Genomic DNA, 115,476 nt, shown 5'->3' with positions numbered 1-115,476 from the left:
TTGACTTTTAAATGTAATTTTTTTTTTATTTTTAAAAAATTTATTTAAAATTATAAAAATAAAAAATTGTTTAAAATAAAAAAAAAAATTGAATATTTGAAGAATAAAAGAGAAAAATAGAGTTATGGTTAGAGTAAAATTTGAGATAAAATTGGATAAATTGAGTTGATGAATTGAAAATTGTTAAGGTGCCAGTTCAACCATATGATACTGTGCTCGTGGCTTGAATAATAGGACTTCTATTTTTTCTTCTTAGTTGTTAAAGTTATGTATAATTTATTTATAATAATAAATAATTTTATCAATACATTATTTTATTATTTTTATTTTAACAAATAATAAGTTATCATTTTTTTTTTTTACTCTACTAGTTTATCATCAACTTTTATATAATACCTTTATTTTATTTTTTTTATAATACCTTTATTTTATTCTTTATTTATTCCATTCTTACATTAAAATATTATTCCTCTATCTTGGTTAGGGTTGGGCAAGGTTCGGATATCTGCAAATATACAAGTATTTGATATCCTAATCGAACCGAATAAATATTCAAAATCGCAAATCAAATCCGAATTGAAAATTTCAATTAATCGAAAATATTTGTATTATATGTAAATATACGAACCGAAACAAGTCGAATTCAAACAAATATTACAAATAAATCTACTTTTGGAATTGAAATACTTATAAACAGCAACACTGTATTAGTACAACTAAAAACAAATTAGGGTAAACTGTTTTTTTAGTCCAGTAATTGGACCCCCTTGTCATTTTAGTCCTTGTAAGTAGAGCCTGTCGCAAACTAGTCCCATAAGTGAAATATTTTCGTTGTTTTAGTCCTCCGGCGCCGGAGATGCCCGCGTGGCTCGCCGAAGGTGACGCAGCGACACCTGGCGGACACGTGGATTTTTTTTATTTTTTTAAATTTTTTTTAAAATTTATTTTTAATTTATTTTAAATTTTATTTGTATTTTTTAATTTTTTTTATTTGGTCCAATTAAAAAAAATTAAAAAAATAAAAAAAATAAATAAATCCACGTGTCAGCCCGGTGTCACTGACCCAGCGGGACACGTCACTTCCGGCGAGCCACGCAGGGTCTCCGGCGCCGGAGGACTAAAGCAGCGAAAATTTTTTACTTATGGGACTAGTTTGCGACAAGCTCCACTTATAGGACTAGTTTGCGACAAGCTCTACTTATAGGACTAAAATGATAAAGGGGTTAGTTAGGGACTAAAAAAACAGTTTACCCAACAAATTAATATGAAACATAAAACATATTTCAAGTCAAAATAAACTATCCATGAAAATAAATTTGCATATGCATTTTTTCACAGCTGAATTTCTGAAAAATAAGATAATAAAATAAATTCTTTAGAAAAAATCAATAAAATTAAAATAATTTTCTTTCGGTGCCTTAAAAATTATCCATATTTTTTTTTATTTTGGTATATTCCATAACAAAGTATCAAATTTTTTAGTAACCGTATTATCTGCCTAATATTACAAATACCTTCCAATTTACAAATTAGCCTTTTACTTTTATTTCTAATATATTTAATATAATACTAATATTTTTTAAATTCTATGCAAAAAGCTTCCAAAATACATTTTAGTCTTTTTATTTTTATTTTACTATATTTTAATATAATACTAATATTTTTAAAATTTTGTGAAAAAAAAAAAAAAAACAAAGGGATAGATAGATATGAGACGGAAGGAAAGGAGTAATAATAATAAATTGCAAATTTGAGTTATAGTACAATGAAATTTGTTTACCAAAAAAAAATGCAGCTCAATTGAACGAAGATTTAAACTTTTCTGACACCTAAATTCCTGAAAAATAAGATAATATAACATCTTTTTTAAAAAATCAATAAAATTAAGAAAATAAGTTACAAATATAAATAATAAATTTATTTACCGCAAAAGGTTGAAAACTCAATAATCTAAATTTTCTATAATCGGTAACAGAAGCCATTTATAAACGAAGCATCCTGTAAATTAAAATTAAAAGTGAATTTCCAAAAGTATAAATTGTGGGAGATATTAGCAATTGTCGATGATAGTCTGCTATTGCTGCTAACCGTTTGATATTGTTATTGCATGAATTTTCAAGAGTAATAATTTTTATTTATTTTACTGTAAGAAAAATAACACAAGACGAAAGAAGCAATTTATAATTTACAAAAAAAAAAATATTTACTGATGCTACAATGAAAGTTTACTTCGATGTTATTTATCTAAATTCAAAATATATGCTTCTTATGTTGTAAACAAAAAATTAACAAACAACCAAAAATATATATTTCACATTTAAGTTGAAATTAACTAAGTATTTAAATTTAAATAAGATACTTACTTCGATTTTTTCAAAACTTTCACGTTCGTTTTCATCCACAATTTGTGGTTTACCCTTTTAAATCCAATCATGTGTACATATAAGTGCTTTAATCAACTTCGGGGTAAGAGAATTATGAAAATAATTAATAACATAATCTTCCGTACTGAAAGCTGACTCTGAAACAACCACAGACATTGAAATGCCAATACATCTGTTGTTATGTGAGAAATGTACAGATATTTGGATCCCGTTGTTTTCCATCAATACAAGATATCATAGTTCGATTAGATCATTTTTTCACATTCGTCATCCAAGTACTTAACCAACTTAGATTTCAACGTACCATGCACTTCAATTTATTCAAATTGCTCTAACTTTTTTCTGTAATCTTTTCTCAAAGTTATCAATTTAGAAAAAATTTGGTGTAGCACTACAGCAAACCATGCTAGAAGGTTCCACTTTCATGGTAAATATTGAAGTGGAATTATATTCATCAAACATCATTCTCAAAACATCTTGAATTCGACCGAAGCAATTCTTTTGTTTCACTCTCTGCATACACACGACTCGTTATAAATTTCACCTAACGCATTTTATGGCGAGGATAAAAAATGGTTGCAAAATAAATCATTTTATTAACATGTTTCCAATCTTCCCAATATTTAAAACACTTCTCAGATATCTTGGAAATCATTGGCCTAACTAATGGATTCAGATCTTCCACCATTGATTAAATATTATAGCAACATAAAAAAACAATAAAAATAAAATAATCATGTTAAAATCTCTGGCTCTAAGTATGCAATTGAAAATTTTTACATGAGCCAGAGATTTTAACAGTTGTATCATTAAAATACTTCAAAATGGTAGAAATCCACGTGCATACGACCAATCATCCTCTGTAGGTGGCACTTTGTCGTTCCTTTTCAACTCCTTCTTATATTTGTCATCTTTGCATTCCAACAAATCAAACGCATCTTTCATTATTAAGGCGAAATTCAACATTTTATATGTTGAATTTCATCTTGTATCAACATCTAATGAAATAATAGCATTCGTATTCAATCTTTACTTTTCCGTCAACTTTTTTAATTTTTGTTACGTCACATAAAGAATAGCAGACCGGATTTGCTCAATTGAACTATTTATTTCATTCAATTCATCTTTAACAATGAGATTCAAAGTATGTGTACTGCATTTCATTTGTAAAAACTTTTCATTCAAAGTCACTTATTTCCATTTCTTCAACTTATCTTTTAGATATCTCAAATCAATATCATTTGCATTCACATTATTAACCGTTATAGTAAAAAACATTTTAAATCTTCCAGGCCACCAAAAAATCATCAACTTTCTTTCTAATTGCATAACCCGAATGACCAAGAATTTGTGAGAAGTTTTAAAAAAAAATTTGTGCAAATTCTAATCATCATTAATAAAATGGGCAATTAATGACATATAACTCAGATTTTGCCAAGATGTCCAAATATTTGTGGTGAGGCAAACAGTATTCTTCTAATTCTTGACAAAGGTCTCCAACTTTGACTTCTCATATTCAAAAATCTTAATTCAATCTCTAACAAGTGTTCTTCGTGATGAAATTCCTAAGCGAGGTTGAATGACACTCATGCAATTACGAAATTCGTCTGATTCTACAGTTCTAAATGACATCTCATCAATAATAACTCATTTAGCAAGAGTTTTACAACATTGTTGTTGATTAGATGTCAAAAATGAATTAATACCAACACATTCATTCTCTTTTTCTGGTTGATAATGCATTGTTGTTTGTTTCAACTTTTTACCCATATGTCCACCATCCTCAACCTCATTCAGAATTGTCTTGCACCTTTTCAAATTATTCAAACATAACACTACTACTTGTGCCTAACTTAAATTTGCATGTAATTAATGCAGAACAATAATTGCATTTTGTCTTATCTTCATATTCGGTCTTTCTAAAATTATCCCAAGCAACAGATCGAGATTTAGGTACCTTAGCAGCAAGACAATTATCTGCCGCCTGAATTTGAAAATCCTCTAATTCTGGTTGAGATTGTGTTTCTAGAATAGAAGATCCACCATCTGTTTTTGAACCCATTGATTCCATTAAACTTGTATAAATAAAATATCATATTTTTTTAGTGAGAGATAAGAAAAAAATATATATAAAGAGAAATAAGAAAAAAATATATATAAACAAGAGATACACTTTCATAAACATTCATTACCAATTCTGAATTCAAAATAAATAAGTTAGCATTTTAATTATTATAAAAAAATAACATAAAACCTGCACACTTACATTTATATTATGAAATTTCTTTTTGAACAAAAAAGAATTATTCTTACACTAAAAAAAAAAAAAATTAAAAATCTATGCCCCTTTATTTATTTTTTGATCTTGTTTGGTGAATGAATTAGTAAATCAACAAATTGTAATGCATCTAAATGTCTGAAAAAATGTAAAAACAATAAATATGATGTTGATGCAAAACCGTGGTTAACTATTTATTTGTAATATTGACAAACAAAACATCACACAAGACATTTAATCCAGCCTTATATACACACAACCTCTATTACACTAAACTTGTGAGATATTAATCCATAAACATTCAATAAGATTTAGCCTTACAATCTATATATAAGTATATCAAATCCCATAAAAGAATATTGCCTCTTTGCTTCTTATTTTTAAACTATGTTATGAAATTCAAGGAAGCTGGCAGCAAAGCTAAGTCCTATCTGTCCATAAGATATTGAATATATTTAGGCATGAAAGAGATGTTCATACAATTAAATAAAATGAAAAAATAAAATAAAATGGAAAAGATTTTACAACCTTGAATCGACGATTGTGCAGTTGTCATTCGAATGATTGTGTAGTTGTATTGTGCGCAAAGAGTCGAAACGATGGTGTGTATGGTTGTGCGCAAATTGCAGGAGAGAGGGGTGAAGCTGCAGCACTGGGAGGTTGGATGAAAAATAACGAGAAGGAGATGTAACTGCGCCGCTGCCGATGTGCTGAAAAATCGTACGAGAGGTGAACTGGTGAAATACCGCTGACATCGCTGAGGTAGATGAAGAAATTAGGATAATGAAATTGCCTTCGAGATTTGGGAGATTTGGTCTAGCAGTCTACACTAGTCTGAACGGGGTCCGCATTGGCAGCAATGTGTATATTATTAACGATATATAATATAAATAATAATATATAATATAAAATTATTAATTTATTTATAAAATTATTATGTTCGGTTAACCAAACTAAAGAAATTTAAAATCAAACAAATTATCAAATATGCAGTATTTGTATTCGAATCGAATTTGTTCGGTTAACTGAAAATTCGGTTCAATTCGGTTTGATTCGGCGGTTTGGTTCGGATATTTTGCCCACCCCTAGTCTCGGCTATCGTGTGACACGAGAATTTAGAAGAAGTATAATTAGTAAATAATTAAAAATATATCAGTAGAAATAATTATTTTATAATATAATATAAATAATTATAAGCTAAGATTAAAATAACTAAATAGTCTAAATAAAATTTTAAAAAATTATAAATTTTAAAAGGCAAAATTGCTGGTAACTTTCATGTAGTTTCAAAATTTAGTGTAAATAATTTCTCATAAAAAAAAAGTTTCATGCAATGTTTTTTTAAAAATATAAGGGGCACCATACAATTTTTAAAGTACATAGTTTACATTGAGTTTCAAAATTATAGAGAAGTTATGAACAATTTTTTCATTTTAAAATAAGATTACGGTGTAATTCTTGTCCAAAAAATAAAAATTGCATATGAGATGTGAGATAAGCAGAAACGATAATGTGGACTATAAAATTTGGAAAAATGCAAATTTTACCTTATATATGTGTGTTCAATTATTTTTAGACATTTTTTTTTTTCTATTTTCTTAGGTTAGGACAATATGTATACTTTGGATCTTATTTTCGTCTTTTGGTGTAGGAAAAACGTACGTGACCTTCACGTGTGCCTACGTAACCTCCCATCTGCAAACGTGGACATCGTCGGCGCGGCGCTATCGCAAGACGTGACGTCATTGACGTGACTTGGAAAATCTAATTTTTTTAAAAAATTAAAAATAAAATAAACTAAAAATAAAATTATATATATATTATCTCAATTTGGCATAATTAAACCAAATTATAAAAAACATATTTGCAATTTGGTCCAACCAAATTGAAATAAACACAAAATTCAGATAGATTAAAATCTTATTCGATCTCAAATCTTCCTTCACTTTGAACTCAACCGAAGAACCCTAAAATTCCCAAATACTAACTCAAAAAACAAAATGAGAAATTGATGAGGCTTTGAGACTAGGGTTTTGTTTGAAAGCAATCGCCTTTTTTCTCTTCACTGGTGATTCGGAAAAGAAGCCAACAACATTTCAATCAACAACAAAAGCAGCAGAAGCATGAATCTACGGTAGTAATTCTACGTACATCTACTCAGGCAATTTACGCCAAGGTAGCGTTGGTGCGAATTATTATTGGTTTGTTTTCTCAAAGTTTAAAGAAGATAATTGTAAAATTGTAGTGCGGGAAGGAGATTGTGATGAAATTTTCTCCATTGTTGGTCATATGAGCTAGTCGGCAGGGAGATTCGCAGCCTGGCGTAGCGGCCATAGCGAAGTTGCATTTTTTTTTTTTTAATATTATTTTTTATTGTGAAGTTGTCTTCTACTACAAGAAGATGGTCAGATCTATTTCCTCCTTCATCTACTTCGATTTGTAAGAAGAAAATGAAGACTACCGAAAGAAGACGAAGATGAAGGCGAAGAAAAAGGCAAACACGAAGTCGTCTGGCTTGTTTTTTTGTTTTTTTAATTATATAATTTTAATAAATTTTTGTATTATTATTTTTTTTTTACTTTTTTAAATAATTTTATAAATTATATTTATGATTATAAGAAAAATAGAATGTAGATAAAAATTTTACAAAAATTCTAATATATTTTATAAATTTTATATATTATTTTTTAAAAATAAAATTATTTTTTCACATCATCGCATCAAGCAAATTTATTTATTTTTAAATTTGAATTTCCACATCATTACCATCGATGGACCAGGTCACATGCCAGCTCATCTCCGTTGAAGTCCACGTCTGCACAAGCATTTCCACGTAGGCGCACGTGACCCTCACGTGCATTTTTTCTGACGTTGGAGAACAAAAATAAAGTTCGAAATACACATATTATCCTAAACTACTAAAATAAAAAATAAAAATGTCCGAAAATGATAATTGAACCAGATATAGGATAAAATTTGTAATTTTTCTAGTATTACTGTATAAATAGTGACTTATGTGTTATTGTATTATTTTTTATGTTAGTAAAAATTATATGCATAAAACAAATTTAAAATATTTTTTCCGTCTTAACTCAAAATATATTTTTACCATTTTCGTCTATTTTACTTAAAAATTTTTTTTTCTATTTTAATAAAATAATCATACACTAATCAAAATATCTTTACTTTTTTTTATCGAAATTATAAAAATATCATTATATATACAATTAATTTGTAAATAAAGTCAAAATGTAAAAATGTAGAGATTTCTTAGACACATCCATTAATTAATAAAGTGTTAGTATTATTTTTTTAACAAAATAGATGTTGTGCTGAATATACAAATTCAGCATGGCTGAATTTAATCTCCACCCTTAATAATTAATTGTTTATTTAATTAAAATAATTAGATTTTAGATTAATTTTTAAAGATTAAATTTAGCATATTCAAAAACTACTTAATATTCTCTTTTTACATATTAGTATATTTGTTTTTTTTTTTAACTGTTTTTATTGGTCAAATAAAAAAATTATTATAATTTTTTAGTAAAATTATTTTTCAACTAAATACTAAAATATTCATTTTTTTTTTATTTTTTCAATTATTTTTACTTTAATGTCAGTTATAAAATAAATATTATATTACTTTATTACATTATATATCTATTAAATACTCTATTCGTTTCATTTTTTTCGTTCACTATTATTTGTCTTTTTTTCCTAAAGAAATATAATTATATACTTTAATCATATTTTCAATTTTATAATTTATAATTTATAATTTTTTAATCTTGATTACTATTTAATTATTTTAATTTTAATTTATAATTAATTTTATTATATAATAATTATTTTTACTACTACGATTATTAATTATATTTTACCTAAAATTTTATATCTATAGTGAATCGGACACAAAAGATGAGACGAAGGAAATAGTAATTTACCTTAGGCAAAAGTCAAATAGAAAACTTAGAAGGGTGTATTCAACGAAGATTTTAATAGATTTGTTTGGATTTTAAAAAATCCGTAGGCTTGAGTGGATTTATAAATTCTATAGAATCTACGAAGAGTTTAATGGATTTTGTTTATTAATTTATATGAATTTTAATAGATTTGATTGATTATTTATTGATTTTTCTAAACTTTATTAGAGTTTATAAATTTGTGAATTAAATATTTTTTATTAATTTATATAATTTCAAATATATGAACAAATATACAATTTTTTTTCAAATATTTAACAAAAATATTAAAAGTGCATTAGTTCTCAAAAAATATATTTATTATTATTCTCATTTTTAAATTTATATTTTTTGTTATATTATTATTTTGATCGAATTTATTATATTATATATATTCAACGTAATTAATTTTTTATTTTGTAACAATCTATTTAAAATATTATTATAATAAAATATTATTTTGTAATTTCTATATTAAACATTAAAATTTTTTTATCTTATTGATATTATTATAATAAAATAATAAATACATGTAAAATAATAATTAGTTATTAATGCTATAAATAAAATAATATGTACTTTTTTACTAATTTTGGAAAGCAATTGAAATCTCATCTCATAACCAGAGATTTCATACAATGTAATTAGTTAACAATTTTATTAAAGAATTTTTAAAATCCATGAATTTATAATTAATTACATCGATAATTAAGGTCGTAATTATGATCGTAATTAATCCCCTGTCATTTGCGTATCTAATTTTCGGAAAGAGGATCCATTATCGACTCGGTTTCACGTTTATTCTCGCAATACCCATAAATTCCAACAATCGAAAATTAGATAATACTTTGCGAGAATGTCAACCCCTGCCGGAGCCACCGCCGGAGCCGTCGCCGGAACCACCGCCGGAAAATTCGCCGGAGGAGTAGCAGGAATTTCCGCCGAAGATGTCGCCGGAGCCGCCGCAGGAGGAATCGTCGGAGGAGTCGTCAGAACCGCAAACAAGGTAGTCACTCTTTCACTTGGGCCAGTTCTCTTTATGGGCAACCCTTTGTTTTCTGGATTTGCCCCTGGGGATATGGGGGATTTCATGAGTTTGTGGCAGCACCCTCTGCTTCATTCGCGGCCCAAACTGTTAGTCCTGGGCTTGGCCCACGAATGATGCCCCATGTACAAGTTCCACAACCATTCACGGGAGTGGACTTTAAGAGATGGCATGAGAAGATGTTCTTCTATCTGACTGCGATTGGGTTTGCCATGTTCGTGTTGCACGATGACCCAATCACCCCAGAGCCCAGCACGGATCAGCAGACGCATGCGAATTATGCATCGTGGGCACACGGAAACTACATGACAAGAAATACTATATTAGGTAGTCTCTCTAACTCTCTTCATAATGTATATTACAAAATAAAGAGTGCGAAAGGGCTGTGGGATGCCCTTGAGAAAAAATATAAGTCCAAGAATGTCGGGTCTAAAATGTTTGTTGTGGCCCGATTTGTGGACTATAAGATGGTAGATGGCAAGTCTGTTGTCGAGAAAGTGGAAGAATTTCAACATATTGTTCACTCTGTTATCGATGAGGAGATGTCACTGCCAAAAAAGTTCATCACGAGTGTGATGATCGAGAAATTGCCCCCGAGTTGGAGCAACTTCAAGCACTGGCTGAAGCATGAGCTAAAGCAAGTGGGGCTTGAAAATCTTATTGTCCGAATCCGGATAGAGGAAGACAACAGAAAGCAGCACAAGGCTAAAAGTGAAGATATTGCTAAAGCCAATTTGGTCGGAGATCCCGCCAAAAAACGTGCACGCCCAACTCAAACGGACAAGGCAAAGCCAAACAGTCCAAGTTCACAGGTAACTGTTTTAACTGTGGAAAAACAGGACACCAAGTTAAGGACTGCAAGACACCGAAAAGGAAGAAACCGAGTTCCCAATTGGTCGAGACGAGCCACCGGACTGATCGTTATCTCAATAGTGACGACCTTGTCGTTGTTGTGTACGAAACTTATAATGTGGAAAGTCCGAGAGCTTGGTATATTGACACCGAAGCAACCTGTCATGTTTGCTCTAACAAAACAAACTTCTCGACCTACAAGGAGACCGAAGGGAGGAAGCTGTACATGGGAAATCATGCAACTTCTGAGGTCCAAGGCGTAGGGAACGTGGTGCTGAAGATGACCTATGGCAAAGAACTAACCCTGAAAGATGTCCTGCAAGTGCCAGACATTCGGAAAAATCTCGTCTTAGGATCGCTACTAGTTAGGCATGGTTTTAAACTTGTCTTTGTAGCAGATAAATTTATATTATCGAAAAACGAGATGTTCCTAACTAGGGGTTATCTTACAAATGGATTGTTCAAATTGAATGTAATGGCCGTGCGCCGAGCACCACTTGCTGATAATAAAAATGTTGCTTCTTCTTCGTACTTGACTGAGTGTTCTGATTTATGGCATTGCAGACTAGGTCATGTAAACCTAAATGTTATAAAAAGATTAGTAAATATAAAATTACTAAATATAAAAGAGGTGAACACTCAAAACAAATGTGAAGTTTACGTGGAGGCCAAAATGGCAAAATTACCTTTCCCGTCTGTCGAAATGAAGACTAAGTCATTAGAGTTAATTCACACTGATGTATGTGATTTAAAATTTGTGCAAACTAGAGGTGGAAAGAAATATTTCATCACCTTTATCGATGATTGCACAAAGTATTGCTATCTTTACCTATTAAGGGAAAAGAGCGAAGCAATCGAGGCCTTCAAGAACTTCAAAATCGAGGCAGAAAATCAACTTGACAGTAAAATCAAGACAGTTCGAAGTGATAGAGGTGGCGAATATGTGGCCCCATTCGAAGAATTATGTAATGAAAGTGGCATAATTCATCAGACAACGGCTCTGTATTCACCTCATTCGAACGGCGTTGCAGAGCGCAAAAATCGAACACTTAAAGAAATGATGAATGCCTTGCTGATAAGTTCAGGACTTCCCCAAAAACCTGTGGGGAAAGGCGGTACTGACTACAAATTATATCCTGAACAAGATTCCATTTAAGGGTAAGGATGCCACCCCTTACGAATTATGGAAAGGCAAGAAACCCATATACAAATATTTCAAAGTGTGGGGCCTAGCAAAGGTGGAAGTTCTGTTTCCAAAGCAAGTCGCTATCGGCCCAAAAACGGTAGACTGCATATTTATCGGATACGCACTAAACAGTAGTGTCTATCGTTCATAGTTCACAAATCGGAAATCCCTGGGATGACCGAGGGAACTACGATAGAATCAAGGAATGTCACATTCTTTGAAAATATCTACCCTTGTAAGGAACGAATGCAGTCAAATCCAAAATCCGTAGTTGAAGAACTACGGGGTGTAAAAAGACAAATGACTAATAGCTTTGATTAAGGGGCTTCAGAACCTAGGCGTAGCAAAAGGACAAAGGTCAAGAAAACCTTTGGTCCGGATTTTGTTACGTATATGTTAGACAATGATCCAACAACGAACAAGGAAGCACTATCCAGTACTGATTCTCCTTTTTGGAAGGAAGCAATAGATAGTAAAATAGACTCAATAATGCATAATAACACTTGGGTGTTATCTGACCTACCCGAAGGTTGCAAACCACTAGGGTGTAAATGGGTTTTAAAAAGGAAACTCAAGGCTGATGGGTCTATTGAAAAATATAAAGCCCGTCTCGTAGTAAAAGGCTATAGACAAACCGAAGGGTTTGACTTCTTTGACACATATTCACCGGTAACCAGGATAACATCCATTCTAATACTTTTTTCGATTGCGTCTTTGAACAATCTTGAGATTCACCAAATGGATGTGAAGATTGCTTTTTTAAATGGTGAATTAGAAGAAAAAATATATATGGAACAACCAGAAGGATATGTCGTTCCTGGCCAAAAGAAAAAGGTGTGCAGACTGATAAAGTCTTTGTACGGGCTGAAACAAGCACATTTACAATAGCACTTGAGATTTGATAATGTTATGCTATCAAATGGCTTCAAAATAAACGAGTGTGACAAGTGTGTCTACATCAAAGAAACACCTTCCGGTTTTATCATAATATGTCTATATGTAGACGACTTACTAATCATGGCCAAAGAGGTCAGTCTGATCAATGAGGTCAAATGTATGTTGAGTCGTAACTTCGACATGAAAGATTTAGGGGTTGCCGACGTCATCCTTGGAATGAAAATTCTAAGACAAGACGAAGGTATTGTCCTAACTCAGTCTCACTATGTGGAAAAGATACTGAGAAAATTCAATACCTATGAAAACACTCCAGTGAAAACCTCAATGGACCTCAGCGTATACTTGAGCAAGAATATGGGAGACCTCGTAGCTCAAGAAGACTATGCCAAAATTATTGGAAGCCTAATGTACTTAACAAATTGTACAAGGCCTGATCTGGCTTGCTTTGTAAACAAGCTGAGTCGATACACTAGCAACCCCAGTTATGAACACTGGAAAACGCTAGTAAGAGTATTAAGTTATCTTAAATTTACTCTGAATTTTGGCATATACTACGCGAAATATCCACCGGTACTCGAAGGGTATTGCGATGCTAATTGGATATCCGATGCAAAAGACTCACTGTCTACAAGTGGATATGTATTTACAATTGGAGGAGGAGCAGTCTCGTGGAAATCCACAAAACAGACGTGCATTGCATGGTCCAAAATGGAATCGGAGTTCATCGCCTTGGACAAAGCTGGCGAAGAAGCCGAATGGCTGAGGAACTTCATGGATGATATTCCATACTGGACTAAACCAGTACCTCCCGTAATGATTCACTGCGATAGCCAAGCTGCAATAACAAGGGCTAAAAATGGAATTTACAACGGTAAATCCCGATATATCCGACGTAGACATAACACTGTAAGACATTTGATCACCAGTGGAGTTTTGACTATTGAATATGTAAAAATCAATAGAAAACCTAGCGGATCCGCTAACCAAAGGGTTGCAGAAAGATCAAATGTACATACTGCTAAAGGGAATGAGTTTGAAATCCACAAGATAGAGACAATTACAGTGGTAACCCAACCAAATCACTTGGAAATTTCAAACCTTGGTTTAATGAGAAAACTAAACTGTAAGAGTCTGGCACGAACACTCAATACAATTCCCTGAAAAGCAAGGAGTATTATAATGTGCAAAAATAGTGAGGTTGAGTCAATGACTCTTAATGATCCTAAAGGTGTGAGTTAGATACCTTGATATAGGATTACCTATATAAGTGTGAAGTGTGGGCCTCTTCAAATGAAACACTTATGAATCCAAAGACGAGATCCATGGCCGAAATGGATCAAAACGTGAGAACAAAGTTGAGACTGAGATAGCGACACATTAATATTATTGACTAAGTGCACGCAGAGGTGGAACAGTTCAATGCATCACGTCAACTGGGCCACCAGTACACTCTGTAATGTTGACTATGGAAAGTTCAAAGCCAAAAACTACCTATTCTGATGTATCAATGTCTCACAGGAATTGAGCTGGATTTCTGTCCTTCATGGGCATTTTCACTCATGTCAATGTCTCATAGGGATTGAGCTGGATTTCTGTCCTTCATGGGCATTTCCACTAATGTGCGGAATTGTTGGATAATCGGTTATTTTCAATCGATTATTTTTGTGAGTGAAAATGCGATGGACCGGTGTACCAAATTAATATAATTAATTTGGAAGAAATAAATATAATAAGGTGTATGGGGTTTGGTTAATATTTTGACTATTTTGTCTGTCTCGAGACAAACCAAATTGTGCAACCCCAATTTAATCTCGGATATATGGCCTAAATCGCAATCTTATTTGGATAAAATATTATCCGTTGGATAAATTTATTATAATCCCAAACGAAATGTTTGAAATTAGAATAAATTACAATTGTTTCAAACGGAAGGTTTGAAATTAGAATAAATTACGATCGTCATAAACGGAAAGTTTGTAATTAGAATCAATTACGACTGCTTCAAACGGAAGGTTTGAATTTATAATTAATTACATCGATAATTAAGGTCGTAATTACGATCGTAATTAATCCCCTGTCATTTTGACCGAGTTGAAACGCTCCCTTCATTCTAAACAACCAACAACAAAACAATCCTCTCGTCCTTCTCTCCTCTCTTCTAGTTTCCGGCAACCTCCCAACTCAGTTCCTCTCTCGTTTTTATTCGCCGGAGCTCCAACGATCAAAGGTGCCAATCTCGTTAGAGATGAAAACCTTTTTATTTTTGGGTTAGAACGCCATCCACCAGAGGCACTACCGAGGCGTATCTAATTTTCAAAAAGAGGATCCATCCTCAACTCAATTTCACGCTTATTCTCGCAATACCCATAAATTCCAACATAATTTTTGTAGACTAATTTGTTAGAAACAGTATTAATATGTCATACGATTCCAACTTTGGCCACTGTTTAAATAACCCCACCAAACGAACAATTAACAACGCCGTAAAGTTGGGAATCAGAGCACTAAAGATGAAAAACTGGGAGATTAATCAATGAGTTCTTCCCTTCGTTTACTCTGAAAGTGGAAGTAGATATAAATTCTGGAACCGTACTTCTCGCGCCCAATTTCCGACCCTCATCTCATCGACGGGCTCAATCAGGATCGACGGAATTTCCATTTTCATCCTCCCAGGGCCAGCAGCAATTGCTAAGGATTGGATTCTATAAATAAGGTAATACTTTGTAGCTTTTCAATTCATATGTTTTCTACGCTTTCGCCTGAATTAGATGCTGATGACTGTCTCGCAGGCATGAGTTTCTTCAAGGATATAACTGAAAGATTTGGCTCCATCTTCTCTGATGTAGACTCGCACCAGAACCCTAGTTCCGCCGCCGATCGAGCTGCCGACGGAGACGGCGTTGTTACAACGGGAAACGAGCGGGCTGCCTATAAGCTGAAAGGATACTTCGATTTGGCCAAAGAGGAGATTGCTAAGGCCGTTCGGGCTGAAGAGTGGGGACTACCGGACGACGCTATTTCTCATTATCAAAAGGCACAGAGGATATTAGGTGAAGCAATTTCTACACCGGTTCCTTCTTACATCTCCTCTAGGTAATCATAACCTTTTGATATTTCAGTTATATTTATTTGCATTTTGATTCCATATGTGAATTATAACTTCTTATGGTTAATGTGTGATGTGGATCTTCTCCGTGTTAGGATTTAAGGGATATTACCGAACTAACATTCCCCAATCGACAAGAATAACCTCTTAAACAATTGAAGATGTAAACAAGGATAAATCAAGAATTACAAACTATGAGAATGATGAAAATTGCTAGAAAAAAGGATTCACTAATACCAAAGAATTACAAAATCTAATTTAGCACTCTTTATGAGATGTACTAATTTTCTTATGCAACGTGGTAGAATTTTGACATGGATTCTACTCCTTGCGTTGGGTAGTTAACCCAACCCAACGAATATCTTAAAAAGAAGAATGGTTCATTGGACAAAGCCACGGAGAGAGAAGGCAATAGCTAAAGATTGCTTTAGCATAGTAGCCATTGAAATTATTGTTGTAATAACCCCAGAGTTAGGGACGGTGATAGGCCAACTCTCATGGAGCATCCAAGATTGAATATAGGTTAAATTGATTGAATAGACTACTCATATTAACAATATGCATATTTCTTTTCGGAAGCCCTATTGAAAGAATTCAAGAGTTAAGCGTGTTTAGCCTATAGTAATTTGGGGATGGGTGACCTACGAGGTTAGTCTACAATCCCGACACACTCGAATTTGCGTGGCTTACAAGCCGGGGTGTCACCAGTGCCGAGCCATCTGCTCCACAATGTAGTCTTTCAAAGAGAACAGTGTAGAAACACAGCTGTACAACTGAACCCAACAAATGTTTAGAGCGCAGAGAGAGAAGGCTAGATGGGCATGCCCATGCCTCATTTATCGTGGATGCAGTTTCTAACTATCCTGTGTGAGAAGTTAGCCTTGCAATCCTACTTTTGCAAGAATCATAAAGTCCCTCAGTGGTTAGCCTAACCACGAAACTAGTGAGTTGAATCAAAAGTGCAAACTGCAAACACGCTAGAGATAGTAAATATGAGTCACCTTACTTAACACTCTATATTTGCAAGTTGATTAAATAATGATGGACAATTTGATGCTTTGATTAAGTGAAGCTCAGGTTTGTTAATATGAAAAATGATATTACTTGATCAGCTCTGGTTGATGTTTGTATATGCGATTATGCGTTGGACTCTTCCTTGTTTGATTGATTGGTTATTTTTTAATTTATAGTTTTCAGCTCTGATGTTATGGTATATGCATATTTCTTAATTATTAGAGATCTTTGCTTTCAATTTCATAAACTTTTCGACAGTGAACTGGAGAAGGTGAAATCTTATCGTCAAAAGATATTGAAATGGCAGAGTCAAGTAGCAGAGAGACTGCAGACTATAGCTCAAAGAACAAATTTATATTCTGTTGCATCTACTGCAGCAGGTGGATCGTCAGAAACCAAGGTATAGACCACTCTTACTGAATTAAATTAAGTATTGTACTTTGTTTGATTTAAATTAAGCACGTGGCAAGGAGACAAATATGATGAGCAGTTGATGACTTGCCTGTCTTTGAGTACTATAATTTCTGCTCATTGGGCAATGTAATAAGAACACACAATTATATCGTTCATTGAGCATAGGAATATGTACATGAAATTTGAGTAGGAGCATAGTTGTAAATGGTGCATGATGTAGCATGATACAAAGGTGCATGGTACGACACCTAAGTATCAATATATAATTAGATATAAATATATTATAAGTAATTAATACAGCACAACTTCAACAAATAATTTTTAACTATCATACAAGCATTATTTATAGTTTGATTAGTTGAATAAATAGATAAAAAAACAGCTCTTGTGCTGAAGATTTTTCCGCACCAGCTTCTTCTACCTAAGGTGCTGAGGTGCACGCCATTTACAACTATGAGTAGGAAAAAATCTATTGTTCTTGAAACCTTTTTCTTAATATGTCAACATGGATTACCTATTTGATTTATTCCCTTTTATGTATGCTTTCCTAGAAGACCTTACCTAAGTCACAAGCTGCAGCCATATCACATACAGCTTCACATCCAAGAAAAGTGGCAGCACAAAAGTCTTCTGTGAATAATAGCCGAGGAAACCCTCCTGTGAAGGGTCAGGGTAATAATGCAATGAAACACAGACCCGTTCCAGAATCTGGAGGTGGCTATGATGCCAAACTGGTAGAGATGATAAACTCTATGATTATTGATCATAGTCCTTCTGTGAAATGGGATGACATTGGTCAGTCTCTGTGATTTCATCATAGATGTATATATTTCTATTCTGTTTCTGTGTTATTTCTGTGTACTCTTCATTTACTAATCTAGATGCACATAACTTTTGCAGCTGGTCTTGAGATGGCAAAACAGGCACTTCTTGAGATGGTTATTCTGCCAACGAAAAGAAGAGACCTCTTTACTGGGCTTCGGAAACCAGCGAAGGGTAATATCAAGAAATGAACTTCATGATTACAAGTCAACAAGTTCTAACTTTTAAGTAATTTTATGTTCCAAAAGAAAATATAACTCCCAAATCCTAACCTCAATATACCTTCTAACATTGGTAGGCTTACTTCTATTTGGACCACCGGGCACTGGGAAAACCCTGCTTGCTAAAGCAGTAGCTTCAGAATCTGATGCGACCTTTTTTAATATCTCTGCTTCTTCCCTGACATCCAAGTGGGTGAGTCTCTCTCTCTCTCTCTCCCTCTCCCTCCCTCCCCCTCTCTCATTTTAAGTGGATAATTGTAAGTATCTACAGCCTAACTCCTAACATATTATAATCAAATTCAGGTGGGTGAGGGTGAAAAACTTGTTCGGACTCTTTTCCAGGTTGCCATTACCAGGCAGCCATCTGTGATCTTCATTGATGAGGTGAACAATTGTGGAATTTTATATTGGATGCCTTTTATATGTGACTTTATTTTACTCTGTTGTGGTTCCTGTTTTTTTTTTTTTTTTTTCTCCAGCTGTCTGTACACTATAGTATAAGTATACTCTTTTAATGATCAAAGTGAGAAATTAATTTGTTAGCAGCATCTACCCCATCAATGTTGATTGATAGAAATGGTGCATCTCAGTTGCTTATGGTCAATTGTCTAGTTTAAGTTCATATTTTTTCCTTTAGCACACCAGTCACCAAGTTGGATTTCTTATATGATCTGAAAATCCTGCTTTACAGATCGACAGCATCATGTCAACAAGGACAGAGAATGAAAATGAAGCAAGTAGAAGATTGAAATCAGAGTTTTTAGTTCAGTTTGATGGGGTATCATCGAGTTCGGGTGATTTAGTCACTGTCATTGGTATGTGCTTGCAGCCCATGCTTTGCCCTAGCTAATGTCTAGTGCAATAGTGTCTTGGGGTAATTTTGAGTCTCATTTATTTGTTTTTTTTAATGATATTTGTCTTCCTGACCAAATAACAACTTGTGCATTTCATGAATGAACCTGTGCTGCTAAATCCCTAGTATGTAGAAGGCTTTGGCATGCTTTTGAAGTCATCGTATGTCATGGGTTGGGGTAGAAGAGCCAGGATGGGTAGTAGTGGTTGCTTCCTTTTCTCTTTTATACCTTAAGATTTGGAATATCATGCATCCCAAATGCAGAAGCTTAGTAATCATTGATGGAATTGAGCGATAAATTAAATGGAGGTATATGTAATTTTTAAATGCTTGTAAAGTTCTCTGTTCCAAACATTTACTGAAAGTAGACAAGAAGTTTTAAATCTTATCGCATGCCAAGGCATATGTTTTTGAGTCAGCCCTTTTCTTTTCCTTCAATTCCTTAGCTTTCCACCCAACATTGAGCAGAAAGTTTTTAAGCCATGTCACTATATTTTCTCTTTTCCTTCTATCCAATTTTTTGTTTTTCTCCCTTTATTCTTCCTGCACCTTCCATCTAAAATTAGGGGACTAAGTCTACTTTTTGGTGTTAGTGCATGTACTGTAGTAACCAAAAGACTAGTCGAGATAACACATTGCTTGGTGGTCATTAAGAGATAATCTTAATGTCGAGAGTGTATGCAACAGTTTAAAAAATAGAACATTTTTACCCTTGGGCTGGCCACGAGCAGCTCATATAGTAGATTGGGTTTGAATCCACTCAAGCTCAAGGTTTGAATAAAATAGTGTAGTTCACTAATACATTATATCTTATAGTATCTTTCATTCACCCCTTTTTTTTTTTTTTTTTTTTTTTTTGTGAACAAATAAAATATCTTTTAAAACTCCCACGTTTATGATTTTATTTACAACCATCCCAGCTCTGTATACATGATGATTTTTTAAGCTTCTTTTACTATGCAATTCTCACGATTTCCTATAAAAATATACCACTTTATTTCGTAGAACATTATCTAACCACTAGCTAAACCAAAACAGAAACCCTAAAAATTCACCAACTAAACAAATCTTACAACTTTTGATTCTGATTATAATTATAGATTATTTACCTAGATCTTTTAACTGGAATATAACAATGCATTTAATTTCTATGTCACTCTCTCATGATTCAATTGCTATTGTAGGTGCCACCAATAAACCTCAGGAGCTGGATGATGCTGTACTCAGAAGGCTGGTAAGCAAAGTATTAAATTGCTTCTTCTAGCATTTGCTATTAGCTCATTAGTGTGATTTCGTTTTTCATTCATGTAAACTGATATTGTTTCTTATATTTTGTTTATTCATGTGGACAGATTACATATATATAGGCAGTAGATTAGGAATGTCTAGGGTCTCTATTTAACACTTCTACAAGTTTCTATGACTACCTAACCACCTATTTCCTAGAACTGTAATTATGTTGTGCATTCCCATAAACCTACTATGCTACACATTCCAATACTCTTAACACTCCCCCTCAAGTTGGTGCATAAATGTTAAGCATGCCCAACTTGCTACACAAGTGATTAACTCGAGACCAGTGTAGTGGTTTAGTGAAAAGATCAACAACTTGGTCTTCTGTCCGAACAAACTCTGTAGTAATTGTATTTTGTTGTATTTTTTCTCGCACAAAGTGACAGTCGACTTCAATGTGTTTAGTACGCTCATGGAAAACCGGATTAGAGGCAATGTGCATGGCGGCCTGATTATCACAATAGAGCTTAGCAGGACTTGTAGCTTCGACTCCAACTTCTTTTAGAAGTTAGATAATCCACATTATTTCGCATGTACCTTGGGCCATAGCTCGATATTAATATTCTACGCTGGAACAGGAAACCACATTTTGCTTTTTGCTTTTCCAGGAGATTAGATTTCCTCCAACAAATTCACAGTAAGCGCATGTGGACCTTCGATCTTCTTTAGAGCCTGCCCAGTCAGCATCTGTTGAACACTCTATTTTTCGTATGTCCATGATTTTGGCATAAAATCCCGCGACCTGGAGCCCCTTTTAGGTAGCATAGAATGTGCTCCACAGCCACCCAATGATCGTTAGTAGGAGAGGATATAAACTGACTGACGACACTTACAAGGTATGCAATGTCTGGCCGAGTGACTGTAAAATAGTTTAGCTTCCCAACTATCCTCCTGTACCGTTCAGGATCTTTGAATGGTTTTCCCTCCTTTGTCAAGCAAGTGTTTAGAACCATGGGAGTGTTGCAGGGTTTTGCACCCAACTTTTTTGTCTCAGCCAGCAGGTCTAATACATATTTTCGTTGAGAGAGATAGATTCCTTTCTTACTCCTAACGACTTCCACTCCCAAGAAATACTTCAACTTTCCCAAATCTTTTGTTTGAAACTGACTCTATAGTGATGCAATACCCATTGAGTCATTTCCAGTTATAATTATATCATCCACATATATTACCAAAAGAATAACACGTGAGTTGGACCGTTTGTAAAAGATGGAGTGATCTGATTTTCCCTTCACCATACCATATTGTTCGAGAGCTTGGCTAAATTTGCCAAACCATGCACGAGGGCTTTGTTTCAGGCCATAAAGAGATTTTCGCAAATGACAAACCTATGACCGCTTATTCCTCCCTGAGCAACAAACCCTGAAGGTTGCTCTATCTAAACCTCTTCAGTAAGATCGCCATGCAAAAAGGCATTCTTGACATCTGGTTGATGAAGCTGCCAACCTAAGAAGACGCATTTTAATGATTTTGGGTCAAGTTTAGTAACATATGGACGGGTATCTCGGACAAAACATGTACAACCAAATATATTTAGGGGCAATGGATAAATAGGTTTGTTGGGGAAGAGAATGTGACAAGGTGACTGACCGTTAAGAACAGAGGACGGCATCCGATTAATGAGGAAACAAGCGGTGGAGATAGCATCGGCCCATAAATGTTTGGGGACACTCATTTGAAATATAAGAGCTTTGGCTATTTCAAGTAGGTGTCTATTTTTCCTTTCGGCTACACCATTCTGGGCTAGAGTGTCAACGCACGAAGTTTGGTGTATAATTCCATTTTGTCTCATAAAAGACTTGAATGACTCAAATAGATATTCTTTAGCATTGTCACTATGTAAGATATTGACTTGGAGATCAAACTGGGTATGAATCTCAACACAAATTTTGAAAATGTGAAACCAATTCTGACCGATGTTGCATAAAGAAAATCCAAGTCATTCGAGAATAATCATCAACAAATGTAACAAAATATTTAAACCCTTGTTTAGACGACACGGGACATGGACCCCAAACATCCAAATGAACACGGTCAAAAGGAGCCTGGACACGACTAATCTCCCTAGGACTCAAACTGACACGATGATGTTTAGCAAACTGACATGATTCACAATTGAACGAAGGAAAATTTTGGAAACTAGGACACATTATTTTCATTTTCTGAAGAGAGGGGTGACCTAACCGACAATAAGGTTCAAATGAGATCCAGTACATATGCAGGTGATGGGCTTGCGGATTGAAGTGTCGAGGGTATACAATCTGCCTTACTCATATCCCTTGCCAATCATCTTCTTCGTCTCCAAATCCTGGAAAACACAAAAACCAGGAAAGAATGTCACACTATAGTTTAGGGCACGGGTGATTTTACTAACAGAAATTAAATTAAATTAAAGGAAAAGTTAGGTAGGTTCAAGACAATGGATAATGAAATGGTTGGTGTAATATCTATTGTTCCTGACCCAACATCTTGGGTAGTGGATCCATCTCCAAAGGTAACTGGGGATTGAGAATAATGTGATTGATAAGTCGAGAAAAGGTTAGGATTACCTGTCATATGGTTTGTGGCTCCTGAATCAATGACCCAAGAGCCGGAGGATGTGACAAGACAAGTACTGGAGTTACCTGCGGTGGTCATAGCTGGGATTGCAGTAGATGAATGCGATTGGTTCTCTTGAGACATGGATAACTTGAGTTCTGACCTTCCGAAGAGGCTATATGGGCGAATTGATCCTGCAACTTTCTACAATATTTCTTAACATGCCCTGACTTCTTGCAGTAGTGACATATGATGTCCGGGTTACTCTTATATGTTCCTCGTCGATTTTCACCTTTGAATGGTTTGTACTCTTTCTTGCTCATCAAGGCTCCACTGGAAGAGACTGGATAAGAGTCGGTTCGGAGGACTCTAGAGAATATATCTTGTAGAGAAGTCATTTAAGAGCTCCCCAATATTTGAGATTTCACTGGTTCATACTCACTTCGCAAACCCGCCAAGAAACTCATAATGGCCATTTGTTCTCGTTGCTTTTGTTGTTCTCTAATATCGGCACAAAAAGGCACGAGTTCATTTAGCTCTTCATATGTCTTTTTTAAGTCCATAAAATAGTTCACAAGAGATTTGTCTGTCATCTCAGCCCGATAAAATGCCTTGCACACATTGTATATTCGGGTAACATTCCCTTTACCCGAGTATAAGAACTCCAAATATTGAATCAAGTCCTTGACAGTATTGCAGTGGCTCACCAAACCATAGACTTCCAAATCGATCGAATTTCTGATCTGCAGGAATAACCTTGCATCATCCCGAAGCCATGCCCTCCTCTCTTTTTCACCGGTAGGTGGGTTTCCTCCAAATGATCATCCTTCTCAATACTTAGTAGGTATAACTTTCCAGTTTTGCTCCACTCCAAATAATTCGACCCATTAAGTTTATAATTGGTAATTTTGTATGTAACTGGAGCAACTTCAGAGACAAAAATAGATTTGTCCTCACTCATTATCGATTAATAGCAGAACTACTTGGAAGCTACAATACCAATCTGAAAATTGACATTCTGGAATTATTACTAGTACGCTGAACCAGTGAACAAATCTGGGTTCTCCACCAAAAAGAAATCGTACCCACCGGAGCAAAATCTGCTCTCAGCCGCACCTGCCAGAGCACCAGGCACCACCCCGCAAGAGCACCAAGCGTCGCCGCATACACTGGTGCGTGAAACAGTTGCTGAACACGTAGTCACACGCTTGCCAGAATCTCGCCAGAATGCCGCCATAGAGGTCGCCCGTCACCGCCAAACCTCCACTTGCCGGAGGTGAGATGAATATAGACTTTAGACTTTCACGCCCAAGGATCAGGCAGTTGTTTGCCCTAAAATCTGCTATGATACCATGTAAACTGATATTGTTTCTTATATTCTGTTTATTCATGTGGACAGATTACATATATATATATATATAGGCAGTAGATTAGGAATGTCTAGGGTCTCTATTTAACACTTCTACAAATTTCTATGACCACCTAACCACCTATTTCCTAGAAATGTAATTATGTTGTGCGTTCCCATAAACCTACTAAGCTATACCTTCCATTACTCTTAACAATTCATAACCATTACATTTTAGATTTTCTCCTGCAAAACTTTTAGGGCATTTGTTTTATGTAAGCATATCGGAAAGCTATTTGCATATGCATATCATTATTCTTGAACACATTGATGCTGAGTGTGATGTTGATTGTCTATACATGAATTGTATATAGGTTGGCGAAAATTTCAATACTTTAAACAGCAATACTTTTATTTATTTAAGGTGTATTTACTTTATAGGATGAGATTATAATCATGGAGTTATTCTAGCAGGATATTATAATTATATGTTGTTTAGTGCAATGGATTAATGCATGTGATTGTTATTGACATAAAATGTCTTTAATTTATATAATATAGTTAACATTCCCTCCGTCCTAAACCTTTAGCTATTATCTCTAATTTGAGATGTCCCAAACTTTTTACAATTTTTTTAATTTGTATCCTGTGTTTCCTTTTTTACCCTCGTAAATACAAATTATAAAATCATTCCAAACAAAAAAATAAGAGCAAAATGGTAAAAAATACTGTAAAAATTATAGCCTTTAAAAAACCATACCAAAAGTAAATATATCAAACATTTAGGGAAAGAGGGAGCATTAAATTAGTTAGTAATGAAGGTTAAAATAGACATGGCACAATTATTAGCTTGGGACAATCCAATCACACCCATTGAAGAAGGATTAATTATCCTTAGTTATAGTATTATTGTACGAGGCTTTAACTTATTTCGAGTTCTAATCATCTAAAGTAAAACATATGCTTAGGTTGATAAAATAATATGATCTAGTCTAATCGTAAGTAAACAGTAAACACCCCCTTAATAAATTTTCTTTTAAGTATTGGGTTGTGGTAAAGTGATCTATCTGAATCTTGGCACAGGTAAAAAGAATATACATACCTCTGCCAGATAAAAATGCAAGAAGGCTTCTTTTGAAACACAAGCTCAAGGGCGGTGCTTTTTCTTTGCCAGGTAAGAACACTGCTTTAGCTCAACTAATATGATGCAGGTATCCATTCTTTTTTCTGTTTAATAATGATATTTTTTATTATTTTTGGCTTCGTAAACAGATAGAGATTTAGAGAGACTAGTAGCAGAAACAGAAGGTAAGACAAAATTTCCTAGTAGTTTGCATTTGTCAGCTTAAATTATTAAAAGTTATAAGGGATTTATTGTAATCTATTTGCTACAACTAAATGAAGCAATGCCATGCTGCACTGTAAACTCCTGAATTATAAAAGTGGTAAATATTAATGATATGTACGAAAAAGAGGCTGCACAGTGAAGCCTACCGGTAAATCATTGTCATGCTAATTTACGTGAGTCACAAGGATATGTCTAGGTTTATTTGATAATATAGGTAACTATAGAAAATACATATTGGCAGATTGGTTGTTTTATTATTGAGAATTTTTTACTGTGCGCAATTTTGAAGAAAGACCTGTTCAACAATTTTCTTACTCTTGTTAATCTGTTGGAATTCTATAATGTTAGGATATTCTGGAAGTGATCTTCAGGCACTATGTGAAGAAGCTGCAATGATGCCCATAAGAGAACTTGGCTCAAACATCCTTACAGTCCCCGCAAATCAGGTTTTAGTCATGCAGACAATTTTTTGTTTGTTTCAAAAATTTCCACCAATTTTCACTATTGATATGACTTCTTTTCCTTCAAAAAACATATCAAATCAAACACTTATTTTCTATTTTTTATATTATACTTAAAAATTAATTTTACATTCAAAACATTGCATCAATACCTATTTATATCACATCATACAACTATTCAAATTCAAAATTTCAACTATTTAAATCTCAATCCAAAATCCAAACCACTAAAGAAGCACCCTTATTCTTCCCTGCCCTTAAATTCACCTATTTTAACATAATCTATTTGCTTCATAGAAGTTTCTGGTGAATTAAATGCTTATCCCAGATTAAGTTCAATGTGTGTTCGATTTGACGTGCATATAAATGTGATTTTTTTTTTATCTTTCTTTCATTTTAAAAATAAATTGTACCATGTAGGGCTTCTTAATCCCTTTATAATTCCAAGTAGCTTATTGGTTGTGTTCACTTAGATTTAGTTGTTTTTTTATGTAAAATGTGATGAATCATGTCGGTAATATAAAATTATAATAGTAATAACAGTTTGAGTTAAATTTTTTACTTTTGGGAAGTGTATCGGTATTATATATAAGTGGTGTTTGTTTATGTATTGCATTATTTGATAATATTAACTGAGAATGATGTAGAAAATTTCGGGTTAGGTGAACACACATTTTGAAAATATATATGTTCTTATGTTTAGGTAAGGGGGTTGAGATATGAAGATTTCCAGAAGGCGATGACTGTTATCCGGCCTAGCTTACAGAAAAGCAAGTGGGCAGAACTCGAAAAATGGAACCGTGAGTTTGGCTCCAACTAATATTACTTGTGTTAATTTTACTGCATTTGCAATTTGACGTGTATATATATATAGCTTTGACAAAAAATGAAAAAAAAATCTTTAATTTGTACAAAATAATTTTAAAAAAATACTCTCTCTGTTTCATGTAATATGAGTGTATTACTGTAGACACAAAAATTTAGGTAAAGTATACTTAGTAAGTAATTAAGAAATGTATTAGTAAATATAATTATTATTTAGTAAAAATAATTATAGATTAAGATTAAGATAACTAAATAGTTTAATTAAGATTAAAAAAATTTAAATTTTAAATTTTAAAATATGATTAAAGTGTATAATTAATTTTTCAAAAAAGAAAATGACAAATTATGTGGGACGGACGAAAATACAAAATAAGGACAGATTATGTCGGACAGGAAGTATCACCCAAGCATGCCTTCCCTGTACCTGGAAATTATTCAGAAAAGTGATTTAGGATCCTTCTAGATGAAAACTCTACTGTTTATACATTGCTTTTGGTTTGTATTAGTATTTTTATTAGTACGGATTAGGTGTGTCAATAGGAGTATAATTCTTTAGATTAATTAAGGGTGTGTTTGTTCGGAGGTTTGGACTTTGAGTTGAAATTTGAATAATAAAAATTTTGAATTTAAATAATTGTACGATGTGATATAAATAGTTGTTGATGTGATCTTTTGAATGTAAAATTAATTTTTAGTATAATATAAAAAATAAAAAATAGATGTTTGATTTGATATTTTTGGAGAGAAAAAATAGAGTGAATAGTGTATTTAAAATTCAATCACCCAAACAAACATACCCATGCTATGGCTAATTGCTAAAGCTGATGGGGTATTATTATTTATTGTTAGTGTCAAGTCAGAGTAAATTGAAACGGTGTATTTATTTATTTTAATTGAAGTTTTGATTTAGTAGCTTGATTTGTTATTTTGTGAAAATAAATATTTTAATAAAAACTGTGTTAGTTGTATTGTAGAAAAGAAAACATAAAATAAAATAAAATGCAGAGAGAATACAAATTTGGACTTATAATAAGTATGTGATTTTTGTACTGAAAAATCACCTAAGCATGGCCCCAAAAAAACAATTTTATTCACTTTATTTATAATTTTATTATATTAAACTATTTAATAATTAATTTGTCACTATTTTTTTATATTTTTTATTAGCTTTTTATTTTTTATCAATTTCTTATAATATTTTATTTTACTTTTTTTATTTATTTTATTTTTAGATTAAATAGGAGTATTATTTTTAGTTTCTGTATCTAAGCAAAGTGACATAATTAATCCGGAGAGAAGGAGTATTACTTTGTGTTAATGTTAACTTTTTATGAAAGATTATAGTAATATATTATTTTTTGCGTACTATATGTTATGTCACAGTTTTTATTTATGTCATTTCTATTAGAGTATAAGAAGAAAATAGATATATTAGTTTAGAATTAAATTGAGAATTGTCTTTCCGTATCTCTTTTCTTTAATATTTGATTATTAAGTATAAAATATTACTATTTCCGTTCCAAAAGAGAAGAATTATTAGTTTCTTGCGTGTAGATATTTAAATATTAATTATTAGAGTAAATTAATATATAATATAAAAAATAAAAAAATATAATATATTTGTTAGTCTCTTATAATATAAATATAATGATATTTGTAAAGTCAATTATACAAATATAATGAAGTAAAAAACAATATAATGACAATATAAAGTCAATTTTACAAATATAATGATAAATTTTAATGTTAATACAATGACAGTAGAAAACAAATGGTATTATATATATGTATTGTCTTAAATACTATGTAATATTTTTAAAATTAAAAAAAAAAGTAATTAATCATATTTAATTTATGAATCACATTTAATCTTATCACATCAAATAAATAAAATATATATTTTTTCCTATTAATTATCATACTCTCTCCGTCCCATAACTAGGTATTTATTTGTATTCTATACGTAGTTTTAGAAATATTAGTATTATATTATAATTTATTAGAAATAAAATAGAAATTATTAAAATAACCTTATTAGTATGACATGATATAAAGGTAATGATATTTGTGTAATATATTGTAAGTTGTAACAGTTACTAAAAAAGAAAATAGATGGGAGGTAGTATTATTTTATTTAATACTATCTATTTAAATTTTTATTTTGTTTGAGATGGAGGGATAAATTTATTACTTTCACATTAGACATCAAAACTAAAAATACAAAATAGAAATTAAGCAGTGGGGTAATGGACCATGACATTATGAAAATGGATGCTTATGATGGGCTTGGCCCAATGTGTTGTCACATCATTTCTCTTGGCCCATTAAAGGAGCTTTTATTATGACGTTGTAGCGCCCATTTTCACCTTCTTTTTTCCCCTATATGTAAAAACCATTTCGATATGTTCTTTCCGTATATAATACTTCCCTTTGTCCCAGATACCATGTCTGTTACACTGTAGATACGGTATTTTAGGAGGGGTGTAATTAGTAAATAATTAAGAATGTATTAGTAAAAATAATTATCCTATAATATAAATAATTATAGATTAAGATTAAGATAACTAATTAGTTTAATTAAAATAAAATAAAAAAAAATTTAAAATTTAAAATGAGATAAAAGTGTGTAATCATTTTCCAAAAAAGGAAAGTGACATGGTATGTGGAACAAACAGAAACGGCAACGTGGACATGGTATTTGGGACGGATGGAGTAATATTTTGACGGTTTGGCAAACAGTTTTTTAAAAAAATTTTATTAAAATTTTTTTAGCTTATTTAACAGGAGGTTTGATCATAAAAAAAAAAAAATAAAAAATAAAAAAAAATAAAAAAATTAGGTGTTTGATAAATTAGTTTTTTGAAATAGCTTATTACCTCAAAAAGCTAATTTTTGAAAAATTATATAACCATATTTGAATTTCTTTATTCCTTAGCGCTTAAAATGTTATTATTTATTTCACATGCATATAAATATATTTTCTACTGCAGTAATCATAAATTATTTTAATATACTACCTCCGTTCGGCTCTAAGGGTCTCATTTACTTTTTGTGTATTGATCTTTAAATATTAATTATTGTATAAAAATATAATGCAAATTAAGAAAAAATTGCAAAAATACTCCTATTAGTGTCTTATATACTAATAGAAGGACATTTGTATAAAAAAATTATACAAATATAAGGATATTTTTAATATTAAGTACAATGACGCAAAAGGTAAATGCGACCTTTAGAGGCGGACGAAGAGAGTATTATTTATTAAATTATAATTTTATTTTTATAAATTTAAATCAATTAATTTATATATATAATTTATTTTATTTGTAAACTATATATATTTATTAAAATAAAATAAAAATCAAAACATAAATATTATTAATTTATTTTTATATTAAAATTAAGTAAAATAGAATAGATTTCTTAAAAATTATAAATATAAATTAATCAATAATTAATACAATAAATATATTTTAAAAAATTATTATTTTATATTTTACATCATTATTAATAAAAAAAGTATTCATATTTCTTAATAATAACATATATTATTTTTCTCACATCTAAAATTAATTAAAAAAAATATTTTATAATACATTCGAAATTTCAAATAACTAATAAAAAAAATTAAAAAATTTTCAAACTAAAAAACACAATTAAAAATTTTTAAAAGTAAATGTTTTCAATTGTCATTTTACATATAAACAGCTAATATCAAATAGTTATTTTACCAAAGACTTAACAGCTAATTGAATAAACTAGTCATACCAGCTAATTGAATCAACTAAACGCTAACAATTAATTGAATCAATTAACAACTAAAAGCTATCAGCTGATTGCCAAACACACTCTATAAAATATGTAAATAGAGACAATAAAATTATATGAAGGTATGATAAATTTATTAAATAATTAATACTCTGTCCATTTCAATACAATAGAGACATTTTAGATGAATATGAGAATTAAAAATAATAGTATTATATTGATAATAGGTGTAAAAGTGTTTTTAAAAGACTAAAATGTCCTTACTTAATGTAATTATTGTGAAAAAAGTAAGAATAGTTTTGTAAAAGATAGAGAATTATTTACCAAAAATAGAGTGAGACTATTGTTTTGGGACGAACGAAAATAACAAAATGAGACTATTGTTTTGAAACGGATGGAGTAAAAAAATTAGTTTGATAATTAAAAAATATCGACAAATTGATTATTATTTATTAAAATAGAGACAATAAAATTATGGGCAGATAAAGTTTTGTATTATAATGAATTATATATAAAATTTAATAGAAAAAATGATAAACTAATTTTTATAATATTTATATTTATATTTTTATATTATACTTCCTCCGTCCAATTTCTATTGTCCTAAAGTATATTTACACGGTTTTTAGGTGATTGTCTTTTTGTTATGAATTGACAAAATTGCCCTTAATTGTATGGTAGAGATTAAAAGTAATAAATGAATGAAGGGTGAAAATGTAAAATTTGTGTTTAAAAAAGGAAATATGACAATAGTTGTTGGACGTTCCAAATAGGAAAGTAAGACATTAGTTTGTGGACGGAGAGAGTATAAAATTTTATTTTCTATACAATAATATGTATATTGATATATTTTTGAAAAAAATATATTTTAATATAAATATAAATGTATGCATATTTTTTATTGAGTTTGAAGAAAGAAAATATGATGTGAAAAAAAAATAATATAATATGAAAATGCCAAGATATTTTAGATTGATATATTTATTGATTGTATTCTAAATATCCTCATATCAAGCAACTTTATGCAAAATTATCATTTTGATCCATAAATTGAGGCCTAAAGGGATGAAGAGAGATCTTAACCTTGAAAGTTGAAGCCCTATAAATAGCCGAAGCTTTAGAGGCTTCCAAGTAATTAGGCCTCAAAGAGAAGTGGAAAAAAAATTATAAAGATATAAAATAATCTTACATAAAAGTAATTCTTTTAGCAATGAAAGATTGGCATATCCACTAAGACTTTAGAGATCTCGCTCTTCTACAAGTTCCGTACGCTTATCCCCATCCTCAAATCAGATCCGAATTCAACTTGTTTATCTAAGATCGAGTCTAATCATTTGAGTATTTGGTTGGAAATTGTGGTTTTGTTTATATAAGAGTTTTTGGAGGTTTTTGAAAATTTGAAAAAAGTAATAAGTTAGCATTTGATTTGATGTTTTGTAAGAAAAAAGTGTATTTGATGTAACCTTTTTTGAAAAATGAATAGTGTCAAATGAGTGAAAATGTGTTGTATAAACAGACACTAAATGCCCCTATTTGGGTCCAAGTTAGGTCGAGGGTGGACCCAATCCGAACTCAATTTAAAACTCGACCCGATTAATATATTAATAATATATAATAATAGTTAAGAAAAAAAATCATTTCTACCAATATAATTATATTTAAATTATTTTTATCGAGTTTGATTCATTTATTTATTATGATTTAATTATAATATTTTTGAATTAAATACATAAATTTTTATGTCTGTCGGGTCCAAATTAGTTTTCATATTTGAGTTGAATTTTTCTAAAATTGTCAAGGTATTTAAGGTCTTATCAAGTATATTTCGGGTTGGATTTGACTATAGCTTGATACGAATATAAACGAATCTAATTCAAATCTAAGTTTATTAATATGTATTTGGGTTGGATCTTATGTCCAACTAGATGTAACACATTGTCATCCATAAAATCCTGTGGATTCCAACAACACGATGGATATCATTGGCATTAGCATGGTGGGTATGGTGTCCTTGGCCATTGCCATGTCATCCAGACATATATTTTCCAATAGTCCATTTATTAGGAGTTCGAGGAATTCATCACGGAATCTCCATTTATAAGATTTCTAATTTTCAACCGAAAACTCCTTCAACCTGTAGCCTTTGGATTTTCTTCAAATGCCTCATAGCTCATGACCTCTTAATATAGCTTGAGACCTCAAAGTTAACAACTTTTGAATTTTAGCCAATGGTCAAATAGTCCATGGCCTCCGAAAATTTCATAGTCAATCGCCTCTCAAAATGTTAAGAATGGATTTCCAATTAGATGTCTTACAATCCATAGTTTTTGGATTACAGTTTAAGTCCCTGTAGCATACAATATTTGGAGTTTGGCTTATGTTCTTTGAATTCAACCAAAAGCCTCTAAACTTTTGGCCTTGTGATTGTGAGTATAAGCCTTTAAGGTTGCAGTTCTTGAGTTTTAGCCGTAAATTGAGAATTCAAATAGACTTTTTAGGTGAATTTGAACCGAAAGCCTTATAACCCATAGCTTTTAGGTTTTGATCGAAAGATTGATAGTTCGCAAATCACAACCTTGGATATCAGCCCAAGGCCTTCAGGCCTACAACTATTGGATTTCAACTCAAAATCTTACAGCAAACAACCTTTGTAAAGGAATTTCACCTAAAGGCCCTCAAATCCTCGACCAACCTTTGCTCTTTGGTCAAAGATCTCACAACCCACGGCTTTTGAATTTTGTTCGGATGCCTTGTAGCTTACATTATCTAGATTTTAGTTAGGAATTTTAAAACCAACAGCTCCATAAGATACCATAGAAAGATATATGCGTGGTCATTAAATTCGGATAAAATAATATATTTTTATAAAAATCATACAAAATTAATAATATTGATTTGAATTTGAAATTAAAAAAAAAAAACTAACTATACCAATATTATTATTATTATTATTATTATTATTACTAATAAACAAATCCTATTTATTTATTTACTAAGGAATGAGGAAACATTATAGGCTATATTATTATTATTATTATTATTATTATTATTATTTCTGAAAATAAAAAGTAAATTTTATTAATTATCAACAAGATATTCCAGCCATGGCTACCTTTGTGCCTGATCACTTGTTTCTCATTACATGATAGAACAAGCATTATTTATATCAACTCACATCTTAACTAAAGTATGTCTCTCTCCATTACTATTCTACCAACAATTAACATAACATTGTGATTACAACATTAAGATTACATTTACCCCTCAACACAGGAATTCTCCAATTTTATTTCTTATTTGCTTACACACAACCCTATTTAATTGCGTGTATAACCTCTGAGCTCATTTGTATCCCAGATTCGAAGGCTTTTTGATACATCAATTTTATCTTCAACTTGATCCATGCTTGACCGCCACTCCCTTTAATATCCACAAAAAACACTCGGCAGCTCCCTAGTTACTTCACTCACTAGTACTTTCACTATCCCCTAAACATCAACACACATAATATTTCATTATGAACTACACTCATTACTTCATAACCACATTATCTGTGATGATCTCTTCCACACCAATATAGTGAAAATACCTCTCTCCCAACCATCGGCTCATAAAACTTCGGAACATAGGTTTGCATTGGCTAGCCAACAATTAGTAAATACCCAGTCATAGCTAAAGTACCATATCCGAACACCCCTTTGCTCCTCTTTTTCCAACCCATCTGTCAAATTGTTATTTTATCTAAACGTATGAAGAATTTCAATTGAAATATTGTGTACAAGAAAGCTGAAGATTACTTGAATTTCCGCATCAAGCTTCGACGGGTATTATGATTTTCTCTGCAGCCACGACACGACTGTAGATGAGTCACTCACCAGTCTGATCTTCAGTACAAAAATCCCATCGGCTCACGATTCTTTTTTTAGAACCTGGTGAACCGTCTCAAACTCTGCAAATAACGATTTGACACACCAATAACATTTCGACACCATTAGGATAATCAATCCTGCTTCATCCCAAACCACATCTTTGATCTCTCATGCCCTGGGGCATCCCATTGCCGAGCCATCCACATAAATCTCTCATTCATCCCTTTCCACAACGATCCAAGTAAGTTTGTCCTACTCGTCAGCCGTTGATCCTTTGTATATACTTGTAGAAGTTTTGGATTTCCATTGAGCATCATTGGTCTACTATCATCCAGATGTTTGGCATTAAATTATTTTCAAGCAATCTATTTAACCCATTCGACCATTCCTGTTGTTGAAGGAAGTTTTTCTTGAAAGACTAGTTCATTCCTAGTAACCTAGATAATCAAATTATCACATAGCATAATAACTCCCAACTAACATCATTGGATTTGTGACTCTAAAGGTATTTCCAACTCAAGAAAAGCCCCTGAACATCCTTCAGAAATGGACAATAAATTTCAAATCACCCAAAATCTGTACAACACAGGCTTGACGCAACAGTGTAAAAAAACATAGTCAACCTTCTCCTTTTCTAAAGAGTTCCGTACAAACATGAATCTCATTGTTTACCACTATTCACAACAACATCTGTGCTATTGAACGGGTAGCTTTTTCAGATTAACATATACATTAAATCTCTTTCAACAACACCTTGACTTGCTTTGCTTCCTTCCCTAGTTAAAAAATTACCATTCGACGACCTTGTCCACACCATAATATCTTCGATTTATTTTCTCAGACATTTACCATTAATTGAAATCAAGAATATCTCTAACCATTCCACATCTCAATCTAAGACTTTCCTTTTTAGTTGGATCGACCATATCCATTTCCCATCCGTCTACGTCCCAAATAAGGATACTAATCTCTTTTTACTATTGATAATCATGAACAGACCCCCCCACCCCCCGAAATTTGGAGGCTAGTTCCACTACTTCCGATAATGCATAAATGCACGGGAATTTATCTCTCGTATTAGTGTTTTCCACCCGAATATCTTGCTAGAATCTCATTTTGATCCATTATCAAGAATAATTTTCAAATGGATACCTGCCGGAGTCCGCCTTTCAAATCCCGTCCATGATTTTCCTATGTGATTTTAAATAAACTTTTTCTCTCTCCCAGGAAGAGAAACAATCTACATTTGGCCGCCGCCTACTCGGATCCGTGTTTTTCTACCACTTCTTTTATAATTGATTCTCCTCTTGAAATCTCAATTTTCATTTATATAGGAACACATGGTCTTAATCCACCAAATTCATTTGGGCATAGGATATTTCTCCATTTCACCATTATCAATTTTATTTTATATTTCTCATCCATAAAAGAATTTTCTTTTTACCTCTTTAATTTCTCCACCACTCTTACAAGAATTCAAAATACTAAGAAAAAATAGCTCGGCAAGGAATTACAAACTGTTTGGATAAGTATTGTTCTTCTTTCTTACGAAAATAGTTTTCCATTCCATATTCTAGGAATCCCTTTGATTTTGTCCAATATTGGCTTCCATAAAGCCATCGCAAAATACTCTCTCCAGTAGACATCCTAAATAGGGATGAAAATAGATCAAGTGGCCTATTAGGAGCCTATAACCTGGTGGTATCAAATACTCTACTGTCTTCGGACTATCTAGCTCTTCCTATAACCCGCATCGACCACCATAAAGTCCTAACACTTCTGCTTCTCCAATCCACCTCTATGAACTTCCGATGTTATTTCTATTATGTTTGCATAGATATTTTTAGAATTCTTTATATTATTTATTAACAATAATTTTTTGTCAAATACATTAAAGCAAATATCTATTCTTTTTTCATAAAATATCATATTAAGTACTAACTTTTTATTACTTTTAAATTTTTTCAAAACTTTAAAATTGTCTATCTAAATGGAACATTCGAGTTTCGTTTAGTATTTTTATTATTTATTTATTGCGATTCTATATAAAAACATATTATTTTATCTCAAAAAAATATTATATTCAAATTACTAATAAAAAAAAGTAACGTATTTTTCTAAAGTTATGAATTTGAATAGTTGTTGAAATAAGTATTAATATGATATTTTAAATATAAAAAATAATATTTTTTTTATATTCGAAATAAAATTCTTTTGTAAATTAAATAGTAAAAGTTATGTAAAATACTGTAGTATTTTTACTCTGTCAAACAAGAAAATACATCAACAAGAAATTGCTAAAACATAACAAATAAAGCTATATAATTTCTAGAGGTTAAATTGATTAAACCAGACAAATAGAGCATTTTTCCTGTTTCACTTCAATAGAAGACGGTGGCAGGCGGTTTGCATCTCCAGCGGCTAATAGGCAGCGGACAACGGTGGGGAATAACAGCAACTCCGACGATTTGCTCTGGTGACTCCCAAGCGATTTGACAAGAACGATTTGAGAAATTTTTGTTGGCTCAGTCTACAATCTAATGACTCACTAAGGGACTAACCAACCACCTCTAAACAAAACTCCAAACATGCGGACTCGATCTATGAACCCTAAATCTAATCAACCGATTTCCCCAAGAAACTCATAATGAACACGCAAAGGAACAACTTACCGAAATGAATCGAACGAGAACGATTGTAATTTTGGAAAAGTAAGAAAACTCCCCCCAAAACCCACAAGAAGAATCATGAAGAAGAAGATGAAAATCAGAATGACCGTGAACCAAATTTCTATTTTTCTTACCTAAACCGAAAAGATAGAATGAGAGATATAAGGGTGCGGGTCGGGTTGAGGTTATAGAATCGGACCAGGTTATAGGGTTTGGGTTGCGAGTCGGGTTTGGATAATAGGCCAAATTTCAACGTTCTCCACCAATTTGGCCACGTCATTCACTGAGGGTTGCTCTCGTACGAATGCATCACAACCAAGTGAGCATTCTCGTCTAGTCGAGTCGCATAAGCATTGTCTGGGAAGATACCAATACACAATGAATCTAAACTCACAACAACCGTTAAGTAAACCTTGTACTGATGAGTAAATATTAGTCCTGCAAAAACTAATAGCTCATTCAAAAAAATGACAATTTGACGCAAAAAAAAAAAAAAAAGGCAACATGCGAAATCCACCTTAGAAAGTAATCAAAAAGTTTATACATGTCATGACATCACTAAAAAAAAATATAGCGAATGCTTTTACTAAAGAATCTTATTGCATGCATAAACACTTAGAAACACAAAGACAAACATATATCACGCTCAAAAAATTCGACGTTGACCCCAAAGAATCTAAGAATATAGATATGTATACATTATCACAAAAAGAAACAATTATATCACAAAGCCTAAGCAAACACTATCACAAAGTTTAGCAGACTAACATGCAATTAGACAAACACTCAGATAAAATTAACAATCTATAAAACACAAAACACAAAGTACAAAGACAACAAAGAATCAAATTCAAATCACAACAGAATAATTAATTTACTTCATTTAGTAACAAAAAATACATGTCATTAATCACAAGAAAACATGTATTATCATTTTCACAAAGAATCAACAAACAAAAACAAGAACCAAAAATCAACATGCACAACAAACAATCGGTTTTCAAAATAGAATTTTCGCACCAATGTTTTGCACAAAAACATTTCCGTAGCACTGATTTTATTTTTAAAAAATCTGCACAAATTTATTTTACAAAACATGAGTGGTTTCTTACTAAAAAGGAATTCCAACACATTTTACATTGTTGAAATTTTTTTTACATTGTTTTAACAACAAACAAGTTTCAAATTTTGTATCATAAGAAAAACAACCAAAAAATAAAATAAATTTCAGCACAGTTTTATTAAGAAAAGAAATTAATGTGCCAACTTTTAAAAAGTTATCCTTTTAACAAGCATTCACATATATATCACTTAAAATTTAACTACACAAAGTCATATTTGAGTGATTATTAGATTCAATTATTTGATCTGTATTATTTACTTTACCTTTATTAGTTATACTACAATATTTAATATAATAGTCTATTCCACCGCAACCATAATCTTTTTTAGGCAATGACTTATAATTCTTTTCTTTAATTTTCTTTTTATTATTATTTGATTAGATTATCTCTACTGTTGTTGTTTTGATTATTCCTTTTGTAAGTTGTACATTTAACACTTGAGTTTCCAATTGATTTATTAGCTACTAAATCTAATTTTCTTATTTTTTAAGTCATTTATTTACTATATCTAAAGTAATGTTATTCCTATCATATTTAATTACAAATTTAACATCACTACAAAAATCGGTTATGACATTCAAAAGCACAACCGGAGAATATTCATCAATATATTGATCTCTACTCAACTTTATATCTTGAATTAATTTGGTAAAGACATTTATATTTTCATCAACACTTATCTTAGTGTCTAGTTTGAATTAGAAAAACTTTTCAAGTAAAAACAACTTATTTGACAAGGTTAATTCTGTGTACAAGCCATCTAACATATCTCACAATTGTTTTGCATTAGAACACTTACCTAATTTTCTAAGTACATTGTAAGTTAAATGCAACATAATACACACACATGCACATTCATCTATTTTAACACATTTTTTAGGATGTGTAGCATTATCGTATGTACCATCTATTGCTCGAGAAAGTTTTGGAGTAATTAAAATACGTTTCATTCTTTGTATCTAAATAATAAAATCTATTTTTCCATCAAACGGCTGTATATTAAAAAATGTACCCACAAGAGCAGTCATTTAAAAGAAAATTTTTACTCACAAAAGAAATCATTAAAAAAATATAATTCAAGCATTTAAGTATCAATCAAGAACGAGATTTGCAACAACAACAAACTAGAGCCACAAAACAATTATCAATCAATTTCCAAATAAAAACACAAAGAATATCAAGATTTTAAAGATAAGACAATATCTACAATCAACTGATTCGCCAAGTGACTAATATGCAATCAACAGATTCACCAAAAAATTAAAAAGAGCGGGTTTAGCTTTTTATCAAAATCGATATATTATTCACCAATAAATTAAATAGAGCGGGTTTAGCTTTTCATCAAAATCGATTTATTACCAACGATCGATTTACCCAAGGATTATGCCGAACTCGTTGATTTAATAGATTTGGCTCTAATACCACTGTAGTGTTTTTACTCAGTCAAACAACAAAATACGTCAACAAGAAAGTGCCCATACATAACAAATAAAGCTATATAATTTTTGGAGGTTAAAATTGATTAAACCATACAAACATAGCCTTTCCCGGTTTCACTTCAACATACGATGGTGGCAGGTAGTTCGCGTTTCCAGCTGCTAGCAGGGAGCGAACAATGGTGGGGAACAACAACAACTCCAGATACTCCCAAACGATTCGACAAGAACGATTTGGGGAAATTTTTGTTGGCTCAGTCTACAATCTAATAACTCACTTAGAGATTAATCTCAACTGCCTTCAAACAAAACCTCAAACCTATAGACTCAATCTATGAACCCTAACTCTAATGGACCGATTTCCTAAAAAAAACTCACAAAAAATACGCAAATGATCGAGAACGATTGTAATTTTGGCGAAATAAGAAAAACCCTCAAAACCTACCAAAAAGAATAGCAAAGAAGAAAGATGAAAACCAGAAAGAACCGAAAACCGAATTTTTTATTCTCTTACCTAAATCGAAAAGAAAAAAGAGGAAATATAAGGGCGTCGATCGAATCGAGATTATAAAACCGGATCGAATTATAGAGTTTGGGTTACGGTTTGGATTTTGGAAAATGAGCTTAATTTCAACAAAACCTCCCAAGACACATAGCCTTATGATTTTCTTCTGATTGTTGAATTATCCTAAGTCCCATGTTATAATAATTTTAAATTTTACTTAGGAGTGTACTTTATCTATATTTTATTAATATAAGAAAAAATAGAGTATTAATATTAGTATTAGTTTATTTTTTTAAGAATGAAGCACAATGTGTGGGGCATTCAATTAAATTAATCATTATATTACACTTCATTTGGATAGATACTCTGGAGTGATGATCTTTTAAAAAAAAAATTAAAATTTTTTTAAAAAAAGTATTTAATATAATATTTTATGAAACAATATATTTTATAAAAAAATATATACTCCCTTTGTTATAAAAAAATATATACTCCCTTTGTTCTTATCGGAAGGATAGTGTTTACCTTTTACAAGTAGATTTTTTAATATTAGTATTATATTGGATTGCAGTAAAAAAGAAAAAAAATACTCACATTAGTATAGTATAATATAAAAGTAATGACATTTGTATAATATATTGTAAGTTGAAAGAATATTTATTATATTAAGTATACAGTACAATTACTAAATTAGGAAATGATAACTTTGTTTTGGAACGAACGAAAATAAAAATTGATAACCTTTCAATAGGACGGAAGGAATATTAAAAAGGCAAAATTGTCCATAACTCCCTTGTGGTTTCGAAACTCAGCGTGAATTCCCCCTGGACTTTAAAAATTGCATGATGCCCCCCTATACTTTAAAAAATGTTGCATGAAACCACTTTGTGGTTTCGAAACTCAGCATAAATTCTCATTTTACTTTAAAAAATTGCATGACGCTCACTTATATTTTCAAAAATATTCCATAAAACCCCAATGCCATGCAAAATATATAGATATGAAATCATTTTCTTATCACACGAGGAAAGTTTCATGGTGGTGGAGTTTCATGTAACGTTTTTTTAAAGTATAAGGAAAGTACCATGCAATTTTTAATGTATAGAGAGATTTTACGCTGAATTTTGAAACTATATAAGAGGTATAAACAATTTTACCTATTAAAAATATTAGTATAAAAAATTTGTTGGAAATGTATCTTAAGAGAGCCATGTTATGCCTTTAAAAACAAAAAAAAAGCGACAAAGCATCACTACACGCACATTCTTTTAGTCTTGTGATGCAAAGGAGTCATCAAATATTTCCCATTGTTGTAAATGTTAAAAGTACGGGCATATGGAATTCAGTGTCTCTTTATCTATAGTATATTGTAAAATAATTACCGTCACTATCATTCAATATATTTTATTACACATTTGTTAACACTCCACATAATTTTTAGTATAATAAATTTATTTATTTTAAATATATTTAATAAATATAAATTAATTAATATTACTAAATTCTTATTATATGTAATATCTACTTTTTTTTTTTATCCTCTTCTCCATTAAATACATGTTTTTATTTATCTATATTTAAAATTTTATATTTTTTTATAAATTTAATTTATATTAATCATAAATTAATAAATATATATTTATTTATTTGTATTATATAAAATTTTATTCTTTGTGAAATAATATTCATATTACATATATTTTTTTAGATATATATTAATATATTTTAGTTTTTTTAATTACATATATTGATTTATTTTTAAATTTCAAAAACACCATTAATATAAAAAATTAATAAAATAATATTATAATTTACTAAAGCTTTTAAATACTGTGTCACTAACCAAATATGTTAATTGTTTTGAACAAATATAGTATATTTTATACATAACGACGATATTGGTATAATTTTAATTAAAAATTAAATATATGAACAATCTGAATAATTATAGATTGTTTAATTGAGTTCTTTACTATATATTTAAAATGCGATATTTTAAATAAAAATATATATTAAATATTATATTTTAAAAAATTAAAATATTAAACAAGCAACTTCATATTTGTATTTAATAATTGTGTTTTGTTTTTTAAGAAATCAACATATTTTATAATACGAATTAATATATTATACATATTTATTATTTTTATATTATTTATATAATTTTTTATATTTCACCTAAAATTTTTTTTCAAATTAAAATACAAAACAAATAAACTCAATTGTATTTTTTCATAATTCTCAAAAAAATACATTTTCAAAAAATATATATATTATATATACTTATTATTTTTATATTATTTATAAAATTCTCTATATTTTATATAAAAATACTATTTTTTGGGAATAATTTCATTAAACAAAATCTTAAAATTACATTAAAAATATATACACACCCTTGGAAGGGCTATAAAGTCATTTCACAAATCAGACTTCGCAAGTTGCAGCTGTGCCCCAAAAAATTAACTATCACATGCTCCCGTCCCAACCGTAACTGCCCTTTTTTAACATAACCACACTCTTAACCCTGGTTACTTTTAAACTAGAGTTAGCATGGCCATTGCCATTCATTACATTATTGTGCAGTTATGGGGACCAAACACTTTACTAAAAATCTACATAAAATAAAATTATTTTATAAATACCCCAAAAATAAATATAACTAATTTCTAAATAACGCCAATTCTTATTATTCTTATTATTATTACTTTTACATATATATATATATATATATATATTTTTTTCTATTCGGCGAACGTTAGGCGTGACCAGGGGAAACGTCTAGAATGCTGACGTGGCGCACACGAGAGTAGAGTGCCAGTGGTATAATTACAATACCGCCTTTGTCTATTGGAAATATCACTCTCTTCCTTTCACCTTTTGCACGGCAACGCCACGTTTTCCGCCATGGCCGCCTCCTCCATAACGCTCTGCCTCGCCGCCGTTGCGATTCTCGCCGTCGCCGTCGAAGGATTCAATATTACCGATCTTCTCTCCGCTCATCCTGAGTATAGCGAGTTCAATGACTTGCTCACGAAAACTAAGCTCGCCGACGATATCAACAGCCGCGAGCCGGTGACGGTTTGCGTCATTCCTAACGGAGGTCTGTCAGCGTACACCGGAAAATATCCTCTCAGTGTGGTGAAAAACATCCTCGCATTGCATGTGCTCCTCGACTACTTCGACGCGCCGAAGCTCCACAAAATCGCCGAAGGTTCGGTTCTCACAACCACGCTGTACCAGACGACGGGGAACGCCGGCGGTAACCTTGGATTCGTGAATATTACGGATTTGAAAGGCGGCAAGGTTGGATTCGGATCCGGCGTTCCTGGTTCGTCTCTCGACTCGACGTTCGCTAAGTCGGTGGTGCAAGTTCCGTACAATTTGTCCGTTATTGAGATCAGTAAGGCGATTGCTCCGAGCGCGGTTCTGACGGCACCGGCGCCGTCGGCGTCTAGCGTCAATATAACAGCCTTGCTGGAGAAGGCAGGGTGTAAAACCTTTGCTTCGCTGATTGTATCGACTGGTGTTTTGAAGATCTACCAGTCCGCATTGGACAAAGGCCTCACCATTTTCGCGCCGAACGACGAGGCGTTTAAGGCCACCGGCGCGCCGGATCTGAGCAAGCTCACCAGTGCCGAGGTGGATTCCGTCCTGCGGTACCACGCGCTCGCCAGTTACTCTCCGATCGGAACTTTGAAACAGAGTACTGGTAGAATCGAGACTCTCGCAACCAACGGCGCCGGGAAGTACGACCTCAGCGTGAAGACCGCCGGTGACTCCGTTTCTCTGGTCACCGGAGTCGGAACCTCGAGAGTTGCGTCGACCGTGCTCGACTCCACTCCGCTCTGCATTTTCACCGTCGACAATATGCTCCTCCCTGTCGAGCTCTTTGGCAAGGCTCCGGCGCCGGCGCCAGGTCCTGCACCGGAAACCTCGCCATCTCCGGCTCCTGTAGCGGAGGCTCCATCTCCTAAATCCGCCGCAGCTCCATCTCCTTTCCATTCTCCCCCGGCGCCGCCGTCGAAATCGCCGGCCGCTTCCCCGTCAGATGGTCCAACCGCAGATTCACAGAACAGCACCTCCAACAACGCCGGCGGCGCTCTGAAATCTCCAACCGTGATGAAAACGGTGGTCGCAGCAGCGTCGGTTACCGTGCTGGCCTCCGTGCTGTTGTCGTAACCGTCGTTTCGCCTCAGGTTTGCTGCACTTTTTTGTTTCCTTTTTATTTATATATTTTAAATTAATTTTGTCCTTTTCCGAGTCAGGTTTTCTCACCACAGAATCGCCGCCGTTCATCTCTTTTCTCTCTGATTTTATTTTAATTTATCTGCTGCGTTTCCGACATATTTCATTGATGAGAGACTGCGACAGATTGAATTCGAGTGATTATTGCTCTACCAGTCAGTATTTTATCATTTTGTCTTGAATTCTTCCTTGGTCATCTCTTCTATACATAAATTACATTACATGTTCATAATAATTATGTTGTCTCCATTAATTTAATCTCCAAGTCGCTAAACATACATTTGATTTTGGAAACCCTATTTTTGATTATTGATAATATGTGTGTATCTTTGGGTGTGTCGGTGGTTGTAATGATAACCGGCGGCACGTGGAGTCGGACAGACTCTTGTCGGGTGGGTCCAGTCCACAGTAGGTCAAATTCGAAAACAAAAGCTGGACATTGCCATTGGGAACAAATACATATCTCTCATCTTTATGCATAATATTTAATAATCGTGTCTGAAGAATTGGTGAGATTTATCGCATGTAGAGTTTGAACAACACGTATAGGGACTCTTCGTTTTTTTGTCTAAAATCCAATGCCACCTCACCGACACATCTTGATTCTTTACATTAGATGCATAATCAAATCACATTCATTAGTATGGAAATGTGAAGATTAATTTGATTATAAGAGCATCTGGCGCTGGGTTGGTGAAAATTAATTTGATTATGAGAGCATCCGAAGCCGCCTTCAAATTTATTTTAGCAACGCCAATGCTTTTTTTTTTTTTTTTTTTGAAATTATTTTATTTTATTTTTATTTTTAAATTTATTTTTTATTTTTCTAATTTTTTTAAAAAAATATTTTCAATTATAAATATAAAAAGTTATTTAAAATAATAAAAAAATTAAATACTTAGAATTATGATTGAAATAAAAATACTGAGAGTCAGGATTAGAGATGGCCTAAGCATCCACATTGGTGGATTTCTCTTTAAAAAAAAAATTAAAAATCAATTATTTTTAGTGCCAGGTGTAGCGGAGGTTGATTCTGCAGTAACTTCACTAGGCCATCTGCATCAATGAAACTCGGGTTTCTTTCATCTCTCTTCTTCTCCACGTCGCTGTAAAAATTTATATCATTTTATATCTGCATCAAAGAAATCTATTTACACAAATTTTAATTTTTTTTCTATATTATTTTTAAAATAATTTAAAAAATAATAATTTTATTTAATATACATATTTCTTAATATTTATTTAATAATTTAATTTATATGTTATAACAAATATTTATTAATATGATTATTATTATTATGTTCATATTTTAATTTTTTAAAATAATATTATTAATTGATTATATTTAATTAAAAATATTATTAAATAAAAATATGTCAATATTTATTATAATAAATTAATTATATTTAAATAAATAAAAATATATATTCAATATTAATTTTATTTTATAAAAAAATAAAAATTTATGTAATATAAAAAATATTAATATATATAATTTAAATAAACTATATAAAAAATTAATTAAAAAAATATTAAAATTTTTTTGCCACGTATCCCAATTTAATTGGGACACGTGGCAATATTAAATACAGCAACGCTGCTGAATTGCTGGGCAGAGCATTGGTGCTCTCTTCCCGGTGCTCTCTTCCCTCAATGACGTGGGGGTTTCTCGATGTGGATGCCCTTAAACACTTAAACAGTGACATAAGTGTATTTTTGCCATGTAGCAAAAAAAAAATATTTTTTTTAGTTATCTTTTATATATTATATAAATATTTATTAATAATTTTTATATTTTTATATTTTATAAAATTTTATTCTTTACAAAATGATACCAATATTAATATATTTTTTTAAATAAAATTTTAATTAATTTATTGTATTAATTTATTACACAATTTTTATATTTATCATTGCAATATCAAATCAATATAATTTATTTTATTTTTTAAAAAGACATAAATACAAAAAATTGTATCATAAAATTAAATTTTCACATCACATTAATAATAAATATTTGTTATTGTTTATAAATTAAATTATTAAATAAATAAATACTAACAAATATGTATATTAGATAAAAATTATTATTATTTAAATTATTTGAAAAATATATAATTTAATAATATGGAGAAAAGAGAAATTAAAATTTGTGTAAATGAGTTTATTTGATGAAGGTATAAAATGAAATGAATTTCTCCGATGACGTGGCAGAGAGAATATGACCGTGGAAGAGAAGAGAAAGATGGAAGAAGTCCATGTTATGTTTCATCGATGCGGATGACCTAATGTTTCAATTTCAATTTTGTTTGTCTATAATAAATACTATTTCCGTCGAGCTCTAAAAGGTTTTATTTGCGTATTTTTTTAATATTAATTATTATATTAAAATATAGTATAATTAAAAAAAATTACAAAAATATTTTATTATGTTTTATAATACTAACATAATGATATTTTTAAAAAAAAAAAATTATATTAGAGGCAAAGGGCGTATATAATTGTTGGATAATTTTATTATTATTTATTTATTTTAGTTTTGGGATTGAAAATGATGGGTATTTTATAATAGCATTAGTTGCGAATTTATGATTTCAAGGTCAGGATTAAAAATTCACTTGACAATACATATATTAAGGCATGGTTTATATACTGATTATTCCCACTTTATTTAAAGAAAGGCATTTTTAGGTTTTGGGCTTTTCATCAAATTAATTGGGCCATGCTGGAATGGACTGTCTAGCCCATTTTTACATGGCATTGAAATATTTTGAATATTTTTAAAGTAATTTAAATAAAATATAAAAAAAAAAAAAAAGTTTATTTTTTTGTTATGTAATTTTTAAGTTTATATTTAAATATTTTTATATATTTTCTTAAATTACTATATTTAATAATTATTTTTCTTATAAAAATATTAAAATTAAAATATACTCCCTCCATCCTATATCTATATATTCATTTACTTTTTGCATGGAGTTTTAGAAATATTAGTATTATATTGGGATAAAGTAGAAATAAAGGTAAAAAAACTAAATTAACCGTATTAATATTGTATGATATAAAGGTAATGAAATTTGTATAATATATTGTAAATTGGAAAGGTTATTTGTAATCTTAGGCGGATAATATAATTACTAAAAAAAATGAAATGAATACTTTGTTATAATACGGATCAAAATGAAAAAATGGATAAATTGTTAAGGAACGAGGGAGTATAATATATATATATTATAATCATACTCATAGTGTTCACTACTTTGAGCCATATTATTAACATTTTTTATATTTAACTTATCTTGAGGTTGTCTTAGTATTTTTTTTTTTTTAATTTAAAGTTTGTACAAAATATTCTCTCCTTCAAAATTGATGTTTGATTCTACAGACGTAAAATATTTTAAAATTTTTTTTTGAATAATATAAATAAATAAATAATTGATGAATCGTTTATTTTTATAATTTTTTGTAAAAATCACATAACAATTTGTCTTTAAAAAAATTAAAATAAAAATATAATCAATTATTCATTCATTTATTTATTTTATTAAATAAATTATTTAAAATTATTTATTTCTTTTATTTGTATAAAATTTACATTATTTGGTTCATATATACAATTAATATCACTTTTGAATGAAAAACTTTACAATTAATATCACTTTTGAATGAAAAATTTTACGTTAAAGAAATTTCACGCAATAAATTTTATGCATTTTTACTAAAATATATAAGTAAAACAATCTAGTGCTACAATCTAGTGCTAAATTTACGGATTTATAAAATATTTTATTATAAAATTATTGGTTTTATACTAAAATTAGTTATATTATTAATATAATATATTATTTTTTTCTTACACTGTTGGATGTTGCTGGAGTCCTAAATGCCTGTGTTTTGCATTAAAGGAATTGTTGGTTTACAGTTAATTATATTATCTTTATAAATACGAATATTCGTATAAATTATATTCAATTCAAATTGAATTTAAGCGGATTATATTCTCAATTTGAACCCTCTGATTTTTCTTGTGGATCGAGTTGTCTTTCAACTCGAATTTGAATGAGTCTAGAGGCTTTGAATAAATGCTTGATATTTGAGTTGGCTTCAGATGGTTTAAAATGAATTGATCTTTGTTCGAACTATTTCGAAGGATTTAGGCAAATTTGATCTTTGGTTTGAAGATTTTCTTTGGCATATTTGATTATTTGATCTTTGCAGAGTAGAATTTGGTGGTATGTAATGCTTTTAGCGACGTATCTTTTTTATTTTCGGATCGAAGAGGGATGGGTTTGAAGATTTGATGAAGAACGGGGCGGACACTTTGAAGCTTTGTGATGAACTTGAGTCTTTTCCTTGATTTTGACATCTTTTGCAGCAGATTTTGTGGCTTTGATTTTCCCAAAGGCTTAGACATATGACGAAAAATGTTAACTTCATCAAATTATCGACTAATATTGGATTATTTGTTAAAATCAATGACATTTCGACAAAAAAACACTTCGAATGACACAAAAACATTGCATTAAAAATCCAGAGACTTGTAATTGTTCAAGTCTTCGAATGAATTTCGGTGTGTTGAATGACTTCGCCATAACCTCTATGGGAGATGTAGCATTGGTTTTCTTTCCGGACGAGGCCACATGGCGCATTCCGATTGACTGACATGAAGAGTTTATGACATTTCTTTTCATTGTATGCTATTTTTCAGTTTTGAAGAGATTAGATTAAATTTTTTTATTCCCTCAAAAAAATTATATTATTTTTTTTTCCGAAAGATATTAATTACAATACTTTATTTATTGACGAGATTAATTTTGTTGCCAAATTTATTATGACTCTACATATGTACATAATATTTGTATGATATGTTCTATTATAAAGAGCAAAAATCAATTATAATCCCTTTAAAATCATTTTTTTTTCATTTTTGGTCTCATTCAAAAATATTTATCAAAACTAGTTTCACACTAAACAAAACATATCATTTTTAGTCCCAGCGTTCAAATTTTAACGGATTGTGCTGACATGGCAGTTACGGAAGCTGATTTGGCAGCTGAGTCGGACCGAACACGACCGTGTTCAATCTTACAGCTCAGCCACAACGCTGATCGATTCGAACACGGCCGTGTTGAACAAAAACACGTCCGTATTTGCCTCAACCGCAGAACACACCCGTTTGAGTGGGCGTGTTCCAACACGGTCGTGTTTGACCTCATTCACATAAAAAACCCTAGTCCCACATGTCCCGTAAGGGATGGCCTGGTGGTGTGGGGGTTGGACTTGTGACCGTGAAGTTATGGGTTCAAATCCCCGACGCCTTAGGTCACCTGCCACACATGGTTCACCTAGTGTGACTTGCTTGTCGGGCCTTGTTTACAGGGTATTAGGTTCGGCCGGAGATTTTACCCAGTGCGCACTTTCGGGTAGCGGCTGCAGGTTCCCACGTCATCAAAAAAACAAAAACCCAACAAACACAACCACACAGCCGACAACAACATTTTTGCTTCTAAATCCCCCAACATTACAACCCCACATTTTCAACATTCCAACCTCACAGTCCACCTATTATATTTTATTTCTTTGGAGTAAAGAGGTCAATTTTATTTCTTTATTTTTTTTTTATGATTTTAAAAAGGATAATATGTATAGCATGCATTTTTTTGTAATTAATGAATTATATTGTATGAAAAAAATGAATATTATAGAGATAAGTTTTATATAATGTACTTTTTTATTAATTAATGCATAAATTTTTGTATTTTATAACTAGTGTATTGAATATGTGTTATATTATAACTTGTATTGTAGGAGAAAATTCATTATCATAGAAATGAATTACGATAAGAAAAAGGTGTTGAAGAAATGAACGATGAAGATATAGATATAGATTGTAATGAAATTAGAGGAGAAGATAAGTGAAATGAAATGCTTAGTGAATCGGATTTTGAGGATTTTGATTATATAATGAAAGAACAAGATTTGGAAGATGATAGAATTGATCGGTCATTGTTTGAGAGCAATGTGGATATAGATAAGTTTAATGAAAATCAAAGGCTCATAATACACCAAAATTCTGAAGATGAGATGTCACTTGGTGATTCTCAAGAGAAAGATTTAACCAACTTTGTTGAGTCCGATGTTGATGAGATAGAGTCATATGCCATTTATGATCCAACATCAAAGTATGATCCCGCTTTTAGTTTTGGGATGATTTTTAGCTCGAATTTTTTTTAAAAAAAATGCAGTTCATAATCACGTTGTCAAGACAATGAGAAGTTTGAAATTTGTCAAAAATGATAAAAGAAGAGTTTATGTCCGATGTGCCGTTGAGAATTCCAATTGGAAAATAAACGCATTAAAGTTGAATGATCAAGCATCTTTTCAACTCAGAACATATAATTGCAACCATGATTGTATGTGTGACTTGAATGTAAAGAATGTTAAGTCGACGTGGATTGCAAAGAAATATGAGTCGTTGTTTCGATCAGATCCAAAATGACGTATAAAGGGATTTATGACAGACGTTACAGAAGACATTAGATGTAATATATCCCAACAATAAGCATACAGAGTTCGAAAATGGGCACTGAAAGCAATTGAAGGTGATGCCGAAGCGCAATATGGAAAATTGTGGGACTATGCCGAAGCTTTACGATAGTGTGATCCTGGGTCAACTGTTTTGATGCAGTTGAAAGGCAAATTTTTGAATGAACGACGCAGATTTAGTAAGTATTACATATGTTTGAAATCGTTTATGCATGGTTTTCAGTCCAGATGTCGACCAATCATCGGAGTTGATGGTTGTCACCTAAAAGGTCCTTGTCAAGATATTCTACTAACTGCTATTGGAATTGATCCCAACAATGAATTGTATCCCTTGGCATATGATGTTGTTGGGAGCGAGACCCACGAAGCTTGGAATGGTTTTTTACTATGTTAAGAGGTTATTTGAATATAGAGCACAATGGTTATACTTTTATATCCGGCAAACAAAAAGGTCTCATGCCGGCCATGGAAAAGATTTTCCCCAAATGTGAAATTTTTGTGTTCGGCATTTGTATGGAAACATGAAAGCAGCAGGATTTGAAGGTCTTGCATATAAAAGATTGATTTGGATGGCTGCTGATGCAAGTATTGTCTACGAGTGTGATGAGGTGATGAAAGAAATTCAAGAGTTTGATCCGAAATGCATTGATTGGCTTGCCGACAAGCCACCGTCCCAGTGGTCAAGATCACATTTTGCTACATTTTCTAAATGTGATATGATCCTGAATAATTTATGTGAGTTATTCAATAGCATAATATTATATGCAAGAGAAATGACGATATTGCCGATGTTGGAGTGAATTAGAAGATATTTATTAACACAACTTCAGAATCGAAGAGAGATGGCACATAGAAAATGGGGGGATATGCACTTTTGCTCGAAGATAGTAAGAATTATGAAGAAAAACATTCAGACGGCTTCTTCTTACGCACCCGCTAAAGTCGATGATTGGCGTTACGAGATTTATTGTTCGGATGAGAATCGATTCGTTATTGACATTCTACAAAAATCTTGCAGTTGTAGAAAATGGGAGTTATGTGGGATCCCGTGTCGCCATGCGATGAATGCTATATGTGGGCAACAATTAAATCTGGAGGACTTTGTTGACGAAATACTCAATGTTGAGACATTCAATAAAATATATTCGTATTCTATTGGTGCAATGGATGGTCAAAAAATGTGGCCAAAAACTGAATTACCTCCACCACTTCCTCCTAGTGTCAGACGAGCTGCTGAAAGGCTTAAGAAGGATAAGAGACGCGACCCCAACGAAGTAATGTAGAAAGGTCGATCACAAGAAAAAAAAGTCAGAGATAGTACTCTGCCAAGACAAAAAGTAAGAAGAACTTGCAAATATTGTGGGCTTTCTGGGCATACTTTCAAGGGTTATCAAAAGAGAAAAGCATGTTTGATGGAGTCAAATTTCATGGCGGACGGGATGCAACTTGCTGACGAGTTGTCACAGAGATATTTCCACTACACAAACTCAACAAGTTGAGACTCCTACACCACAAGCTTCCATCGTAAAGTTAACAGTACGTGTAACTTATGTTGTTTCTTAATATATTGGTACATATATTGACTTTTTATACAACATATTCTTACACTTTGTATGACATAGGTAAGAAAAAGAACACTTGGAGTGAGTGCAACAAATGAAGGTGGAAGATCAAGTGGGCTATGTTAAGATACTTTGTGATTTTGGGGCATGCTTACGTGGATTTGATTTGATTTGATTTTATGTTGTCTTATATTTATTGTGATGTTGGATTTGACTTATCTTACTGTAGACGGTTTGAATTACCTTGATGTAGATGAATTTAGATTATCTTGTTGAAGTAATTAATATCGTTATTTTAGTAGGTATTTTTTTTTGGATACCTTAATTTGATGAACATTTATACCAAAACTTTAAGAACGAACACAAGCGTGTTTACTAACACATAGGTGTGTATGTAAACATTTCGAATGTTCCAAAACATGGGTGTGTTGTATTATCACACGGCCGTGTGGGAATTACAATATGGGCAGGGTTTGTTTGAATTAACACGGCCGTGTTTGAGGTAGGTTAGGTTTTTTCAAAACCTGAATCGGTCGAACACGGGAGGCAAAAATCAAATTTGCCGTGTTCGAAATATCTTTAGACGACGGCGACGACGTAGGCGGCGGCGACGGACAACGGCGGCGGTAGGGTTTTGTTTTGCTATTTGGGAGATTTTTGAAAAAAAAAAAGAAGTTTTTTTCTAGTTGGTTTTTAAGGTTTTGTTAATTTTTTTGAACAATGTGAAATAATACTTTGTTCTTGAGGGATTTTGTTGAATTTTTTGAACAATGTGGTATAATACTTTGTTCTTGATGTTGCATTGTAATTTTTTACAACATTAAACTTCATTTTGTTGGATTTTTTATACAATGTGGTATAAAACTTTGTTCTTTAGGGATTTTTTGAAGAATGTGTTAAAGTAATTTGTTCTTCAGGGATTTTGTTGGATTTTTTGAACAATGTAGTATAATACTTTGTTCTTGAGGTTGTATTGAAATTTTTTGCTACATTCAACTTGATTTCGTGGGATTTAGTTTTTGTAAACTCTTATTTTTTAATTTTAAGGGATGTCACTTAAGGGGAAAAAACAACGAAGCGGCAAGAACGTTGCATGTTCATCAAGGGACAATACAAATTTGGATGATGTAGATGCTTAATAATTTGATTTTTCAAGAACAAAAGTATGTTGAACGGTATGAGCGTTTGAAGATTAAAACTTTTTTTACAAGTAAGCATATCGATAGCAAATTACTAGAGACTCTGGGCATAGAAGGGGAAGTAGAGGAGCTGATTTCGGTGGGCATTGTAACTTACAAGAGTTCGATGTTGGAATTCTTGACTACGTTGATGCACGACTCAATTAACTATCACTACGAAAAGCCAAAGAAGCTAACTTTTCGACTAAGAGGCAAGATACTTTCAATTTCACTGTCTGATTTTGCTGCAATCATGGGTTTGTATGATATGGAGTTCGTGGATTCACCGGATTTTAAGGACTTGCCCATTTCGATACTGAAAAATGCTCATCAATTCTGGTCGCAGATTAACACAGAGCAATTTCACAATCCTACCTTGTCGAAGGCATCGAGGCTCCGGTATGCACCTTTGCGAGTATATTCATTATATTTTGGCTCATACATTATCTGGTCGTAGAGAGAGTACGGGAGTAGTATATGGATGATCCTTTTACATCAAGTTGAGGATAAACGTTTTGGAGGAATTGCTATTGGGCGTTATGTCACTCGATTGGCAAAAGGTCTTGGACTATTTGATGATGTGACGGAGGAGCCTTGTTGTCTTATGATGCTGTGTGGTTTCACACCTTATAGTCTATGGGTATGGTTACGAAAATTAGACACAAGGAGGACGAGAGCGTTATATTTTGGTTGGTAGGGTTGCTGAGGAGATGAACCCGTATGATCCTGCACAGGGCGACGAGGTTGAGTGAGAGGCTGCATGCCCTCAGCCTTGTCGTAGGGTTCAACATAAGATCTCCAACTAGGAGTCATCCATCGCTAAGTTGCGTATTGAGATGAATCTCCGATTCGATCATATGGAGGAAAGGATACAGACATCGTTTGAAGGCCTTTACAAGCATTTTTTGTTTCCTTATCCGTCGGCCCAGCCTTCTTATGCACCAGCCCCAGCAGAGGACACTACGGCAGGACGGGAAAGTGAAGATTTGCACAACACGGATGTTGATGGATGGAGGAGATGACGACTCTGATTAAATACATATGTAGTTTGCGAATGTTTTGTTTGAATGTCTATTGTACTTTGATGGAGGGAGTATAATATATTATTAGGTTTTATTTCTATTTAATATATTGGTAATACTAAAAACATATTGGTCTGTTTACTTGTAGAGTTTCCACCCCGATTTTACTATTCCAACATTTTTTCTCTCCAAGAAATATCAAATCAAACACCTATTGATTATTTATTATATTACACAAAAATTTGATTTTATATTCAAAATATCACATCAATACATATTTCTATCACATTAAATAACTATTTTAATTTAAAATTTTACTATTCAAAACCAAAGCTTAAAATCAAAATCTTTCAAGTAAACCATCCTAATGATCAAGAGAAGCAAATGCGACAGGTATGCTAACGTTAGGGAATTCTATACCCTTTAACACGGCCATGTTTGACTAAACACGCCCGTGTTTAAAGCCATTTCGTTGGTGTTCTGACTTCAAACACGGGCGTGTTTGTATAGACACGGCCATGTTTGAACATGCCCACTGAAACAGGTGTATTCTACGGTTGAGGCAAACACGAGGTCAAAACACGGCCGTGTACATTTATATACACGGCCGTGTATACAAAAGTGAAGAACAACTGGTGTTTTGACTTCGAACACGGACGTGTTTGTATAAACACGGCCGTGTTGGAACACGACCACTGAAACGGGTGTGTTCTGCGGTTGAGGCAAACACGGGCTTGTTTTTGTTCAATACGGTCATGTTTGAATCGGTCAAGGCGGTGGCTTAGCTGTAAGATTGAACACGGCCATGTTTTATGTGACACAGCCGTGTTCGGTCCGACTCAGCTGCCAAATCAGCTTCCGTAATTGTCACGTCAACACAATCCGTTAAAATTTAAACGGTGGGACTAAAAATGATAAGTTTTGTTTAGCGTGGGATTAGTTTTGATAAATATTTTTTAATGAAACCAAAAATGAAAAAAATTGTTTTGAATTGGACTATAATTGATTTTTGCTTTATTATAAACATAATTTCAATTAATGATTGATATTTATTGTACAATAATTAATACTTATCCGTCTCAATTTAAAATGTTATTTTTTTTATTTGTCACAAAAGTATTTTTTTTTCCTATATCACTAAAAAGCATTTTATACACAAATACTAAAATACATCTATCTCTACCTAAATTACAAAAATACTGTTATTTTATTTGTTCTTTACAAGGGAAAAAATATCAAACTATTTTATATGTATTTATTAAATAATAAAATATAATTATTTTTAATATATAAAAAAATAAATGATCTCTTTAAAATGAGACGAAAAAATATAATTAAATATTACATATATGTTTTATTAAAATCGAATTTCCTCTGAAAATATTATGTTATCTCTGTACGTCTTATTTATTTATTTTTTTATATTTGAATATTAATTATTATAGAAACACGGCATTGCAAATCAACCAAATATATTTTTTTAGTATCTTATAATACTATTATAATGATATTTGTATAATTGTTATACAAATATAAAAATATTTTTAATCGAGATAGATAATACAATGAAGCAAAAAAAACAAATGAGACATTTTATAACCATCTTAATTTATTAATTTATAATCGAGACAAGTTGATTAGCAAATAAATTTAATTAAAAATAGATTTTAAGCCTAGTATTTTAAATATATACATATATTTGAATAAAATATTTTTAAATAAAGTATAAATATTTAATTTAATTTTTTTAAGTTAATATATATGAATAATGTCAAATATTTCAAATAGGAAAAAAAAAAAAGTGACGATAAGCATTAAGCAAAGCCGAATCATTCGAGCCTATTCTCTATGGCGAGCGAAGTTCCTCCCCCGGCCGCCGCTGCCACCGCCGTCGATAAGCCTTCAAAGCAGCATGACCGGAGGCTGAACAAGCAAGACGAGGCGAGGCGACCTCGTTCCATTTTCGAGGTTCCACGCGATTTTTTTGATTCGTGCCGCCTCTTCCACTCAGGCCTGTCTTCGCTTGTGGATTCCGACCTCTCGCCCAAGGACGATGTGGAGCAATCGAAATTGGAGGAGGAGATAGTCGAAGATAGCAGCAGCACCAGCGGCGATGCCAAGCTTATGCAGAGATGGTCTTGCAGCACTTGTAAGGCGGACTTCGATTCTCTCCAAGACCAGCGGCTGCACTTCAAGTCTGATCTCCACCGGTTCAATGTATGCATCATTTATCTTGTTTTGTCAGTTGAAAGCTTTCGATTTTATTGACTTGAACTGAGTTCCAGAGGGATTAAAACATATCGATATATGTTTGGTTTTTTATGGTATTTCAAGATGGTGATTTCCGCCCTATTTTGGAGCCGAATTAAGTTGTCTAATCGAAAACATGAATTTCTATTACGAGATAACTTGCTTTGTTGGATTAGGTTGATTGTCGCTTCTAAATCTGCGGTCGTTATTCTTTATTGGAGATTGATTGGATGATTTCTTGTTTATATGTTTTTGCAATCTTCAAGCGCTTTGGCAGTAAAACTTCTATTCCATTTTCAATCAAAGTTTTAGCTTTCAGAACTTTTTGACAATGTTTGACGCATGAATTTGGTGGAACTTTTTTTGTTTGTTATGTATTTAGCTTCTTTGGGATATAAGTCTAAATTAGAAATTAAGATTGTTCAAATTCAATAATTATTTGCGCCACCCCCAATCAAAGTTCAGTTGTTTTCATTTAAAGTTTTGATTTACTTGATTGCTTTCGGTTGCAGATAAAGCTAAGTGTTGCTGGAAAAAATATTATTAAAGAGGAAGACTTTGATGAAGAGAAGTCGGATATGTTATGTAGAGACAATGATGTATCTAGCATTTCTGGATCAGAAAATGAGGATGACAGGGAGGGTAGTCTCCACCCGCGACAAGAATCTGGTGGAATTTCGAAGAAAAAATTATTTATACAATTACAGAGTGGGGAGAGAGTTTCTGTTTGGAGAACTTTGATACTTGATGAATCCGAACACGTTTCCTTCGAAAATGATAAGTCAATTGTTATGGATAGGGCTGGAGATGTGTATTTAACGCCAAAAGAAGTGATTGAAAAACTGAAATATGTGCTTCATGAACCTAGAGATAATACCTACTTGAGAATTGTTTTACTTGCAAGAGGCGGACACTTTGCTGGGTGTGTCTTTGATGGTAATTCGCTTGTGGCTCACAAGACTTTTCACAGGTATGGCTATTTCAGAGGAGTTTTGTTGAAAGTGTGTGTTTACTTGTGTTTGCTTTTGTTTTAGTGTTTTGGGTTTTTGATGTCTTTTAGGTGAAATAATTTTTTACTATGATGTTTTGAATGAAAAATGGGTGTTAGATATGATTTTTTTTGAGAGAAAACGATAGATTTAATAGCACGGAAATAAGTTTGAAATACAGGTAAACAATCACATTTTGTCATCTTGTGATCATTGTTTTCTCTTATGTTGTTATGACTGATGCTCTTATAGTTTAATAGTTTTACTTTAAAGTCATTTTTCTTCATGATTGTCATTCTGATGAGCTTGTGATTCTGTTGTGCCTATTACAATAATTCAATTGAGGCCATCCGGACTTGCAAAAGTTGATGTTTTAGTGATCTGGAATAAATTTTCTAAGTGGGCATCAATTACAGTCAATTCTTGTAATTACTTGAAGCATATGGGTGTCTGGACATACACTGCTCATTGACTATATCTTACTTTTCTTCCAAAACATAAACACATACCCACACACAGTTAATTGATGAAAAGAAGTAAAAAGTTGTTTTTCTTTTTGGAAGTATGTGCTAAAACTGCCCCCAATTTCTTTGATTTGAGGTTACTACACATACACACAATGTAACTTGTTCAGCTTTTGTAAGTTTCACAATTTGTACATGGTCATTGACTTTTACGACAGCAAAACGTGTTAATTTTCTTTTCCCGTTTCTATATTAATGTGTTCTTAAATCATCACTCAGGTAAGCTTTGATAACTCACTGTCTTCTTCTCTTGATTCTTTATGTGTAGATACGTTGTTAGGGCAAAGGCAGGGAAAAAACAGTCATCTAAAGATGCAGGAGGCCGGGCTATTCATTCAGCTGGAGCTTCACTTCGTCGATATAATGAATTAGCTCTTAAAAAGGTTTGAGTTTCTTGATTATTCTCATGGTAATATTTGACATTATTTTCATGGAGTTTATTTCTTTGTTTTCAGATCTTTGCTTGCAAGTATTACAGAAGTTTTTACATGTATCTTGGATTGTTTTGGCTGTTTTGATCTTATTTGAATTATTTTGAAAGGAATCTAGGTGTTAGATGTGATATTTTAAATGGAAAATAGGTTTTGGATGTAATGTTTTTTAGTGGAAAAAAATATTTTATTATAGATTGTATAGTGTTAAAGTAGTGATGAAAACACAAGTGAGCACACCTTAATTTTTTCTTGAAATGTACTTAAGGTACTTGTACTCAAGATCACTAATTTTTGCATTTTCATAGACCTGATTTGATGATCTTCCATCTCTTAGGATTGTATAGCATATCCGTCTCTAATCAGGGATAGAATCTAAAATTCATTCTTTCTTGTACAGCTTTGTATCTGCATGATTTCATACTATCATTAATTTGTTCTGTTTTACTCAATGTGCAGGATGTTCAAGAGCTACTTATTTCTTGGAAGCCATATTTCACTGTTGCCTCCTGCGTGTTTTTATATGCTCCTTCAAATAACCGGCAACTTCTTTTTGATGGAGATAAACCTATTTTTATCTGCCAACATCGTGCAGTTAGAAATATCTCATTAACTGTTCGAAGACCTACCTTTAAGGAAGCTAGACGACTATATAACTTACTGACACAAATTTCCCCCGAGACAAGTGAAGAAATATCTCTGACTACTGATGAGAAGTTATTACCTTATGCAAATGTCAGAAATGACAGTAACCCTATGTCCAGTAAAGCAGAGTTGGGAGATACTCCGAAGGATCCAGAAATGGGGAAATTATGTTCTGTTGCGACCAAAATTGACAGTTTGTCCTTGTCCGATGATTCAAAGAAAGAAACTGATACTGTCGGCACATCAACACCTTTACATGATGCTGCAAAGTCTGGGAATGCTCAGAAAGTTTTGGAATTGCTCGAACAGGGTCTAGATCCTTGCATTAAGGATGAGAGGGGTCGAACACCGTATATGGTCACTAGTGAGAAGGAAGTGAGGAATACTTTCAGACGTTTCATGGCATCAAACCTTGAGAAATGGGATTGGCATGCTGCTAATGTACCTAGTGCACTGACGAAGGAGATGGAAGAGTCTCAGGCTGCTAAGCAGGTTGACGACATGTTTTAATAATTTGCTTACACCAATAATCCTCTTTGAACAAGCTACCTTTTTGTATGGTTGTGCAAAATGAACTAATTTCTACCTTCTCCGTGTTTGTTAAATACCGATTGTACCAGGCCGAGAAAGATGCGAAGAGGAAAGCAAGAGCAAAAGAGTTGAAGAAACTACGAAAAGCAAAAGAAAAGAAGGCTCAGGTTAATTTCAATTATGTTCTGCTGACTTAGGATGTGTTTGGTTGTTGGTTGGGATGTGGTTGCCATTATGTTCTTAATATTTTTCATCTCAAATGTTTTTCAAAATGAGACCATACTTATGATTTCTTATGTTTATTTTTATTTTTCTCTTAATCAAAATATACATTTACAAAAAAACTCCCTATATTTTGTAAAATTGATTTATGTTAATCATGTATAAATATATAACTTTTATTTATTTGTATTATATACAATTTTATTTTCTACGAAATAATAGTCATTAAATATATTTATTGAAGTACAATATAGTTTTTAAAATACTTCAATATATATTAATCATTAACCAAGCAATATCTCATTCCTAGAAGTAAAATCGAATTTCCAACCACAATCTTAAGTCACAAATGGACTCTTAAGATTGTTTTGCAAGGTTTTTGACACAGCCTGCTGCAAAATCATGGTCGAAATGGTTGGTTCATTTGATACATACCCATCTCTAAACTTGATCTTACTTACTGCTCACAAGTCACAACTGAGTCCAGGTTAATGTGTTTCTTCCTAGTGTAATTGGCTTTACATGTTGCATTATTCCCCACAGATTTCTTTAGGTAATTGAAGATTGCTGAATGGGATTTTTTTTAAGTTCTGTTGTTTCAGAAAATTTTCTTTCCGAAACTCATGTGGTGATGCCTTTTCATTTCTTTTTGGCTTTACCATAAACTTTACAAAACAGGCAGAAGCTGCTCAAGCCCAGAATCACTCATCCGCGTCAGGTGCATCTAATCATAAAGGGAGTTCTCTATCAAGCAGTTCCATGACAATGTCCAGAGAGGTACTACTGTTTAGTATTTTACATTTTACTATTCGATTATGGTCGCATTGTTCATAAACAATACAAGAACATTGGTTGGATTTACGAGCCGTATGATTGTCATTTTATGCATTTTCTTGTCTAGAAGCTACTAGCTTTTTGGATACCTCATGTACCTTTACTCCCTTAAGTTGTGGTGCAATCATCCCTACATGTCGCATATATTACAAGTTGGTTTTTGTTTCTTTTGTTACGTCACAATGAAATTTCTTATGATCGAAATTTCACGTGGGGCCACTTGAATTTTACTAACTACATTTCAAATCATTGTGTATACCTATAGGGCAAGGTTTTTTTTTTTTAAGTAAAATAGTTGTTGAAAGTAATACTCTCTCCGTCCCACTCCAAAGGGGTTTTTGGAGTCCACAAAGGATTTTATAGTAGATTAAGAAATAATAATAGTTTATTGGTTAGTGGAAATTTGTAAGAGTTTTTGACATTTTTATCTTTTGACTTTATGTATAAAGTAATTGTATATGTAGTAATGGTATATTTGTAATTTATATAAAAGTTAAGGGTATTTTAGTATTAGTATATGATTACTTTTACTAAAATAGAAAATGATACTTTGAAGTGGGACATGCAAAAATGTGGTAAAAAAGGTACTTTGAGTTGGAACGGATGGAGTATTTTATATGAAAAATGACCCATGGGATCCGCCGTCCCAAAAATGAACTCTATTCCCCTATCCTCACACACATAATGTGTATATATACACACACGTTATGTGTGTGGGGATAGGGGACAGGGGATAGGATGTGTTAATGGGACGGAGGATCCGATCAGAAAAAATGAATATATGTTTTTAGAAGAAAACTGAAAGATTGATTTGGTATATTTCTGCATTGAAAATTTTTAAAAATTTTATAACTAAGGGAACAAAAAAGGCAGAGGTGACTTCATCCCACTCTTTATTTGCATCTCTGCATGCTTTAGCCTACTCTTGTTATTTCCAGGAGGAGCGGAAAAGAATGATCGATGCTGAACGGGAAAAAAGAGCTGCTGCTGCTGAGCGACGAATAGCAGCAGCACAAAAAGCTCGAGAATCTGAATCAGGGACTTCTAATAATGCAGAGGCTAAGAACACAACTGGTACCGATATTCTATGCTCGTGCTGCAGTGCATCCCTCGCCGGTAAGGTACCGTTTCATCGATACCATTATAAATACTGCAGCTCTACTTGCATGCATGTGCACAAAGATATCCTTGAGTTGAGTGATTAATTTCCATTTTGTGACCATCCATATGATTTTATTTTATTTTATTTAAATTTTTTTTAACCCTATTCTGCTCTTTACATTGTGGTTTTATCCAAAGTATTTTTTGATTCTGGTATTTAATTAAATTAGTAGGACATAGATGTCACATAGACATACATAGTGTGTTTGATTTGTTTTTGTGTTTGTTTGGTGAGATAAAATGAATTTTATTTTTAATAGGGAGCTGTAGAAATTTCATAATAGAGAAATTGATAGAAATCTTAAAACAAACGGAGCTTATAGTTCTTGCTGTTCTCTGTTTGTGTGTAATTCTTTTTCTTTATTTAAGTTACCTATGAAGGCATCAGGAAAATTTGTGCAGTTATACTAGTGCTGCTAAATTAGTTCAAACGAAAAGGTAAAAGAAAAAAATGAATAAAAATTATTTAAATTGTATTGTTTAAAAAAATCATTTATAAGTACTATATTTATATACAAGCCTTCAGAAAATTTTGGTAATTATTTGTTATTGGCTTTTTTTTTTTTTTTTTAATATCATATCAAATATATTTAGTGCCTCGTAAAGTGCTGAATGTTAAATTACTTTTAAAAAAATTAGGATTTGCTCTTTCTATTATTTTTCTCACATATTTTTCCAAAATAATTAATATACTACGTACATTTATTATTTTTATATTTCATACACAAATTCTTATATTTCATATATATATATATATGTATATTTATTTTTTTTCAACAATTTTGCAAAACAAACACATCTTTTGTTGTGTTCTTTTATGGGTTTTACTCAATTTTTATTATTCAGATTGTATTTTTTTTTTTCAAAAATATCAAATCCAACAATGATTTGTCTTTTTTTATTATATTATAAATTTATTTTACATTCAAAATATCATATATATATATATCACATATTAAACAATTATTCAAATTCAATTTTTTACTAGAGCAAAAATCAATTATAATCCCATTCAAAACTATTTTTTTTTTTCATTTTTGGTCTCATTCAAAAATAATTATCAAAACTAGTCCCACACTAAACAAAATTTATCATTTTTAGTCTCACTATTCAAACTTCAACGAACTATGCTGACGTGGCCGTTACGGAAGATGATTTGGCAGCTGACTTGGACTGAACATGGCCGTGTTCAATCTTACATCTCAGTTACCGCCCTGACCGATTCGAACACGGCCGTATTGAACAAAGACACGCCCGTGTTTGCCTCGACCGCATAACACACCCGTTTCAAAGGGCGTGTTACAACACGGCCGTGGTCGTGCAAACACGCCCGTGCTTGAAGTCAGAACACCTGTTCTGCACTTTTTCACACACGGCTGTGTATATATATATGTACACGGCTGTGTTTGACCTTGTATTTGCCTAACACACCCGTTTCAGGAGGCGTGTTTAAACACGGCCGTGGTTGTACAAACACGCCCGTGTTCAAAGTCACAACACCAACGAAATCGTTTTAAACACGGGCGTGTTTAGTCGAACACGGCTATGTTCGAGGGTACAAATCAACCGTGTTGAAGGGTACAGATTTCTCTCGTGCATATGCTTATCTTGATCATTATATGTTTTTAGTATTACCAATATATTAAATAAAATTAAAACCTAATAATATATTATATTTAATTAAAAAGTCAGTTTACAGACATCGAAACAAAACATTCGAAAACTACATAATATCTATCTAATCAGAGTCGTCATGTTCTTCATCCATGTTGTGCATATCTTTATCGTCCCGTCCTGCCGTAGTGTCCTCTGCTGGGGTTGGTGCATAAGAAGGCTGAGCTGACGGATAAGGAAGCGAGAAATGCTCGTAAAAGCCTGCAAACAATGTCCGTATCGTCTCCTCCACATGATCGAATCGGCAATTCATCTCAATACCCAACTCAGCGACGGATGACTCATCGTTGGAGACCCTATGTTGAGCCCTACGACGAGGCTGAGGGTGCGCAACCTCTCGCTCAACCTCGTCGCCCTGTGCAGGATCATTCGGATCCATCTTCTCACCAGCCCTACCAACCAAAACATAACGATCTCGTCCTCCTTGTGTCTTAATTTTTGTAACCCATAGACTGTAGGGTGCAAAAATCACACGGCATCGTAAGACAACAAGGCTCCTCCGTCCCATCATCAAACAGTCCAAGACCTTTTGCCAATCGAGTGACATAAGGCCCAATAGTAATGCCTCTGAGACGTTTATCTTGAACTTGATAGATGAGGAACCGCGCAAGCATATATCCTAAATTTACAGGTATGCGTGTATGCATACTCCAAATATAACATAAGTCATGCGAAGATACTACTCCCGTACTCTCTCTACGAACATATAATATATGAGCCAAAATATAATAAATATATCGCTGAGGTGCATACCGGAGCCTCGATGCCTTCGACCGGGTAGGAATTGTGAAATTACTCTGTGCTAATCCGCGACCATAAATGATGAGTATTTTCCGGTATTGAAATGGGAAAGTCCTTAAACTCTGGTGAACCCATGAACCCCGTATCATGCAAACCCATGATTGCAGTAAACTCAGACAGTGAAATCGAAAACATCTTGCCTCTGAGTCGAAAAGTTAATTTCTTTGGCTTTTTGTAGTGATAATTTATCGAGTCGTGCATTAATGTAGTCATAAATTCCAACGTCAAACTCTTATAAGTTGGCTCTATAATTTGAAAAAATTGACGACATGCCCCCACCGAAATAAGCCCCTCTACCTCCCCTTCTATGCCCAGAGTCTCAAGTACTTTGTTATCGATATGCTTACTCGTCAAAAAAGTTTTATTCTTCAAACGTTCATACCGTTCAACATACTCTTGTTTTCGAAAGTTCAAATATTGAGCATTTGCATCCAAATGTGTATTGTCCCTTGATGAACTTGCAACGTTCTTGCCGCTTCGTTGTTGTTTCTTTCCTTTAGGTGTCATCCCTTAAAATTGAAATTAACAAATAAGAATATATTACTATACCACATTCTTCAACAAATCTCTCAAGAACAAAGTTTTATACCACATTGTATAAAAAATCCAACAAAATCAAGTTTAATGTTGTAAAAAGTTACAATACAACCTCAAGAACAAAGTATTATGCCACATTATTCAAAAAAAAATTAACAAAATCATAAAAACCAAGTGGAAAAAAACCTTTTTTTCAAATATTCTCCCAAATCGCAAAACAAAAACCCTACCGCCGCCGCCGCCGCCTACGTCTTCGTTTTCGTCCGTCGCCGCTGACCACCGCCATCGTCCGTCGCCGCCGCCTGCATCGTCGTCTTCGTCCAGAGAATTTTCGAACACGGGGGATTTGATTTTTGTCTCTCGTGTTCGACCGATTCGGGTTTTTAAAAAATCTAACCCATATCAAACACGGCCGTGTTAAAAGTCACAAATTCTGCCCAATTATAATTACAACACGGCCGTCTTTGTTCTAAACACAGCCATGTTACGAGACACGGCCAACCACATGGCCATGCCTAACCCCCCCAGGCAGTATTTTGTTTTCTCAACACGGTCGTGTTTAGCGACATGGCCAACCACATGGCCGTGTCTAACCCCCTCGCAGTTTTCTGTTTTCTCAACACAGTCATGTTTAGCGACACGGCCAACCACATGGCCGTGTCAAACCCCCCCGCAGTTTTTTGTTTTCTCAACACGGCCAACCACATGGCCGTGTCTAACCCCTCCGCAGTTTTCTGTTTTCTCAACACGGCCGTGTTTGCCGTGTTTAGCGACACGGCCAACCACATGGCCGTGTCTAACCCCCCGCAATATTCTGTTTTTTGAACACGACCGTGTTTGTACTGAACACGGCCGTGTTTCCCGACACGGCCAATGACATGGCCGTTTTTCACCACCTGCACTATTATGTTTCTGAAACACGCCCGTGTATTCTCCCAACACGGACGTATTTGGGTATATGTTCACCCATTTTGTTTTCTGAACACGGCCGTGTTACGTAGAACACGGCCGTGTATGATTAAATAATATTTTGAAATGTGTACATACACACCCGTGTTTAATCTTAAATTTTTGGTATAAATGTACATCAAATTAAGGTATCTAAAAAACATCTACTAAAATAACGATATTAATTATTTCAACAACAAAAACAAAATTCATCCACATCAGGGTAATTCAAACTCGTCTACAGTAATATAAGTCAATTCCAATAACAGTTAGTAGAATGCCTTGACAAGGACCTTTTAGGTAACAACCATCAACCCCGATGATAGGTCGACATTCGGACTGAAACCCCCGCACAAGCAATTTCGAATATACGTAATACTTACTAAATCTGCGTCGTTCATTCAAAAATTCACCTTCCAACTTCATCAAAACAGTTGACTCAGGATTACACTGTCGTAAAGCTTCGGCATAGTCCCACAATTTTCCATATTGGTCTTCGGCATCACCTTCAATTGCTTTTAGTGTCTATTTCCGCGCTTTGTATGCTTGTTGTTGGGATATATTACATCTAATGTCTTCCGTAACGTCTGTCCTAAATCCCTTTATACGTCGTTTAGGATCAAATCGAAACAACGACTCATATTTCTTTGCAAGCCACGTCGACTTAACATTCTTTACATTCAAGTCGCACATGCAATCTTGGTTGCAATTATATGTTTTGAGTTGAAAAGATGCTTCATTATTCCCCTTTAATGCGTTCATTTTCCAATTGCAATTCTCAACGGCACATTGGACATAAGCTATTCTTTTTATCATTTTTGACAAATTTCATACTTCTCATTGTTTTGATAGCGTGATTCTGAACTACATTTTTAAATTTTCATCTTCAGAATTTTGGTGTACTATGAGCCTTTGATTTTCATTAAACTCATTCATATCTACGTTGCTCTCAAACAATGACCGATCAATTCTATCATCTTCCGAATCTTGTTCTTCCATTATATAATTAGAATCCTAAAAATCCGATTCACTAAGCATTTCATTCCACTCATCTTCTCCTCTAATGTCCTTACAATCTATATCTATATCTTCATCATACATCTCTTCAACACATTTTCTCTTATCGTAATTCATTTCTATGATAATGAATTTTCTCCTACAATACAAGATATAATAGAACACATTCAATACACTAGTTATAAAATACAAAAATTTAATCATTAATCAATAAAAAAGTACATTACATAAAACTTATCTCTATAATATTCATTTTTTTCATACAATATAATTCATTAATCACAAAAAAAATACATTCTACACATATTAACTTTTTTTAAAATCATAAATACAAAAAAAAAGTAAAGAAATAAAATTTACCTCTTTACTCCAAAAAAATAAAATATAATAGGTGGAATGTGGGGTTGGAATGTTAAAATGTAGGAATGAAATGAGGGATTGGAATGTTGGAAATGTGGGTTGAAATGTTGGGGATTTGGAAGCAAAAATGTTGTTGTCGGGTGTGTGGTTGTGTTTGTTGGATTTTGAAGTGGGGACATGTGGGACTAGGGATTTATATGTGAACAAGGTCAAACACGGCCGTGTACATATATATACACGGCCGTGTGTGAAAAAGTACATAACAGGTGTCTTAACTTCGAACACGGGCGTGTTGGCACGAACACGGCCGTGTTGTAACATGCCCTCTGAAACGGGTGTGTTCTGCGGTCGAGGCAAACACGGGCATGTCTTTGTTCAACACGGCCGTGTTCAAATCGGTTAGGGCAGTGGCTGAGATGTAAGATTGAACACAGCCGTGTTCTCTTTGACACGTCCGTATTCAATCTGACTCAGCTGCCAAATCAACTTCCGTAACGGCCACGTCAGCATAATTCGTTGAAGTTTGAACGGTGGAACTAAAAATGATAAGTTTTGTTTAGTGTAGAACTAATTTTGATAATTATTTTTGAATGGGATCAAAAATGAAAAAAATGGTTTTGAATGAGATTATAGTTGATTTTTGCTCTTTTTACTATTTAGAAATCCAAACTAAAAAACTAAAATCCGCAAACAAACACAATTTCAATGTATATGGAACCAAATGTTTAATTCATCAGAATTGCATTGTTATAAGAAATATGATTATTTTTATCGAAATAATATACTATCTTCATCCAACTAGGAAGCAAATATATGCTTTTGTGCAATTGTATTTAACATTAAAAATATCTTTATATTCGTATAGTTTACTCCAAAAATATTATTATATTTGTATTATAAGAGACTAATATATATATTTTTGTTATTTTCTCTTTATTATTTGTACTATATTTTGATATAATAATTAATATTCAAATATCAATACAAGAAAATCACTGAATATTTTGTGGCTGGACGGAAGTAGTATATATTTTTTTTGATACAGTGAGTTTCTTGAATGGTATAAAATATTTATATTAAGTTATAATATTTTCTAAGTAAAATAATTGATGGATGCAATGTTATGTACGAGAAATGTGTGTGGAATGTAATAGTTTTGTAGAAAAACTGGATTTAGTTGGAATTTGGTTATACGCCCAAGTTTGCACTTTTTGTTTGCAAAATAATTTGAATATGGTATTTTGTATTACATAGTAAAAAAAATTAAAACCGAAATTAAATTAAACGGAGAAAAATCCTGATAAAAATGTTGAAAGAATAATGGTTTGTTTGTTTAGTATTTTAGTTTGAGATATTTTTTAATGTAAAATACGAGACATTTGGTTTATAATATAAAATAATAATATTTTGAGTTGAATAATATTTTTTTGAAAAAATATAATACTCTCTCCGTCCCATTGGAAGGGTGATATTTGTTTTTTGCACGTAATTTTTTTAATATTAGTATTATATTGGATTGTAGTAAAAAAAACAAATATACACCTATTAGCATGTGGTGTAATATAAAAGTAATGACATTTGTGTAATATATTATAAATTGAAAGAGTATTTATTATGTTAGGTAGGTAACAATTACTAAATTAGAAAATAATAACTTTGTTTTAGGACGTACGAAAATAGAAAATGATAATCTTTCAATGGGACGAGACGGAGGGAGTATAATATAATATTGAAAATAGTGTGAAATTTTGTTTTTTTAGAGGAGGGGGGGGGGGAAATAAACCCTAAATCTTATAATATAATCCATATTTTCATTTTTAAAATATTATTTTGATGTGTATGTATGTTTCTTTTGCCAAAATTTTCAAGTTTATACTATTTGAGCGATGCACTTCTTAAAAAATTATATATTTTTTTATCTCACAAAACAGTTAATTCTTCTAAATCTCCAATTCTCAAGTTACTTTCTATGTCAGTCCGTATTCATAAATTTTTTCCTCCAAACTCCCCGGATAATATTAGATACAACAATATAAATCATTATTTTTTATATATCATTTAAAATAAAAAGTTTGACAATCTAAATGTTTCATTCTTAGTTTTTTTATTTTTTTTTATTTTTTTTATTTTTTATTTAAGACAACTAATGTTGAACTTCCGTCCAACCACCGATACAGACACAAATGTCCACTTTTTATTTTTTTGTATAGAAAGTAGATGAGAATTCGATTTTAGGATTAGAGAGTTAAATAGAAGTTGCTATTATTTTAATACTAAATTTAAACCAATATTTTTCCAAACCTATATAAAAAAACACCTGACTTCTTATATATATTTTTATTTAATATGAAAATTGTATTGATAATAAAAGATAATATTTTATAAAAAATTATTGACTTTTATAAAAAAAAAATTATATATATTATATCTATATTATGTGTATGTATCTATGTATTTTTTATTAATATTAATAAAAATTTATACCATTAATAATTTATTAAGTAAATCTTTATTATTTTAAAAATTAGGCCAATTACTTTTGGTCCACCCAGTAAATCATACTAAGAGGGTGTTTGGTAAACAACTTTTAACTTATTTAAGAGCTTTTAGCTGTTTGACCAGTAAACCAGCTAATTTTGGTGTTGGGTAAATTAGCGTTTTCAATTAGCTTATTGGGTCGAAAAAGCTAATTTTGAAAAAACTATATATACCAACGTTTCAGATTAGTTTTTTCATTTTAATTTTTCTTATTCCTTAGTTGCCCTTAAAATTAATTAATTATTTTACATATATTCATATATTTTTTTATTACACTATTTATTAATTATTTAGATATATTCTCTTCTAATAACTTATAAAATTCATATTTATAAATTTAAAATAATTATTTTTTTATATATCAATTATTTTATTTATATATATTTTATTTTTTAGAATAAAAATAATATAAAAATATTAATATTATTGAATTAATTATGTAGCATTTTTTTATCACATAATATTTTTATTAAAAATGAATATATTTATTTAAAATTATAATTTAATATAAATATATATTAATTAAAAATTAATCTAATAAAAATACATATATTAATAATTTTTACTCTTTTATATTTATACTATTTCTAATGAAAAAAAAAAAAATTTTCAATAAACTTGTATTAATTTTTTAGAAAATATTTTTAAAATAATAAAAATAAATATCTTACTACATTTTTTCTAATTTTTAAAATTAATAATAAAATTATAAAAAAATCTACCCACCGAAAAAATTCAACTAAATATTTTGAAAATAAAAATGTCCTTAATTGTCATATTATACATATAAACAGCTAATATAAACCGCTATTTTACCAAATACTTCAATACAAACAGTTAATGGAATGCAGCAGTCAAATTCGCTAATCGAATCAGTTAACAACTAATTGCTAAACACTGTGTGTTTACTTGTAAAATTTTAGTTTTGAGCTTTGGTTTTGAATAATAAGATTTTGAATTGAAATAGTTGTTTGATATGATATAAATATGTATTAATGCGATATTTCGAATGTAAAAATTAATTTTTATGTAATATAATAAATAAAAACTAAATAATTGATTTAATATTTTTGGAAAAAAAATTAAAATAGTAAGATCAAAATCAAATCTCATTAAAACAATTTAACAATTAGAATCTTCTCATTCAAATGTTTTTTTTCAACAAAAAAAAATGATAGTAATTGGTCCGTACAAAACTAAAGCAAAATGAGCCCACTCTAATTACATCGCCCGACAAATAAGAGCCGAGCCCGGCCCGGATCACCGGCCCGACATTCTGCCCGACAATGAGGCGTACTCTAAATACTCGGCAAGATCCTCGCACGTTTCCATGTATGTATATGTAAGAGTACTGCCCCATTATGCCGGTGATGGAAGCCCCTTTTGGTAATTTCACCAACCCACGTCTAATTGACTGGACTCCGACTCCCGACCCCAACTGACCCTTCTTCCTCCTATTCTGCATCTGTCCTCCATTTTCCACATTCTCAATAAAGCAAATATTAATCATTATTATTATTATTATTAAATTATTTGTTCTTAAATAAAATTAGTTGAGAAGTGAAACAGTTATACGTCCAATTTCCAGAACGGAAAAAAAGTTTCTAGACAGCCAAACACGGCCTTAGATTACATGTAAAGCATCACTCCGGTGGGGGCCACGGCCCATTACATGTTCCTTTCTACTGTTCCTTCCTGACCTCTTTTTTTTTCTTTACTATTTTCTCCTTTTGTACTAAAAGAGGCGTCATTGAAAAGACGGAATTACCCCTGCATCTTTGTTTTATTCTCCCCCGGTCCTCTGGTTTATATATATATGGTTTGAGTCACGCTCTACTTGTGTGCGTATGTTTTGAATTATTTTTCTCTCTACAGAGGGAAATGGCGTCAGGTGGTGGTGGTGGTGGTTACCGCAACGGCGTTAACAAGGCACCAAATCTCCGTACTTCATCCTCCTTCAAATCTAAGCTTCCGCCGACGAATGCTCGCCGCAGCAGCGGAGGCGAATCCGGTGAGTTGGGTGGACTTGTTTGGTAGCGGTTTTGCCTGCCGAGATCTGGTTGTGTGGATTGTACTGGAAATTGTGGTGGTGGTTGTTCAATTTCACTTGCAATGTAGCTCGGTGTTGGAGCTTGATTTTGAAATGGAATTTGATGAGTGAGCGTGCTGGTTTTGCGGTGGATTTTGATGGTTGTTCGTTTGATTATCTGAGCGATTGGATTAGCTTTTTGAATTATTGTTCAGCAGTGTGTTGTTACAATTGATTTTTTATTTGGTTTTGTGGTTTGTGCTCTCACTAATTAATTATTTGATTGCCAAGGACTCTATTGAGGTGTTCTGCGGCTGTTGGATTTGTTATTATGATTTGATTTGATTTGATCGAAGGTGTATTAGGATTTATTTGAGCTTGTATTACTCATGCATTGAGAGAGAGAAAAAGCGTGTTTTTGCTCTGCCAATTAATGTGTGTGATGAGTTTAGAATTATGGGAGTTGTTATTAGTAAGAGAGATAAGTTTCTACCATGATCATGTTTATAAAGGTAAATTAAGCGTTTCACATTAATGATTGTGCATTATGTGCAAAATTCAAGTGTATGCAGATCATGAGTAAATGATATAAGATTATTATGGAAGATGGATGGTAAAAGGGAAGGGTTTTCCATGTGTACATGACAGTCAAAGGGCATTTCTGAAAGAAAAGAATGCATTTTAATTTCTGAAATTACTCTGATAAAGGATTAATGTTTGGATTGTAAGCATAAGTGTACTGCTCATGATCATTTGACTGTTTGAAGATTCTGAATAATTATGTTGCTGGATTAATTACAGGAAGAGTCCGAGTTGCTGTAAGATTGAGACCTCGGAATGCTGAAGAGCAGGCAGCAGATGCAGATTTTGCTGATTGTGTGGAGTTGCAGCCAGAGGTTCCCGATTAAACTTTAATACTATTGTTTATTTAACTTTTATGTATCCTATGGTATTATCTACTTATAAGATTCACAGTGATGCCATTTTTTTCACATTGTTTCGTGCAGCTTAAGAGGTTGAAACTTTGTAAAAATAATTGGGACTCAGACACATATGAGTTTGATGAGGTTCTTACTGAATTCGCATCACAAAAGAGAGTCTATGAAGTTGTCGCAAAACCTGTTGTCGAGGTGAGTTTTTGATGTCTTTTCATTCAACTTTAGCGAATGTTAGTTTTTGATGTCTTCAATTCAATTTTAGAGAATTTTGAAATATTGTTCTGAAGATTAAGAACTATGGTATGCCGTGAGCTTTTCTCATTGCAAAATGACTGTGCATTCCTGCACATTCTTGAATAAGAGAAAAGGATGGGTGAAAATATTCTATTTTGGTTACCTGCACCTTTGGCTTTTATCATAGATGGATTGCATATGTTATCATGTGTGGTTAAATAATTGATATTCACTTCAACTCTTTAAGAATTATAAACTATGACGTGCATGGAGAAATATAACAACATGCTTGTGCTAAGTTTTTGCATCTCTTGTACAAGTGTAAATCATGTAAATGTACTCTTGCTGTTGGTATTTTAAAGGAAACAGACTTTATAGCATGGACTATAATTCAGGAGTGCTTGTGATTCTAGTGTGCCATTAGCCATGCACTGCCTATCATTTTTATTTTGCTTTGCTGTATCAGTCCTTGAATATTTAAACTTATTTAGTCTTGCCCTTGATTGAAGATGGCCTTGAGTTATTTCTACTAAAGCTTTTTTATAATCTCTGATTTGGTTATCTATTGTATTATGTTCCATCCTGTATTTTCCAGAGTGTTTTAGAAGGCTACAATGGGACGGTAATGGCATATGGTCAAACTGGCACTGGGAAGACTTACACACTTGGACGTCTTGGTGATGAAGACACCTCTGATCGGGGAATAATGGTCCGCTCAATGGAGGATATTCTTGCAAATATTTCTCCAGAGACTGATTCTGTTACAGTATCATACTTGCAGGTAGTGTATTTAGCTTAGTGCCAACTAATGAAAGTGCAATGCTGACACTATTGATTATATTTCCAAGAGTTTGAGAATGTAAATTCAGCTCTAATTTATAAGTTTTGGTTTTTGGTAGCTATATATGGAAACCATTCAAGATCTACTAAATCCAGCAAATGATAACATATCAATTGTTGAGGACCAAAGAACGGGTGATGTTTCCTTGCCAGGGGCAACTGTAGTGAACATCAGAGACGAACAAAGTTTTCTTGAACTTTTGCGTGTGGGGGAAGCCCATAGGATTGCTGCTAACACTAAACTTAATACTGAATCTTCCCGCAGTCATGCTCTCCTCATGGTACCAAAACTGTTGATACAGTATTTATCTGTAGCTTATGTGGTTGTGAAACTCATGTAAAATATATAGGTACATGTGAAGAGGTCAGTGTTGGGTGGGGAAGAGGATTTTTCTCCCAATACTCAAAATCGCTCTAGTTTGGTTGGCAATTTGAGGCCACCTATGCTACGGAAAGGCAAACTAATAGTTGTTGATCTTGCTGGATCTGAACGAATTCACAAATCAGGTTTTCAGTTTTTACCCCAACTCTTTAAATTTGTTGGAATAAGTCAACATTTTGTTCTTTCTTTCTTAACTATTATGCGTACATTTTGTGAGTATTTTTAATATATTTTTTATTGATTTATTTATTTTTCTACTATAATAAGTGTGAATGAGCTGTGATTAATAATATCATCAGTTTCCCATCACATGTGTATTAACTAATATTTCTAACTATTTAGTGGATGCTGCCTTAAGGATTCCCCAGCAGCAATGACTAATTTTTAAGGGCAAACAACCTTGTTATTTGAGTCCCATATTCATGGTTGTCATTAACATATTAATTTTGGGGTTTTCTGAAGATTTCTGGTATCTGTGGGAAATGTTTGATGATGCTTGTTACCCACCATTTTTGGTTCTTTATAGTTTATAATTTTGTTATTGTGTGAAAGACCAACCATGAGTACCTTAATCTTGTTATCGTGAACTATATTTGTGATTAGCGGCATATTTATTCCGTCTCTGACTTATTGTACTAAATTTTTCTCAAATGCTGCATGCATAACAGATTAAACTGGCTATGATCCTCTAGAACACATATTTACTTGTTTTATTCTCAAAATCATTGTTCCCAGCTATGTAGTTAAAGTCTTCAAGCAATTCTTCTTCTGCTCTATAAGATTATGAATGGGGAGGTTGTATCTGTTGATTATCATTTTGATATATTGTCCAACACACTTCTATAATCTTTTGCAGGGAGTGAGGGACACATGTTAGAAGAAGCCAAATCAATTAATCTTTCACTTAGTGCTTTAGGAAAATGCATAAATGCATTGGCGGAAAATAGTTCTCATGTACCAGTTCGAGATTCAAAGCTTACAAGGTTACTTAAAGATTCATTTGGAGGTGAAATATCTTTTGTAATTTGTTTGTGTACTTCATGCAAGCGTGTATGTCCATTGAATCAAGGTTCATCCTAACCCTGACATACTTTATTTGAGAACGAGTAATTTATCTTGGCAGTTTCAAGAGCTAAAATTATTAATGATTGATGATTGAGACCTTGGCATAAAAGCTTTATGCAATGATTAGGTCTGCAATCCAATATTTACCATTTTTTCATTTTTTTTTTAAAACAATCTTTGAGAATGTAGTGGTGATGATTAAGATCTTGCCACAAGCTTATGCTGCATTTATCTGTAATTCAATCATGCTTGATTTTGATTATAGTATTGAAGAAAAAAATATCATTGTTTTAGAGATTGATTGATCCTTGTATTTGCTGCAGGCACATCCAGAACTTCATTAGTTATCACAATAGGTCCTTCACCACGCCATCGAGCTGAGACTTCAAGTACCATATTGTTTGGACAAAGAGTGAGTTGTTCAAATCAACATTTGTGAAGATTGTTGCATAATTTTGATTGTTTCGTCAGTAGCGGTTTCTTTTTTTAGAACTTTTCTGAAGTATAGAAATTACTGTGAAATTTTTCTGTAGGCAATGAAGGTGGAGAACATGCTGAAGATCAAAGAAGAATTTGACTACAAAAGTTTGTCCAAAAGACTTGAGATAGAACTTGAAAAACTTATTGCTGAAAATGAAAGGCAGCAAAAAGTGTATGATAATGAGATTGAGAGAATCAGATTAGAAGCACAGAAACGTGTTAACGAGGCAGAAAGGAAGTATGTGGAAAGTTTAGAGGTATGGACAACATAAACTCATCTGCCTCTATATTCATTATATTTCTGTCTAGCTAGACCAAATACTTGATTTGAGCAAGTAATTTAATTGAAAATGATATTTGATTCCTGGGTGAGTAGCCAATTTTTCTCAAGAGCTAGTAAATTTTCTTTTGCTGTATGCATTCTCCTAAGAAGCTGATAATGTCTCTAAGATCTACCTACCTAAAAGAATAATGTGGTCTGGTATAAAAAATCAATTTTCAGCTTTTTGTCTTACCGACCGGTTTGGTGAAGGTGAATGCCAACAATTATATCAAACATATATCTAGGCTCCTCTGTCCGTTTGTTTCATTTTTTCAATTGATTTGTTTTGTATTAGGAGGAGAAAATGAAATGTCAGATGGACTATATGGAGTCAATTAAGAAGCTTGAAGAGAAATGGGCTGTCAACCAGCAAAAGAATGCCCTTAATGGAGAGGTAGCTTTTCAACAGTTTTGATATAAGTCCTGAGATTACTCTTTTAGCTACTGTTAAAAAAGACCATCTCCTTGCTGTCTGTCTGACTGCATGTTCAGTAGTTCTTGTTCTGTAAGATATTGAAAGAATATGGAGAAGAAAGAATTTCGTTAATCATTTATGTGATCTTTTATTCAAATAGGATGTTATAATTCTGGGATTATAATAGTGAGAATGTAAAAATAAGGACCTCTATCTATACGGAAATTGATCCCCTTTCAGCATTTTGGTTTGATTAGTCATTTAAAATTTATATAATATCATGAAAGTAATGTAAAATCAGTTATAACTAATACTGCCTTAGAATGGTGGTAGAATGCAATTCAAATAATCCTCTTGCTTGGATCCAAGGCCTTCCAGCCTTGGAAACTGGATTTTAACTTTAACAAGCTTTGACTCTTCCTTTGTATTGTATCTATGCTGCCTGAGGATGTAAGTAAAACATATACAGATTTTTTCCCCCTTAGCAAATAGATAAATCAACTTCAATTGGTTATGTACATTCTATAAAAATTTTATTTAGAGATAGGATGGGTTAGGAGGGAATGTCAACATTTGAATGTGTGCTGATTTATCATTTGAACTGTCATCGCATTGGCCTTTCCATTTGTTATTTGTGAGTCAATGTGAAACATATTTGCAAATGAATCATTACAGTTACCTACATATATACAGGCACAATTAGAAGGTACATACCCTTCTTTTTTTGGGCAACCAATATAAGTTTTCTTTACAACCAGGATATTTTTTGGCAGATTCAGAGGGGTTCCAGTAATCAAGATGTTTCCGAGCTTAAACAGTTGCTTCAAAGTGAAATATCAGCAAGAAAGGCAGCCGAAGAAGAAATTCGAAGCTTAAAGAACCTGTTGCCTAGATTTTCAAAGGATGAGGTTAAATTTTATTTTTCACCAAAATTTAATGTTGACTACACTTAGATTTTCACATTTCCTGGATCTGGTTTTGACTGATTATGTTTTAAATCTTATGTTGCGCAGTTGGCAGGAGGAAACACCAACAACTTTGGCCTTGAAGAAATTTTGGAAGAGGAGAGTCGTCAGAAGATGAAACTTGAAGAAGAAGTCAGAGTCTTACGAAGTCAATTGGCTCAGTTTTCTATTGAAGCTAATCAAGTATGTTATATGTATAACTAACTATCAAAATATATGCCACAAATTTTCTTATCGATTTATCCTGCCCTCGTTTAAAGTGAAAGGGGCTATCTGGGTTCTGGATGCTTGACCGATTCCATATGTGTGCACTTGTAAACCTTAATTTTGAATATCTCATTATATTTCACTTTATAGGCTAGAAGCCATCCAGACAGAGTCAATGGTGGAAATCCCCTTCTTGGGTTAGAAGGCTCTACCCCACTTAATAATCTACGTCCAAGAGATGGCAGCAATGCAGAAAGAACATCAATTACGAACCTTCATGAACAAGGTGCTGACCATGTTTTACTAACTAGAGTCTTTAAGATTCTCTTTGAGCTTTTGTGGTTACTGATCTATTACTTTGGACAGTTGGGTTGCAAAAGATACTATCATTGCTTGAGTCAGAGGATGCTAGCGTGCGGATTCATGCTGTGAAAGTAGTTGCGAACTTAGCTGCAGAAGGTGTTTTGCTTAACCACACTCTTTTAAGTTGTTAACATCTCATTCCTTTAGATCTTCCCGTGCTATTTCCATTGGCGATTTTAATTCTCACGTCGACATCCTAGATTACTTTTTGAATCTTTATCTGAAGCTGTGCAGTATTAGGAGCACTAGTCATTTCTAAAATAGTCTTTACTTCTTTCCTTCCTAACTTAAGTGCATTGAGCATGTTGTGATGTTCTTCAAGAATTGTTTTCCACAACTCCTACTTTGTAATTACGTTGAGAGAGGCAAACAATGCAACTAGGCGCTGTGTATTGGACGCTACAAAGTAGATTGCCCTATCTTAAAATGTAAGATGATTCATCAACTTTTATGTGTTGAGATATAGGAGCTCTTTATCTTCTTTCCGCCGATGAACATTGTTAAGAAGGGATCTGGACTTTCAATCTAAACCAATTGGTGATAGCTAGAGTGGCCCTTCACCCATATAAGCCAAATGAGTTTCTACATTTCAACACTCCTCTCTTGAAATGATAATCCCAAAAATTCAAATAGGATCAATACCCAATACAGGTACTATGGTTCTGATACTATGTTATTAGAGCCTTAGGTCTCGATTTCGAGTCCCATCGTCCCCCCGTTTGTCATTATCCACGTGCAAATTTCATTTGGTGGCGTTTATCCCATTGTATGTGAAGGGGCATGTTGGTGGACTCTCGGCTGTAGATAAATAGACAAATAATGCGTATCCTTAATCGCTTAAGTTTTTAGGTGAGACGATCATTTACTTAATCTAACATATATTAAAAAGCACAAATGAATTCAGATTTGGTTATGAAGTTAAAAATGAGTTCCTTTTGAAAAGTTATGTTATTATTATATATATTTGTACAAATTATAATATCTGCAAGTCTGAAGTGAAAGTAGCAAGGGGATTGCACATGTGTGACACAAGATTTTTTGTGTTTTGGGGGTATCTGAAAAATAAAAAGAAGGAAAATGTTATGAAGCGGACCCCTTTCAGACTTTCTTTGTAATGGGTTTTTAATATGAACGATTGTAGCATGAATGGCTTGACTAATTGTTAAAATTGCTTGTCAGTTGTACTGCCTGGAAAGTGAGATTTTTTTTTTTTTTTTTTTTTTTTGTGTGCCAAATCTATATATGCTAGAATAATGATTTATCTCACTTTTGAGTCTGTTATGCTAGTGTCTTTTGCACATTATTTATACCCATGTTACTTTGCAGAGGCAAATCAGGAAAAGATAGTTGAAGCTGGGGGCCTCACTTCATTGTTGATGCTCCTTAGAAGATATGAGGATGAAACAATTCGTAGGATTGCAGCTGGTGCAATTGCCAATCTTGCTATGAATGGTAATCTCCTTCATTGTTCTGCATTGTTATTCCTTCAGTTCTTTGCTTTGTTGTACACTTTAGTCACCCAATTTTAGGTGTTGAATTCAATTCTATTATCATCTGATCCGTTGCTGTGATTCTCCTATTGTTGTTCAGAGGCCAATCAAGAACTCATAATGGCTCAAGGTGGTATTCGTCTGTTATCAGCAACAGCTAGTAATGCAGAAGATCCTCAGACTCTAAGAATGGTTGCTGGAGCAATAGCTAATCTATGCGGCAACGGTACATACACATAAAATAGAGTTCTATAGCATTATGGGAAGCATTTAATAAGCTCAAATGTATATCTACCTGCTGCATGGTCACAATCTAGTGTTATCATCCTATCACATTTTTTATTTAAATTTGTTTCTAATTTTCACTCCTTACATCCTTCTAGATAAACTGCAAGCAAGGCTGAGGTCGGAAGGTGGCATTAAAGCGCTCTTAGGAATGGTGAGATGTAGACATCCGGACGTTCTCTCTCAAGTTGCCCGTGGGATCGCAAATTTTGCCAAATGTGAATCTAGAGCAATCACTCAAGGTAATGATTTTATCTTCAATAAAAGCCAAATATCAATATACCTAATTCAGTTTCTTCAAGCATGATATCACACTAGTATTCGTAGTCGTCCATGGTGTTCACAATTCTTTCGATATAACTATAATTATCCGAATTCAAACACCCTATAAGAAACAATACATATATGACAGGAATGCGAGAGGGACGATCTCTACTGATCGAAGACGGGGCTCTCCCATGGATAGTACAAAATGCCAACAACGAAGCATCACTAATCCGTCGGCACGTTGAGCTTGCACTGTGCCACCTGGCACAGCATGGTAAGCAAAGCAACTGCACTAACTACTACTATATGTTAATTGTTATAAAACACCACGGCACAGCACAAACTATGCTCCCTTTCACAATGTTGGCAGAGGTGAATGCAAAAGATATGATCAGTGGAGGAGCTCTCTGGGAGCTCGTCCGTATTTCCCGGGAATGCACCAGGGAGGATATAAGGGCACTCGCTCGTCGAACTCTTACATCAAGCCCGATTTTCCAGTCGGAAATGCGGCGGTTGAGGATCGAGGTGTAAAACCTTCTTCATCATCTCCTCTCATAATTGAAATAACCTTTGCTGCTGCTGAATCCTAACCTGTTTGTGCAGTAGCTTCATTAGAATGCGGCATTCCACAGGTAGCCTAAGCCCTACAGGAGGTGAGGTGAGGTGCGTACTACCACTTTATTGCTTGCAAGATGGGGGTTGTGGTATTGATTGATTGATTTGTGAGTAAACTCTTTTATGTTATATATATATACATATCATTTTTTGAGCACCAATTTTGTTGCGTTTTGTCGGCAAGTAGGTGTGTATATATATATATGAAGAAGATAGGAAAGTGAAATGAATAATTGTGTATGCTGTGTGTTTTTTTTTTTATCTATATGAAGCATTATATTATTATTATTATTAGAGAATTTTAGGATGTATGTGGGTTTTGAGCCAGTGATTTTTAGCTGTGATTGTGATTGCCATTTTGTTTTTTAGACTAAAAGTGATTTAAGGAGGTTTGAGGATAAAGAGCATTGATTAATTAATTCATTGTAGATAGGGATTAATTAATTCATTGTAGATAGGGGTGGCCAAAAAAATTGAACCGAACCGCGGATGCGAACCGAATTTTTGGTTAATCGAGCAAATTCGGTTCGAATACAAATACTGCATATTTGATATTTGTTCGGTTCAGTTTCGGTTTTTGATATAGATATAGATATGACCGAGTATTGTGTAAATAATCAATCAATAGATGAGAAAAAAGGTAGGTAGCATATTTAGGGATATAAGATTACAAGAAGTCAATTCATTAGTTGTAGACATGGAATGGTAAAAACTCAATGCCCCAATCATATCTCCCTTGGAATTGGATTATCATAATAAGCACTTATTATTAAAAAGTGTTGGTAGGCATCAAACAGTATCATTTTAATTCAAGTATCTACTATTCGGAAATCAAATCCAAATATTAAGGACAGTCCTTGTAGTGCCTTTTGGAGATTATTTATTGACAGGAAGTCACAAACAAGAACTTCTAGCCTCAACCTAGAAATGTGCGAAAGGAAATGAACTTGGAGGGAGCTTAGGGTCTGTTTGGTTTAAACGAGGCAGGGGAGGCGAGGGGAAGGAATAAAATATTAGAATTGTAATAGTGCTTTTGGTTTATACGAAAAGGAAGAGAGATGAGGTTAGGAAAAATAATACTCCCTCCGTTCCAAATACTGTGGTAATTTGAGATAATTTGGATATTAAGTTATGTGATTGGAGAGAGAAATAATTATTTATATTTTTATTTAAGTGATATAATGGGATAAAGTAGAGTATATATTAATATATGTATATAAATATTATTAATTATTTCTATATTTGAAAATATTGCAGTGAGTTTGGGAAAACAAACAAAAAAAAAATGTTGCAGGATGTTTGGGACGGAGAGAGTATTTTTGTGTTTTATTAAATAAGGGAGGAAAATGAAAATATAATAATTTTACTATTTTATCTTTATATTGTATAAATAAATAAAAATAAAAGTATTTAATAAAATTTTATTAATAAAACATCAATTTTGATATAAGATAGTTTGTTTTAAAATAAGTATATATATATACATATATCATGTAAATAAAACATAAATAAAATAAAATATTATATATATAATATTGAATAATTTAATAATAAAATAATCATTTTAATATAAATTTTATATATCTAGAATACATTAAAATAGATATGAATTTATTTTATTAATTAAAATCTTACTCTTAAGGGTTTAATTAAATAATTAAATTAAAATTAATTTAATTTATATAAAAATTTGTTTTATAATTTAATTACATTATAAAATTTAAAAATATTATAACTAATTATTAATTATAAAATACGTATAATATAATTTATGTATAATTAAATATAGATAAAGTAATATATAATATAAGGATATAAGCGTAATTTTATAAATTAAAAACCTAAACATCTTTACCTCCCCTTCAAATACCCTCAATTTTGAGGGAAAACAAGATTAAGGGGGTGTATTCAATTGGGATTTTAATGGATTTTTTGGGATTTTAAAAAGTTTATGGATTTAGAAAATCTACAAATCTAGGTTGAGTTTGATGGATTTTAGTAATTGATTTAGATGGATTTCTACGAATTTGATTGAATTCTTTATGGATTTTGTAGGATTATAAAATAATTTTTTTAAATATATATTAATTATATAAATTTATATCAACACCAAATTTTATAAATATAATAAATAATTATTAATAAGATAATATTTAAATATTAATAAATAATATATAAGTATTAATAAATAATATATACGTATTTACTTTTTTATGTAAAAAAGTTATATTAAAATAAATAAATATATAATTTACGATTTTTTTTAAAAAAAATAAATATAAATTAACGTTTCAACAAAAAATATATATTAAATATCTATTTCACAGTTATCGTTATGATAATATAGTGTATTCGATAATTGAAAAGAAAAGACAGCAGTAATACATATTTATTGTGATAATAATATTCTTTAAAATTATATTTATAATATAAAAATATATATTTAAAAAAAACATAATAATTTGCTAATATATTTTAGTTTTAAATTATTATTTTTATTAAAAATTATAATAATAGTAATAAATATTATCGTATTATTGATCACATATACTACAACAACAACAACAACAATAATAATAATAATAATTTTAACAATCCATCAAATTCTGTGATGATCAAGAGAGATTCTTTTTTATATAAAATTTTCACAAAAATTCATTAAAATCCATAGACTTTGATTGTTGATAATCTTAAATTTTAAAAGACTTTTAAAAGTCTATACCTCAGGATTTTTAAAGACTTTTAAAAATCTTGATTGAATACACTCAAAATTTGAAAATCCAACAAAATCCTATAAAATCTATATTGAATACACCCCCTAAGTTTATTTTATATCTCCTTCACTCCCTTCTCTTCCCCCGTTTAAAAAAAAATAACCAAACAAAATAATTGTAATTTTTTTCATTCCCTCTCCTCCCTTTTCGTCCAAATTTCTCAAACGAAACAGACCCTTATTGTAAAAGTTTATTTACTCTCATTCAAGAATTTTCCGTGTTAAAATGTCTAATGTTTCAAATTAATTTGGAAATATTTGATATGATTGAACTATATATATAGTTTCATATGGTTTTTGTTTGTTATTAAAGAAGACATTGAGCCATTAACAAAATTATAAGACTAATTCAAATCAATTATAGTTTTGGATAAACTTATATTTAGTTTTCACTTAATCCCTTTATCATTTTATAGTAATAAGTGACTTTGTATAGAAATAATTATACAATTAAATTTTTTTATTATTTTAGAACAATAATATAGAAATAGTCATATAATTATTTCTTGTTTTTTAATTTTTTTCCAAAACAGTTATTCGGAAATGATGTGTGCGCACAATTGGACAAGCATTCATTTCTATCTGATAATTTTTCTTATTATTTTTTAGACCAAAATGCCATATCGATTTTTTCCACAAATCTCCTTCACAAATCACAACCACACATTAATTTACTTCACTCTATTCTTCATTGTTTTCATTCTCCTCAAGCCTAATCCCCAACCCAAGTTTGCAATCATTTGCGAGCCAAAGATCGTCCATTATCCACGGTCTTTGCTATGATCGGAGCTGTTAACGAGCTCACGCAAGTCAAATTTTAAGTGTTCATTAATGTTCACGAATAAGACTTATGTTCGTTCTTTAAGCTTTCGAGCTCGTTTGTAATGTTCAAACTCGGCTCGTTAAGATTTTTTATTGTTTGAGCTTGTGTTCGTGTTCGACTCGATTAAACTCGTTCGAGCTCGTTTGTCTCATTTTCTCAAATTTATATATAAATTAAAAATAAAATTTAATTTTTTTTTATTTATATATTTGAAATTGATATTTTATTTATTTATAAATTATAATTTTATATGTATATATAATATTTATAATAAATATATTATTTAAACGAACAGAGTTCGGGCTCGTTCGTTAATCAAACGAGTTTGTTTATGTTAACCAACCGGAGGACATATCCCCAGGTATAATAAGTGATCCTTTTCCTGACAAAAAATTGTTCCTTGTGCAGGGTAAGGAGCCATGGTTTGCAGTCGAATTTTTTGGCCACTGTATAGTTTCCCGCTCATGTTGTTTTTTTAGGAAAAGAAGTGTCTGCTCAGCTTGGAAAAGGACTATTTTTGGGATGAATATTATTTGTTCAATATCGGCTCTGATGGGATTATCCGTCGTTGTATAATGGAATCAGAAGTCCTACTGATTTTGAATGGATTTCATGGCTCCCATTATGAGAACATGTCCGTAGCTCGCGCACAGCGGCCAAAGTCTTGCAGTCTAGCTTCTTTTGGTCAACCCTGCAAAAAGATGCTGATGCTTTTGCTTAGGCTTGCACAAAGATCATAGACTTGGCTTTATCTTGAAAAAAGATGAGATGCCTCATACTAGAATCTTGTTTGTAGAATTATTTGATGTACGGGGAATAGACTTTATGGGACCATTTCCGAATTCAAATGGAAAACTCTATATCTTAGTGGTAGTAGATTATGCGAGCAAGTGGGTTGAAGCACAAACGCTCCCAACTAATGATTCTCACTCAGTGATACGTTTCTGAAAATACATTATTTTTCCAAGATTCAGGGTTCCCAGGGCTATCATCAACAATGAAGACACCCATTTTGTAAACAAGGTGCTGCAGTCTTGCCTTCAAAGTTATGGGGTTCGCCAACATCTAACTACTCCCTATCATCCACAAGCAAGCAGTCAAGTGGAAAGTTCTAACAGAGAAATCAAACACATCCTTCAGACCATAGTCAACAAGAGTCGTAAGAATTTGGCTAAAAAATTAGATGATGCACTGTGGGTCTACACAGCCTTCAAGACGCCAATTGGGATGCCAAGAAAGTATGACATCAAACTCATGTTGGTCATATCAAACTCACGCTTCATGGATAATTTAAAATCCTCAATCATGTGAGGACTACTCTCTGCAAAAATAAGATCGTCAACGTATATACACAACACCAACTAATCTCCAACAAGAGTGGCTTTGACATAAAAAGCATGTTCACTTGAACATCTTTGATATCCAATTCCGGAGAAGAATGAATCAAACTGCATATTCCACCCTCATAGGGCTTGTTTGAGTCCATACAAGGCCTTCTTTAATTTATACACTTTGTGCTCACTTTCATATGATTAAAATTCGGGAGGCTGCTTCACATAAATCTTATATTGAAGTGGGCCGTGCAAAAATGCAGATTTTACATCCATTTGATGTATATTCCAACAATTTTGTGCAGCTAAGGCTATCAACAACCTTATCATTTCCATTAAAGCTACGAGCACAAATACTTCTTGAAAGTCGAATGCGAGCATTTGTTCATAGCCTTTCGCCACAAGTCTCACTTTATACCTTTCTACTTTTTCATTTGCCTTCAACTTCCTTTTAAAAAGCCATTTGACATCAATGGGTTTGCAACCATATGGGACATCCACAAGTTTCCAAGTATGATTTTTTTCGATGGAATTCAATTTCTCCTCCATAGCTTTCACCTATTTAGTATCTTCCATTGCATCGCCAACCGAGGCAAGTTCGCAATCTGCATACATAACCATATGCACATTTTCTCCATCATTAGAAGTTACATCATAGTCACGTAGTGTGACTGGAAGTTGTTGCTGACGTCTTGGCCTTTCATCGGAAGCATTGGCTTGTGTTGGCCTTTCATTAGAAGTATTGACTTGCGTAGCTTCTTCAGTCATACTATGAATTCCACCTTGAGTAGCACATTCAAATAATTAACAGGCCGGATTTGAGTGACTTGAGGCGAACTCCAACTCTATGTTTCATCCTTCACAAAAATGACAGTTCTACTAATGATGACTTTATTTTTTGTTGGGTTAAAAACTTTGTATCGACCATGCGCATAACCCACAAAGATATGACATTTTCTCCACAATCATCAAGCTTTGTTCGAGTGGCTGCCAGAATGTGTACATAGACCACAGAACCAAAATACTATAAAATGTTGAACTTTAGGTTTGATTCCGTACCATGCTTCCAACAACTTTGGTTGGAGACCAATTCAACAAATACACCGAACAAGCGACAACTTCTCCTCAAAAAGAATTTTGCAACCCTTTTCCTTTCAACATGCTTCTTGACATATCCAATATGGTTCTATTCTTCCGCTCCACAACTCCATTATGCTGAGGAGTGTAAGGTGGAATTATCTGATGCTCGATTCCATGATCCTTTAGGAAACTCTTGAACTTGGAAAAAATATATTTACCGTCACCATCCGTTCGCAACATTTTTATAGAAAAACCACTTTGTTTTTCTACATGAGCTTTAAATTTCATAAAGCTTGTGAACAGTGCAGATTTCTTAGGTAGCCAATAAACCCAAACCTTTCGAGAAAAATCGTCAATAAATGTCAAGAAATACCTGTTGTTGCCATGAAATTCAATATTCATCAAGCCACAAACATCAGAGTGAACAAAATCCAGTATGTGATTCGCCCGCCAATTATTTTCAGCTTTGAATGGTCGCTTACTTTGTTTTCCTGAAATGCATGCTTCACACATTTGATTGGGGTAATCGATCTTTGGCAAGCCTTTCACCATATTTATTTGAGCAACCATTTTAAAGCTTTGAAAATTCAAGTGACCAAAGCGAAGATGTCATAACCAAGAATATCTTTCACCATTACATTAAGACATGTATACATATCGCCAGGAATATCAACATGAAACATACGATTCTTTGTCAAAGTAGTCTTCAAAATAAGTGTACCTTTTCTATCGAGAATCGACAAATTACGCCCTTTAGAATGCATTTCATATCATTTCTCCAACAATTGGCCCATGCTTAAGAGATTACTTTTATAGTAGGCACATAGAAGACCTCCGAAACTGTGATCTACATTCCTTAGCTTAATAAGGATGCATCATTTCCCCATAACTAGCAATGTGTTATCATTGGCAAACTTAACTTCGGATCGGACTAATTCGTCAAGTTCAACAAAAAGCTCGCACCTACTCCACATGTGATTTGTACATCCGGTATCTAGAAACCATATATAAGAGTTTGGCACTTCATTAATCGAAATAACCATCAAAAGAGCATGGCCACGATCACCTTGATCATCTTCTTGTGCATAATGCGCCTTCTGGTCAATTCTTTTGTATCTACATTCATTTGAATAATGACCAAATTTATGAAAATTATAAAACTCAATATTTGACTTGTCAAACTTTCCTTTGTTTCGACCACGCCCTCAACCACGATCTCTGTAATTTTGACCTCTTTGATGGCTTGGATTGGAATGATCAAAATTATTCCACGTTGCCCCAACTTTTTTGTGTTGATATTGTATACTATGGAAACCACCACGGCCACGTCCTCTTCCACGTGAATTGCCACGACTTGTAACTTCATCGCTTTGTTTGGTATTAAGCGGCACCGAACTTTGGAAGGCTTGCTCAATTGGCTTTTCTATTTTTTATTCATTCATACGTTGCTCATGGGCATCTAGTGTGTCTGATACTTCATCAACAGTCATTGTGGATAAATCGTGAGCCTCTTCAATGACTACAACAATATGCTCGAACTTTGCCTTTAAAGTTCGCAATATTTTCTCCACCTTGGCTTGTTCACTAAACTCATCTCCACATGTCATTATTTGATTTGTTAAAGTCAAAAGACAACTTACATAATCTTTCACCAACTCAGATGGTCCCATATCAAGAAGCTCATATTGTCGTCTCAATATTTGAAACCACACTTTCGTAACCTTCACATCACCTCTATATGTCGCAATCAATGTATCTCACACTTGCTTTGATGTGGTAACTCCAACGATTTTCTCTAACACTTCATCGGTAACACCTTGATGAATAAGATAAAGGACTTTTGTTTTTTACTTTTTTTCTCATTGTTTCTATTGGTTGTCTGCTGTGCAGCAATTGCACCCTCCGGTAATGCTGGAACACCCTCTTCAACAATAGTCAGTAATTCATGAAAATCGAAAAGCAGTCTCATTTGGACGGTCCATCGATTAAAATTTTTTTCATCGAAAACAGGCACAGATAATGGGATCGAGCCATTCATGGCTTTGGCTCTGATATCAAAAATAAATATTAAAAAAATATAGAGTAATTGAGGATGAAAAGTAAATTTTATTTCTCGATGCTTTCTTTCTTCAAAACTATTACAATATATATAAATATATATATAATGGATAAATACAAATATCACTAATTTATTATCCAATTTTCACTTAGTCATATATTATTATATAATTCATTATTCAATATTCACTAAATCAAAATATATATCAAATTTTAATATATAACCACCAAATTAATATAAAAGTATTATTCATGAAAATCATTATTTAGTTCTAACAATAAGAACATTTGTTATTTGTATATATTATGGGTGCTCGTGCTAAATTTTCTAAATCGACACCGTAACCATTCTATATATATATATTGTATGTGATGCAAGAATCAACAAAATAAACATTATTGTGCAAGCTAGTCAACATTATTACGATTTCGATACCGTGCTGACTTTTTCATAAATATATATTGACAGTTCAAGTAAAATTAATTTTTAGTGTTGCACAATAGTCAACATTATTACGACTTCGATACCGTGCTGACTTTTTCAAAAATGCATATTGACTGTTCAAATAAAATTAATTTTTAGTGTAGATAACACTTTAGTTCATGAAATAGGAGTTATGTGCTATATTTTTATTTTTTAAATTAGCACTTTAGAAAACTATATTTTGTATTTTCTAAAGTATATATTGTGCTATACAAATATATTCGGTGCTCCATATGTATATTATATTATATATATATATATTGATAACAGGGGAGTCTGCAGCAGCTATTTGAAAGTGCACAGTGGGTAAATTCTCGGCCGAACCTAATACCAAGCAAACTAGACCCGACAGACAAGTCACACTAGGCAAACCCTGTGTGGCAAGTAACCTGAAGTGTCGGGGGTTTGAACCCATAACCTTACGGTCACAATTCTATATTGTGTTGTTAGTTCTTCAAACAATATTAATTCAAAAGTTCATAAAGTACCGATTAAAAATTCAAAAAATATGAATTAAGAGTTTCAAAAACACATATTTAAAATATAATATTTTTTTCGTCCCACGTGTAATGTCACACTTTTCATTCCATCCCACATCTTATTTCACTTTTTTTATTTTTTTTGAAAAGTATTACACAATTTAAACATATTTAAAATTTTTAAATTTCAAAATTTTAAATTTTTAACTATACTAATTAGTTATACATTTGAAATACGGTAAAGAAATACAATTCCAAATATTTCCAAAACAAAAAGCAGGGAGCTATGCCCAATTCTTTTTACTGATACATATTAATTATTTACTAAATATATCTCTACTAAATTACGGTGTCTACAATACCCCTAGCATTAATAATAATACTTTATTATTTAGTGAAAATATATAAGAGGTTTTTGATATTTTTGCCCTTTTAGATAAAAGTTAAGGATATTTTAGTATAAGTGTATCACTATCAGAAATATTGAATTCAGCTTCGAAAAATTTGGTTCGAATTTTAAAGTAGATCCGAGACTAATTTTTTAAAGCCTCGGAATGGTACCCGAAGATTAAAGTTCGTTGTCATTTTGGTGGTCTCGAAAATTCCGAAGCTAATCTGAAGTTGCAAGCACCCCATATATTGATTAAATTATTTTTTGTTGACCTCGGAATTTCCGAAGCAATTATTAATTTTCTTTTTAAAAAAAATAAATGTCCAATTTTTTCCGGCAACCCGTTGCTGCCGCCGTCCTGCGGCGCTGGAGAAGAAATAGAAGCTGTCTCAGAAGAAGATGAGTAAAAGGGTGGAGGATGTCTAATCTCTTGCCGGAGACCAGTTGTTGCCGCCGCCCTGCGGTCGCCGGAGAAGAAGATGAGGAAGAAGGAAAGGAGCTGCCGCCGCCGTTTCCACCGCGGCCGCTGCCGGAGAAGAAGAAAGAATTGCCACTGCTTCCGGATAAAGAGGAGTTGCCGCGACCGCCTCCACCGCTGCCGCTGTTGGAGAAGAAAAAAGAGCTGCCACCACCCCTGAAACCGTAACGACGGCGACTGGCGATCACCGGCGTAAGAAGCTAAGGACGGAAACAAATGCTACCTACGGCTGTGGACGAAAATAAAAGGAAAAAAGCAAAATTCACCGGATATTCCAGCTGACGGCGGCGGCGGTGGCGGCGGAGAAAAGTAGAAGAGAAAAAAAAGAAAAACTCACTTGAGATTCCAGGTGGCGACGGCGGCCTTTGTCTTCGGGAGAAATACGATGCGATAGGGGAAAAAACAAAAAAAGAAGAAGAAAGACAGGGAAAAAGATGAAGAGAAAGAAGAAAGTAGAAGAGAGTGGGGAAGATTTGTAGTTAGGGCCTTTGGCATGAATCAATGGCCATACGGGGTGTGGGATCCTTGGGATCCATGGGGCAACATCCTCCCGGAATCCGGCACGGGATCCTCAGTCGAATATGTACCCGGTTTATTCAGTCGAGCCTCTAAAAACGCGACGTGTATCCGGTGTTTATTATTATTATTATTTATTTTAAATCAAAATTTTATTTAACACAAATTGCAATTTAACTCCTCGTCGTATTTTAAATCTTTTCTTCCCTCCTAAACCCAAATCCCCCTCCTCCACTTGAGTGCGACGTTCTGCCCGCTGACGCCACCGCCAACGCGTCCGCCCGCCCAGCCCCTCCCGCTGCCGGCGCCACCGCCTGATCCTGCCACTTCCGCCCCGCACCTCCGGCTATTCGGAGACCCACCACTTTATTGGGGGATTTATGTTTATTTCTTTTTTGAGGCTTTCAGTGGAAGTAAATTTTGAATTTTTATTGATGTATTTTTATAATAATGTTAGTTGTAAATTTTGGGAGTATGAAAAAGAATAGTAGTAGAAAAATATGAGTGTTACCTCTCGATTTTTGGAAGTTTGATTGAATGCAGTCATTTTTCCTACCAATTTTTTTTTTTTTTTTATGTATGTTTATGTTGATGTGGAATTAAGTTTTTTTAACAAATAAATGTGTGAAAAACTTTAGGATCTTAAAGCTTTCATTGTTTTGTATATATTTCAAGAAGTATGCAAAATTATATACAAGTGGATTTATGTTTGTTTCTTTTGGCGATGTTATGCACGGAGCCGAACGAAGAAGGTAACAAATCAATATGGAGGATTTTCTGTAATAAAAGTGAACACAATGGGACCAACGAAACAACACAAACCTTCAAATGTTGCCTCTTTTCTTGTCCAGGACTAGTCCTCTATCATGTATGTCCAATCAAATGACCACTCCAGCTACCAAGATTTGCAGAAATTTGAATTCAACTTAACATTTCCAGAGTGATGAAATCAATAGTGACAGAGGACCCTTCTTTGAACATACATATCTTTGTTTCAGTTACTCTAACATACAACTAAAACGATCTTAAGAAGATGATTTCCTGGTGGGAAAGATAGACCGAACGAATTTCTAACAATCAAACTTCTAAAAATTAGAATAACTCAACTCTTCATATTTTTCTTCTACTAATCTTTTTCATTCTCAAAATTTGCAACCAATACATTAACAAAAATTCAAATTTCAATTTTTAATATCACTTTTCGCACTTCCACTGAAAGCCTCAAAAGAAAAAACATAAAACCCCCAAGAAAGGGATAGGTCTCCGAATAGGCGGTGGCGTCGGGAGTGGAGGGGCTGGGACGGGCGGTGTCGGTCTGCGGTGGCGTCAGAGGCTCGAGGGGTTGGGTCAGTGGTGGCGTCGGCAGTGGAGCGGCTGTGCGGGCAGACGCATCGTCGGTGGCGTTAGCGGCGGAAACAACTGGGCAGAACGTTGGTCGAAATGGGGAGGGCCATTTGGGTTCACTAAAGGAAAAGATTGAAAACAAGAAGGGGACTAAATTGCAATTTCTATTATAATATTAAAATTTTAATTTAAAACAAAAAATAAAAATAAATATTGCCTACTTGACACGCGTCACTTCCTTAGAGATTCGACCGAATAGACTGAATATATTTTGGACCGATGATCCCATGCCCCGGAATCCAACGAGCGTAATACTTGGAACGAGCCTAAACATGTTAAATACCGTTTGATTGAATAGTTGGGAAAAATAGTAATATATATAACAAAGGTTTGAAAATTTTAAAACTATTTAATTAATTAAATATAAATAATATATATAATAAATTGTCTTGAAAAAATTCGAGACAATTTTCTTAATAAAAAAACAATATACATAATAAAGTCTTGGAAATTATAAGACCAATCAATGGACTTGAAAATATTTGAATTTTTTTTTTTTAAATATATATATAATAAAGCTTTAAAAATTCCGAGTTCATTTATAATGGACTCGAAAAATTCCGAACCTTATAGCAATAGTCATGAAATAGCCTTGGATATTTCATATCTTTTAAATTAAATAATATTATATAAAAAAAGAGTTTAGAATTTTTTGAAATAATTAAAAAAAATTATTTAATATTATCTATATTATTTTTAAAAGCCTCGGAACCTCCTATTTCCAAAATTTTGATGATATATAATTAATTTTATTAATAGATACTTTGGAGTAAAATGACGAAAATAATAAAAATAATGAGATGGAGAAACGGTGTTATGTAAAAAAATCAACATGAAAATAATAACATCTAACCATCACTCATATATATATATATATATGATGTAATAATGATGAAGCAGAAAACCTAGCCGCTTGGATTCAAATGGAGGATCCCACTCCCACTGCGCACTTTCTCTTCCATACAACTCTCTCTCTCTATAGATATATGTATATATATCGATGAACAAAAGCAAAAAAGACATAGATAGATACATACAAACATATGTACACATATATATTGTTGGGAACACGTAAGGGAAAAGAAAGAAAAATAAAATAACAAGACACAAGAGAGAATTTAACGTGGTTCGATCTCACAATAGACCTACATCCATGATTTCACAATGGGATAATCTATTAAAATATTTATTACAATTTTTGCACGGATAAAATTGCAAAACCCTCCTCACAATAATTCACCAATCTTAATTTCACCATCTCTAGTTACTAAATCAAAAGACTTGTTGTCATATTTTAAAATAGGACTCAAATGGGTCAATATATATGAGTCAATGCCCCTGCCTTTTTATCTACTTCCGATGTGGGACATGGGAAGTTACACAACAAATCCTCCTTCTTCCCATAATCTCACATATTTCGACCATGTAAGGGAAACGAACTCTCTTCTCGATTGTTTGATTCTTCATATCATTGTTGTTCTCCACATTTGCTCGCAAGGCGTATTTATCTAGATAATAGATGTTGTTTTGGTTTTTCCTCCCTTGTATAATCAAGCTGTCACCTTGTACACTTTGTATAGATTTTTAGTGTCAACATATCTATGCACATGTGAAGCCAACTCGCCCAATGAAATAACATTAGCTCCAACAGTAGACACATACCTCAAATTAAAAATTGTTTTAATATTACCATTATGGAGCTTCAAACGAACTCTTCTAATGCCTTCAATTCGCTGCTTCATCTTATTCCCCATATTGATATAGCAAAAATCTCCCTTTCTGTGCAAAGTATCAAATAAAGCTTGATCTTTACATATATAGATATCTTAATCCATCACCCAATTAGAATTCTCAACAGTATTTGTATTTAAAAAAAGTAAATCACCTTCATAATTGACCACGTTCGCGGAGTTCTCAACTTTCGACTTACCCTTCAAATTTCTCAGACTTCTCAAGATTCTTTAAAAAGTCGACAGTGATTTTAAATGTGACCAAACTCTCCACAATAATGACACTTAATAGAGCTGTAATCTTTCGGCCGAGATTCCGATCTTCCACCACGGTCACTCTTCATTTTCCTCCATCTTTCAGAACTCCCCACAGCTAGTAGTTGACTCTCTTTTGAAGCATCTTCATTTCCCATTATCTTGTCATTCTTCTTCAAAACCATTATCGTCTCATTCAATTTCAATGTAGTTATTTCAACTAACATTGATTGCACCAACGGCTTGTAGGATTTGGGCAATGAAGCTAACAAGAGCAATATGCTTGCTCTTCCTCTTTAATTTTCTCTCTTGCATTCAACAGTCGACATACTAACTCATTAAACTTGTTAGTATGGTCAATTCTATTGACTCATTACTCCATCTTCAAAGAGTATAGATCCATCTTCATAGTCAGACGGTTAGTCAACGTCTTCGTGGAAAATTTACTCTCCAAAATATTCCACAACCTCTTCGGCAATATTTTCGTCAACACGGTAACCTTTATCTGCGAGGTGCGTGCCAATCGAATCGTGCTAACAGCCTTTTCCCGAATTGTACTCCAATTACCTTCTTTCATACCTTCAGGCTTTGCATCTTCCAAGGTAACATCAAGACCTTGCTGCACCAAATAGTCTTGAATTCTGCTTTGCCACATAGTAAAATTACTCTTTCCATCAAAGAGCGGAACCCGCAGCGGAACTGCAACCTGACTGCTGGCGTGCAGAGAAAAAAACAAAATAACAAGACACCAGAATTTAACGTAGTTTGGTTTCGCAACAGACTTACATCCACGATCCCAAAACGGGATATTTCACTAAAATATTTATTACAATTTTTGCACGGATAAAATTGCAAAACCCTCTTCACAACAACTCATTAATTTCAATTTCACTATCTCTAGTTACTCAAAAAAAAAAAATTTGTTGTCATATTTTAAAATAGGACCCAAATAGGTCAATATATAGGAGCCAATATCTCTACCTTTTTATCGACTTCCGACGTGGGACATGTAAAGATAGACAATATACATATATATATATATATATATATGCAGAAATTTAGAGGAAGAAGAAGAGGCGGCAAGGTACTGTTGGATTAGACGTGAAAAAATAACTGAATTCAATTATCAATTTATATGAAGGGACTCACTCGCTCGCTAGTCTCCACTGCCTGTTGCCAGTACAGTGCTGGTTCATTGAATCCAATTCCATTTCATTTGTATCAATCAACCCCCTCTCATATGTACGTACAGACACACATATGATATCATATGCAGTGGGACAAAAAGCAAAGAAGCTGCTGGAAGGTGCCACAAGTAGGGGAGGACTACTTTCTTCATAGATAACTAACACTGATGATATATATCATACATACAACTCAACTCAACTCAACTCAACTCAGCTCAATCATATATACATATAATATAAATATATATATTTATATATATAACCCATTTCTGGGAGTTATTTATTTATTTCATGTCAGAAAGAAATATTGGTGTGCACGTATGATGAACATGAACCAAGCAAAAAAGAAACCCCTTGTAATTAATTTCGTCACAACCTAATTAACCTGCGCAGCATATATATATATATATATATATTATTGAATCCATCTACTACTACTACTACTACTCTATCTTCCATCTACATCTACATCTACAATATATATATATATATAATAATAATTAATGATAGAGGAGACGAGGAGAAGAGACGAAAGGATGGTTCAGCTTCAGTACTTGATTTCTCATCGATCATCCAATCCCAAATGCTAACAAACTTATTATAAAGATATATTCTCTAACTATAAACTACTCAATTTAATTAATTAATTAATTAAAACCACTCCCAATCATATATAAAAGTTATCACCATAACCTCACTCTGTGTGTGTCATCAGTAAATTCTACTAGCTTAGTATATATATCTAATAATAATATTATTATTATTATTATTATACATAAAGTTTTCCAAAGAAGCATCCCCGTTCTTAGTAATAATATTATACTAATAATAATAATAAAAATAAAAATAAAAATCGCTCATCATCATCATCATCATCATCATCATCAGAAATTTAAATCACCTGAAAAAGCTTTCTCCCATCCTCAGTCAATTCAATTCTGATTTCTTATTAAGAATCAAAATTGATGAGGACGACCACTGCCCCAATTCTGAATTTCAGCCTGCAATGAATTCATCATATTTTCCGGCGGCATCTCCTCAAAATTTGGATCACTAATTACCTGCTGCGCTCCGCCGCCGCCGGAATCTTCCTCCTCCAGCGGCAGGCGCTCGTAAACCGCATTGCCGAACGACGCCGCCATTATCACCACCGGTCCGGACGCCAGAAGCGGTCCGACCACCGTCCCGCCCATCACCTGCCCTTGCCCGCCGGATAAGTATATGGTAAGAGCCGACGCCGACGGCGGAGCCGGCGGCGGAAGAAACGACCCCGACAGCGACATGATTTCGAATCTGCCGTGTAGGGTCACGACGGCGCCGGGCGCCGACGGCTGCCGGATTGTGACGTTCGAAACGGCCCCGTTCGCGCTCAGCACGCAGACCCCTCTCTGCCGCCGCGCCGCGAACGCCGATACGCCGTCGTGGATGTCGCCGCCGTCGGCGACTTCCATCACGTGAGATCTGAGCGCGTTCGCGCTGTCCCTCGTGATTATTATCGGCGGCTTCGGCTTGTTCTTCGACCCGGCGGGGCGCCCCCTCGGCCGCCGCGTGATGGACCCACCCTCCTCCGCCGCCTCCGGAATCCCGGCGCCGCCCCGATCTTGCTTCGGATTCGTGTTTCCGCTTTGCTCGTCTTCGTACTGGCGATGCACCGCCGCGAATTGGTGGTGGAGCTGAAGATCTCTGGCGGCGGCGTGGAACGGCGGCGGTAATGGACGGCCCTGAGCTAGCTGATCCATATATATATATATATGTATATATGTATCTAATTAACTCCTCCGATCGATTTCCGAATCAAATAATGCAACCAAATCGAAGAGATTCAACTCCAAATCCCCAATCAATTCAGGATTTTCCTTCTTCTCCGTGATTGATTTCTTCAAATTAGGTTAAACTTGAAAATTCAATTAAGAAAATCACAGAAGAGGAAGAAGACGAAGAACTAAACTTAACCACAAAGCAAACAACACAAACAGGAGGAGGAGACATCTCTGAGCAAGAATAGATGAGCAGAAGCAGTAGACCTAATCATCCGATCCCTAAACCTTCGATCCAACAAATCAGCGAAGCTCTCGTCGTCGTCGTCGGCGTGATGCATCTGAGGGAGGAGGAAGACAAGAAATGATCTGCAAAAAGTGAGAGGTGATTTTATGACTGGGGGCTGTTCGGGAAGCTAAGTATGAAGTGGGTTAGGGTTAGGTGAGTAGACACAGAGAGAGAGAGAGATAAAGAAAGAGGAAGAAGAAGAAAAAGATGGGTTTTCGACAGCATGCGTCGCGGCCGTATGGGTGGTGTCGTGGGATCCACGCGCCCCTTCTGACTTTGACTCCTCTCTCCATTACAGATCAAACCCCAACCACTGTAATATTATGTCTCTTCTTTCTTCTTCTTCTTCCGTGTAATATTAAAAATTCTCACTTTTGGACAAATTTATCTCTTCAAAATCGATAACGCTTTGTTTAACTCACACTTTTAAAAGCTGTGGAGTTTAGAAATTTATAAAAATAATACAAAAATGGATTCAATATGGTTTCTATGATCCAATTCAATATACAATTTTTATTTACTATTCCTCAGGCTCTCAAAATATTTATTTTATATTTATAGTAAAGATCATTCATATATATATAAATATTAAAATATTTTAAATTTTTATAAAATGATTTATTTTGAAGATAAATAGTAAAATTATTTTATATAATTTACTAGCTAATAAAATATTATTATTTATTTATTTATTTATTTTAAAAAAAATAGTAAATATCTACGTTGACTTGAAACAGAGAATATCATGGCTCTGTTAACCTAGAGTTTTGGATAGATTGATTTTTTGTGTATGATATGGAGAAGTTTGTTAAAAATATAAAATACTTCTTCTATTTTGGTGCAAGATTGTCATTTACTTTTTGCACGTAATTTTTTTAATATTAGTAATATAATGAGTTGTAGTGAAAGTGACGAAAATATCCCTATTAGTATTGTGTAATATAAAATTAATGACATTTGTGTAATATAATGTAAGTTGGAAGAGTATTTATTATGTTAAGTAGGTAATACAATTATTAAATTAGAAAATTATAATCTTATTTTAAAACAGACGAAAATGAAAAATGACAACCTTTCAATGGGACGAAGGAAGTACATTACTTTAAATTAAATGTTTTATTTTTTGTAATAAGTATTTAATTTTTCTAAAAAAATTTATGTGTGTGTGATAGAGAGAGTTGTGTAATTTATATTATTTTTTGTGAATTGCAATTAAAAAATTGCTGGTAGAACAGACCCAATATTTTATGAGAAATAATACGAATTTGGTATAATATTTTCTTAAAGTTAATATTAATAAATAATAATTCCAAAAAATTATAAAAATCCAATGTATGAATTTCAGGTATGTTTGGCTGTAAAATAATTTTAAAGAATATTTTTTACATGAGGTATATAAAATTATATAGTTAATATAAAAATAATGAATATATATAATTTATTAATATTTAAAAAAAAAAAAAAAAAAACACTAGAAGAACACACCCGGACAATTTCTCACTTATTCATATAGGGTTTGATTTCTTGCTCATCTTATATTTTGTCCTAATTAAAAATATTAATTTTCAACCTACTACCCTGTACTGTTTTATCTTAATATCAAACAATAATTAAATTGAAAAATTAAAGTGAAAGACGACTTTTTTATCTTTTTCCAAATAGCTTGTTAGGGTTTGTTTACTCTCGTTTAACAGATTTTATTTAGATAGAGGTTTTTTAAAGTTTTCAAAATTTTAAAAATTTGAAAAAAGTAAAATATTAATATTTAATTTAATGTTCTGTGAGAAAAAAAAAATGTATTTGATGTAATATTTTTTAAAAAATGAATAGTACCATATGAATGCGTAAAAAAAATGTTAATTTGTCACACGGACACATCAAATCAATAAAGATTAAAAAAAAATGATAATAATAATTTGAACAATATGATGAATCAGTTCATTGGGTGTCTGAGTTTAGGGTTTGGATTTTGAGTTGGAATTTGAATAGTAAATACGTTGAATTTGAATAATTGTATGACGTGATATAAATAGATGTTGATGTGATATTCTGAATTTAAAATTGATTTTTAAGTATAATATAAAAATAAAAAATATATATTTAATTTGATATTTTTTTAAAAAACAAAAGATAGAATAATATATTTAAAATTCAATCCCAAACAAACACACCCTAAACACACCCTAATTATTTGTAACTGAAGAGAACAGATAGACAATGAGGGTCGAGTATGTGTGCGTATATATATATATATATGTTTGGCCATTGGTACATACAAAACGACAACAGAGCAGACATGCAATTATTGAAGACATATATATCTGTGCCTGTGGATATAAATATATGATTATATTTATATTTTGTATGTATAGTTAGGTTTGACCAGTAAGAAATGGCGATTGCATTTTGTGATCAATATGTTACTATTTCTTACTCAGGCTAGGGTAAATTACTTTTTTTTTTTAAAGTATCGTATATAATCTTTTGGAAAAAAATCAATTTTGGTCTCAATATAATTAAAATTAATCAATTTTGGTCACAATATAAAAAATTCATCAATTTTGGTCCCAATATAAAAAACTCATCAATTTTGGTCTCAATATAAACAATTTCAATCAATTTTGGTTTCATTATAAACAATTTTTATCAATTTTAGTCCCACCGTTAAAAAATTAACGGAAATTGCTGATGTGGACATGATGGAGGTGACGTCGCAGTTGACTTGAAAAGTACACGGCCATATACAATTATACACGGCCATGTATATTTCAGTGTATAATTATACATGACTATGTTGTTACACGGTCATGTACAATTATACACGGCCATGTTGTTACAGGGCCATGTATATTTCAATGTATAATTATACACGGCCATGTTGTTACACGGTCATGTACAATTATACACGGCCGTGTATCTTTCTGTTTCGGTCTAAAATTTTAATTTTTGTTATATTTTTAATTTTTTTTTTAATTTAGAATAGTTGATATAGTTAAAATAGAAAATAATAATAATAATAATCATAATATAATTAAAATATATCAATTTTAGTTCAAATATAAGTATTTATCGTGTATGTTCTTTTGAAAGATTTTGTCTAAAATTCTATTATTTTGCAAAAAAAAATTCTCTTACAAACATCCAATTAATGTATTGAAATTTTTGCTAAATAGTATAATTTTAGACAAAATCTTCCAAAAGAACATACTCGATAAATACTTATATTTGAACTAAAATTGATATATTTTAATTATATTATGATTATTATTATTATTATTTTCTATTTTAACTATATCAACTATTCTAAATTAAAAAAAATTAAAAATATAACAAAATATTAAAATTTTAGACCGAAACAGAAAGATACACGGCCGTGTAGAATTATACATGGTCGTGTAACAACATGATCATGTATAATTATACACTGAAATATACATGGTCATGTAACAACATGACCGTGTATAATTGTACATGGCCGTGTAACAACATGGTCATGTATAATTATACACTGAAATATACATGGCCCTGTAACAACATGGCCGTGTATAATTGTACATGGCCGTGTAACAACATGGTCATGTATGATTATACACTGAAATATACATGGCCATGTAACAACATGGCCGTGTATAATTGTACATGGCCATGTAACAACATGGCCGTGTATAATTGTACATGGCCGTGTATTTTCCAAGTCAACTGCCACGTCACCTCCGTTATATCCACGTCAGCAATTTCCGTTATTTTTTAACGATGAGACCAAAATTGATAAAAATTATTTATAATGGGACCAAAATTGATTGATATTGTTTATATTGGGACCAAAATTGATGAGTTTTTTATATTTGGACCAAAATAGATAAATTTTGGTTATATAGGGACCAAAATTGATGAATTTTTTATATTGTGATCAAAATTGATTTTTTCCCTAATCTTTTTATTATTTTAAAATTTTTTAATATATTTTATTTAAAAATAGTTTGGTAAGAAATTTTTTGTTAAAATAGTTATTTAGGGTAAATTACTAACGTGGCATTGATGTGACTGATATGTCATCGCCGTATAAATACCACATTGGAGAATGTGAATGAAAATTCTCCTAAGTTATTTTGGCATATGAACTAATGGTGTCTTAATTTCTGCAACAAAGATTTTTCAAAAGACAAAAGACATATTTGAGGAAATATCAAAATATGGAAATTCACTCCTTCCATTACGGTGCAAAGGAAAATTAGTGTGAAATCTTTTATTCCAGGAATGTGAGTGATTTACTCAACCAGATATGGTTGAAAATTGGTAATGTGTGATTTGGAGATCATACTTTAGAGAGAAGAATATTGAGTGAAGCTCTCATCCCTCTATCCATATCGATTCCCTTTAGTTTTGAATGAGTTTTTGACAGAAAAATTCGCCAGAGAGGTCGAAGGTATTCGGAATTAATGGAGTTCCAACCGAAGGGAATGATCAAGCTCTGGAATTCTCTGCTGTATGGTCGTTGTTAGTACGAGGTTGTAGCAACGAGAACCTTATGACGTATTTTCCTGGGTTAGCCATTACTAGCATTAGAGTTAAATGAGTTGTGGTTGTTTGTGTCCTTAATCAGCACTGGTTAGTGAAATTCCTCCTGAATTGGTATCCCCGGATGTAGATTGGTTGATAATCGAACCGGGTCAACAAACACCTTGTCTTATTGTTGTTTTATGTTCTGCATTGTTTTTCATTGTTGAAACGTAGTTATAACTGTGAACCGCTCACGCTTCGGGAGTTGACCCTTTAAAGTGTTCGAATATGTTTTGTTCGATAAATCACTTCCTCAACAGAGAATCATTTCAACGGAAAAAATTTTACTTGTAAAACTATTTTCAAATATAGTTCATTTAAAGTTCTAAAATTATAAAAATAGGTCAGATATAAGATTAAAAAAAAATTATCAAAATGTTCTGTAAAATAATAAAGGAAAAAATCCACGTATCGCCGACGTGATGAGGACATGTTAGCTGCGTCAGTGCCACATTAGGAACGGAGGGCTATCGGACACTAAAAAACTATTTTAGCGAAAAAAAAAAAGCTTTTACTTACGAGACTATTTTCAAATAAGGTTCATTTAAAGTTCTAAAATAATAAAAGTATTAGAAGAAAAAAAAAAAGTTTACCCCCAAACTATTATTTTTAATCTCACTTAAAAATATATATATTGTGATAAAAATAATCATATATTAATATAATTTTTTAAAGATAAATTATAAATATATTATTATATATATTCCTACATAAAGTATTAAGGACAAAAATATGCAAAGTATTATACACAATTTTACTAATTAATAAAATATTGTTATTTTTTAACATATTATTAAATTTTTAAAAAATACATTCGTGTGAGATGAAAAGAGTATTAATTATGATTTTGTTTGTTTAGTATTTTAATATAAAATATTATCTTATCTAAACCATAAAAATTTGTATTGATATATAATATAAAAATAATATTTTATGTTTAATATTAGCTTTAAGAGAATATAACATATATACATATGTATTACTTTCGTCCAATTCTAAGGGTCTCATTTACTTTTTGTGTACCGATCTTTGAATATTAATTATTATATTAAAACATAGTACAAATTAAGAAAAAACTGCAAAAATACTTCAATTAGTGTCTTATAATATTAATAGGAGGACATTTGTACAAAAGGTATTATATATTGGCAATTGTATCAAAAAAATTTTGATTTGACAAACAAATCCTATATACTCTTCGTCCCAAATGAAAATGGTCATTTGGAATTTTACAGTAGATTAAGAAATAATAGTATTTTATTAGTATGTGAAAGTGTGTACAATTTTGACATTTTTTCCCTTTGACTGCATAAAATAATTATATGTGTAAGGTATATTTATAATTTAAGTAAAATGTAAAAGTATTATGGTATTAGTGTATGATTACTTTTTTAAAATAAGAAATTGATACTTTGAAGTTGACAGACAAAAAAGGTAAAAATAGTAATTTGAATTGGAATGAAAGAAGTATATTTTAGACTCCATTAATCATCCCTATTTTGATTTTTATCGTTTTTTATATAAAATGAAAAAAGTAACAAAAAATATATATTCATATTAAAATTTGGCAAAATAGCAAAAAATCTTCCTGTAGTTTTACGAATTCGTTGAAAACCCCTTGTTGTTCTAAAATTACAAAAAATCTATTTGTGGTTTCCAAAATGTTGCACACTCTCCCCCTCTCTAAATTTGACTAACCGACATTAAATTTTTATCAAATTTGACAGTTATACCCTTATTTAAATATTTTTTAATTTATTTTTCTCTCTTCTCTTCTCTAATTTCGTCCTCTTTTCTTTTTTTCTTCTCCATAACTTTTTTTCTTCCATCTTCTTCTTCCCCAAATTCTTCACACGCTCTTTCTTTTATTCTTTTTTCTCAATTTTTTTCCCTAATTATTTTTCACATCGTAACAGTTCCGTTTCTTTCTCTTTTTTTCCCTAATTTTTTTTCCTTCTTCTTCATCTCCAATTCTTTTTTAAAGAATGAAGAATTAGAGAATAAGAAAAGAAAGAAGACGACGGACAGAAGCGGCTAGAGCAGGGAAGAATGAAGAAAAAATAGAGAGAAGAAAGAAGAAAGAAGAGAGGAGGAAGAAGGGGCTAGACAATACTTCTTTTTTTTTTTTTTTCAATTTTCTTTTTTATTTCTCTTTCTCTTTTTTCCTAATTTTCTTTATTCTTTATATTTCCTCCCCAATTCTTCTTTCTTCCCCAATTCTTCCTTACGCCGCTGCAACCAACAACACTAGGTACTTTCTCTTCTTAGATTGATTTTCTTAGATTTTTTGGTTTGGTAAAACAGAAGAAATCGATAACTTACGCATTCTTGTCTCCATCTCTATGTCCGATCGATTAATTGTATTATAAATTTGAGATCGATTTCAAATTTCGTTGTGTGTAACGGATTTAAAATGAAAAAAAAATAAAATTGAATTGGCATTAAATTCTAAAAGTATGCAGAAGAAGAAGGAATAAGAAGTTAGGGTATTTTATTAATTTTATATATAAATATATCGGTTTATGGACAAAAAATCGTATTTCAGACCCGTGATATACAACCGTCGTTAAATCCTAATGGATGGGGGATTTTTTCAACATTTTGGAAACCACAAGTAAATTTTTTTGGAGTTTTTAGAACCACGAGGCGTTTTCAGAAAATTCTGGAAACCACAAAAGTTTTTTCCTATTTTGCCTTAAAATTTTATGTTCGAAAGTTTGAAATGTACTTAACTATTACGAGGAATTATGAGTTTATTTCTTTTAACTTCAAACCCCATGTTTATATTATTTGGATTTTGTGTTTTCAAATATATATATTTTTCACAAGATATTTCATCATATATTATTTTAATACAAAATTCAAACCAAATTTTTTTCAAACCAATTAAACAACACACTCTATTGAGTTTGTTTACTTTGTTTTCAAATGACTGTTTTTTATGTTATATATAAAAAATTATGTTGGTAATGTAAAATATATATATATATATAATTTTTATTCTCATATGTATTAGTATTCTTTTCAAGTAAATTTAAATATATTAGTATTTTATAGATACTTACGTGTAAAGTCTTTTTCACTTTTAATATTAATAGTATTGAAAAAAATAATGTCTCACTCTTAATATTAATAGTATTGAAAAAATAATGACAAAAGGTAGAGATATTTTGATATTTAGTTAAGAGATACTTTTACTAAAAAATATAAAACAAATATATTTGATTTAGACATATGAAAATTGAAAATTAGATACATATGACTCGGACGGATGGAATATTTTATATTGAATTATTAACTATTTATGATTATATAAAATATATTATATATTGTGTTAATATGTGTATATTATATTTTTTAAATAATATTTATGAAAAATCGTTACACTTAAAAACTCTAAGTGAACAAACCTATTTTGATATTACTTATCTGATAAATTATAGTAGTATTGTATGTCTCCATGTTCTATTAAAAATGTAAATAATAGCCCTTGTTTCATTTTTTTTGCATGAAATTTTATTGTGTTAGCATAAAGTTGGTATAAAATACTAATTTTTATTCGAAAATAGCAATAGTTAAAAATTAGAAACCTACTATGCAAATAACTTTTTAAGATGAACATATATTCAGTTTGTTCACATAACGATTCTGAATGGAATTATTTTCCATAAAGATTACTCATTCCATCTTGAAACAATAAGGATATTTGGGATGAACACGAGAATTAAGAAATAATAGTTGGTGTAAAAGTGTTTTAAAAAGATCAAAATGCTCCTACTTTATGTAAAAAGTTATGATAGTTTTGTAAAAAAGTAGAGAGGTAATTATATGAAACTATTATTTTGGAATGGAGGAAATATTAGAAAAATACAAATATACACACATTAATATAATATATATATTATTCACTCATAAAAAATCAATCATTCAATACAAAATATCATTTTATATATTACCAATACAGTTTTCATACCACATACAAAAAATCAATTCATTTGAACAAGCTAATTGTAATTTGTTACACAGTGAACCTCAAAATTGGAGAAACAATATTTCAATATCAATTATTTTACTTTATCTATTTAAAATAACCTGCTAGATTAAAACTTTCACAATTTTTATTTTTATACTACATCCGTCTCACATACCGTGTCTGCTACACTGTAGATACGGTATTTTAGAAATAGTGTAATTAGTAGATAATTAAGAATGTATTACTGAAAATAATTATTATATAATATAAATAATTATAAATTAAAATTAAGATAACAAATTAGTTTAATTAAAATTAAAAAATTTAAAATGAGATTAAAGTGTGTAATCATTTTCCAAAAAAAGAAAGTGATATGGAATGTGGGACGGATAGAAACGGCAACGTGAACATGGTATGCGGAACGGAGAGAGTATAATATAAAATAATCTATACGATAGATAGTCACATAATTCTTAAGATCTTATAATGTAAATTCCATCTGATTTCTTAATAAAATTGGAGAAATACGCTATCAAACATATTTATTTTATGTTTTTTCTTATTATTAAAACATTATAATAATAATAAAAAATTTACAATACATATTTCTATTCAATATAAGAATAAGATCATTTGTATTATTATTGATTTTTGTAGTCTTCATTATTTTTGGATAAAAATATTACATTGTGCAAATTTCATACTAATATAAGATAATATTATACAATAAGTAAAACACATAATATTCTATATAATTTTTATAAAAATATGTAAATATTATGCAATTACCCTTATTTATCAACTATACATTTTTTTAAAAATTTTTTGCATCAAATTAATTTTTTCTTTGATATTCAATTTAGTTTTTTACTACAATCTCTGTCTAAAAGAGTTCTGCTAAATCGATATAAAATACAATTCTATTATTATTTATTAATTTGGATATTCAAAAAAGTTTACAACTCTTCTTGGTTTTTTTTATTTATTTATTTATTATTATTATTATTATTATTATTATTATTATTATTTTATCACTCTAAAAGAATTATAATATCATTTTACACGAACAGTTAAAGAATAAAATAATAGAAAAACTTATTAAAATTATTTCGATACCAAAATTGAATGTCACAGTTATGATAGACATTAATTAATAGATAATTAATAACACATTATTAAAGTAATTACATTATAATAAAAATAAATTCATAAATTAGAATTAAAATAACTAATTAGTATAAAATTTTAAAAAATTATAAATTTAAAATATGATTAAAATATGTAAAAAAATAACATGAAACATGGGACGGATAAAAAAAAAACTGTAATATGATATATGGGGCAGATGGATATTAAAGATGCATTCCGTCGGACTTTAATTTTTTTTTTTTCAATATAATATTTTATAAAAAAAATATATACCCTCCCTGACTCACTACAAAATACATTTTTGAAATTTTGTAATAAATTAAAAAAATAATATTGTATTTTATAAATTAGGAAAATTGTATAAGAGTGTGTTTTTTTTTTTTTTTGTAAAAAAAGATCATATACATTCCCCAAAAAATTAATATATTAGTTACATTTTTATTATTTTTTATATTACTTATATAATTTTTTATATCTCATATTAAAAATATATACCTTCAAACAATTTCATAAAACAAAAACACCCTAAAAGATTTTATTATTTTGTTATTTAACTTTACGCATAAATTAATTGTATATATAAATAATATATTTATAGTGTAGGTAAAACTTAAAAGTATTATAATATAAATATATAATTTTTTTACTAAATAAAATTAAAAAAAATTATTTTAAGTCAAGACTGAAGTAATATAGAAACAATAATAATTACATAAAAAAAACCTAAAATAATTTAAAAGGAAACACACCTTAACTAAAATAAAATTATTCCTCTCGTCCAACTAATTTGTTTACTTTAGTTAGAACACAAAGTTTTTTATTTATTTTGTAATTATAAATTAAAATAATTATCAATTAATTAAAATAATTATAAACTATAAATTATATTTTTAAAAAAAAAAAATTATGTAAAACAAATAAAAATAAAAGGAATGAAGAAATTAATTCTAACAAAAAAAATAGAACAGCTGAAATAAAATAATAATTATAATAATAATAAATTAGTAGTATTTTTTTTTATCAGAAATAAATTAGTAGTACTCTCTCCGTTTCCGATACCATGTTCACGTTACCGTTTCTGTCCGTTCCACATATTATATTACTTTCATTTTTTGGAAAATGATTACACTTTAATCTCATTTTATTTTATTTTATTTTAATTAAACTAATTAATTATTTTAATCTTAATTTATAATTATTTATATTATAGAATATTTATTTTTATTAATATATTCTAATTATACCATTCCTAAAATACCGTGTAGCAGACACGATATTTGAGACGGAGGAAATATTTGATTTGACAGCATCTTTCAATCTCTACGGTATTCTCCATCTCCTGTATTTGCGTGGAAACGATGTCGTTTTGCGCTTCAATGCAGACATGCACAGGGGTCGGTCGGGTTTTACCATAGGAAATTGCAGCCGTCCAACCTATGTATGTCCAGGAGATCGAGGAATGGGGTTTCGGGCTCCATGGATCCCAGCTCCAGATGAATCTAGGCCGTTGATTTTGTTGTAACAAATGGATCTGGCATTGGGGTCCGCAGAGCGCCCGGGAATTGGTGCGGAAGTTGAGGGGTTGCAGTAAATTTGGACCAATGAGAAGCAGTCAAACTGGGAGATGAGTGTGGGCGCAATTATGGGAGTTGTGTGCACGTGCATGCAGGGGATAACACGCCCCCCGACGTAACGGACGCTCTGACGGAATATTTTGCCGCCGTTAAACATCTGTGATTGATGCCTCTAAAAATTTGGTTACTGTATGTGTATATATCACCGAATTGGCAGGAAAAAGACGTTATAGCTTATGCGTGTTCGGAAATTTTGGTGCTAAAGCAGCACCGTGCTTATAATGCTACAATTTTTTTTTTCTTTTTTCTTTTTTCTTTTTCCAACTCAACTTAATTCCTTTTTTTTCTTTCATTTATTTTATTCAAAAGTATTTTTTTGTTATTATACAGATGATTTATATATAAATACAAAAGGATTTATAATTTTTACAAAAATATTACTCATTCTATCTTATGTAAAATGTCCACTTTAGGGTCGACAAAAGAATTTAAAAGAAGTATAATTATTAAATAATTAAAAAGTATATTAGTGAAAATAATTATGATGTACTATAAAAAAAAATTATAAATTAAAATTTATATAACTAAATAATTTAATTAAGATTAAATTTTTTTTCAAGTTTTGTTAGTTCAGTGTTCCGATTTAATTTTTTTATGCGAGTTATAGCTAATCATGTAGACAATATAAAAAATAGTACTCTCTCTGTCCCCCAAAGATGAGTCATTTTGTTAGGGACACTATATTTTAAGTAGTGTAAGTTAGTAACTTATTAATAATAAGTTATGATAATATTTTATTATATTTTATATGAGTAGTGTTGGTATTTTAGGTAGTGTAGGTTAGTAAGTTATTAATAAGTTATGATAATATTTTATTATTTTTTATATGAGTAGTGTTGCTGGTATTTTAAATATTTTTAGAATTATATCTCAGTAAAATACATGCAATATGTATATCATTTTAGAAATAATAAAATTTTATATAATACAAATAAATAAAATATATATTTATTTATTTATTATCACCATAAATTAGTTTTTATGAAAAATGAGAAGTTTTAAAGGTGGATAACAATATTTGTTAATTGAAGATAGATAAGAAATAAAAGGATTTTGAGTGGATCCTATTGGTAAAATATTAGAAATTTAATTATATTAATTTATATTCGTTAAATATATTTAAGATTGATAAATTTACCAAAAATAAAAAATGATCATCTTTTGTGAGACGTACAAAAAAGAAAAATTGGTCATAGTGGCGAGAGAGAGGGAGTACTATATTTTATGTTGAATGTTGATTTTTGCGAGAGAATAATATATATCTATCGAGAATCGTGTTGATTTTTTTTTTTGAAAAAAGAAATTCATAGATTATGAATTTTAAAATATAATCAAAGAAAAAAAAAAAAAAGAGAAGAAGGAGAAGACATTTTATATGGAATGAGAGAAGTATTTTCCTTTATACTTGCAATGGCAAAAGTATCAATATTATCTCATATACTTTTACTAAATATTAAAATTTTATTAAACAAAAAAAAAAAAAATTGAATTGGAAAGAAATGAGTAAAATATAAACTTATATTAAATCAGATGTAGGGTTAGCTACCGAACCCTATCTACTATTCAACTTTTTTTTTAGCAAAATTGTACAAAGTCTACTTGTAAATTTACGAAATTATGCAAAATTCCTCGTACTTTCAAAATTGTATTAAACTCCCTTATAGTTTTATAAACTCTGCAGATCGTCTTTATTTAACGGTGTTTGACTTACACGTGCTCAAACTGCGAATTGATTTCGAAATTTCAATTCTAAACTTCAATTTCTAAACATCTGAAATTACAAAGATATCCGATCCTTATTTTTAGTCTCAAGGAACTGTAAAACAATTTTTAGAAAAAGAGGAAAACAATTATTTCTGAGTATATTTACTATTCTGTGAGGTTAAATATAAGAAGAATGAGTATATTTGTAATTTTAAAATTTTAGAAATAAAAATTTTAAAACTCATTTGCAATTTGGATGCGTGCATGCCAAATACCGTTAAATAAAGATAACCGAAAGAGTTAGACGCAGAATTTATGACACCATGAGAGAGTCCAATTGAGTTTTAAAAATCTGAAAATTTTGGCTTAATTTCGTGAAACTATCGATAAGTTTTATACAATTTTATTTTATTTTTATTTTTACTAAGCACTAAATCATATATTTGCTCTTATTATTTATAATCGTTGTCAAGAACTAATGTATCAATTTTAATATTTTAAAATTGATAAAAAATACATTCATATTTCATTTAAAAGTGTTGTTAGGATTGAACAAGTTCATCACTGGTATGATATTGTCTATTTTATGTTGAGACGGTATGAAGTTGCTTTTTAAGTTCTCTAAAAGACATTGCTATTAGAATTATATATGAAATTTAGAAAAATGTGAATTTTGTTTTTTTTTTTTTTTTTTTCTAATTTTTCAATGTGAAATTTGAATTTGCATTTCAACAAACCTAACCACCATCATTTCAATGGTATTTTATTAATATTGATCATTTTGTATTGTCTTTATCAACAAAACGACTTGTTACCTTACGACGCCTGTGGGAACCACTACAATGTCAAGAAAAATTTCGACACAAGACATCACCATAAATTCCAAATCATCGTATCAACAAGGGATTCTCACAACCAATGTTCAATATAGGGTGTGTTTGTTCGAGGGATTTTGTAAAAAATTCACTATTTATTTTTTATTTTTTATTTTTTTTGATGACGTGGGAACCTGCAGTCGGTACCCGAAAGTGCGCACTGGATAAACTCCCGGCCGAACCTAATACCCTGCAAACCAGACCCAACGAGATAGTAACACTAGGCGAACTATGTGTGGCAGGTGACTTGAGGCGTCGGGGGTTTAAACCCAATATTTCACGGTCACAAGTCCAACCCCTACATTACCAAGCCATTCTTTACGAGATTGCATTCTTTTTATAATTAGGAGCGGGGGAGGGAAAAATTTATTTTCATTTAATATATCATATATAAAATTACTTTTTTTTTTTTATTCAAAACATCAAATCAATTATTTATTTACTATACCACAATAAAAAATTAATTTACAATTCAAAATTATAATTATTCTCAAAACACACTAAAATACCAAAACACCTCAAAATAAAATCGAACAAACCCGATGGGTGTATTTGTTTTGTAAAATGGTTTAAAAAGATATTTTATTTTATTTTACGTGAAACATAGAAAATTGTGTAGATAAAATACAAATAATAAATATATATAATATATTAAAAAAAAATTGAGGAAAATGTGTGTTTTATTTTTGGAAAAAGAACATTGCGGATATATTCAACTTATTTACTTATATTTTCATACTAGTACTTCTCTGACTATTGGATTATTATTATTATTTTTTTATTTTTTATAAAAAGAAATAAATTAATCTATTTTTTATTTAAAATATTATGTAAGAGTATAATTATTTAATTAAAGCATTACACTCAATAATTTTCTATGAAATTTTTCCTCCTTTGTTTTTTATAATTCTTCAAAAACTCATCTAAACAAACCTTTATACAGTTGAATAAACATTCGTTTAAATGTATTGTGTGTTTATTTATATTTTGAGAATAATAAAAATTTGAATTAAAATAATTATTTTGTATAATATAAATAGATATTGATATGTATTTTGAATGTAAAATTAATTTTTATATAATATAAAAATAATTTATTTTTTTTTAAACCTATTTAGAAGAAAAAATTAGTAAATAGTAAAATTTGACTTTACTCATAATTTAAATTAGCACAATATTAGATTATGCATTGAATTTTACATAAAAAGATTATATTATTAAAATACATATTGTGCACATGCAATGTATGAATGTAAGTTTATTTAACTATTAACTTTAGTAATGAACTTGTTATTATTAAATAAATTAATTAAGTGGTATCGCTTAAGGTATTTGTGCTTTGAATTTTAGTATTTTTTAAACGTGAAATAGTTGATAAATATAATATTTTATTTATATATAAAAAAATAGGTTGGATACTTGGATTTGATATTTTAAAAGAAAATTTTAATTAAAATTGAATGATTGGAAAAAAAAAAAAAAACTGAAAAAATCATGCATACATGTTTTTCAATATCCTCCTTTTGTCTAATTTCTATTGTCCTAAGTATATTTGCACAGTTTTTTTTTAGGTGATTGTCCTTTTGTTGTTAATTGAAAAATTTGCCTTTAATTGTATTGTAAAGATTAAAAGTAATAAATGAATTAAGGGTAGAAATATAAAATTTATGTTTAAAAAAGAAAATAGGACGATAGTTATTGGACGTAGAAAATAGAAAAATATGACATTAGTTCGTGGATGGAGGGAGTATTAATTACTAATATTAATAGTATACTACTATTTGGAATTATATCGAAGCTATTTTACTTTTGATCATTTTTTTGATTACTTAATTTTTATATATTTTTTTTATAAAAATATGTAAAATTGCTTATAACTCCCCTATGGTTTCAAAATTTAGCGTAAAATCTCCCTGTACTTTAAAAATTGCATGGTACCCCCTTATACTTTAAAAAACGTTGCATGAAACCCCACCGCCATGAAATTTTCCTCGTGTGATAAGAAGATGGTTTCCTATCTATATGTTTTGCATGACAGAGGAGGTTTTATGTAATATTTTTGAAAGTATAAGTGAGCGTCATACAATTTTTTAAAGTAAAATGGGGATTTATGCTGAGTTTCGAAACCACAAAGTGGTTTCATGCAACATTTTTTAAAATATAGGGAACGTCATGCAATTTTTAAAGTAGAGGAGGAATTTACGCTGAGTTTCAAAATTACAAGGGAGTTATGGACAATTTTACCATAGAAATATATTAATTCATCTTGTCAAATATAAATAAATAAATAAAATAAAATAAAACCAAAACTCCATTAAAACCATATCCTGGTAAACAAACTCTATTTTATTAGCGGGACAACACATATTTATTGATTTATTTATAAACCACATATATATATATATATATTATATTACCTCGTAAAGTTTATGGTTTCAATTTATTCTTAATTAATTATTTTATTTTATTTTATTTGATATAGGCACAAGTACAAGACTGAGGGTGATGCATGATCCCATCCACACATTTAATTAATTTTATAAATATTATTCCAAATGATTGGATTCTCAAAGAATGTTCTTGTGTTGTCATAATCCTCGTATATATATATATATATATATACATATATAAGTCAAATAAAATGATCCTTTCTTCTTTTTTAGTATATCTATTTCTTTTACGTACATGATAATAAATTTATTTAATTTTAGTCAGCATGCATATATATATATATAACAGCTAGTTTAAGGCATATATGATACATGATCTAATGTTCACTTTCATACTTTTTTTTTTTGGTTGGATGAATATATCATTTATATTAAAAATAATTTTTAATATAAAAATAATTTTTTGTGTTTAATAGTGTAACTTATATGAGTGAATAAAGTATATGTATTATATATATTGTAATTTTATAATATATATAGAGAATCGTGCCAACAAAAAATATATTTGGGGTGTGTTTGTTTGAGGGATTGGATTAGATTTTTACTATTTATCCCATTTTTTCTCCTAAAAACATCAAATCAAATACCTATTTTTCATTTTCTATATTATACTAAAAATCAATTTTACATTCAAAACATCACATTAACACCTATTTATATCACATCATACAACTATTCAAATTCAAAATTTTTACTATTCAAATTCCAACTCAAAATCCAAATCCCCAAACAAACACACCCTTGGTGAACAAACACTTACATTTTATATATATATATATATATATTATAGTTTATAAGTTAAATAGTATAATTCCATATAAACATTTGTGTTTTGATATTTTTAGTTTTTATTTCCACATGGAAAGTCAATGATTATTTTATTATTATTTACTCATTCGTCGTTCAAATTTATACTCATTTTTTTTGGATTGTCATAGAAAACTATTCTCATTTTTCTTT

At 31.6% G+C, this 115,476-nt stretch overlaps 5 protein-coding genes across 8 annotated transcripts; 4 read left to right on the top strand and 1 right to left on the bottom strand.

The window, feature by feature from the left end:
- The first annotated feature begins 15,069 nt into the window (after positions 1 to 15,069).
- LOC127263169 (uncharacterized) lies at positions 15,070 to 26,990 on the top strand. Of its 3 annotated transcripts, none has more exons than XM_051292187.1 (13): positions 15,070 to 15,320; positions 15,376 to 15,700; positions 16,986 to 17,127; positions 17,693 to 17,936; positions 18,042 to 18,137; positions 18,262 to 18,377; positions 18,488 to 18,568; positions 18,876 to 18,999; positions 20,222 to 20,271; positions 25,300 to 25,390; positions 25,489 to 25,524; positions 25,913 to 26,010; positions 26,729 to 26,990. In XM_051292187.1, exons 2-13 carry the CDS (start codon positions 15,399 to 15,401, stop codon positions 26,843 to 26,845), a joined length of 1,497 nt encoding a protein of 498 aa, XP_051148144.1. In that variant the 5' UTR covers positions 15,070 to 15,320; positions 15,376 to 15,398; the 3' UTR covers positions 26,846 to 26,990. The 3 variants fall into 3 exon arrangements, with proteins under 3 accessions (XP_051148144.1, XP_051148153.1, XP_051148136.1); XM_051292196.1 differs by having other exon boundaries at positions 15,071 to 15,320; positions 15,397 to 15,700; positions 17,696 to 17,936; XM_051292179.1 differs by having other exon boundaries at positions 15,071 to 15,320; positions 15,397 to 15,700.
- Positions 26,991 to 43,023: 16,033 nt separating this feature from the next.
- On the top strand, positions 43,024 to 44,657 carry LOC127263238 (fasciclin-like arabinogalactan protein 8). The gene is made up of 2 exons (XM_051292264.1): positions 43,024 to 44,420; positions 44,490 to 44,657. Exon 1 carries the CDS (start codon positions 43,129 to 43,131, stop codon positions 44,401 to 44,403), a length of 1,275 nt encoding a protein of 424 aa, XP_051148221.1. The 5' UTR covers positions 43,024 to 43,128; the 3' UTR covers positions 44,404 to 44,420; positions 44,490 to 44,657.
- Positions 44,658 to 56,577: 11,920 nt separating this feature from the next.
- Positions 56,578 to 62,425, top strand: LOC127260338 (uncharacterized). The gene is made up of 7 exons (XM_051288056.1): positions 56,578 to 56,994; positions 57,540 to 57,997; positions 58,809 to 58,923; positions 59,431 to 60,108; positions 60,237 to 60,314; positions 61,048 to 61,146; positions 62,142 to 62,425. Exons 1-7 carry the CDS (start codon positions 56,626 to 56,628, stop codon positions 62,406 to 62,408), a joined length of 2,064 nt encoding a protein of 687 aa, XP_051144013.1. The 5' UTR covers positions 56,578 to 56,625; the 3' UTR covers positions 62,409 to 62,425.
- A 9,659-nt stretch (positions 62,426 to 72,084) lies between these two features.
- On the top strand, positions 72,085 to 81,293 carry LOC127260330 (kinesin-like protein KIN-UB). Of its 2 annotated transcripts, none has more exons than XM_051288045.1 (20): positions 72,085 to 72,250; positions 73,070 to 73,164; positions 73,276 to 73,398; positions 74,036 to 74,221; positions 74,340 to 74,561; positions 74,631 to 74,787; positions 75,519 to 75,668; positions 76,051 to 76,139; positions 76,261 to 76,464; positions 76,825 to 76,923; positions 77,718 to 77,852; positions 77,958 to 78,092; positions 78,267 to 78,402; positions 78,483 to 78,575; positions 79,806 to 79,931; positions 80,070 to 80,195; positions 80,353 to 80,496; positions 80,667 to 80,795; positions 80,892 to 81,046; positions 81,128 to 81,293. In XM_051288045.1, the coding sequence occupies exons 1-20, from the start codon at positions 72,121 to 72,123 to the stop codon at positions 81,134 to 81,136; spliced, it is 2,643 nt and encodes an 880-aa protein (XP_051144002.1). In that variant the 5' UTR covers positions 72,085 to 72,120; the 3' UTR covers positions 81,137 to 81,293. The 2 variants fall into 2 exon arrangements, with proteins under 2 accessions (XP_051144002.1, XP_051144007.1); XM_051288050.1 differs by having other exon boundaries at positions 81,125 to 81,293.
- A 12,513-nt stretch (positions 81,294 to 93,806) lies between these two features.
- LOC127260328 (AT-hook motif nuclear-localized protein 22-like) lies at positions 93,807 to 98,494 on the bottom strand. The gene is made up of 2 exons (XM_051288043.1): positions 94,839 to 98,494; positions 93,807 to 94,732 (listed from the first exon to the last, which is right to left on the bottom strand). Exon 1 carries the CDS (start codon positions 97,862 to 97,864, stop codon positions 97,082 to 97,084), a length of 783 nt encoding a protein of 260 aa, XP_051144000.1. The 5' UTR covers positions 97,865 to 98,494; the 3' UTR covers positions 93,807 to 94,732; positions 94,839 to 97,081.
- Between the last annotated feature and the right edge of the window lie 16,982 nt (positions 98,495 to 115,476).

The sequence above is a fragment of the Andrographis paniculata genome, unplaced genomic scaffold (assembly GCF_009805555.1).
Source record: "Andrographis paniculata isolate CXL003 unplaced genomic scaffold, ASM980555v1 Contig15END, whole genome shotgun sequence".
Lineage (NCBI taxonomy): Eukaryota > Viridiplantae > Streptophyta > Magnoliopsida > Lamiales > Acanthaceae > Andrographis > Andrographis paniculata.
Note: the sequence above shows the minus strand (reverse complement) of the source record. Positions and strands in the feature narration are given on the sequence as shown.

Bases quoted from the DNA above. Each gene is read 5' to 3' on its own strand.
- LOC127260330 (XM_051288045.1), top strand. From the start codon at position 72,121: ATGGCGTCAGGTGGTGGTGGTGGTGGTTACCGCAACGGCGTTAACAAG. The intron at 74,222-74,339 runs GTAGTGTATTTA...GGTTTTTGGTAG, and splicing joins TTACAGTATCATACTTGCAG to CTATATATGGAAACCATTCA. The intron at 77,853-77,957 runs GTTAAATTTTAT...TATGTTGCGCAG, and splicing joins CTAGATTTTCAAAGGATGAG to TTGGCAGGAGGAAACACCAA.
- LOC127260338 (XM_051288056.1), top strand. From the start codon at position 56,626: ATGGCGAGCGAAGTTCCTCCCCCGGCCGCCGCTGCCACCGCCGTCGAT. The intron at 57,998-58,808 runs GTATGGCTATTT...CTTTATGTGTAG, and splicing joins GCTCACAAGACTTTTCACAG to ATACGTTGTTAGGGCAAAGG. The intron at 60,109-60,236 runs GTTGACGACATG...CGATTGTACCAG, and splicing joins AGTCTCAGGCTGCTAAGCAG to GCCGAGAAAGATGCGAAGAG.
- LOC127263169 (XM_051292187.1), top strand. From the start codon at position 15,399: ATGAGTTTCTTCAAGGATATAACTGAAAGATTTGGCTCCATCTTCTCT. The intron at 15,701-16,985 runs GTAATCATAACC...ACTTTTCGACAG, and splicing joins CCTTCTTACATCTCCTCTAG to TGAACTGGAGAAGGTGAAAT. The intron at 25,391-25,488 runs GTAAGAACACTG...CTTCGTAAACAG, and splicing joins CGGTGCTTTTTCTTTGCCAG to ATAGAGATTTAGAGAGACTA.
- LOC127263238 (XM_051292264.1), top strand. From the start codon at position 43,129: ATGGCCGCCTCCTCCATAACGCTCTGCCTCGCCGCCGTTGCGATTCTC.
- LOC127260328 (XM_051288043.1), bottom strand. From the start codon at position 97,864: ATGGATCAGCTAGCTCAGGGCCGTCCATTACCGCCGCCGTTCCACGCC.